Genomic DNA, 123,474 nt, shown 5'->3' with positions numbered 1-123,474 from the left:
ATCTTAAATAAGCTCATTTGGTAAAATCAGGTTTTTAAAATTTTAGGAAAAAAAAAACATTATTTGAAATAAGTACTTTTGATAATACATTCAAATAAAAACTCTCTATAATACTAATTGATGTCATTTTTGAATATTATAACAGCTTCATCACATTAACACCCACTACCAACCACATGGAATCTATATTTTATGCGTCCATCATGCGGGACTAACCTTCAAAGTGGGTTGTCCATCATGTGGGCTCACTTTTAATGTCCACCATCCATCATGTGCGGCGCACCTTCTATGTGGATTATCTATCATGTTAGGGCATTTTGGATATGGGTTGTCCATCATGCGGGATCTTAGATGTGGACTTTTGACTAGGTAGAGCCTACTTAATGCGGATTGTTTATCACAAGGTGCCACACTTTGATGTGGGCCATCCATCATGCGTGGGCCACTCAGTCCATTATGTGGGCCCCCTTCAATACGGATTGTTCATCATGTGGGCCCACCTTTGATGTGAACCATGCATTTTATGTGGGCCCACCTTGATGTGTAGACCATTCATCTTGTGGGAGCACCTTCAATATGGGTCATTCATCATTGTGGGTCCCACCTTTGCTATGGATTGTCCATAACGTGGGGCCCACTTGATGTAGATAGTCCACCGTATGGGGTCACATTTTGACATGAGCCACCCATCATGTGGGTTTCACCTTTGACGTCAACCTTCTATCATGTAGTCTCACCTTAAATGTCCATCATTTATCATGTGGGTCTCACCTTTGATGTGGGTCATCCATCATGTGGGGCCAAGCTTTGATGTGGGGCATCCATTATGTGAGGCTCACCATTGATGTAACTATTAATTATGTCAGCCTACCTCTATATGTACCATTCGTCGTGGATTTTCACCACCTATGGGTACTCAAACCCATTTTTCATGTGTTAAAACTCCCGAGAGTCCACCACTGGAGCAAGAGTAAGGACCTATCTGTTAACTTAGGTTACACGAGCTCCAAATGAAAAAGTAACATCCTCATCACTTTAATTTTTAAGTACTTTTCAAATAATTTTTAAAAGAATAACCTCTAAAATTAGAGCTCTAACAAATAGTCTATTTAAAAATAAGATTTTATTTTTTTAAGAATAAGCATTTAAACTCCTGTTAGTAAAGATGCCAAACGCTCTCATAGTGATGTCAACACACCACCCAAGCTGGCGGTGCATCTCACGCGACTCAATCCACTTCCATCGGGTGCGATGCGATTCACTTCGTTGTATGATTTTGTATATGCAAGCCGTTCATTGTTTTTTCCAATATATTTTAGACAATGGTCTAAAAATTGAAGTAAAATTAATTTCAAATGGACCACACAATAAGAAACGGTAGTTATTTACCATTAAAAATTTTTTACGAGCCAAAAGTGTTTTGATCAGGTTGATATTTGTTTTTTTCCTTATATCAAGGCCTACGGGACCTTATAAACAAGTTGGATAGTCAATAAAAATTATGTTGGACCCTAATACTTTTTTTTATGGTGAGCATTGAATGACCATTGATCATGGCTTAGAATAATCCTTAAAACCAGATGGAGAAAGTGGATATACGATTCATACAACGAGGTGGGTCCGTCTCCCTCCGCATCGCTGGTTCAGGGTCCCATCGAAGTCGCCCTCAACAGAAAAAATAAAATAAAATTGGCTGTTTCTGAAATTTCGCGTGATCATCTTCTCTTTTACAGGACCCACGAAAGAACCGGATTCGTTTCCACGATGAGCCACCTTTTTCACGCAACACTTAAAACACTCAAGTTAATATTGAATATATTACATTCACTCCGTCCATCAGCTCAGCTCCTGGATTCTTAGGCCTTGGAGCAAAACAAACAACCAGATACTCAGCTCAGATGGGCCACACTATATGGACCAATGAAAATATGATTCCAACTGAAGGTTTGTTTGTGGAGCTATAGTCGCGTTTGTCTTTCATCAGACCCGTTAATGAAGCCAAGATATAAAATCTAACCTGAACGAAAATCATACGTGCGACAGAGCGTGAACTTCAAGGATCAAGGCCAATTTTATATTTCAATTAGTGTGGCTCATCTTTTGTATGTACGGTTAAATTAAGGCTGCTCACCTGATAGACCGTGCAGATTTAGGTATACATGGTGGCCCCACAGAGCTTGTTTGTTTTAATAGCGCATGAAAGAGGCGTCCCGGACGATTCGGGGCCACGATGATCTCATCAGCGTGGTTTAACTGAGGGAAAGCATACACGTGCTATATTTCCACGTGTGACCACTTGTCCATGTCAGCGCCTCACCAACCTGACAGAGACAAAAAACCAAAAACCCTGTCAAGAAGCCGAACCCGCTTCTCTCGCCCGGCGGTATCTTGGCGGACGATACAATGCCTTCTCTCGCCTCCACCCTCTCCAAGAACTTGCTCTTCTCTACTGATAAATCCAGGGTCGTACTTCCCTTACCTGCCTTTCCTTCCGATCCCAAATCTCCTAATATTTACAACTGTGCCCTCTCCCGAAATCTCAAATGCAGCGCTGCTCCGAAATTCCCGCCACCATTGCATTCCATCAGCCGCACGGCCTCTCGACCTTTCAGTTGGGACGACGAAAAAGAACCGAGAAGAAACGCTCTCTTTTCTCCTCTGCGTGCGGTCCAGATCTTCCCAACGGCGAAGATTAACAGCGTTATGACGGCCTTCTTCGTGGCCGTCTCCCTGTTCGCTTCTTCCGCGAGTGCCGCTACGCCCGAAGAGGCTTTCGTGAAGCAGACCGTTTCTTCCCACGACATCGTCATTTTCTCCAAATCCTACTGTCCGTGAGTTCCCTTCCACTCTAAAAACCGTACTCCAGCGGAGGAAGGTATTTCGTACTCCTGTTGTACATCCGCCTCACACTTGTTGGACACTAGTCGATCCATACAGTCCCAGTGGTGGGCCCCGGAATGGATTGAGCATCACCCAATAACTATACTGATTGGATGATCCGAGACATCTGATCTGTGTCCATCAAAGGGGCAGTTGATAAGAGGAGTGATCGCCTTCGCCAAATTCAATGGATTAATTGGATGGTCAGAATCATCCGAGCAGTTTAATTCTCCTGCCAATGCCACGTTTACAACGGTGCCCATGATTTAGATGGTCTGGATTGACAAGCATACACCACGTGCACTCTGGTTGCAACCTGACTATGGTGCAATTCCCCCTTGATTATATATACATGTCTGAATATCTCTTCCCTCAGAATTGAAATGCAGTCTCCCTATAAAAAATTAAAAAAAAGGAGAAACATTTGCCAATAAAAAAAATGAATGCTACTTGTTGGGAAATGCCACTACTTAAATGTTGTGTTTGGGTGTTGAAGTGAATTGAATTACAAATATTCAGGTCCAGTTTGTGTGGCACTTCAAAATGAGTTCATCCCATTTTAGTTGATCTTAATGATATATTAGAGATCATGGTTAATTGTTGCTTATAAGGACTAGGGAATATGGCACGTACAACACGCCTGGAAAGAGTAGTGAAGAGAGAGAGATGGAGGGAAATGGTGCTGCTACGGGTAGGTGATGGCTACACACAGAATAAAATAAGAAGGGTGCCCATAATGGTTTCAACGGTGGGTGACCCATCCCTACTTTTTCCAGTGTTGTGGCCTACTTGAGTTTTGTGTTTGCCTCGTTTTGGGTTGATGCCATAACATGAGGCAACAAAATAGACATATGGAGTGGATGTCACAAAATCATTAGTGTTGGCTCCACACATCCTTTGTTGCACTTGCACGGGCCCCTAATAAAGTGAGTTGGTGTGGGCTATATGTGAAGAGGAGACGTGGGAGTAGACTACTCGTATGAAAGAATTGAAAGGACACAAATGGCCTTGGTTGAAATTGGCCAAATGCTACATGCGTTATATTTTGTAGAGATTATTTTTAATCCCTAATATAAGATCACTAGTACATAGTTAGGTTTAACTAAAATGAGATGAATCTGTTTCTATGTGGCACCCAAGCAATTTCTTAGTTTAATTAAGAGTAGTGGCAATAGTATCACTAGTACTTTTACAGTAGGTATGTTTCTTTCCTTTACATCTTGAAAGTAGCATGGTGCAATTTGGAGACCAAACCCTCAACATGAATGCTTAGAAAGGAAGTTACAATTTGGTTATTTCCACTTTGGAGGGCTAATAATTGCAATTCAAATCGTTAGTGCATCCAAACACACTTTGAAGGAAAATTTTACTTTGCACTTTTGCTTAAAAAAATAATAATTGTGATTTGCTCTTTTTGGTATGGTAGTAAAGTGTTTGCATTTTTTCTTTTGTAACCCTCCCCAATTTTGAACTTCTTTGTACTTGTTTTCTAGTAATTATATTGTTCAAACATCATTTTTCAAAAGTTTAACTATTAGACCCACTGCCATATGGAAATATTATTAGGTAATTAAGAGGCAATAAGAGCAGAGAATGAAGGATCGAGAGATGAGTCTAGACACATAAGAAGACTAGGAAAGAATTAAGAAGCTAAGCTTTCATGATCGTGAGAAGGGAAATACCTTGCAAACGAGACAACAACAAAGCCAAGCTTTGGATCTCACCATCGTGCAAATTTCTCCTAAAAGGGAGAACCCACGACCCTTTCTCATCTCTGCCTGAAAAACAAGAAGCAATTGAAATGTTGATTTAGGGCAAAGGGAGGTTAGATCTGGGAAATCAGAGATGAGGAGTTGTCCCCTACTAGGGATCCATCCAAAATGTCACTCTTAGACCATCTCCCATTGAAAACCTCAACCTATCAAAATTTGTTGACAAAGAAGTTTCTCAAAATAATTACTTTCGACATCTTGGGTGGATAATCCATGAGAGTGGAGAGATTAAGAAGAATGTTGCCCATAGAATTCAAGCGGGGTGGAAGAAATGGAGATGTGCATCTAGACTTTTATGTGACGGTCATGTACCACTCAAATTGAAAAGGAAATTTTATAGGATATTGGAGCTTGAGAAAGCTTACAACCATGGCGATTGGTCGTTTTTAGAATATATATTATCTCGTATGGGGTTCGGAGCTAAATGGAGGTTGTGGATTTGCTCTTGTGTATTTTTAGCTTAGTTTTTCTGTTTTAATCAATGGTTCTCTTTTCGGTTTCTTTAGTGTTCACTCCCCAAGTATAGGGTTGTGATGTAGTAATAAACTCGGTAAGACCGAGGTCGAATCCACAGGGACTGATACCTGTACGTTATCTGAAACCAAGTAGAACTAGAACTAGACTAAGATGTGATCTAAACCAAATAGAGTTTAAGGAATAATTGTGGAATAATTATCTAAAACTTTAAGGAATTTAAAGGAAAGAAACTAGGGATTCAGAGGATCCATTTGTAGGGATCAGGGAGATCTTTTGCCTGCATCAAGAATCATAGAAATCAAACTGAACCTACTTGATCTAGTCTTCACAAGATGAAAGGTATATGAATTAGAATGGATTCCATCATCTAACCATGCCCAGGAGACAAAGCAAACAACAGGATTAAACTAATTACCAACCAATCAATAATGTATGAAGATTAGGAAGGGTATCGCCATCCGACCATGCCCATGAGACGATGGTGAACAACAGGGCTTCCTGACGTCATAAACATTAAAAGGGGAAAAGAAATATTTAAAGCCATTGCAGACCCATTGTAATTTCAGTCACAACAGACCATTAAAGACTAAGAAAAATATTCCTTTAATAATCAACTAAAATCAACATCAGTTCAGTCTAAACAAAAGGCACAAGCAAAAAGGTCCCCCATCACGCTGCAAGCTTCACCTCTTAGCCCTAGCTAAGAGGTTCAACCCAACATGAATGGGCTGGATCCAAAACAAATACAATAGAAAGAAAAGAATAGAAAAAAGAAAAAAAAAAAACAAATATTACTTTCCTAGCTCCCTGTCGAACATCCCACGTTGAAGCCTTCCAAAACGAGCCCTCCTGTTGCCTCCACGGCCCCCCCTTATCACTCTCTCCCTCACGTCTTTTATAGGCTGGGCCAAGCGGTCGTCCGTTGTGCGAAACAAAAGATTGGAGTCAGTGGCTCCTTACGCACGCAACAATAAAAAAACGCAAACTATCTTGCGTTTGGAAAGCTATTCGGAATGACTGATCATCGGAAGTCGTTCTGTCTTCATAGATGGGGTCGTGACCCACTTCTCTCTCTCCTAGACGGTCCGGATTGGCCGGCCGATCATGATCAAGAAAGTCGTATGGCCCACGGCGGTCGGTCATCTGTTACGCACGTAGGTGCGTATGGAGTTACGCTGAGATGTCGGATGGCTCCTGATCATCTCTAGAGAAGAGATCCACTCCGTCCAATGTATTCTGCTCGAAAAACCAGCCGGAAATCACTGTTTTTGGATCCAAATCGGTGTGGTCCATGGAAGAAATCAGCTGCAATAGTTGTAGGGCAGTCCATTTGTGACCATTGAAACCAACACGTGTGCGTGCATGAGTGCATAAAGTCAACATGGGTTTGGCTAAATCGAGCCCCTCTGCATGATGGACGACTCGGATTGAGCATTTGGATCATGATGATGGCCCACGGAGAACTTTCCATCTCGCATTTGCCATTTGCAATTTGCTGACGATACTCTCTTGTTTTGTGAAGTGGAAGACTATATGGTTGATTTTCATAGTATATCTACTTGCCGGTTTGAGGTAATCTCTGGTTTGAAGGTCAGCAAATCGAAGTGTGATTTTTTTAGAATTCACCTCTCTTTGGAGGACACCACTCGTTTTGCAGATCTTTTTGGTTGTAAAGTAGGATCTCTTCCCACTTCTTATCATAGCCTTCTACCGTGTGTGGGTAAGCCCCCGCTATATTTATGGGACAAAATTTTAGAAAGATTGGAAAGAAAATTCTCTGCTTGGAATAACAACCTCCTATCTCTTGGAGGTAGATTAACACTCATCAAGGCTTCTTTATTTAACCTGCCTATCCATTAAATGTTCTATTCCAATGTCCAAAATTTGTCATTTGCAAAATAGATAAGCTTTCATGGGGACTTTTTGTGGGATGGAGGATCCTCGTTTAGGAAATTTCCCCTTTTGAAATGGAAAGAGGTCTACTCCCCCCATTCTTAACGGGGAGTGGGCATTGATTTGGTTCATTCTGCACTCTTAGGAAATCAGATTTGGCGCTTTGCCAATGAGAACGATAGCCTGTGGAGATCCCTTATTTAAGCTAAATATGGTACATCTTCGACGGGCTGGTGGACTAATTCTTCCCTTTACCGATCTTCCTATATCTGGAAATGAATTAATAGGTTAGCTCCTTCGGCATTTGAAAGATCGAAATTTGTGGTAGGTGATGGAAAGAGAGTTGGATTTTGGGTTAACCCATGGCTTGGGGGTCAACCTCTTATCTCCGTCTTTCGGAGCTCGCCTCCCTTTGCCCGGATACTGATATTTTCGTAGCTTCTTGTTTCTCAAGTAGTGGTGAGGAAGCGTTATGGTTTCCCCCATTTAGAATGAATCTACATGATAGCGAGATCGAAGGCTTAGCGTTTCTTTTGTCTTGTTTGTTGGGCCATTACCTCTCTCCGGATCAGGCAGATTTGATATCCTGGAGGTTGTCTGCTTTTGGCTCTTTTTCGTGCGTTCCTGATGCAGGACATGAAATTCAGATATGATGTGCAAGATTTCAGGCTTAAGATCACGTTAGTTCAGAAACAATTACACAAATTCCATATCCCACATGAAAGTCCAAACATTCAATTAAGGGGAAACTATGCAGGTCCAGGCCTACACATGATAGGGTTGGATCAATAAAAATTATGAACCAAATGATACTCAAAGATAAGAAATAATCATCCACACAGGCATAATAATCAGTCCCTAATCCAAGGGATTCACCAATTTCAAATCAAGGAACCTAGGGTAAGAAAAGGGGCATAAAATTGGAGATTTGAGTAATTTAGGGTTAAGTTTAGAGATTTTGGGTGAAAGCGGAGTGAAAGAGAGGAGAGAGACGAACCAGAGAAGTACCACACGCGTGGACAACAACAATGGCCCAGACGCATATGTGTGTGATCTTAGCCGCACGTGTGTGGGGCCCACTATTCAGAAAAATGCCACCTTGGCCCTGGTCGGCCAGGGATGCACTCCAAAACCCCCAAATCTCAGCTTGATCCGATGTTTGGTTTGTATGTAGTGCTCCGCCGAAGTTTCAGCCCTCCTGTAGGGCCAGATTCTGAAATTCTGCTGTGGGGAGGAGAATTGCTGCAATAGATGATTGATTCGAAGTGTAGATGATGGGGTGAGATGAGAAGAAGGGATGGTGGAAGATGGGTAGTAGAGATGGTGATGGATGTGGGTGAATCAGGATAGATGTGGCTTCGCACCACGGTAGTTAACCCTTCGATGAAGGGAGGGCTTTGCAATGAATTTTTATTAATCTTTAGTGAATGAAAAAAACTATAAAGGATGCCTATTTATAAGAAAACCTTATACTCAAAAACTCGCGCTATGTGCGCAACCTATTATTTGGCGATGAAGTAAACCAAAATAAAAACTAATCAAATAAATCTAAAGCGTCCATGATGTTCTAAATAACATTAATAAGCAAAACCTAATATATAAAATCAATCTGACTAGTGGGCCACGATCATGAGATCCCATGATGGGCTTTTCTTGACTAACGGGCCCACTCTTTTAAATCGAAACTCCGTCTTCTAGCTAGGAGGCCCTCCCTGGACATCGTCATCGATCCAGATCAATGGTGGGACCCTCATTCTTTTGGCGTACGAGCCGGGGGGGGGGGGGGGGTGGTGTGGGTGTGCGTGCACGTGTGGACGGCGTGTGTGGGATGTCCCCATCAGTTCTTTATTCAAAGCTTATTCCCAATCGGATTTTCTTGAATACCATTGCCCTACGAGTGAGGTTTGGACTATGGGGCTCCTCTGAAACTCACGGCTTTTACTTGGGTTGTGGGAAGAAGTAGAGTGTTAACAATCGACAATCTTCGCAAGAGGGGAATGATTCTCCCCAATTTCTATCTTCTGTGCAAACAAGAAACTGAGTTCGTGGATCATTAGTTTATATACTTCCCTTTCTCGTCGGGAGTTTGGGCCGAGATCATTGCTTTAGTGAATGTCCACTAGGTTTTTCCCTCCTCCTTGAGGATCTCTTCATCTCTTGGCATGCAGTGGATGGTGGGAGAATTGGAAGAACGAAATGGAGACTTGCTATGTTAGGTGTTCTGTGGGCAATCTGGGGAGAAAGGAATAACTGATGCTATCATAATAAAAGCATCTCGGTTGCTGGGGTCTTCAATGTGGTTATTTAGTTCTTCTGGGATTGGGCCCCTTGGTTTGGGTTCTGTTGTATATCGACGTCCCTGTGTTGCCATGCACTCTTAGTGCAAAAAGTGTACTATGTACACTGTATGATTATTATGAGAAATCCACACCAACCATCTTGTTCCTCATTTCATTTGAGTCGTGGGGGCCGAAGTTAAAGCGTATCTGGACAGCGGGTGGGCCCCAAATCAGGATTTTATAGACTGATCTGTTAGTTCAGCCACTTTCACGAGGATCCAATCGCTGAAATTTTACGTGTACGGTTAGTTTTTGGTTCTCGAGCCATGTATAAAGTTTCGAGCCAAACAGATGATGGAAACCTAGTGATCTTGCATTCTGGCTGACTTTCAAGCCGCTTGAGCTTCAGTTTCTCAATTTTCGCGGATCCCTGGCGTGTAATTCCGTCGATCTTGGTCCCCTGGAGTCCGTCCCTTGCCTTGGTGCATTCTAAACGTTAAATCCGTACTTTTAGCATCCCGATCCAGTCTCAGATCGCAATTTCACCTTGCAACACAAACATGATTAAAATGGGTTATTCAATGGTACCATGTTCATAAATCCAGGCAATAACTGGGTCTGATATGTAATATTTGACCCTCAACATTTAGTTTGTCCAGAGGGCTTCGTCAAGGTGACCCCCTTTTCCCCTTCCTCTTTATCATAATGTCCTAAGTACTTAACAGATTGTTGCTTCCTGGCCAAGAAGTTGAGTTGTTTCAAGGATTATTGGTGGAGAACTTTCCATCTCGCATTTGCCATTTGCAGTTTGCTGACGATACTCTCTTTTTTTTGTGAAGTGGAAGACTGTATGGTTGATTTTCTTAGTATATCTACTTGTTGGTTTGAGGTAATCTCTGGTTTGAAGGTCAGCAAATCGAAGTGTGATTTTTTTAGAATTCACCTCTCTTTGGAGGACACCACTCGTTTTGCTGATCTTTTTGGTTGTAAAGTAGGTTCTCTTCCCACTTCTTATCTTAGTCTTCTACCGTGTGTGGGTAAGCCCCCGCTATATTTGTGGGACAAAATTTTAGAAAGATTGGAAAGAAAATTCTCTGCTTGGAATAACAACCTCCTATCTCTTGGAGGTAGATTAACACTCATCAAGGCTTCTTTTTCTAACCTGCCTGTCTATTACATGTCTCTATTCCAATGTCCAAAATTTGTCATTTGCAAAATAGATAAGCTTCGTGGGGACTTTTTGTGGGATTTAGGATCCTCCTTTAGGAAATTTCCTCTTTTGAATTGGAAAGAGGTCTACTCCCCCCATTCTTAAGGGGGAGTGGGCATTGATTTGGTTCATTCTGCGCTCTTAGGAAATTGGATTTGGCGCTTTGCCAATGAGAACGATAGCCTGTGGAGATCCCTCATTTAAGCTAAATATGGTACATCATCGACGGGCTGGTGGACTAATTCTTCCCTTTACCGATCTTCCTATATCTGGAAATGAATTAATAGGTTAGCTCTTTCGGCATTTGAAAGATCGAAATTTGTGGTAGGCGATGGAAAGAGAGTTGGATTTTGGGTTGACCCATGGCTTGGGGGTCAACCTCTTATCTCTGTCTTTCGGAGCTCGCCCCCCTTTGCCCGGATACTGATATTTTAGTAGCTTCTTGTTTCTCAAGTAGTGGTGAGGAAGCATTATGGCTTCCCCCATTTAGAATGAATCTACATGATAGCGAGATTGAAGGCTTAACGTTTCTTTTGTCTTGTTTGTTGGGCCATTACCTCTCTCCGGATCAGGCAGATTTGATATCCTGGAGGTTGTCTGCTTTTGGCTCTTTTTCGTGCGTTCCTGATGCAGGACATGAAATTCAGATATGATGTGCAAGATTTCAGGCTTAAGATCACGTTAGTTCAGAAACAATTACACAAATTCCATATCCCACATGAAAGTTCAAACATTCAATTAAGGGAAAACTATGCAGGTCCAGGCCTACACACGATAGGGCTGGATTAATAAAAATTATGAACCAAACGATACTCAAAGATAAGAAATAATCATCCACACATGCATAGTAATCAGTCCCTAATCCAAGGGATTCACCAATTTCAAATCAAGGAACCCTAGGGTAAGAAAAGGGGCATGAAATTGGAGATTTGAGTAATTTAGGGTTAAGTTTAGAGATTTTGGGTGAAAGCGGAGTGAAAGAGAAGAAAGAGATGAACCAGAGAAGTACCACACGCGTGGACAACAACAATGGCCCAGATGCACATGCGTGTGATCTTGGCCGCACGTGTGCGGGGCCCACTATTCAGAAAAATGCCACCCTGGCCTTGGTCGGCCAAGGATGTACTCCAAAACCCCCAAATCTCAGCTTAATCCGATGTACGGTTTGTACGTGGTGCTCCGCTGAAGTTTCAATCCTCCTGTAGGGCCAGATTCTGAAATTCTGCTGTGGGGAGGAGAATTTCTACAAGAGATGATTGATTCGAAGTATAGATGATGGGGTGAGATGAGAAGAAGGGATGTTAGAAGATGGCGATGGATGGGGGTGAATCGGGATAGATGTGGCTTCGCACCACGGTAGTTAACCCTTCGATGAAGGGAAGGCTTCGCAACGAATTTTTATTAATCTTTAATAAATGAAAAAAACTACAAAGGGTGCCTATTTATAAGAAAACCCTATACTCCAAGACTCGCGTTATGTGCGCAACCTATTATTTGGCGATAAAGTAAACCAAAATAAAAACTAATCAAATAAATCTAAAGCGTCCATGATGTTCTAAATAACATTAATAAGCAAAACCTAAAATATAAAATCAATCTGACTAGTGGGCTACGATCATGAGATTCTATGATGGGCTTTTCTTGACTAATAGGCCCACTCTTTTAAATTGAAACTCCGTTTTCTAACTAGGAGGCCCTCCCTAGACGTCGTCATCCATCCAGATCGACGGTGGGACCCTCCTTCTTCTGGCGTACGAGCGTGAGGGAGGGGGGGTGCGTGCACGTGTGAACGCCGTGCGCGGGATGTCCCCATCAATTCTCCCCGGCTGCGAAGATTTCCCCAGTGGCGAAATAAAACTCCTGAACCGCTCCGAGATGTAAGGATCAAGTCTCTAAAGCTCCTCCTCAGCGAGCCACATATTGGTTGAAGCTGGACGTGACTTCCACTTGACCAGGTACTTCTGAAACCCGCCGTCCGACGTTGAAACTACCTGATGGTCCAGGATATCCTCTATTTCATCTCTGGGTGTGTGAAAGTTTGGTATGGGAGACAGAGGCTGAGAAGAAATGTCAGGAAGAGTAGGTATGAGAGGTAGAGGTTGAGGAAATGGTTCGAAACGGGTAGGTATAGGAGGTAGAGACTGAGAGAATGGGTCGGGACAGGTAGATATGGGATGTAGAGGCTGGGAAAATGAGTCGGGAAAGATAGGTATGCGAGGTAGAGGCTGGGAAGAAAGGTCAAGAAGAATGGGTATGAGAGGTAAAGGTTGGGAAGAATGGGTCGGGAAGGGGCCATAGTTCAAGGGATAAATATGGAAAATCAGGATGGGTGGGCGAAGGGCCGGACAAAGTATGAGTGGTCTTATGAAAAGTAACTAGATCCTCCACATCAAATGTGAAACTAATTCCTATGGAAGGTGAAAGATTTACTTCGTACGCATTGAGACCATTTCATTTTATAATTTTGAAGGGTCCAGCGCTACGCGCGTGTAACTTACGAACGGCCCCCGGAGGCTACCGCTTGGGCTAGATGCGGACTATCACAGAGTCCCCAATATTGAATTCTTTGAAACGTTTATGTTGGTTTGCAGAAAATTTGTAATGTTTATTACTAGTAGTGATCTTCTGCCTGATTTCTTGATGCCATGAATGAATGTGATGCGCAAAAGACTGCAGGTTCTGACACCCTATGGGACAGTGACAAGATAAATAGGTTTCTCAGGTTTATAAACAATAACGACTTCATAAGGACTGAGACCTGTGGACCTATCGATAGAACTATTAAACATAAACTCGGCTGTAGGTATTACGATGTCCCATGTTCTGGTGTGCTCTATATCCCTCCTAGGGGGAGACTCATCTGGTAGATCATCAGGAAAGACATCACGTAACTCATTCATTATCGGAATGGCCTCAGTTGGTAACTCTACACTAACCTCTAGTGCACTCTCTCCAGCCACAAGGCCGCACATGTTGTACCCCTCAAAATAGTGGTCTTGATGTCTCTCATGGGGTGGGTGCACAGGTGCACACCCATAATTGATTCCTTCACCAACTCCATTCATTGGTCTATCCTCCAGGCCACATGCTTGAGATTGGACATCTACCCCAATGGTGGGGTTTGTCTTGGCGATGGTCTTTAGTCGGGTAATGCATACATCAAGCTGTTCAAAGCATTGGTCCATTTCCAAGCGCTTAATCAAAAACTCCAACTTCTGGGACAACTTGTTTAGTGACTCTTGCAATTGTTTCATGTTTAGTGTAGGGTGCCAACCAAAATTCAGCAATATAGTTGTCAAAATATAAGATTTTAATTAATTAATTAATATTATTTTTTAACGAAACAACCTAGTTTCTAAAAATGAAAAAGGAAAGTTTTTTTAAACAAGTTAGGAAAGTTTCTAAAAAAAAAAACAACCTAGTTTCTAAAAACGAAAAAGGAAAGTTTCTAAGAAGAACAAATTAGGAAAGTTTCTAAAAAAACAAATTAGGAAAGTTTCTAAAAAAACAAATTAGGAAAGCTTCTAAAAAAAAACAAATTAGAAAAGTTTCTAAAAAAAAACAACCTAGTTACTAAAGAAAAAGAAAAAGGAAAGTTTCTAAAAATAGAAAGTAAGTTAGTGTCTAAAAAAGAAAAAGGAAAGTAAACTAGTTTCTAAAAAAGAAAAAGGAAAGGAAATTAGTTTCTAAAAACAGATTAAGAAAGTTTATAAAAAACAGAAAAGGAAAGTTTCTAAACCTAGAAATAGAAAGCTAAGTTAATTTCTAAAATAATTCAAATAAGGAGATAACAGAAAATTTCAGCAGCTTATGTCTAGGTTTATGGACTTCTAAACAGCCATATGTGATGAGAATTGATGCGTAATGGACATAAACAACCAAACCCTAAACATGTAATGAATTCCCCTACAAGAACCCTAGGCTCTGATGCCAAATTTGATGCAGGACATGAAATTCAGATATGATGTGCAAGATTTCAGGCTTAAGATCACGTTAGTTCAGAAACAATTACACAAATTCCATATCCCACATGAAAGTCTAAACATTTAATTAAGGGAAAACTATGCAGGTCCAGGCCTACACATGATAGGGCTGAATCAATAAAAATTATGAACCAAACGATACTCAAAGATAAGAAATAATCATCCACACATGCATAGTAATCAGTCCCTAATCTAAGAGATTCACCAATTTCAAATCAAGGAACCTTAGGGTAAGAAAAGGGCATAAAATTGGAGATTTGAGTAATTTAGGGTTAGGTTTAGGGATTTTGGGTGAAAGCGGAGTGAAAGAGAGGAGAGAGACGAACCAGAGAAGTACCACACGCGTGGACAACAACAATGGCCCAGATGCACATGCGTGTGATCTTGGCCGCATGTGTGTGGGGCCCACTATTCAGAAAAATGCCACCTTGGCCTTGGTCGGCCAAGGTTGCACTCCAAAACCCCCAAAATCTCAGCTTGATCCGATGTACGGTTTGTACGTGGTGCTTCGCCAAAGTTTCAACCCTCCTGTAGGGCCAGATTTTGAAATTCTGCTGTGGGGGAGGAGAATTTCTGCAAGAGATGATTGATTCGAAGTGTAGATAATGGGTAGTAGAGATGGCAATGGATGGGGGTGAATCGGGATGGATGTGGTTTCGCACCACGGTAGTTAACCCTTCGATGAAGGGAGGGCTTCGCAATGAATTTTTATTAATCTTCAATGAATGAAAAAAATTACAAAGGGTGCCTATTTATAAGAAAATCCTATACTCCAAAACTCGCGCCATGTGTGCAACCTATTATTTGGCGATGAAGTAAATCAAAATAAAAACTAATCAAATAAATATAAAGCGTCCATGATGTTCTAAATAACATTAATAAGCAAAACCTAAAATATAAAATCAATTTGACTAGTAGGCCATGATCATGAGATTCCATGATGGGTTTTTCTTAACTAACGGGTCCACTCTTTTAAATTGAAACTCCGTCTTCTAGCTAGGAGGCCCTTCGATCCAGATCGACGGTGGGACCCTCCTTCTGGGGGGGGGGGTGTGTGAGTGTGCATGCACGTGTGGACGGCGTGCGCGGGATGTCCCTATCAGTTCCTTATTCAAAGCTTATTCCCAATTGGATTTTCTCGAATACTGTTGCCCTACGAGTGAGGTTTGGACTATGGGGCTCGTCCGAAACTCAAGGCGTTTACTTGGGTTTGGGAAGAAGCAGAGTGTTAACAATCGACAATCTTCGCAAGAGGGGAATGATTCTCCCCAATTTCTATCTTCTGTGCAAACAAGAAGCTGAGTTTGTGGATCATTAGTTTATATAGTTGAGTCTGGGCCGAGATCATTGCCTTAGTGAATGTCCACTAGGTTATTCCCTCCTCCATTGAGGATCTCTTCATCTCTTGGCATGCAGTGGATGGTGGGAGAATTGGAAGAAAGAAATGGAGACTTGCTATGTTAGCTGTTCTGTGGGCAATTTGGGGAGAAAGGAATAACTGATGCTATCATAATAAAAGCATCTCGGTTGCTGGGGTCTTCAATGCGGTTATTCAGTTCTTTTGGGATTGGGCCCCTTGGTTTGGGTTCTGTTGTATATCGGGGTCTTCCTAGTTGAGGGGCTGGTTGTTGTTGTATTTCTAGTTTTTGCTCTAGGTTTTTTAGTCTTTTTCTATCTATATTCTTTCTTTTTTTGGTTCTCTCTCTCTCTCTCTCTCTCTCTCTCTCTCTCTCTTCTGTTTTTCTCTTATTTTGGCTGCAGCCTAATAAACTTCCATCTTTCATTATTTTTATAGGACTAGCCATGCTTTATGGGACAATGTTGGGTAGTTAAGTAACAACATGTGCATAGGATGAATGTAGCTGAAATGAGAATGTTGAGATGGATGAGTAGCAAGATAAGGAAGATTATAATTAGAAATCGAGGGAATTTAGGAGTAGCACCAATAGGTAACGGGATTTGGGAAAGCAGACTTAGCTGGTTTGGTCATATGCAATGGAGACCAAGAACTATGCCAGTTAGGAGTGAGTTGGTACAATTGAAAGCTCTAAAATGGCAAGGGGAAGGCCCAAGATAATGTTGGTGGAGGTAGTAACAAAAGACTTGATTACCTATGGTCTAACTGAAGTTGTGGCGCTTGATACAGTGGAATGGTGGAAAATGATCCATGTAGCTGACCCCAACTTGTTGAGATAAGGCTTAGATGGTGATGATGTCTTTTGTGGTCTAGTTTGTTGGACCCTGCTTTTGTAATCTTGTTGTTTGCCCTCTCTAATATTATTCTCCAGCTTAAATAAAAGGGGGCCTTATATAGGCTCTAAAAAAAATCAGATCCTAATGCTAGTCAAATGATAAAACTCCCTCTTTTTATGGTTATTTCATAAGATTCCATAGGAAGGATGTTTAGTCATCTTATTACAAAAACATTATTAAAACATATATGAGGCCTACACATGATCAAGTGGGGTCCACTTTGGTCCTGCATTTATACTCTTGTGAGTAGGACCAGCTTGCCTTGCATCAATTTGCCTAGTCATACGCATTGTGGATGGATCATGCCCCAAGAATCTTCAAGGTTAGAAGATCCTAACTCAAATCTTGGTCCTGTTTTTAGTTCAATGTAAGCCAATATTGTAATTTTCAACTGTCTGTAGCGAGTCCCAACAGACCAACATTGTAGAACATTGAACCCCAGGCCTCACTTGTACAAACTACAACTCCTAGTATATAATGTGCATATCTGAGGTGTTGGATTATATAACTCATCATCCTATCGTTGGAGATACTTAGAAGCTCATATGAAACCCACCTGTTTTTAGTTGAATCTTTGCTTTTCATTCTGGTCACAAATCTAAAGGCCTTGATTCCTTTTGTTGTTTCCTTTTTTACTATTCTATTCCTCAGGTTTTAAAGTCCTTTGCATTGAATTCACAACTGATCATTGTCTTGGGTTCCAGTATTGTTGTTTGTCACTGATGTGTTTCAAATATCACGTATCTATAATTTCATTCTAAAACTGTCTGTCTGCTTATCGCAGACTATTTGCTGGTCTAATCTTCCTGTTGTCAATCCAAGTCTCAAAGAAACTGTCTATTGAGAATATTAGTAAATCAATGTGATCAAGAAGCTTCTTATTTGAAGTAATCAAGTGAACCACTATTTCATTCATTTGTTTTGCTGTAATTGCATGACTTAAGCTATGGATATGGCCTATCTACGCAAGCTGCTGCAGTTGAAAATTTGCAATATGGTGTAAAATTTCATTTGGTTATAAAGAATTCATTGTATCACGCTTTTTGAAAAATGATTCATTCTGGGGATTTAGTCTACTTGAGCATAACCATGGGTTGGTGGAAATTTAACTTTGACGGGTCTTCTCAAGGGTATCTCAGGCCTTTCATTGTTGATGGCACCTTGAGAATTGTAAAGGGCGATCTGTGCCTTTCCTTTTCCAGCCTTGCCGGAGTAGGGATTCAGTGAGAGTGGACGCCCTGGCATTTAGAGGAGGATTTTGATTTTCCCTAATTCCTATTCCGGTCCGATCATAATGATATGTGGTGTTTTAAATAGCTTTGCTATGTAGCATGTAGCTTATGCTGTGTAGCATACCTTGGCTTTAATGCTAGCTTAAGTTGCATGTAGCTTATGCTGCATACTCATTTGCATACGCTAACACTATATAGCCTATGATTGTGTTTTCATAGACACTATGTAGACACTACATAGCCTATATAGACACTATGTAGACACTACATAGGCTACATAGACACTATGTAGCTTACACTACATACTCCTTTTCAATACAATTCTCATCTTTCAAAATAAAAATAAAAATACATAGCCTACATGCTACGTAGCTTACGCTATAAGTTATTTTCCCCTAAAAATATAAAAATCAATTAATGTTTTCAACAAATTGTTATATTTTTCTATTTTTAATAAATTTAGTTAATTTTTTCAATGTTTTTTGTAAAATAATATGAGTAACTGCATTAAATAGTGATGTTGCTCTTCTTTACCTTTATATCTAATCTTTGTTAATTTTTACTATTATTTTAGAAAATATCATTATTTGGTCATTGAAAATTCATTAAATATCATTGGTAATCAGGCTAATTTGGTGCAAAATGTCATGAAATTTCATGATATTTGATAGAGCCAAGTGCAATCTTAATTAAAAATCTAAAAGTAACGTGTAGCTCATGCCACACGCTATGTAGCTTACACCTTACACTTTAGAGGGGTGAACTCTACACTACCTGTTGTTCACTATTTAAAACACAAATGGTAGGGGATTCTCTTGATGTTATAGACTACGTGCAAGCAGATAATCTTGGAATATATCTATTATATTTGATGAAATTTTCCTTCTTGGCTCTAGGCGAAACATTTCTTGTTTACTCATTTAGGCAGAGAGGTGAGCGCTTGGGCCGATGTGTTGACCAATGTGTTCTAAGATCTTCGCTCTTTACTGGGAATTTCTTCCCTCGCCTCTAACATACCTTTTATTAGCCTTGGTTAATAAATTCATATGTTACTTCCCAAATTATGATGATGATAGTGATATTAAGGGTCTGTTTGGACACACCACTAAAGTGGCTGTTCGTAGATGAAACCCTCATTTTGGATCAAAATGTGGGTTTTACTGCCCATGTGGAAACCCACTGAAATTGTTGGTTTCAAAACCACCCAATGAAATAGGCACTAAAAAGCCCACTTGCCAAAAACCAATTTGCAATTTGACGAAAACACTGATTTTGCTGAAAAAACCAACAGATCAAGGACACGCAGTTTCTAGAAGCTTGGATTCCCAACATGCTTTGCCCTTGGAAGATTTTTTGGATATCTTGGAAACTCACCTTTCAATCAACCTGGACGAGACAATTGCTATTCCTAGCCTAATTTGGATCGCTATTTTGGAGTTTCAGTTGTTGATCCAATTGTTTTTCTTGGAGAACCTCAACTCTAATATAGCGACTCCCTCATTCATCTGAACAGGGAAACTATGTCCGTAATGGCATGTGGCTATGAGGGTTGACTCTACGTGCATTCTGGTGATCTGTTTGGATAGAAAGGAACAACTCTGCTTTTAGGAATAAAAGTGGAACCATTGTTTAGGTGGTTAATAGAGTTAAAGAGAGGATTTGAATTCATAGACCTTTCAAGGAATTCCATGAGAATAGGGTGGGTAGATGTGGTTGATGACAAAACAAGTCGTACTATGACTTGCTGTATTTATTCTCCTCCAGCAGAACTTCAATGCTGTAGTTCAAAAGGAAATCTTGGCCAGGTTGGTATGGAGGGGTCATTAGGGGCGACTGAGGTAATGTTCTTGGCACTTATGTTGGTCCTATTTGGATAATTGATTCAAATGAGGCAGAATTTCGAGCCATTTGGTGGGGAATCTGTGAGCTCATCAAGCTCCTGTCACTGAGGGAGATTCAGCTACTGCCATCAGATGGGATTTTGTCTTTGGTTGGCTTTCCTTGGCACCTCTCTCACTGGATAGAGGAAAGTAGGGCTACAAAGGGGACCATCTCTGTATCCTTCACTCATGGAAGAAGGGAATCTAATGATGTTGCTGAGGACTTAGCCAAGAAGGGCTGTGATCCTAAAGTCTTGTGATTGGAGACTCCTTTTGTAATTTTTCTTTCTGGAATAATTTTTTCTTTTTGGGTGCGTTTGGCTGATATCACGAAATTTCATGATTAATCAGTCTAATTCGGTAATTTCATGATTTTTGGTGCAACCAAACACACCCTTAATCCTTCAAAAAGAAAAAATAAAAAAGAGATGTTGTCCGAACGGAAGATAGAGACCAGATAGAAGAAGAGGCAATTAAATACTTCAGCAACCTTCTCAAGTCGGACGAGTGGACAAGGCCTGGCCTCGATTTCCTGAACTTTCAAAAGATTTCTTCTTCCGAAGCCAGAAATCTAGAGTCCCCCTTCTCCCTAGAAGAAGTCAAGTCGGCAGTAGACGAGCTAGGAGGCGATAAAGCTCCCGGTCCAGATGGGTATCCTATTCTATTTTTTCAGTTCTTCTGGGAGATTCTTTGCAACGATGTTATGGAATTTATTAATGAGTTCTATGCTAGGGGGCGTCTCTCTAAAGGTCTAGGAGCATCCTTTATAGCTTAAATCCCCAAACTCCTGGGAGCTTCTACCTTTAAAGATTTCAAACCAATCAGCTTGATCGGTAGCCCTTACAAAATCCTTCCTAAAGTTTTGGTCAACCGTCTGAATTGAAGCTGGTGGTGGGAAACGTCATTTCCGGTAACCAAAATGCTTTTATTCCGGGTAGACAAATTATCGACAGCGCATTAATAGCCCATGAATGTCTCCACTCCAGTTACAAATCCAGATCAAAAGGAATCATCTGTAAGCTAGACTTCGAGAAGGCTTATGATCATGTAGACTGGGGCTTCCTCCAATACATGCTCTATCGCATGGGCTTCGGCGAAAAGTGGACAGGCTGGATCATGGAGTGCGTCGATTCGGCTCATTTCTCTGTCCTTCTGAACGGCTCCCCCAAAGGATTCTTCAAAAGCTCTAGGGGTCTTCGCCAAGAGGACCCTTTATCCCCTTTCCTCTTCCTGATAGTTGGGGAAGCCCTGTCCAGAATGTTATCCAAGGGTCAGTCAGATGGTATCCTAAGCGGTATCAGAATTGAAGGCACGATCAGCCCGATTTCTCATATCTAGTTCGCGGACGATACCCTACTCTTTAGTGATGCAGATCAGGAGATGGTGGGTAATATGCACACTACGATCAAATGCTTCGAAGCTGTTTCGGGGCTGAGCGTCAATATGAACAAGACAGGTTTTCGGGATTAACATGGACCAGGCAGAGATCAGCTCCTACGCGGCCCTTTTCAAATGCCCCAGTGGCTGCCTTCCTGCTTTCTTCGTCGGCCTTCCTCTTTGCATTGGCAAGCCGCCTATATCCTTCTGGAACAAGGTCATCAGCAGATTCGATTTCTACCTTGCCAGATGGAAATGCAGATACCTTTCCTTTGGAGGCCACGTCACTCTCATCAAATTGGCCCTGTCAAACCTTCCGCTATATTTTATGTCTTTATTCAGATGTCCTGCTTCAGTCCTGAACTCTTTAGAAAAACTCAGACGTGACTTTCTTTGGCACGGGAAAGATAAAAAAAAAAATTCAATCTAGTGGAATGGAAGGAGGTTTGCAAACACAATGAGGCACAGGCATTAAATCTCTAAAGAATATGAACAGGGCTTTACTCGGCAAGTGGATATGGAGACTGGGAGTAGAAAAAGGGTCTCTATGGAACAATGTCATAAAAAGCAAGTATGGCAGTTCTTCGGGAGGGTGGTGGACCCTAGAATCAACTTCTTACAGGGCCTCCGCCTTATGGAGAGGCATTCTTTCCATGAAAAGTGAGACTCTCAAACATATCAGCTTTCTCTTAGGCAATGGTGCCAACGTCCGATTCTGGGAAGATTGATGGTCAGGTGATCTCCCTCTCAAAGCTGAATTCCCAAACATATATCGTATAGTCCCAAACCGTGATATAACAGTTGCTATGTGTACGTCTGTCTCTCAAGGAACTCTGGAATGGAACTTAGTTTGCAAAGGAAATCTATACGACGGGGAGATAGAGGAGTTCATGGCTCTTCTTCATCGAATTTCAAGCTGCAAGCCGGACCCCCTAGCTGAAGATAAGATTATCTGGAGGGAAGACAAATCGGGCATTTTTTCTGTAAAATCTCTATACAAATCTTTAGACTCCATCCCCTCTCAAATGGCAGATACGATGACTAACCACTTATGGCAGTATTCAGCCCCACCTAAGGTTATCTTTTTCAGTTGGTTGGTCAGAAAGAACAAGACTCTCACGGTCAATAATCTAAAGAAGAGAGGGATGATTCTCCCAAACGATTGTCTCTGCTGCATGGCTGAAGAAGAATCAAACAACCACTTGTTTGTCCACTGCTCCCTCATTAATCAGATCTGGCCCCAAATTCTATCAGCGTTCGGCATATTCTGGCGCTTCCCGATCTCTACAGGATCTCTTTTAAAGAGTTGGCATGGTGTTCGTGTTGGTCACCAAAGAACCCCTATCTGGAGAATATCTCTCTTGGCTGTCTGGTGGACTATTTGGGAAGAGAGAAATGGCAGATGTTTCAGAAATGTCTCTAATTCTGCAGCGTCCCTAGTGTGTAGAGCTAAGCAATTGATTGTCGAATGGGCTGCTAATGTAGACAAGCTTAAGGGTTGTAATCTCCTCTTTCTCGGAGCCTAATCGGTCCGCTATCTCAGCGGCCATGCTCCCCGCTGCTCTCTTTCCTTTTCTTTAAAAAAAAAAAAATGTTTTTTCCTGCTTTGTTCTTTGCTTCTTCTTCTTCTCTCTCGGTTTTTTTTTTTTTTTTTTTTGTTTCTCTCTCCTTTTAATACAAACTCAGTGACTCTTCAAAAAAAAAGAAGAAGAGATGTTGTTTGTTGAACGATCAGCCCATTACTTCCATGTTGTCAATCTGTATGTTTTTTTTGGCCTAAATGCACCAAATCACTTGGAGAACGTATGTTGTTGTTGTTGTTTTTTTTTATTTTTTTTCAATTTTAAATACTTTCACTGCTGTTAATGTGCAGGTACTGTAGAGCAGCAAAAGCTGTTTTTAAAGAGTTGAACAAGGTGCCACATGTCGTTGAGCTGGATCAAAGAGGTTTGTTTGCTCATACCTCCATTATCTAAGTAGCCTGCCAAACGAACTTGTGGTCATTGCGATGCATCTGCTTTCCTGATTTTTACCAAGGTGTTCATTACATAATGGTAACAGTGGCCGTAAAGGCCACTGCCGTTACCGTTATGATATGGGCTGTTATGACCTTTTTTTTGTGTCTGAAAAAATCTGCTTCGGTTACGGGCCATTTTTTCTGTAATGCCCGTTATGGCCATTTCGGCTCCCTTATGCATAACGGTTACCACCGATATGTTATGGCTGTTATGTAACCGTTTTGGCATACCATGATTTTACATTCATTTGATGGGTTTACCAGCCTAGTGTGAGGAAAATCCATGGAATGTCATTGAGGTCAATGGCTGGGGAGAAATGAAGCATTTCTTTGTTCAAAAAAAAAAAGAGGAAAAAAAAAGAAATGAAGCATTTCTAACTGAAAATACTTTCCTTTTGTTAATATTTTTGTTGCTCTTTACTTGAAATCACTTGTAAGTAGGGGTGGCAATGGTCTGGACCAGGACAGGCCCGGGTCTAGTTTGACACCCAAGGCCCAAGCCCAAAAACTTTGGTTGCGCCCAGGTCCGACCCAGCCCTTCCAGACCCAAAAATTGATAAAATCCCTATTTTCAACTTGAATATTCCAAATCTACTCCTTGATCAAGTGGGCCGCACATGCACAAAGAAATAGAAATTTTAGAGTATTGAAACCAAAGTTATATGTTCCAGATGGATGGGTTGCCGAACTGAGGATTTGGATGGCGTACTTGTAGGATATAACACATGTACTGGTTGGGTTGCCAAACTGAGGATTTGAATGGCATACTTGTAGGATATAACACATGTACATATAAAGTTGGGCTGGGCTGGGCTAAACTGACTCGAGCCCAAGCCCAACTGAAAAATTGATCGGGCCATGCATGTGAGGCCCAAGCCTGGCCCAAATCTGGGTCGGGTGGGCTACCCATCCCATTGACACCCTTATAAGCTGCAGCATGTAACATAACAATGACAGCCATGAATTGCAGACAACAGGTCTACTTCAAATATCATTAATGTCTCTGTTTCAGCTATGATAACCACTCAGTGAAATGATCAAATGTGGAAAAAGTCCCCTAATGAAATGAAGCAGACTCACCAAGTTGCTTCCTGAATCTATCTTTTGTATCCGAGTCATTTCCTCTTTTAATGCATGGATGCAGCCTCCATAAGGAGTTTTTCTGAATTGGTTGGAGATGCTATCTCTACCTCCTTAGGGCCTGTTTGGGTGCTCCTGTGAATGAGTTTTAACGCATTTTTCTTCCGACAGGTTCTGATGAGAATGTGTCGCAAGCATACCAATGGCTGGATTTGAGCTTAAGATTGCAGCCCACTCAGGTGTTCATTGGGCCTTACAGAAGGGGTTTTCTGTGATGCTTAGTTTGATGAACACTTGTGTGAGAGGCAGTCACTTGCTAAGCTAATTTATTGGGGGGGAAATAAAAAACAAAGAGTGACAACAGCATTCCTGAGAGTTTCTTGCAGATCTGATGAGAAACTAAAAACAGGGTGCAATAAAAACACCCTTATTAAGTTTCTGTTTAGCAATTATTCTTACTCTCCTCATTAGTGGAGCATATCCCACATCCGTCAAGAAGAATGCTTCTCAAGGATCCTCCTTTAGTCTTTAATCCTTCTTCTTTTCATTTTCCTTTTTCCTCATCAAAATTTCATCTTTGCACTGGATTAAAAAAAATGCCATTGCAGTTCGTGTACACATCCATTAAGTGTTAATACCCATCACTATCAGCTGATCTTCTTTTTTGTTGATTGGTTTATCTTATGAGATCTGCAGATGATGGGATGGACATCCAAGATGCCTTGGGAGAGATTCTTGGGAGGCGTACTGTACCTCAAGTGTTTATAAATGGAAAACACCTTGGTGGCTCTGATGGTAATCAGCTCTATGCAATACTTTTTTTTTTCTCCCCTTTTTATTCCTGCCCTTTTCTTTCTTTCCAAAGTGGGAAAAGAAATTGTATAGAAGAAACTTAAGAAATTATTCATTATCTGATGTAGACACCATCGATGCATACGAAAGTGGTACACTGGCTAAGCTTCTCAGCGATGCTCCGAAAGATGATCTTTGAATTAGGAAGACGGGGCCCATTTCCCTGGCCATTTACATTGAAATCGGCATGCTTTCTCTCTCTTATATAAGGTGGGATGTAATTCTGCTAACTTTCTATCCTTTGCCATCTCTACTTAATTCTTATGCATGCAAGTCTCTTTGAAATGAACACTACTGTTTACAAATAGTCTCTAATGTTGTTAACGATTATTTGGTTGATTAGGCAAACTTTTCTTTGCACGTTTGTTTCCCGATATTGATTTTGAGATTCTTGTTTGAACCTAAGGATGTGTTTGGATGCGAAATTGAATGGGATTGCAATGACCAAATTGTACCAGTGCACGATTTCAAACTGGGTTAGAAAGGATTATGGTTGAAATTTGCTGTTGCAGTTCCGTTCATTCCTCTCAATTGAACTGTGTTTAAAATTCTATTTAGTTGGGCAGCCAAAGACGCCCTAACTTATGTCTAATGCATCTCATATTAATGTTTGCTTAATGTTGGAATGACTGGGTTATGTGTTCTATTGTGTTTTGGGGCGTGTTTCTTGGACCTGATATTTTGTGGTGAAACTGGAGAACTAGTGATGGACAGGCGGGATTTAGCATTTTTGGATATTCATCCAAACACTATCTGTAGTTTGAGAATATAAACATGAAATGGATGGCTCATTGACGTGGTTAAAAGACTGGCGACTTGGACCAACTCGTCGCATCTTGAGTTGAGTTGGGGGTGACCCGTGGTGTTGAACTGGACGTGGTTAAAAGATTCAGTGACTTGGAGAACTGGTTCCATCTCAAGTTTACTCAGGACTCACCTGAGTGGGGGTGACTCATTGTGTCGAACTAGATTGGCCCCAGCAAAGTCCGGGTCGACACGGGCAAGTTGGATGGGACCTGTCGGAGTCTTAAAACCATGTTCATCAAGAGATGTCTAAAAGAAGCTCTAGGCTCTAGGGCCCATTTGGATACCACCCATTAAACTTATGTATATTAGCAGGTGGTTATTTTTTTTTAAAAAAAACTTAAAAAGTTAGCTTGGTAAGCACCGTTGTAGAAGTAACTGATGTGATGAAAGTTACTTATATCAGTAAGTTTTGTTTTTTTAACTTGCTTTTCAACTTTTAACTTTTCTACCTCTCTCTACATGCATGGATGGTCCACATTAAAGGTGGGGCCCACATGAATGGATGGTCCACATCAAATGTGGGCTCCACATGATGGACAATTTATTTTGGTGGGCTGCACATGTTGGATGACCCACATCAAGGTGGCCCCATATAATGGATGGTCCACATCAAAGGTGATGATGATTAATGGCCCATATCTATGGTGGCACCGCATGATAGACAGGCCATATGATGGGTGGTGGATGTTAAAGGTAAGGCCCACACCGTGGACAATAGCATTGATGGTGGCCCCCGTAGGATAGATGATCCATATCAAAGTGGGCACCACACGAGGATAGTTCACATCGAAGGTCAGTCCTAATGCTGAATGACCCACATCTAAGGTGGGTCTTGCTTGATGGATGGCTTACTTTGAAGTTGGGCCTTGCATGATGTATGATCTACATTAAAGGTGGGCTTGTAAGATGGACGACCCACATCAAAGGTGGGTCTCACATGATGGATAGCCCACATTGAAGGTGGGCCTTGCAACGTGGATGGTCTGCATTGAAGGTAGGCCCTTTTCGAATACAGGGCGAAGGTGGGCCCAACATAATGAACTGTCCACATCAGAGGTTGAGCCTACATGATGGACAGTGGATGTTAAGAGGTACATGCTTATTAAAAACCAAAGATAAGCTTCTTGGGAAATAAGTAACTTATGTAAAGTAAATTACTATCCAAATGCCTCAAAGCACGCAATCTTTGGATGGGGCATGATGTATACTTTTATCACAATAAGGTCGGGAAATGAAATCTGGTTCCTTTTTTGTGGCCCACCTTCGAAGTGGATGCCCCAACAAATCTACCAGGTCAGATGATCCTAACCTTTGATCAATGTCCTAATAATAAAGAAAAGATGCAACAACAGTTCAAAAGAAAGCTAAAGATTAATGGCTGAAAAAAAGAAAGAAAGAAAGAAAAAAACATATCGAGTGATTCAGATGGTGACATTAAAAACTATCTGTTGGACGATGGTTCGGGCCACAACATGAAAAAGTGCATTGATTGTGTGGTGAGAGGCCCTTGTTATGTAGATTGTGTGGAATGTGGACTGATTGGCGCACACAAGGAAACTTACGACAGTCCATTTAGACGGTTCAGATGGCTTATAACAGGCCGGATCATAGGAGTCCATGGCCACATCGTTGATGGAGCATGGCCCGAAAAAGACACGCGTGGGATCTTCTCATTGAATTGGACTGCCAGATCATATCCTATCCGACCGCTCATTTGATTGCTACCATTTGTACGGCTGGCATCTTCTGATCAACACGGAAACGGTGAATAGATTCCATACATCCCGACAAGTCATCTCATAGTACCCTTAGGTGCCAAAAATCAGCCGATCCAACTCTCAGGTGGGCCACGGGACAGGAGGAATGCCAGAGAGGATGCCCGCCCTTGATTTGCACAGTGGTCCACCTGAATTGCAAAACAACCTGAGTTTTCGCTTGACCCTTCATCCAAGCCAGATGAAGAGTTGGAACGGTCTTGATTCCAAATACACAAACAAGGTGGGCCGTCCACGCAAATCAAGGGTGGGCGTTCCCTCTCAACTTGTACCCGTGGTGTAGCCTACCTGATTCACGGATCAAACTGATTTTCAGGAGGGGTATGCACTGACGAACCTGATGGACGGGTTGGATTTCATTCAGGCATCACTTGGGTATCAAGTGCAGTCTCACACGCGTGTGAAAGAAGGGCACGTGTAAGCTGCAACAGGAAACAAGGGCACTCGAGGCCACAAAGCATTTGAAGCGGGAGTCCTCAACGCATCTATCTGATCTTTCCTCCTTTCAAACGGACGCGCACCTCATTTTCTCGCTTGCTGCTGATATGGAAACCCAAACTCCTCACAACAAGGGAAAGAGTAAGAGAGCGCGAGTCAGCCCTCCTATTAGTGACCACCACCTGTTTGCTCAAATGCTCGCAGCCTATGCCAACATCCAAACCCCTTTCTCCCAATCTCTCCTCCTCAAATGCCTGCAGAAAATCCATCTCTCCCTTCTCCAACCACAATTACCTCAACAATCCTCCCTTCACGAATTTCTGCCCGATGCCTTGCTCTCGTTGCTTCCTTTCCTTCTCAACACCAAGTAAGTCTCTCTCTCTCTCTCTCTCTCTCTCTCTCTCTCTCTCTCTCAAGGATCTCAAGTGTAGCGGAGGTGCCAGTAGAATTGGAATGGACGCGAATTTCCTACAACAGATACTGTATTGAGCTCATGTGACAAAGAGCTATGGGGGCCCACCATGATGTGTGTGTGTGACATCGACTCCGTCCATCATTCGCTCCAGGCTTATCCAAAGCTCAAGTGGGCCAAGCCACGGGGAACAGTGGGGATGGGGATGCCCACTATTGAAACCTTCATGGGCCCCACTGTGATGTATATGCCATCCAACCAATTCATAAGGTGAGTTACCACCTTAATGAAGGTAAAAAAACCAAATATCAGCCTGATCTAACGCTTCTGTGGGCCCCAAGAAGGTTTCAGTTGTAGGCATCCCCATCCCTACATTTCCCTGTAGTGTATTCCAACATAGGCTGGCGAAAATGATGGATGGAGTGGATGCCATATACACATCACTGTCGGCCCCACACATCTTTTTGTTGCACGGGATCCTTCTAGGAAATTTGAATATATGGTGAGCTCTCTCTCCATTGTACATTTGGCAGGGTGGTATATTTAGTGGGACTGTACATCTAGTGGTCCTTAGCATGGATGGCCAATTTTCCAAGAATCACACCCGTTAAGATGATTCTGGCCATCACTTCTCTTCACATTCCTGCACCGATTCTCGACCATTGACCATTTTTGTTGTCTACCATCTCTTTGATGGCTGCTGATCAGATAGAACGGATCACCTAATCCATATTACCATCAGTTGGATGAATGGTAGCAATTGACAAGTCACCCTGCCATGTGCACTTCAGAGAGATGGCTCTACCATTTTTTAGCTCTACTAGCTCCAGCAGATCACCTCCCCAGGTGTTACTCTTATGTAATGAGCTCCGTGAAAACTACGCTGGGACATGCGAGACCCCAGGCCGTTCATCAGGGAAGTGGCATATGAATTTCGAATATGAACCTTTGGTCAATTCCTTTTAACCATCCATTCCTTCATGGATGCGTGGGCATTATCTGATGATGGGACTGGTGTAATTTTTAGGCTGCAGCACATGCACAGATCGGACCTGATGAATGGCCTGGATCGTTGCACACCTGTCATTAAAGGTGTGATAAGGACCTGTTTCTGGATCATACCTGCATGCAGCAGTGGCAATTCTCGTCTAACAAAAACAGTGTAGGCTGTGGAGTGGGTTTCCCTTAATTTATAAAATTGCAACCACTGTATGTACGGCACACAGTTACATCAATTTAGGCTGTCCAAATGGTGGAACCCACTGTTGACTTGGGCATAGCCTGAAAATCACATGGATCGGACAATCCTAACCATCCAATTGATTCCCATCAAATGAGTAGTTAAATAGAAATGGTTAGCAGTCCAGATTAATGGGCAAAATCAGATGGTTAAATTCTTCCATTTGCTATGACTTTTTGGGCTATTTTCCATTAGCAGTGGGCCCCACAATTTGGATATTTGGACAGACATGCATGTGTGCCACGTGAACAGCAGCCAAGCTGCCAGTATAGAAAGTTGTGGTCAACTCACACCATGCTCTAGCCTGTATAGCACTAATAACACAATTGATGTCACAGTTGCCATTCAAAAAATAATAAAACAAAATTAACTATGTTACAGTTGTAACATCCATTAGTGTTGCATAACAGTAATGCCTTTTGGCTTTGGTGGTTTTAGATCTAATTGGATTTCTGAATTTCAGCTTCCCCAAAATTGCTGCTTGTAGTGGAGAGATTATTGGAGCAGCCGCTCTCTACTCGTTTGAAGCAAATGTGAGAATAGCTTCTGATAAAGAAACTATAAATGGTTTGGTCGCTGCCCTAGGGAGTCTCTCCAAGCAAGTAGTAATGGCTGCCTGTAACGCAATATTGGATTTGTCAACAACTTCAATTGGAAGAGAACAACTTCAAGAGTCCCCTGCTGTGGAGAAATTGTTGTGAGTGTTTTTGCCCTTTTTGTTGTATAGGTAGATTGATTTGGAAGCATTATTTCCGAGGCTGTTACAGATCAAACAACACATAAGTTAGGGAAGTGTATATAATTGCAGTTAAGGGTTTGGTCATCATTATGATTTAAAATGGAAGAATTGAACTGTTGCAATCTGGTTCAATTGCCATGGTATATATAACTGAACAGAAGGAGCTTTATATTTTGCAGTCAGAGTGCGCCTTCAGCATCCTTTTTTGAATTATTCAGTTTATCGAGTTCTCTTTATTCATGAAAGTGACATCATATAACGCGTGTTGTTTTGAATTTTGTTCATAACCTTTAGGACCTGTTTGGATTTGCTAAAACATAAACTGAGGAAATGATGTTTCATGGAAATGGCCTTTCCATTGTTTGTTTTTGTAAATTTCTTACAAATGCCATTTCTATTTTACTCCCATTTTCTGAAAAATGCACCATTTTCATTTTTCTTGCCCGTGCTTGAGAAATGTCATTTCCAAGAATTTGAGAAGGAGAAGAGGAATTGACCACTCTATGAAGTGTTCGACATGGTAACCATATGTCGTACCGACCATCTTCAAGTGCGCCCACCCCCCCCCCCCCCATGTGCAAATGCCACATGTACAATATGTGCCGCTATCAATCTTCGAGCAGTACGAGTGTACCATTGTCCCACATGTGCCAATTGTCACATGTGATGATGTGACACTTGCCACAAGCCATCTTCAACGCCACACATTTCTTACCTTCCGCCGCCTTCAAGTAAAATTTTCATGAAAATTGCCTTTTTTTTCCAAGCAACAAATTTTTCAAGAAAATCTTGTTGAAACAACAAAGGGAAACAACTTTTCCTTTCCTACAGTTTCTTGGAAACAGTGTTTCCTGAGAAACACCATTTCCTCCTTTTTTTCTTCCACGAATTCAAACAGGCTTCTTTCGACTGGACATTTATTATAAATGACCAAATTCCTTCTTGGCATGATAGTGTCTTTTAGGATGCATTTTTGGTGTCCATGGTTCCCAAGACCAACAAGATGCACTAGTCCAAATCATGGTTGGGTAGGAGTTAGATCATTCTTATCTGACTTGTGATCAAGGTGTTCCATAACGGTAATGATGGCCGTAACGGCCACCGCCATTACCATTATGATATGAGCTATAACGGCCGTTTCGGCCTTTTTCTCTTCTTTTTCGAAAAAAAATAAATAAATCTGGTTTGAAACCGTTACAAGGCCGTTACAGGTCATTTTTTCTGTCGCGGCCATTTTCGCACCATAACGCATAACAGTTACTACTGTGTTGCCATTACGTTATGGTTATTACATAACCATTTTGGCATACCATGCTTGTAATTTGTGGTGGAAAAGGCAGGAAAATTCTATCTTGTTAATTGTGGATTCTGTTTTCCATGCTACCCCAAGCTCTGAGCATACCAACTATACTGGGGAAGCCCATGCCAACCACAACTTTGTGTTGCACCCAAACTTTCTTAAAGAATACACCTTCATTATTAGAAATCTTGTTGTCGAGTTTTATCTGGTTTACATGTATTCTACTGACCTCACTTCTGATAGGTCTGTATATTGTCAGATTGCTACCGTTCCTATAAAATCCGTTTCTCATTGCATTGTGGAAAAGGGAAGCAATAATCATTCCAAAATCAGAGTTGTGGAAAATAAGCTTCTAGTGTTGGTTCTTGAAGCTGGGTCAACCCTCATCAACACCTGCAGTGCAGAGCTCTTGGAAAGAATCCCAGGAGAGTTGTCTGTAACATCTCTGTTTTACTTAAAAGAGATATGGGCCGAAGTGCAGGGTAGGGGTGCAGATAGCAATCAAGAAAGAAGCTGTTCATGCAGTAACATTCAAACGCTTGATCTGGCTGAAACCATTTTTAGGCTGGCTATGAATCGTCATCCCTATACAACTTGCACCTCTGATGCAGTTCAAAGAAGCATATTTGGCGGCGTAGAATCCGACTTCGAACATTTTATATTAAACTACTGGGAGGATTCACCCCTTCTGTTGAGGAGGGCATCAAAGACTTCAGATGATAAAGATGATATTTTCAGTTTATTGGTTCGATCTTTCAACTCTAAGACTATTGATGCAATTCTCGTCTCTCTTTTAGGGGGGTTGGTTGCTTGTCCACCTATCGCCTCAGATGAACTGGACATCCTTAGTTTCCTGAAATATGTGAAAGGTGGATTGGGTTGTCCGATAATGTATGGCCAAGATATACGGGTAGTAAAAACAGTAGAGTTGGTTTCCACGCCTGAACAGGGCCATTTAAAAAAAGAGTTGCATTTGTTGAAGGACGGTATGGGTTTCAGCGCCATCAAGAGCTTGGAGTTTACTGATAGTGACCATGTGCAGAAATGTAAAGAAGCATTTCACAATGGCTATACCATTGCCTTGCGTGGGATGGAGTTCCGGTCTGAGAATGTATCTGCCATTGCGGATAGGTTAGAGATGTTATTTGGGCAACCGTCAGTAGGTGCCAATTTGTACCTGACCCCACCTAGATCTCAGGGTTTGGCTCGGCACGCTGATGATCACTGTGTGTTTGTATGCCAACTTCTTGGGAAAAAAAAATGGGCTGTTTTCCCTCGGCTGACAGCCCAACTACCTCGACTGTACGAACCTGTTAGTGGTATGCCTGGTTTAGAGGTTGGTTGCGATGCACATGTAGGCAAGAAATTTTTGCTTAGTGAAGGGGACATTCTGTATATTCCTAGAGGTTGTCCTCATGAAGCACATACAATCCCTGATGATGGTGAATCTCAGATTGATGAAACGACTGGATTTTCCTTGCACTTGACACTTGGGATTGAAGTGGAGCCTCCATTCGAGTAAGTGCTTCAGTTTCTGGCTTTTGCATTTTAGAAGATAATGCTGATTTAGCTTCCGAGTGGTTTCTGTAGACAAATTGGTCTTTTGGGTTTCATTTAGAACCAGATTGTGTTGCCATCTAATTGGGATAAGGCTTAGATGATGATGATTGTGTTTCCGTTTTCTTTGGTTTCTGAATTACGATTCTATTGATTGAATTATAGCATATGCAGAGAGAAAATATATGATTTTCAGGCTGAGTTTGTGGTACTATTGCGCCCATGATTTGTTGATCTAGACTGTTGGTCTTACAGTGGATGGATCATAGTACTCAAGAGCGTCCCGTGTCGGAAGATCATTGCCATCCAATCTTTGGCTTCTTTCTGTTGAGTGTGGACCATTGCTGTATTATTTCTTAATCTTAATCTGCAGACTGCTTATCAAAGGGTTTGTATTATCCCATTTTGGAGTCTTGAGTCACGGTGGCCCCATTAGATCAAGTGTCTTGATGAAAAAAAAGTGGTCCCACTTGTAAAAACTCAAGGCCTGAGGGCACTGCACATATCATCAAGTCGAGTATCTTTTCCCATATGGATGTTAGTTGTTACATGGGAAAGTCTATTTGTGTTCTTGCATTAAAATATAAAAAAATGCACCTGTATCATCATCTTCAGGAATTGTTTTTTTTTTTTGGTAATGAGTTGCTACTTTGGAATATCCTCGAAATGATTTCCATGCCCCATCATGCACACATGCACTTGCAGCTCATTTTAACTCAATCTCTCCAGTGTTTGATTTCCAGTGTTCTCATTTGGGTAGCTTGTCCGCACAGGTGGGAGGGTTTTGCTCATGTTGCTCTTCATTGTTGGAACCAGAACAAGAACCAAACAGCCCATGATGCAATCAATTCTACATCAGAAATACCAAACATCACGTTCATAAATCTATTGCATGTTGCAATCAGGCTGATTGGAGATCACGATCCTACCTTCAGAAGGGCTTGCATGGTTGCTGCATTTTCCTTGCCATCAGATTCTGGAAGTGAACATCGCCTCTTCCATGCCCTAGATCTGAACCAGAGGATTATTTTCACTTATGTTATTGATAGAATCAACACCGGATCCTGTTTCCTGGAAGCTTTCAGGACCGTAGAAGCGGCAGTTCGTGGAAAGAATGATGGTTCACTCCAATGGATGAGATGGCTCCGCCACCTTCCTCAAGGAGCGACAGATGAAAAGACCGACTTCAATAACCCGTTGGAAGCGTTTGAGGACCTTGTCCTATTACATAGTGGCCATACAGAGGAAGCCACCGCTACATTTAGACATGTGAAGACTCGATTCTGTACAGGAATAGTATATGAGGATGTCTCTAAGAGCTTTGAGATGCTGTTGAAGAAGTACAAGAAGACCAGAAAGCAATATACAAATGGGATGCTTTCACTACACTGCACAAAGTAGAAGACGGTGGTAGGTACTTGTATTACTGGCCACACATTTACTGAAACACATCATCATCATTATCATCATAGCCTTGTCCCAGCTATTTTGGGTTGGCTTTATTCTGTTTTCTCATGATTGCTTGGCGGAATTTCAATGACTAGCAATGCTCAAATACATGTATCTTAGATTTTCTTTTGAAAAGAACATGAATCGGATCCAGAATCTGGAAAAACTCACATTTCTCTTTTTTACTTTTCCAGTAAACTTAAAAATCAATGGATGGTGTTGCTGGTATGTTACAAATGGCCCAGACAGCTTATGTTATCCAGCGCCTTAACAGAGAAGGAAAAGAAGAATGGCAAAGGTCAAGCCAGAATATATTCAGGTACATTCAACCAGAACAGTTTCATTAAATAATACATCATAATATTTTTTCACTAATTCATTAAATAATACATATCATAAGGAGGAGAGAAATAATACATCAGAGGATCTTAAGCTATACTTGAGTGAGTGCAGGCTCTATGGTTTTGGATGTTTTGGAGACGGCGAAGGGTGTGTTGTCACTCCATGGTAATCCACGTTGTAGATGAGCCCTTCTTCTTCATTGCTGTCCTCGAGTTCTCCTCCTTTGAGGCCTTTTATGTCAGATCTTTCCGTCCCTCCAGCAATCTGGATCAATACCCATAATCAGATTCTGAACCCTTAATTACTATACTGGCCCAACGTAGGTTGTCATTCATTTAATTAGTATATTGGTTTATACCAGATTAGTTTGTACTTCGTAGTTTGTCCTACCCAAAAAATGACACTTTTGTTCTACAGATCTCTTTATATAAATCATCGTACCTTCATTTCCCTGCCTTTCTTGTGAAGTTTCGACGTTGTTGAGCTCAGCTCTCTTGTGGGTTGCATTCCAATGATTGGGTCTTCTGTTTTGAGAGAGACGGAGATGGAGGAAACGTCTGTAATGACTCGAGATGCGGCGTGGATGGTCATCGTGAGCAGACAGAGAACAATACAGAAGGATTTCATTGTAGGTGGGGAAGAGCTCTCCTCGAGAGGAAATGAGCTGTGTGAGTCACATAAATAGTCAGAGCCTTGCTTAGGCTACTTGAAGGAGTATGACTCCACATGTGAGAATGTGTGTTTGAGATCTGAGCCATTAATCAAGTTGAACTGTGTATGTACTGTCGCCCAGAGTGGCCTGCTCATCAGCTGGGTCACTCGTGTTTTTTTGCAGACCAGTGTAGCCCACTCAATGAGCTGACAAGCCTGATCTTGGGCCACGGCTACGGACGCGGATTGCCTACTGACGCTGCCAGTAGCGGGTGGCTACTGGACACTGCTATGTGGGCTCCACCATGATATGTGTTTTATCCATGCCATCCGTCTTTTTTTTTTCTGAGATCATTTTAGGGCATGAGCCCAAAGATGAGTCAGATCCAAATCTCAAAGGGACCACACCACAAGAAAACAGTGGTGATTGAACGCCCACCATTAAAAACCTCCTAGAGCCCACTGTAATGTTTATTTGCCATCCAACCTGTTGTTTAGGTTACACAGACCTGGATGAAGGGAAAACACAAATATCAGCTTCATCCAAAACTTTTGAAGCCCCCAAGTAGTTTTTAATGGTGGGTGTTCAATCTCTACTGTTTCCTGTGGTGTGGTCCACATGAGATTTGGATCTGCCTCATTTTTGGGCTCATGCCACAAAATGATCTGGAAAATGGATGGACAGCGTGGATAAAATGCATACATCATGGTGGGGCCCACAGTACCGTCCAGTAGCTACTGGCTACTGACAGCATCAGTAGGCAATCCACGTCCCACGGCTACATGGTGGGACCCACCTGATGAACAGCCTGGATCCTGCACAGATGTTCTACCCTGGTGAGAGTGATGGCTCTTGCAACAGATTGATGCTGGAACAGTTTCATTGAGGAGAGAGAAGGCTCAATAATTGAAAATGGGAGAGGAACATGCTTTTGCCCATGCTTTTGGATTCTGTTCTTGTTTGAAACAGATCTTAGAAACTCTGTCTGTAGGACTGCTATTCTCTGCTTCAAATTATTTCTATCCTTGGGGTGGATAGAATGGGGAAGATGATTATGGTCAGGAGGAAATGCATTTGTTTTCTCATAATTGGGAAGGTTGGGAGGTTGGTTTCACATGTGGCTTTCTGTGCCGTGACAAGACCATTCACGTAGGATGCCTTTACCTGTGTCCCGTCTTTGACAATGACGACGAGCAATATCGATCATCTTTAACCAGTGGGTTGGAGAGAGAGATAAAGTGATATCTGATGGATTTGTGGGAAGGAGTTAAAAAATGTGGTGGGACCTGGTTCATGAAAGCATAGTTCTAGAGAAAGTGGATGTGTACTGAGTAATCTTTGTGGGGCCCACCGTAATTTGTGTCTTTTATCCACTGCATCCATCCATTTTACCATTTCGTTTAATGCATGAGCCCATAATTGAAGCATATCCAAAGCTCAAGTGGACCACACCACAGGAAACAGTGTGAATTGAACGCCTACCATTGAAAACTTCTTGGGGGCCACAGAAGTTTTGGATCAAGCTGATATTTGTGTTTCCTTCATCCATGTCTGTGTGACCTTAAGAACAGGTTGGATGACAAATAAACATCACTGTGGGCCCTAGGAAGGTTTCAATGGTGGACATCATTATTCCCACTGCTTCTGGTGGTGTGGTCCGCTTGAGCTTTGGATATGACTCAATTTTGGGGTCATGCCCTAAAATGATATGGAAAACGGTGGATAAGACACATACATCCATGGTGGGCCCCACAGAGTTTACCGTATATGCAATTTGCTTCCAGTTCTAGCACTCAGGGACTCCAGACGAAATTTGGATGAGTCAACATGACTCGACACAACTCTGTTGAGTGAACTCAACTTTATGAAATTTCCAGCCGTGTCACAGGTCAAGCACCTCATGTTTGACTTCGCTCTGTTTTTAGTTGTACCCATCTTAAATATCCATAATTACGCTAATGCCTTTAATTTATTTATTAATATCAAGTTGAGTTGAATAAAGGCTCATCCAGGTCTTCTAGGGGACCCAACCTCACTGGATATTGAATCGAGTTTCTGAGTTTCTGAATGCTTTGGTATGTGAACCCATCTACATGTGAGCTCCCATCTTTTGGTGGTTAATACCATATGTGTTTAGGCCCCATCTTTTGTTGATCAATGCTGTTTGTGTATTTTCAGACTAGCATGGATGGTAGGCGATGGTGAAATCTCTCCCATCAAATGATTGTGGTAACTATCTGATCTGGCCCCTGTTAAATGTGAACCATCGGCTATCATTGTCCCCATGCAAGCCAACAATTGGATGGCTAGGATTATCTGATAATTGAGACATCAGCGAATGGGCGTATGCTAGATGAACAACTCAGATGAAAATCCGTCATTTCTTTCAATTGAAATGTTACTGGATTCACAAGAAGTAAATTTTTTGGGACGGGTTGTTCAGTGGATTTAGAGTATGAAGCCGAAATCAAGATTTTTTTTTGGCAGAGGGTCCAGCTGAAGACAGCCATGGGTTTTGGGTCCCACGCATCATAACTAGCTCTGAATTTTTTAGGTGGTGGGACGTGTGGGATCTCACAATCTTTGCCAGCAAAAGCCAGCTCCTACATCTCATCAATGTGAAGAATGATACCTTGCATGAGGCGTTGTAACATGTTTTCATTTTCTGAAAAATCACCATCCAATTGAATCACAATCTCACCCCATACAAAATGAAGGAGTCTGGTGTTTGGAATGTGGTCCCTAGTCACCATCTCAAGTGTTTGATTGTCACGTTCTTAGGGCACGTTTGGGGCACCTAAAACTACTAGCGGGGAAGATATTTGGGCAGAAATGTGTTTGGGTTGTAGGCTAGGAATATCCAAATGCGCCCTTACCTCTATAGCAGGTTCCTAATTCAATCCTACCATCTACGGTCAACAGCCTCTCTCCAAAGAACTTTTGCCATTGCTTTCGTCACCACTCTGGAGGTGCTCAGCATTGGAAGAGCAACGAAAGAACATGAGCAACATCTTCTGTTGGGATCGTTTTTGTAATGCCTCAAAACAAGCGGATGTGTAGCTTACTACGAACGATGCCATGTTTGGATGTGCAAGTGAATTGAATTCCATTGTTTAATCAAGAGGAGGTGAATTAATGATATTTCATAGGTGTTGGTAACCAGGAAGTGGTCCCCAAATTGCAGCTGCATTCATTTCATGTCGAACTTTAAGGTAAGGCAATTGAATTTTGTGGGCCCTGCGATGCAAAATGCTATGCAAGGAAATTGCAATTGGTTATTTACACTTCTCAGACCTGTAATCACAATTCAGTTGGATGCCCACAATCCAGTAATATATCCAAACGCTGGTGATAGGTACATAAGCCATGATTCCGTGGGTTAGGCTTGGCTAGCCTCTGTAGGCCAGTGTTGGCTGGGTTTTCATTGAGGGTTGAGGGCCCAACGGTTGGATCCAGGCCTGATCCTTAATTAGGTTGAATGTAGGCTTTCATCTGCTTATTACAAGTGAGCCCCTCTAAGACCTTATTTTACAGTCTTGCAGTGAGTACCTGTAGGGTGGGCCAGTCAGGCCCCTGATGTTGGCTGAAATGGGTCTAGACCAGATCCTTAGCTCATGGGCTCCACTCGAATATACTTGAGACCTTAATTAGGTTGAATGTAGGCTTTCATCTGCTTAAAGGTTTACAAGTGAACCCCTCTTAAGACCTAATTTTACAGTCTTGCAGTGAGTACTTGTAGGGTGGGCCAGTCAGGCCCCTGATGTTGGCTGAAATGGGTCTAGACCAGGTCCTTAGCTCATGGACTCCACTCGAATATACTTGAGACCAGCTCATTGGGTTCATTTGCCACCCTAGATCGTTGTTGCGGATTTCTCAAAAAGAAATCTTCTCCAACATGCCGAGGAATTTCTTTCCTTAGGGGGTGTTTCGATACATAGAATTTATGTAGGACGGAAACTGTTTTCCATGAAAAAGATAGTTGGGTTGTTTAGATACGTGGATCCCAGAAAGTAATCATTACACTTATCCATAAGTATGATTCACTAGCATAAAATTCCAAATGAGTATTGTCTAATGAATTTTAAGATTGTCTTATTATCTAAATAAGCTCTCTAAATATGAAATCCACTTTTCAACTGTGTTCAGGAAAATAATCGATGTTTTTCCACTTTCTCTGCAGATTCATGGTATCCAAACAGGTACGTATTTCATGGAAACAAGTAAATTCCTTATGGCCGACACTCTTGTTTCCGGAGTTAAAAAAGTCGAAATTCTGTTTTGTTTGGTAAATACTGTCTATTTTCAGGGAAAATAATATCATTTGGTTGGAAGGTGTTTCTATCATGTCAGCTTCACCTTTAATTGATTAGGATGGTTGATAATCACATTTTCTTTAGATAAACAACGTAAGACTTCATCAATGGTAAGAAGAGAAAAGTTGGTCCGAATTGATAGCTATTGGAAAATGTCCAATCGTTGATCTAGGCCGTCCACTGTGTCCCACCTTTAATAACCCACCACTCTCAGAAAATCACTTGATAAATGTACGGTGCATATTGTATACTAGAGAATGTCTAGTCATTGATCTGGACTGTTCATTGCCACAGAAAATCACTGGATAGGATGATTATAGCACGTTAATCGATTGCTATGTAAGTGGACAATCAATATTGATTATTCAAGTGGGCCCCAATGATTGATTGATGTAATTTGTCCATCATGGGTGCCCACTTTGTACCGCCTACCTTTTCACAAATCACTTTGATTGGAAGATCTTAACCATTTGATCAATGGTTGTGAACATGGACAATGAATTAATTAGCCCAAAAGAGGCTCAATCAATTATCTAGATCATTCATCATGCAGGTCCCATCTTTGATTGCTCATCCCTCTCAATATTACTCTGAACTAACCATATGATCATCCATGCTTATGATATTAGAAAAGGCTCAATCAATGATCTTGACCATCCGTACATGCATCCATCCTTTGATCACCATCACCGACAGAATTCAGAGAATGTCTACGTCCGTCCAGTCTTGGGGATAACGGTCCAATTATAAGTCCTGAGAGTGATGACAATTTAATTATAGTGCCAAGAGTGATTATAAGTTCAGGGAGTAATTATATTCCAATTATAGATCCCAGAAATGATTAGTCTTATTACAATTATTAGACTTTCCTTTTTATAAGATGCTCCTAATTTATAAATAACAAAGAAATGGTCAGTTCATACTTTTTGGCACTAGAAATTGATTGAATATGGCCATCATGGGGGCCACCTTTGGTTGTCCACCCCTCTCATAACTTGCCTTTACCATATGAGCAATGGCTTAGAAGGGTTTAGTTCACATTGATTAAGCTACAAAAGATCATTGATTTGGTTGCCCATCCATCCAAGTAGTTTGGTTGGATCATCGTAATCCATATGCTTAGTGGCTGAAAAAACCCTGAGTAAAACATTGAAAATGGAAAAAGAATTTCCGACCACAAATTCTCCCCTGACCCCACTGTGATGTATATGTTCTATCCACACCCTCCATCCATTTTGCCAGCTCATCTTAGAGCATGAGCACAAAATTGAAGCATATCCCAAGCTCAAGGGGACCACACCACACGAAACAGTGGGGATAATTGACATCCACCGTTGAAACCTTCCTCGGGCATACCATGATGTTTATTTTCCACACGACCTGTCCACAAGGGAGCACAGACGTGGATGAAGGGGAAGAAAAAAAAAAAAAAGAATAACACAAACATCAGCTTGATCCAAAACCTGTGGGCCCCAAGAAGTTTTCAACGGTAGGCGTTCAATCCCCCGTTTCATGTGGTGTGGTCCACTTGAGCTTCGTATATACTTATATTTTGGGTCCATGCCCTATAAAGAGCTGGCAAAATGGATGGCCAGCATGGTTAGAATGCATACATTACAATGGGCCCCACAGAGTCAAGTCACTAGGGATGTCAGTGGTGTTGGACTCACCACGCAATCGGCTAGCTTCGTTAGACCATTCAAAAGATGGGATTTTGTAGCAAATCAAACCATTGATAGAGTATCGCTTGTATCGGTTGGGTTCATTTACCTTTTGAATTTACCATATCACGAGAAACCCGTACGGTGATGCTAAGAGATGGGACAGACTCTTACGCTAGTTTTGCACACTTCAGATAATGGTGGTCCGTCCAAACTGTTAAGCCGACCGTCTAAAATTTATACTGAAAAATATAAGACGGATCCCACGGGTTATACTGTTTACATCCCATCCCATTTTCTGTTTGGGATGGCGGGATAAAAACCATTCCACACGCCCTCGTAAACAGCGCCTGGATGCCACTAATATGGAGATATAAGTTTTCACCCCTGTGTAGGGCACACCAAGATATCAATGAGATATCTACTCCCTCCATCATTTTCACCTGCCATCATTCAGTCATGAAAATGTTTTGAGGCAGCTATAAAGCAGTGAGTGGGGCACACCATGAGAAGCAGTGGAGATGCAAACCCATCCATTTACCATCTAAACACCCTGTTGGATATCCCATGGGCTATCCCAAACCCATGGGATGAACAGACAAACACTGAAACCACCATCATTACCTTAAAAACCATTCCATCCCACCAAATCCCATGGGATCGGTCCGGCCAAACACACCCTAATATTGGCTGTCTGGCTTTTCCTTCAAATATGGACCACTCATCATTTTTATTTTAACCATCCATCTGATATCATTAATTGGATGGTTAGGATTGCTCGATCATGTGATTTTAGATATGCTCCATCCATAATGGGACACACCATTTGGATGGTCTGAATCGCTGTACCTCAGTGCAACATGTGAACAGGATGAATAACCAAAAAGACAGGCATGAGTTTTCACAAGGCCGCTGATAAGGTCATTTTATCAGAGAGTTATTTAAAAAAAAATAAAAATCCAACGGTCCCATTTTAATAAACAAGTGTCCACGAATCAAAGGTTAAAGATTGTTCAACGAATCTCAGTGTGGTGCTATTTAAAAAAGAAAGATAAGAAAAATGTCATTTTCTGACTGACTAGGTGCCATTTGTGTAATTTCCAAGTGCCTGCGCATCAAGTGTCATACTCTTGCAGAGTATCAAATAAATATCCCATGAAAATACCACTGGTGATTAGGGTAAAAGCGAGTGATACGACCCTGAATTTTCTGGACATGGAAAAGAGATCATTAATGTAGCAGCTGTATTACAAGCAATGATACAATCAGTTCTCCCATCAACATGCCGCATATATAGAATATCCAAACCGTACAAAAGGTAGACAACAACATGATGATCACCTGATTTAAGAAGCATCCACTCATTGACTGGGTTGGACCACCACACCAAGTCATACCATCGGTTGTCCATTGATATTGATATTGATATTGATGTCTTTCCCACTCTATACGTGGATCATCCTGATTTCCATACCAGGTGATACTCATAGTATGGCCCACCTGCTTGGGTAAGACATGCTATATAAGTGGAATGTTGGCAGGAAAGGATAACTGATTTCCATAACTAATGATACAGTCCTCGTACCTGTGTCATTAGGGAAAATATGTTACAGATTAGGGAAAAAGCTCATCTGGGGCCACACATGACATGTGGGTAGCCATCAACTTTGTCCCACCTTTCATTTCATGGGCCACCATGAAAATTTCATGTTCTTTGGAGGATGCAACATTATAGACATTGGCACCAGTGTAACCAAAATAGTCACTTGAAGGCGCAATAACCAAAGCTCGACTGATTGAATGGGTTATCCTTTGATCAAAACCATTCATTTTCAAATGGCTTGATATGATGCCAGAGTTCCTCGTGATTACACATTTACACTCCATAATCATGAGGAATGTTATTGATTAACCAGCTACATCAGCTTACCATCGCTGACTGAAGTCGTTCAAACAAACCATAACGGATTCATCTTGCACATGAAATGGGCTTCGCTCAGCTTGAACAAGACAGACGGTATTTAACATGCAAGCAATAACATGATAAAACCCCGAACTAAACCACACACTTCCAAGACAAATTGAAATATTGAAAGAAAATAAAAAGGGAGATCAAGCCCAAATCCGGTGTGGCATTTAAGTGGGCTTTAAACAATTGTAAAACACGCTAAATTGGCTCGTCTGAGTCAGGTGGACTTTAAACATGCATTTAATGTCACTCGGTGTGGCTAACTTGGTTTGCCATGTGCAGTTGGATTTATTAGCTCCTTTTTTAGCATGCAGTTGAACACCTCAGGAAAAAAAAAAAAAAAGTCCCCCAACAAGTGAGATTGGCTTGCGGGACCAATGTCCAGAACAAAGTTCAAGAGGGTTTCAATGCGAAACTGTAGTCTAACACAGACTCCATTTTCTAAACAGTTGTTGTGTCGCAAGTATTAAGCTTGCATAAGACACATTGACACTTTCATTAGGAAAATCCTGCTTTTATCTTTTCCTCGTATGTTTGTTAGCATCTATATTACTTTTACAATGGTATTCGTATATTTTTTTAGTGACTTGGGTGTGTTTGGTTGAACCAAAATATCATGAAATTTCATGACATTGATGATTAATCCATCTAATCTGGTGCAAAATATCATGAAATTTCATTACATTTGGTTCAACCAAACACACCTACCCTCAGATACATTTTCCGTATCGTGTGCATGTTATCTTTAGCTACTTACTGATACTAGGAAACATATATTTCCATATTGTTTGGCAGGAAGGTCAACCACTTTCCGACATATAAGATAAAGCCCTTAGATGATGATGATGATGCATACATGAAGAGATTTTGATAGTGTAATTTTTCAATATCAATGCGTGCATGGATGTGACTACTTCTTAGGGTTTTCAGGTCCCGATACCTGACATCTCGACCTTAAAACGAATGGTACTCTCATTAAACCTCAAAAATATGTTCTCCATATTTCTAGAGAGAGATCCAAAACTAAACTTGGAAATTACTATCGCAAACTTCTGCATATCACAGGTATTGATCCCAAACAGTCGTATCATGGTCGTTTACGTTTGACTATGTGATGGCCATAGTAAGATATTGCACAAAATTTAATATGGCAAAGAAACAATACTTACTAACTTTCGGTTGCTGGCAGTGGCTGAAGGGCTTTGAGAGGATTCATGATGACACCATCAATAAGTCCATACTCTTTGGCTTCTTTTGCACTCATGAAGAAATCGCGGTCTGTGTCCTGGTTGATCTTGTCTAGACTTTGACCGGTGTGGTAGGAGAGGTAACCATTCAGATTAGCCTTGTGGTGAAGCATCTCATTGGCCTACGAGTAATTTAACAAAAAAAAACATGGGAGAGTTGGATTGGCACTCTGATTTTTTTGTCAGTTCGAGATCACTGTCGAAGAGTCTATTTTGTGTTTGTGGGTCTGTATGTGCACATGGTTTTATGGCTGGTCTGAGTCCCCAACTCAGGTGAGTTGGGACAAAAGATCTCTTGACTTGGGTGAGATGTGACTCGACTAGAGACAGAACAAGTTGATCTGAGTCTAAAAACCATGCATGTGCGTGTGCATGAGAGCGGTTTTACCTGGATGTCTATGTCAGTTTGTCCTCCTTGAGCCCCACCAAGAGGTTGATGAATCATTATCCTAGAGTTCGGTAAGCTGTATCGTTTCCCTTCATTGATTTGGAACAAGACAACAACGAAAAGAAACACTTAAGTCAGAAAGAAATCATCCACTTCAAAAAGAAACCTTCAACTTGCCATAGTGAGAGCCAGAAAAGAGTTTACCCTTGGTGCCAGCACTCAGAAGGAAAGCGCCCATGCTGTTTGTGAAAAGCCAAACAACGTCAATCTAAAGTCAGTAGATTCACTATTATTGAGAAATAAAGTCATGAAAATACAGAAAGATGCATAAGGTCACTGTGTAAATGCAGGTGTACACACGTACACGAAAAGACTGGATACAAATTACAGCAATCTGCTAACACCCAGACAGACAATAATTGTCCCAGAACAGACCACAAAAGTGGGTCGGCTCATTAAAAACCAACATCAAAAGGGTAGTCGCCTGTTTTCTTTGAAAAGCATGATTATTTGAGGAAGCTCAATACAGGGAAGTTCTCATTTCACTACACCAGAGGCATATTGCTTACTTGTTATGCTTTCTTTTTTTTTCCTCCCCTACTATAAACACACTACAAGTAGATTTGCCAGGTTGGGAACGCTTGACCTAGCTGCAATGGCAGTTTGACCCAACCGCCCATGAAAATGGGTCAGGGATGAATTCCAAGCTTTAAAATATTGATTTATAAACAAGAAGCAGAGAGAAATAGCAGCTTGTCGCAAGAGGCAATTCCAAATTGTAACCTGTTGTGGCTGATTTAACAATGCAGTGAAATAGTGAGGAGTTCATTTTGCAAGGGCTCAAGCTATACCTGATATACCAGTCTTCAGAAGATTTTGAGTTTTTCAAATGCATCCATTTGTTTTCCATTTGCACCTTGCATAGGGCCACCGTGGTGCGTGTATGACATCCAAACCATACATTACGTTTGCTCACTCATGAAAAACATGTAGCCCAAGGATTAGGTCAATCCAATAATCAGCTGGTATACACCATTGCAAACAATGGAAAAAAGGGCAGAGAAACCTACAAACTCATGTGATCACCCGCTTGATGATGGTCAATTCGCCTGATTTTGCGGTGTCCATCTTTATGGTGGGGCGACATTTCTGGACAGATGCGATCCTCCCTTCCAGGGCCCCTTTTGATGACCGATTCCAATTATGGGTGCCCCCATCCCGCACGTGGTCCTACACAAGGATAGTCCAGCCTTTGGACATGGGTAGGATATAGTCTTTGAATGAGGACCATTTTGGACAAGATTTTAGTACACACACAATGGCAGTCCCCACATGAATTAGAGCCATTGGGGTGGTTTTCCATTATTTTCGTGATGTGGCCCATACGATGATTAGATAGGCTTGATCTTTTGCACTTCATGTTCTTCATGGCGGATGCACCTGCTGCACAGTTTGGATGCAATACACACAACATGGTAAATTAGCAAGTTGGTGCCAACATAGGATCATCATCGACATCATGTAAAGATTGTCCCAGCGAATCGGGGTCAGCCACACTAATCTTGTTCTGCCATTCCACTCTATCAAGGACCATCTCCACTATTAAACCATAGGTCCTCAAATATTTTCTCCTTTTGGGCCTTCTCTTTGCCCTTTTAGACCCTTCAACTTGAACCAATTAACTCCTAACCAGTGTAATTCTTGACCTCCATTCCACAAGGCCAGACCATCTAAATCTACTTTCCCTCATCTTATTAGCCCATAGTGCTACTCCTGAGTTTCCTTGAATGCATTCATTTCTAATTTTATCCTTCCTCATCTTGCTACACCTTTCACTCATCATATCAAGATACATGCTACCAGGGAAATCATTAATTTGCAGTGACGCATGTAGATAGAAGAGCTACATTAAAGAAACAAATTAGAATGATTGCCAATACAAATGCCAGAGCTATAAGAAAGAATTTTCTTACCTAGCCGCCAATCCGACACAAACAGTGGAAACGTCGGGCCGGATATGCTTCATGGTATCAAATATGGCCATACCTAGTGGGAACAGACCAAACCAATTTTGAATAAAAACCACATTGTCCACATTCTTAAAGTCCAACTAAAATAGCTGAAAAAAGATTAAGAAATTATATAAATTTTTTTTACCAGCTGTCACTGATCCTCCTGGAGAGTTCACGTACATGACAATATCCTATTGGACAAATCAATAAACAGTTCATGTCATGTGTGAAAAAACTATACTGTGACTAGTTGTAAGAAACGAAAATTCTCAGATGGGCAAAATAAAGTATCTAAAATAAGCAAAAGAAGATTGGGGGTAAAAAAATCTATTACTATAAAAGAGCAATCCTGGAAAAAGATCTGGAAATCCAAGAATGAAAAAATGACAATAAATCATCATCACCATCTTAGCCTGTCTCCGAGTAATTTGGGGTTGGCTTAAAAAAATTAAAAAACATAAAATCAAGGTTGGCTTTTAAATGATAGATAGGTAATAGTTCTACAATCGGCTGCCCATCAAACATCAACTTTCAATAGTTCTGTGATCGGCTGCCCACCGAACATCAACTTTCCAACTTTATCCAGCCTTTTTGGAACCAATCATGGCAGAGGCTCACATCAATTGACACCATTCACATGCCAACATGGTCCTACCCAATATTGACCCCCAGCCACGGTATTAAAAAACGGTTACATAGCGGTATGGTGGGTACCGTTATGCATTATGGGACTGTAACAGCTGTTATGGAGAAATGGCCCATTATGGAGCTTAACGGCTGTTACCACCTCGTAACAGTCTGTTTTTTTTTGAAAGATAACTCATAACGGTCTGTTACGAGGCTGTTACAATAAATTAAAAAGAAAAAAGGACCCAAACAATGGTAACAATGTTTCCCATTACGGTCACTGTTACTGTTATTGAACACCTTGCCCCCAGCCTGACTATTACGTCCATGCATCAAAGAGTGAGCAAGCAAAGTGTTGTGAAGCAAACTGCTGAGAACATGAGAACAAATAACCCAAACACATGAAAGGTCATGCTGTAGTTGTGCAAAATAGCAATGACAAACAAAATGATTACAGCGCATGTTTACAAGCCAACATGGTTAAGCCCACATAGCACTTTAGCACAACTATCCCATGCTACCCAAAAGCGGAAATTGTGAAAAGTTGATGTCTAGAGCATGCAGTGCCAAATGAGACCATTGAGCATAAACAAAGGAAGAAAAATAAATAAAAGTTACCAATAGCAAGCATGTTCACCACATTCATCACACAGTTTTTGCGGGGGAAGCGATGGGACCAATGGAATTGCAAATACAACTATTGATTAGAGAAAAATCATCATCATAGCCTTTCCCTGCAATTTGGAGTCTGCTAACAAATCATGAATTTTCAATTATACTCGAAGCAGTAATGGTTCCAACTGCTGTGCAGAAGCTATAAGATTGGTTACCCACCCAACATCAACCCATCTCAGATAAACCAGGCTGGGAATTGGCTGGCACATTGCTTCCAAGGTGAAGAAAGAAGAACAATAGCTCACCAAAATGACCAACAAACATCGCCATGAATCTCAAAAGCATGCTTAGCAAATCCATCAGCTTCTTCACTTGTTCAAATGGCTGGTTGTTTTTCCGCAAGCATTTTTGGTTCTTTATCATGTATCAGCAAAGCATAGATGATTCCATTCTCTCAACTTTCAAACTCACGCATAATGAGCATGCTAGGGGGCTGTTTTGTTCTAGATGATTCGAGGGTGGATAGATTAAAAGGAAAAAAGGATAGGACCCTGCTGAGATAGCAGAGAACCTAACAACCAAGGAATAGAAGATTGTCCTGAAATAGCCCATTTACATTGCCCGCCCATTTGAAAATAAGATTTTTTGCCCTTAACTAGACATCTTTGACCGAAGATGATATGCCATTGAAACATCTGTTATTCCTCTCCTCCCAAACTGACCACCAAATTGCCATGATCGCCATCCTCCAGATGCTTCTTCTAACTTTACTCATCCTAACCCCATGCCAAGAGAACAATTGTGAGAGGGCCGAGATCGGGTTACACCAGCAAATGTTGAACCGAGAAAAAATTCTGACCAAATTTGATAGATGAATGTGCAATGAAGTAGGAGATCATCCACCGTTTCCTCTGCTTTCATACAGCAGAGACAGATGTTGACGATGATCATACCCCTTTTCTTGAGATTATCAACCGTCAGAATTCTGTTCTTACCAACGAGCCAACCAAAACAGATATATTTGGGGGGGACCGCATACTTCCATATGAAAGGGGTAGCTAAGGTAGAAGGAGGACCAGAGGAAGCGAGATGAGAATAAAAGGAGTGGACCGACAAAGCGCTGGACTTGTCGCTAGGCCAAGTGAGACTATCCCGAGTAGCTGGGTCTGTCATGGCATGAGAAATCTCATTAAGGAGATCAATATATTGGGAATTTCCTAGTGGTTGAGGTTTCTGAGGCATTTAACGTCCCAAACCACATTGGCAGTTGAGACAGAGTAACAATCTGCCACCAAAACATTCCTCTCAGGAGTCGGCTGATAGATATTAGGATAGCGGGATTTAAGAGGAGTTTCTCCAAGCCACCAATCTTCCCAAAAGCGAATTGACGTGCCATTTCCAAGCTCGTAAGAGATGAGATTGAGCATTTCGTCCTTCATACGAATGATCCCCTTCCATAGGGGAGAGCTTTGTAAACAGACGTATCGCTGGTCCACCAACCACTAGGTGACAACCCATATTTACCCTTGATGATGGAAATCCGCAACGAGTCCCCTTCAGTCCCCAAACGCCAAATCCACTTACCTACCAAGGGCTGGTTCATGATCTTCAAATTTTTTATGCTCGCACCTCCCTCTTTATAATGTTTACAAACCTCGTTCCAATGAAGCAGGTGAAACTTTCTTTGATTTTCTTTCCCGCACCAGAGAAAATCACGCCTCAATTTGTCTATGGCCACAATCACAGACGAGGGGCATCTGTACATGGACATCAGATATGTAGGGAGACTGGATAGGGCTGCCTTGATAAGCGTCATGCGACCACCTATTGAGAGGTACCTGCATTTCCACCTCGCGAGAGCCTTATGAATCTGGTCCACTATCTTATCCCATATCGACTTAGGAGGGTGGCCAAAGAGAAGGGGAAGCCCAATGAAAGAAGAGGGAAAAGAACCCGAAGAACACCCCAACGACATAGCGTACCTAGCTGACTCCTCTTCAGATAAATTCACTCCGTAAAGCTTGGATTTGGCCATATTGACTCTCATACTTGATACAACTTCAAAGCAATGAAGAGCTGTATTGAGATTGTAACGGCGGTACGGGGGCGTAACGGCCCGTGACGGTGCAAAAAAAAAATTTTGCCAAAAAATATAGATTAAATCTGGAATATTCTAAGCATTCCAAATATGCATTCATTTATAAATTGGAACATGTTTATGGTGGTGTAACGGTCCACTCTTTGGTGAGAAGTTGTATCGGACTGTCTGATGAATTTATGAACCAGATAACCTGAATTTGACTACAAAATTCATATATTTAATTTTCTAAATATCTAATTTATATACTTAACAATTTGATATCATTTCTCCCAATAGTTCTTTTAAAAAATGAAATTAAATTCAGGTAGATCGCGTTGCCAATTTGGGGCTGACTTGGAGGACCAATCCATGCCCCAAATCAACCTCAAATTCATGCAATTTATTGGCATTATCCCACTTGTGAATTGGTGGACATTTATTGGATAGTGAATCATGAAAAAAAATCAAAAGGCCCTATTTTAAAAAATAAGCGTCCACAAATTAACAATTAAAACTATTCAAACAATTTGATTTTGGCATTTTGAGTTAGCAATTACAGTCCATAATTTAATTGGTAAATTTTAAGTTAATACATGTCTCGTGTACAATTTTTTAAGGGCCCGAATTAGGTAGGACTCAGATTGTGAAGTGTAGCACACGAGTGTCAAAGTTTTTTGGACCCCACTCGTGATGAATGTGTTATATCCACACCGTCCATCCATTTTGCCAAATAATTTTAGGGCATGAGCCCAAAAATGAGGCAGATCCAAAGCTCAGGTGGACCGCACCATAAGAAACAATAATAATTAAACGACTATCATTAAAAATTTATCGGGGCTACAAAAGTTTTAGATCAAGCTGACATGTGTGTTTTCCCTTCATCCACGTTAGTGTGACCCTATTAACAGGTTAGATGGAAAATAAACATTACAGTGGACCCTAAGAAATTTTTAATGGTGAGCATTCTATAACCACTGTTTCCCATGTTGTGGTCCACCTGAGATTTGGATCTTACTAATTTTTGAATCATAATGTAAAATGATGTGGCAAAATGGATGGACGGCATGGATAAAATACATACAGCATGGTGGGGGCCATGTGGCACGTATACAATTTTATTAAATTGTGCAACATGCTACGTAATGCATACTAGTCCATTCATTTGACGCAAGCAAGTCCTGTGGGTCTGATCATGAGGTATATGTTATAACTAAACCGTCCATTCATTTGACGAGCTCGTCTTAAGGCTCGACACGAAAAATAATACAGATCTAATTATCAAGTGGACCACACTGCAAAAAGCAGTGGGGGATTGAAAGTCTACCATTGAAACCCTTTTTGGGATCACAGAACTTTTGGATCAATATGAAATTTGTTTTTCCTCTTCATTCAGGTCCTTTTGACCTTTTGAATAGATTGGATGGAAAATAAACGTTATGGTGGGCCTACGAATTTTTTAACGGTGAAAATCATCATCTCACTGCTATTTTTGGTGTGATCCAGACGATCTTTGGATACGATTCATTTTTTGGCTAATGCTCTAAAATGATATTTAAAAATAGATGAACGGTGTAGATATAATAAATACATCGTTGTGGAGTCCATGTAACTTTGATCTCCTTTGAACCGTCCGTACAACTCGGAGCTCGAGGACTGTCAGTGCTCGTCTTAGCATGACACGTACCTATTATAGCAGCTAAGCTATGTGGTACACCTGCGGAAAAAAAAAAGGAGAGGGAAACCGAAAAAAAAAAGAGGGCGAGAGCCTTATGAATCTGGTCCACTATCTTATCCCATATCGACTTAGGAGGGTGGCCAAAGAGAAGGGGAAGCCCAATGAAAGAAGAGGGAAAAGAACCCGAAGAACACCCCAACGACATAGCGTACCTAGCTGACTCCTCTTCAGATAAATTCACTCCGTAAAGCTTGGATTTGGCCATATTGACTCTCATACTTGATACAACTTCAAAGCAATGAAGAGCTGTATTGAGATTGTCGATATACATCTAATTGGCCTAAAAAATGATTAGAGTGTCGTCAGCGAATTGAATGTGGGTTATGGGCGTTGGCATTCCAGGCATGAGAATGCCTCTGATGATATTTTCCGCCTGACCTTTAGCCAGCATATGAGAGAGAGCCTCCCTAATCATAAGGAAAAGAAGGGGGGATAAGGGATCACCCTGCCTGAGCCCCCTAGAGCTCTTGAAGAAACCAAAAGGAGTACCATTGGGGAGAATAGAGAAATGAGCTGAGTCGATGCAGGCTGCGATCCATTTTCTCCATTTAGAACGAAAACCCATCCAACCCATAAGATATTGAAGAAAACCCCATTCCACATGATTATATGCTTTTTCAATATCCAACTTATAGAATACAGCCTTTTCTCCAGAGACGTGACAGGAATGGAGCACTTCGTTGGCGATTAATGTGCAATCGATGATCTGTCTGCCTCTGATGAAGGCGCTTTGGTTGATAGAGATGACCTTCCCCGTAACTTTGGCTAGCTGAGAAGAGAGAACCTTAGCAAGCATTTTGTAAGGTCCTCCAATAAGACTGATGGGTCTGTAATTTGGGTTTGTAATCTGAAAAAGAGCTAGCACCTGCCAACTTTGGGATTAATGTAATGAAAGAAGCTCCCAACCCTTTCGAGAGCCTCCCTCTTTCATGAAATTCGACCATGAACTCCATCACGTCCAACTTTATGGTTTCCCAAAAGGTTTGGAAGAACGCCATGGGGAATTGTCAAGGCCAGGGGATTTATCCCTACCAAGGGAATCCACAACAGACTTAATCTCTTCCTCAGTAGAAGGAGACTCCAAAGAGTTTGCTTCTTCAGCATTAAGGGACTTGAAATGAATACCATCTAGGCCCGGTCTATTCCACCCGTCTGAAGAAAGGAGAGAGCTGAAGTGGTTGATGGCTAGCCTGATGATCTCTGATTTTTCCTCTGTTTGTATGTCATCAACTGTAATTGAATGAATAGCCTTTAACCGAGACCTCATATTGGCTATTCTATGGAAATATTTTATGTTCTTATCTCCTTCAGAAATCCACTTGGCTCTGGATTTCAGCTTCCATAAAGTCTCATCTTCCAATGCCCTGCCAATTATATTTTGAATTATCTGAATGCGCCTCCCCAAATAATCTGAAGGCATCAAAGAATCTTCCACCTCCAAATCAATACGTTGGAGCTCGGCGAAGAGATCGTTCAACTCCGATTCCCTCTTGGCGAGAACGTTAGTTTTCCAATCCTTCAATTTCTCCCTCAATAATCTGAGCTTGCATGATAGTTTATGGCCTGCGAATCCTTCAGGCTGGAAAGTCGGCCACCACTCTTCAATCAATTGAGAAAACCCAGGGATAGCAATCCAGGAAGAGTTGAATGTAAACGGTTGGGACCCCAACTCTGGTTGTCCATCAATAGGAGAATCGGGCAATGATTCAAGGTAGGTCTAGGAAGAGTCATTTGGGAAGCCATGGGGAATGTCTCCAACCATTCAACGGACAAGAGGAATCTGTCGAGCTTGGATTGGATGGGGCAACGATGGCTGTTGGACCAAGTGAATCTAGCCCCCGAGAGGGACAGATCGACTAGCTCATGAGACTGAATCCAGTCAGAGAAGGCTTCCATGACTTGGGACTTTCTCCTAATGCGAGAGTGCTCTTTCGCAAACCTGACGACGTTGAAATCCCCAACAAAACAACATGCACCTGTAAATGACTGCTTGATATTTGTGAGTTCTTCCCAAAAATCGGATCTAGAAAGATCTGTGTTTGGCCCATAAACCGTAGAAATAAGACAAGAAAGAGAAGAAGACTTATGTTGGAGAGTAACTGAAACTGAAACAGACCCAATGACTGAAGACAGCAACTCCCATTTGGACGATTTCCAGGCAACAAGAATCCCACCAGAGCTACCCGATGCATCGAGCGTGACCCATTTTGCGTCCTTGGCGAACAAGATGGAAGACAGAATAGCATCTTTGAAAATTGGGACCTTGGTTTCTTGCAAACACAACACCCGAGTCTCTCCTACTGATGGATTTCTTAATAAGGCCCCTCTTTTGCTTGGAGCCTATTCCCCCTAACGTTCCAAGAGAGGATTCTCATTGGGCCACCGATCTTTCCTGAGATCCCGTGCGCTGATGACGCACCTTGGCGGCAGAGACCACTCCTGGGTTCGGTTGAAGTCTCTGAAGCTCTCGTTTGCTGGCAGATCTGGGGGTGAAATTTGTTGAAGTGGGCTGAGGAGGGGACGATCTACCTCTGTTTTCAATGAATTGGAATAACGCAACATAATCTTCTGTTCTATCTCCAAATGATAGTCCCAGGGATCTCCCTACGTGACCCACAGCGTCTTGAATCCATTTCTTATTCTAGATTTCGTCGAAGATTTCTTCTCTGCTCTTGCCTGTTTCTGGATTGGATTGAGCAACGTACGTAAGCTGACGAGCGAGGTCGGCGCACATCTGCAATGGTTCAGCAACTATGACATCAGCGGACGTATTTTCCTAAAAAATATGGTGGGCCTACGAATTTTTTAAGGGTGAAAATCATCATCTCGCTGCTATTTTTGGTGTGGTCCAGACGATCTTTGGATACGATTCATGTTTTGGCTAATGCTCTAAAATGATATTTAAAAATAGATGAACGGTGTAGATATAATAAATACATCGCTGTGGAGCCCATGTAACTTTGATCTCCTTTGAACCGTTCGTACAACTCGGAGCTCGAGGACTGTCAGTGCTCGTCTTAGCGTGACACGTACCTATTACAGCAGCTAAGTTGTGTGGTACACCTGCGAAAAAAAAAAGGAGAGGGAAACCGAAAAAAAAAAAGAGGGAAAGAAGAGAGAAGAAAAAAGAGGGAAAGAGGGAAAGAACAGAGAGAGAGGAGGGTGGCCAAAGAGAAGGGGAAGCCCAATGAAAGAAGAGGGAAAAGAACCCGAAGAACACCCCAACGACATAGCGTACCTAGCTGACTCCTCTTCAGATAAATTCACTCCGTAAAGCTTGGATTTGGCCATATTGACTCTCATACTTGATACAACTTCAAAGCAATGAAGAGCTGTATTGAGATTGTCGATATACATCTAATTGGCCTAAAAAATGATTAGAGTGTCGTCAGCGAATTGAATGTGGGTTATGGGCGTTGGCATTCCAGGCATGAGAATGCCTCTGATGATATTTTCCGCCTGACCTTTAGCCAGCATATGAGAGAGAGCCTCCCTAATCATAAGGAAAAGAAGGGGGGATAAGGGATCACCCTGCCTGAGCCCCCTAGAGCTCTTGAAGAAACCAAAAGGAGTACCATTGGGGAGAATAGAGAAATGAGCTGAGTCGATGCAGGCTGCGATCCATTTTCTCCATTTAGAACGAAAACCCATCCAACCCATAAGATATTGAAGAAAACCCCATTCCACATGATTATATGCTTTTTCAATATCCAACTTATAGAATACAGCCTTTTCTCCAGAGACGTGACAGGAATGGAGCACTTCGTTGGCGATTAATGTGCAATCGATGATCTGTCTGCCTCTGATGAAGGCGCTTTGGTTGATAGAGATGACCTTCCCCGTAACTTTGGCTAGCTGAGAAGAGAGAACCTTAGCAAGCATTTTGTAAGGTCCTCCAATAAGACTGATGGGTCTGTAATTTGGGTTTGTAATCTGAAAAAGAGCTAGCACCTGCCAACTTTGGGATTAATGTAATGAAAGAAGCTCCCAACCCTTTCGAGAGCCTCCCTCTTTCATGAAATTCGACCATGAACTCCATCACGTCCAACTTTATGGTTTCCCAAAAGGTTTGGAAGAACGCCATGGGGAATTGTCAAGGCCAGGGGATTTATCCCTACCAAGGGAATCCACAACAGACTTAATCTCTTCCTCAGTAGAAGGAGACTCCAAAGAGTTTGCTTCTTCAGCATTAAGGGACTTGAAATGAATACCATCTAGGCCCGGTCTATTCCACCCGTCTGAAGAAAGGAGAGAGCTGAAGTGGTTGATGGCTAGCCTGATGATCTCTGATTTTTCCTCTGTTTGTATGTCATCAACTGTAATTGAATGAATAGCCTTTAACCGAGACCTCATATTGGCTATTCTATGGAAATATTTTATGTTCTTATCTCCTTCAGAAATCCACTTGGCTCTGGATTTCAGCTTCCATAAAGTCTCATCTTCCAATGCCCTACCAATTATATTTTGAATTATCTGAATGCGCCTCCCCAAATAATCTGAAGGCATCAAAGAATCTTCCACCTCCAAATCAATACGTTGGAGCTCGGCGAAGAGATCGTTCAACTCCGATTCCCTCTTGGCGAGAACGTTAGTTTTCCAATCCTTCAATTTCTCCCTCAATAATCTGAGCTTGCATGATAGTTTATGGCCTGGGAATCCTTCAGGCTGGAAAGTCGGCCACCACTCTTCAATCAATTGAGAAAACCCAGGGATAGCAATCCAGGAAGAGTTGAATGTAAACGGTTGGGACCCCAACTCTGGTTGTCCATCAATAGGAGAATCGGGCAATGATTCAAGGTAGGTCTAGGAAGAGTCATTTGGGAAGCCATGGGGAATGTCTCCAACCATTCAACGGACAAGAGGAATCTGTCGAGCTTGGATTGGATGGGGCAACGATGGCTGTTGGTCCAAGTGAATTTAGCCCTCGAGAGGGGTAGATCAACCAGCTCATGAGACTGAATCCAATAAGAAAAGGCTTTCATAGCTTGAGACTTTCTCCTATTGCGAGAGTGCTCTTCTGCAAACCTGATGATGTTGAAATCCCCAACAAAACAACACGCACTTGTAAATGACTGCCTTATATTTGTGAGTTCTTCCCAAAAATCGGATCTAGAAAGATCTGTGTTTGGCCCATAAACCGTAGAAATAAGACAAGAAAGAGAAGAAGACTTATGTTGGAGAGTAACTGAAACTGAAAAAGACCCAATGACTGAAGACAGCAACTCCCATTTGGACGATTTCCAGGCAACAAGAATCCCACCAGAGCTACCCGATGCATCGAGCGTGACCCATTTTGCGTCCTTGGCGAACAAGATGGAAGACAGAATAGCATCTTTGAAAATTGGGACCTTGGTTTCTTGCAAACACAACACCCGAGTCTCTCCTACTGATGGATTTCTTAATAAGGCCCCTCTTTTGCTTGGAGCCTATTCCCCCTAACGTTCCAAGAGAGGATTCTCATTGGGCCACCGATCTTCCCTGGGAACCCTGTCTTCCTTGCCGCACCATGGGGGCTGGCATTACTGGGTTCGGTTGAAGTCTCTGAAGCTCTCGTTTGCTGGCAGATCTGGGGGTGAAATTTGTTGAAGTGGGCTGAGGAGGGGACGATCTACCTCTGTTTTCAATGAATTGGAATAACGCAAGGTAATCCTCAGGACAGTGGCCGAAGGAGAGACCCAAAAGTTTGCCGATGTGACCCACAGCGTCTTGAATCCATTTCTTATTCTAGATTTCGTCGAAGATTTCTTCTCTGCTCTTGCCTGTTTCTGGATTGGATTGAGCAACGTACGTAAGCTGACGAGCGAGGTCGGCGCACATCTGCAATGGTTCAGCAACTATGACATCGGCGGACGTATTTTCCTAAAAAAGGGTTATGGGACCCAGCTTAGTCCAGTTGTGAGGTTGTGGAGCGGGGTAGGGAGGGGATGTAGGAGGGGATGAAAAGGTCTGGTTTTCGGAGAGTCTACTATCGGTGTCTTCAGCTCTGAATGTATCTTCTCCCATGGCAAAGGAAAAATGAGATGTCGGGATTTCTAAGGGCGGAGATTGTCTGATGAGGTTGAAAAGGTTATCAGGAAGGGAAGTACATTTCTGAATGGGGTGGGATACAGGTAGCAGGCTTTCAAAGGCGATAATAAGCTTAAGGCGATGTTGGACCCAAGTAGGATCTGGACTCGGTAAGCGAAGATGTGTAGTGTTCCTTTGGTAATCCACATGTCGAAAGGAGACTTCATTTTCCGAAAGGCTTGCCCCATGTCGAGTCCCCAGCGAGGTGAAGTCATCGGGCCTCGAACGTCTCGGAGAGGAGTAATGAGGGGGTTGGCCTGTCGAGTTGAGAGTCAGCCACGTGTCCACTTTCGCCGTCCTTTCTGAGAGAAAGCATGCTTCGCATAGCTGCGGGATGGTAAGAGTGCCACACGTTGCCTTCTCCGTCCAGGAGGGGTGAAGAGACTTACCTCAGGAGTCAGCGGCTTTAGGACGCGACGGCGGACGAGCTGTGATTGAGCCACGTGTCCTCTCTAAGGCTTGGATGGGCGCTTGATCATTGAAGGGGCATTCGTCTCTGTCAGCAGCTACTGACAGCGTCCCGCTGGAGCATGGAGGCCTGAGATCATCAGCGCCCTCCATGTTACGATCGATTGCGTGATCTTCACGCCATCTGGCTACCCGATGGTAAGGTAGGTCAGCAGAGCACTGATCCTTGCTGCCCTTCTGGGAAAGTACTCTTGCATCACATTTGAATCGTGCTCCTTCTTCCACATCCTCGTCAACTCCACTATCGGAATCTGCCTTTGCCTCGTCTCTGGATCTCCAGAGGTCCCACCATCTGGGGATCGGGTTATCCTTACGCTCCATTTTAACCGGGAGGGAGATGCAGTGATCTTCAGTCTGGATCTGAATGAAGGGCGGTATAAACGCCCCCTTCTTCCTACGGACCATCACCCTCAGAACCCCCATCTCCTCACCCGATAGAGATTTGGGATCCACCTGTATGAGGGTTCCGAGACGGGAGGCGATTGAGAGGAAGAAACCTTCGTTCCATAGTTTTAAGGGAACCGACTAGATCAACATCCAAACCTCTTCGTAACCGAAAAGGGAGAATTCTTCCCAGCTCTGGATAGAAACTATCGGATTTTCCTTAAATAACACACCTGCCATGATTAAGAGGTCTATGTAGCAGTTAGGCTTTAGCTTAATCCACAGCTCGTTGAAACCTAACGGTTTGATCGAGTAAGGAGTTTCTGGAATGCTGCAACACTCATCTAGCCACCAGATGACTTGGGACAGGGAGAAACCATCCTTGGTGATAGCAATCGCCGAGTTAATAAGGTCTTTTTTGGCTCTCGCAATAGATAGAGATTCGAGGGTGGAATTTCATTCACAAGGATCAAAACCTTCTTATGACTATTGTAGAGAAATGAGTAGGTGTGGGGTATTATCCATCATGTTGCACTTTCCTATCAAACAACCATGGTCTACAAAGCAAACAGCTAACTTCATGGGCATGATGTCACAACAAGCAGAATCTTCACAACATTTACTGACTGAAAAAGTAACCAAGCAGCAACTATTTACCGGAATGGAAGGGTCATTTACCCACACAACTCCATAAGGCCTTGAATGCTTCTCCACCTTAAGCTGAAGCTTGTCCACAAGCTCTTGCGATGCCACGTTCATGTTGGTTCCACCATTGACAATAATTGTACATAAGCGACTAAGAAATGACACGTAGTATAGAAAGATCTTGGTGTGTCGCCATTCCTCCATGCCTTCTTTTGGGGTTGCTAACAGACATCTAACAACAAGAGCCCGTCCTTCATTCGATGGTGCGATACGATAGAACCTCAAGCCAGCACGAGGCTGATATGGTTGCCAGGAGGTTCGGTGAAACCCAAAAAAGGGGATTTGATTTTGAGAATCATTCGATGGCACAATATGACGGAATGGGGTGTTAGGAAGGGAAGGTGGATTTGCATATTCAACTTACCTTTGGTTGTGGGGGATGCAGAAATGATCTTGGAGGTGGGGGAATGTATTGGTGCGGCAATGGAGATCAACTCACAATCATTTTCCATGGCAATTGTTGAATAAGCAAGGGTGAAGATTCACGATCTTCAAATGTGTGAAGGGAGGAAGACAATAAAGCTATGGATGGACAATTCTTTTGTGCTGATTGAGCTCAAAGTCGAGACAAGACTGAGCTGTGAGGTGCCAGGAAAAGCTTCAAGTGGAGACACAAGGGTGGTCGTTGGAGGGAAAAGAGAAACCATGTCTTCTTGGGAAAATACACAAGGGAAAGAGAGTTAATAGAGGGGAAGGGGGTGGGTGGGATCTACACGTCAATCAGGAAGCTCGTAGAGAAGGAGCACACACAAGGATGTCCTACTGAACACAGCAAGAAGGGATGGACAATTGGGGCTGATACAATACGGGGAGGGTATGGTGATGTCGGCTGATGGGGATTTCGAATTTCAGAATCCCTCCCTGCATTTTCACATGATGTGAATAGCTGTGTTGAGATGAGCAGGCCATGTGCCCTCTTTGGTGCGAAAGCCAAAGTGGTCGGGACATGGTGTGAGGGTGTGGCGTGTAAATTCATCAACATGTGTCAGTGCAAGACGATCCAGATAGCATTGGCATGTGGCAAGTTGATCTGATTAGAAAGGGAATGATTGAAAGGTATGAGGCCATATCATCAAGGGAAGATATTGACCATGACAGTAATACTTATGTTGAGTTAATTTGGACTGGGTTGGAATGGGAGTTGGGCGATGGCCCTTCTCTATCGTTCTCAGCTGAGAAGGTGGATAATAGGCTTGGGCCGCGTCAAAACAGGCTTGTTAAGTTTAGTCCTCTTCAAAAAGAAAACAGGATTGCACCGACTGTTACTTTGAAGGCACCCAACAACCAGAGTCCAAAAAAGAAGAATTGCGTTTTTACAAGGTTGATGCAAATGGAGATAAAAGGTGCAGCAGAATACGCGGAGTGAAGTAAAGAAGTCATAATAGAGGTCGCCCCGATTGGTATCCAAAGTCCCTACCCGGCTCTATTCCAGAATCAAAGAGGGTAGACAACTAGACATGCAAATTGTATGCCCCACCACTCCGGATACATTGAGCCTAGTATCATTCTTCGGTGGGCAAGGGGGTACAATCCAGGACAAGGAAGAAACTAAGGAATGGATCCAAGACATAATGTAAACGTGGAGAGGGAGAGAGGAAAACTTGGAAGCACACTTATCATAATGAAAGAAAGGAATAGAATCTTTAAAGAATCATAGGGGTCAGGTATAGGCAAGAAAGGTAAAAGGGCAAGAGGGAGCTGATAAACCTGAATGCTTCAGTGATTATGAATCCAGACTAAGCAATCCAATAAAAAGGAGGGGAGATCACGAGCAAATTGATGATGGCGAAGTCATCAAGTGGCAGATTAATGGTGGCAGGGTCATCAAGTAGCAGATAGGGAGTGGATCAGGGCTAGGGGTAAAAATCAGTTTGCAATGAAAATGTTGTCTTGGAACGTTAGGGGGATTGGGCCGAGGAAGAGAAGCCCCATAAAACAGGTCTACAAGTTACAGAAGGTTCAAATTGCGGCTTTCCAGGAAACCAGAAGGAGCATTGTTGATTTGGCTTTGGTCAAATCAGTATGGAGAGGTGGCAGATGTGACTGGGTCAGAAAGGACGCTATAAGTGCTTCAGGGGGTATTCTGATAGTTTGGGATTCTGCTCAGCAGTTGATAGAACTTAGAAGACAATCAAGTAAAGGATTTCTATTTCAATTCTCTTAAGATGGGTAGGAAAAGGATTCCGATGGGTTTTCACCCTAGTATATGGCCCAAATGACCCGAGCATAAGGCAACATCTGTGGATCGAGCTCAGGAATGTTAGGAGTAGTTGGAATTATCCATGATGTGTGGACGGGGGATTCAACACAGTCAGGTATCCATATGAAAAGTTGGATGGCTCCTATTCCACAAGAAATAAGAGGGAATTTTCAGCTTGGGAGGAAGAGAACCAACTCATAGATTTTTCTTGTCGGTTGCAAATTCACTTGGTTGAATCTCCTGGAAACGACTACTCTGTCTCACCTAGATCGCTTTTGCACCTCATCTTGTCAATAAAAAAGGTTTAGTGCATGCAATTTCTGCTTATACTCCCAATTATTTTAGAAACCAGCGAGGAGTCAAGGGGGCCAAAACCTTTCAGATTTGAGCTTTCTTGGCTAGAAGCCAGTGAATTTATTCCAATGGTGAAAGATTCGTAGACTGGATTCCAAATAGAAGGGTGGGCCGGTCCTAGCTAAAGTCCTTACTTCCAGTCTCTGCAAAGTTCTGAGTAGCATCATCTCAGAATCTGAAGGGGCCTTTTCTGTATGGAAGGCAAATTTTGGATGGTGCTTTGATCGCTCATGAATGTATTGATTCGAGATAAAAAGAACGAAGGGACTCAGTATATGATGGATCACATGGGCATCAAGTCCAAGTGGTGTAGATGGGTTTGGGAATGCATTATTCCAGCACACTTTTCGGTTTTGGTGAATGAATTCTCCAAAGGCCTTTTTAGAAGTTAGAGAGGCTTGAAGCAAGGAGACCCCTTTATCCCCGTTCCTCTTTGTGATCGTCACAAAAGCTCTCAGTAGAATGATTAAGGGGGCTAATAATCACAGCTTGACAAGGGTATTCGAAGTTGGGCAAGAGAGTATATGTATTTCTCATTTACAGTTTGTTGATGACACCATTCTGTTTTGTGATGCAGATTAGGGGCAAGTTGACAATCTAAGGAAAGTTCCCCGATGCTTCGAGATGGCCTTTAGGCTAAAAATTAATATTCATAAAAGCAAGCTGCTACATATCTGAATGAATGAGGAAGACGTGAAGTCTTTAGCCCTTGGGTTCAGTTGCAAACTGGGAAGCCTCACATCGACGTACTTGGACCTCCCTTTGTGCATTGGCAGGCCAACCAGGCGCTTATTGGATGCAATGGTGGAAAGAATGGAGCAGAAACTGTATAAGTGGAAAGGTAGGCATCTTTTGTTAGGTGGAAGACTTACACCCATCAAAGCAGCGGTCGCCAGTATGCCGATCTACTTAGTATTTGTTTCAGTGCCCGTCAAGAGTTGTAGCAAAATTGGAAAAGATCCAAAAGGATTTCTTATGGCAAGGTTCTGAAACAAAGAGCAATTCCATTGGGATGAAGTATGCAAACCTAAAGAGGATGGCAGTCTAAGTATTAGAAACTTGAAGGTGCATGATTTGGCTTTGTTAGGAAAATGGCTCTAAAGATTTGGAGATGAGGAAGGTTTTTTATGGAACAAAGTCGTTAGCAGTAAATATGGTGTTGATGAAGTGGGGTGAAGCCCATAGCTATCATTGAGATATGAGCTTAGGGCTTTGGAAATTGGTGTTGAAAATGGTGCCTTCTTTCGATAGGGAGATTTCATTAAGAACCAAGGAGGGAACCAAAGTGAGGTTCTACTTAATCGTTTGTGTGGGGATGCCCCCTGTTAACTCTCTTTCCGAGGCTATGCATGGCAACATCTGAGTGAGAAAGCTCCACTTCTTCTTTCACATTTGGCTCAAATGAGGGCATTGTGTGGGCTCCAACTTTTTGGAGGAATTTATCCAATGAAGAGATTGAAGAACATATTTGCCTCATGAGTCTTATTCAGCAACGCAGAATAGTGCAGTTGGACCGGCATTCTTGGGTGTGGAAAGCAAATTCAATAGGATTCTTCTCCATGAAGTCCTTCTACTTGGCCCTTATTGGAGGTGGTTGCATTCTCCCCAAGAATCCCGTTAGTCGCATCTGGAAATACAAGTACCCGCCTCAGACTCTCACTTTCTCATGGTTGGTGGGTAAAAGGAAGATCTTGACTATTGACAACCTAAGGAAGAGAGGTACATGCATCACGAATGGGAGCATAATGTGCTTGAGAAAGGCAGAACAGTGGATCACTCATTCATTAATTGCTCATTTGTATATAACATATGGGAGAAGATCTATCTCTTTTTAGGGTCTCATGGTCAATGCTACAATCTATGGGAGAGCTTATGGAGGTTTGGCATGGAGGGTAGAAAGGGTAATAAAAGAATCGTGGAGCTTTTGTGGATGGTTATCGTGGCAGTATTGTGGGAAGTGTAGGCTAAGCAAAATAACTGGACCTTTCGCAACAAGACGAGTCACCCTAATGTTGTCTTTCTTAGGGTTAGACATGGGATATCTGAATGGGTGAATATATTTCAGGCAAGGTATTCAATAACGGTAACGATGGCTGTAAAGACCAGCCTTATGGTCATAACAATCGATTTTTTAAAAAAGGAAAAATGTATCAGCCGTGTATCAGCCCATTACTAGCCATTTGTTTTTCAAATTAGCGGTTACGGCCCCGTATTAAGGGTCAACACCGTTAACGTTACGTAACAGCCGTTATGACCGCATCGTAACCATTTCTAATACCATGATTTCGTGTTGGGGTTTTGTATTAAGGGATTGATTTGAGGGTTTGGTCGGACTTTTCGTCTTTGTATTCGGGATGATCAATGATGCCATGTCACACTCTTTCTTGGTTTAATAAAATATTGCATTATCCTATTAAAAAGAAAGAAAGAAAGAAAAATGCCCATCCTTCATTTGGTCCTACAAGATCATCATCATCACACTCTTCGTAAACATCAGCGGCTTCCTCTTATAGCCAAGTAGAGATCCTCTCAACTTGTCGTGACAATTAAGTCATCTATCACATTGACTCCATAATAAACTCATCCCTTTGACCATTCGAAGTCTTACATGTGTATGATCTACCATAACAAGTCAGCATAATGTCACAAACTTCTCAAAGACCCGAAAAACTTGCTCCAATACCAAAAATTGATGCAGGTCAAATTAAGGGAGTATTGAAGTTTTAGGTTACAGATTAGATAGAGTTTATGACTGGTTGAACAAAAGTGAAGAGATAATTATGTGATGGTCGATAGATCAGGAAATTAAAGAAAATATGAGGGTAATAAAGAAGGGTAATTGTCTGAGTTATGCAGCCTAAACTAAGGTCTCATTTAGACTCATTATTAAAGATTGGAGTCACACCAACCATTCAGAGACGTTGCACGGAATTGATAGTCACACTAACATGGAAGCAAGTGCTAGAAATTTTTGTTTTCATTCGTTCATGCTCGAAATAAAACTGGTACATGGCTTTTTATGGAAGAGGGGACTTGCTCAAGAAGCTTATAAACATGTAATCATCAAATTAGGAAATCAACTACTTTATATCTACTATATAATAAATTCATCTTCTTAATCCTATCCCACTTTATTGTTAGAAAACTACCTTCATAAATTCCCATGCATTTCACCTTTCTCACGCCAAAACCCTCATCAATAACACTTACGTATCTTGTAGTTCCTAGGCGATAGGGCTGCATGCAAGTAATGGACCTAGGTCTAGCTCTTGGGCTCCGGTTTGTGCTTGAGCCTGGGCCAAGGCTTGGACCTCTTGCCATCACCATCCTTAAGAAATTTTGTGCCAAGGTAATGATACAAATCACTTTTGAGGAATCTCCAAGCCATCAATTTTAACTGAAGCCTCACCTCTAAAATTCTTTCTAATGAAGTTGCATTAAAAAATTGTCTCGTTTTGACTAATTTCCAAGCCTTTGGACCATAAAGCCTTCCTTCAAAACTCCAATTTAGCATATGTCCCTCTAGAGTCTCATCATCTAACAGAAATCACTTGCAAACAACATCAACCAAGAGATCTCATCTAGATCCTAGCTGTAAACCCTAAACATAGAAAACAAAATATCACTTGAGAAATAAAGAATTTAAAATGCCAGTAATTTATAACACAAATCACCAAAGAACAACATAAACCGAGAGATCTCATCTAGACCCTAACCCTAAACCCTAAACATAGAAAATAAAATATCAACCGAGAAGTAAAGAAAGAATTTAAAATGACAATGTATTGCTCTTCACTAAAATTGGATGATGCCAAAGATAAAACGACATTTATATAATCTATTAATAGTCATAATCCAAACACTACATACAAATTAAACAAAAATAATAAATTTGATAAATACAAACTTTGGAATCCATAAAACCTCATTGTGTTGGGATTAGTGAGAAGGACACAGAAATTTTTTTACATCAGTTGCCTACCAGACACGACACTCCTTTATCTGGGCTTGGGACCAACAATGAGAGTGCAAAAACTCAAACAAGTGGAGTTCATAATCCATAAAACCTGTTTTTATTTTTGGATTCACTAAATAAGATAATCAGTACTAGTGTTGAATTCTGACACGTAAGACTTATACGAATGCAACTTGGATATGTACAATTCAGTTTCTTGCAGAAAACTTGGGAGTTTTTCTCAACTAAGACATGAATTGATTGAAACAGTTGTCAAAAGCCTCTAGAGAGGAGGCATCTTAAGATTCAAAGTAGTTGTGTGAGTGGAAAGCTCTGATTGATTATAATACTGATTGCTCAATGAGTTGCACGCAAATGGCTGGGGGCAGCAATGACACCCAAATACAAATATATACAGCTATATAAAGGCCAGCCTGACGAGTTCATATCTGCGCCCAAACCAAACCCAGGCCTGGTCTGTGACACATGTTTACAAGTTTGCCTTTGTATGCGTGCTTGGTATGACATCTTTCACATAAATATTTAAAGAACCCATGGTCCATTGAAACACATTCCATGCTCATCAAAAGTGCATATGAATTATGATACACATGAAGAACTTTCCAGTCACAAACACATGTTCCAACAAAATCCAATTAAATCACATTGCTATGCTCATACAAAAATGTGTATGATACACCACGTGAAGAACTTCCCAGTCACAAAGATGCTTGATACCAATCAATTGAACCAAACACATATCCCGGTATCATAGACAGAATTCTCAAACCGTATTTCACAGTACTAAATAACAATCCTACTCAACTACTGATCCAATTAAGCTTCTGTCGAAATAACGTATAAAGGAATACAACAGACCTTGTTTGGATCAATAGCATCCAGATACAGAAGCTGAGCGACGATAATGTTCGCCATATCATCATCGACAGCTCCACCACAACGTATTATCCGCTACAATCCAAACCACATCAAGTTTTTAAAAATTTCTGAAAAGAAGAAGAAGATTGGGTTCAATAAAAAGAGAATACCAAACCATAACAATGCTTACATGCTGAAAGAGCTGGCTGATAACACTCTGGAATCGCTCTTGTACCATTGGAGGTGGGCCTTGACCACCTTGGGCATTGACCGGGAAGTATGGAGAAGAAGGCAGTTCCAAGTCTTCTCTAATAACGAATAAAGATATTAACTCCATTGATAAAAAGGCGAAGAACAGAGAATAAGAAAATGTGAAGAAATCTACCTTATCGACCAGATCCCTCTTCGAAGGGGGTGATGTGAAGTTTGGAATCCAGAATAGACAGCCTTTGGAGAGATCAAGCATCTTCTTCGGTTTGAAAGTTGAAAATTCCTGGATTTCAAATAAAATAAATGGAAAATTTGTACTCGAATGGGGAAAAAAGAGAGGAGGGGGGGTTAGGGGGGGAGAGAGAGGTTGGGAAGGGGGAGAGGTTTTGAGAGGAATTACACAATGCATGGTCCGGCCTGTATCTTTGGACACCATACATGACCCACAAAATAGATACTTCAAAAGAGAAAACAGTGGTCCACTATAAATTGGGAAAGGTCATATGATTGATTTTCCAAGGTAGGAAACCTTTCAGGAAATCTACATCTATGATAGGACTTAACAGACCAATGGCCTGGAATACAAAATCATGAGCTCAACTCATCAAAGGCTGAAAATATATATATTTTTTTTAAAAAAAATGCAATCTACAAAGATGCGGACCAAGATTATCATATAATTTCTCTTCAAAGGAGAAAATTTTCACATAGACTGCTGTATTTGACTTCTATTTTGGACCGAATTTGGGGGATTTTTCAGCCAAATCCATCCACCATATGTTCATTCAAATCAGTGATAAGGATTCAAAAGAGCTTTACATGCCCAAAATGGCACAACAGGATACCATTTGCATACAGGAAAAATAGCACAACAGGATACCATTCATGATTACGCCATGAGACAATGCGTCCTCTACAGCAATTTGCACATGAAAAGACTTAAAATATTTGTTTGCCAGCATGGATCAAGTCCACCATGGTTTTTTAACTCGGGGGCCATTTGGAATGGAGTAAATGGAAGTAAATGGCATTTGAGGTGTGTTTGGATGGGAGTAAATGCAGGGAAATGAAATGAAATGGGAGTAAATAGGGCTGTAAATGAAATCCTCTTTTTGAGAGAGGATTTGGAAGTAAATGGGGTTACATGACTTTTTGAGTTCCTTTGGAGAGTCGCACAAGTAAACAAATGTGTCGCTACATGCATGTCTACCATACACACAGCACATTAAAGATACTCTAAAACAATCCAATTATCAGCTAAATCACTAAAATCACACAAATAGAATGATCCGAACGGTCTAAAGGTTGGCCATCTAAATGGACGGTTAAAAAAACATTGGCAAGTTGCTTGTTTGTGATCCTTACATTTGACGCCCACCCGAAGCTCGAAACTTCCTCATTTTTGGCAAAAATACATATTTCAATGGGTTTATTACAGTCATTCTGTTAAATATCACACATGTACACTAATTTGGGATATCATATGTGTTCTTGTGAATATCTTGAAATTTTCTGATGCATTCTAATTCCTCCCATTTACTCCAATTCAAATTGAATATTTGGATTTCAAATGCATTTCATTAACTCCCATCCAAACACAACTAAGTAAGCTACTTACTCCCAGTTCATTTACCTCCAACTCCATTTCCCATTTACCTCCATTTAAAAGCTCCCAAACAAGTCCTCAAACGAGTCCCATGTGAATCGTCTGAGTTGACTCAGACTCAGTCAGACCTGATCCAGTTTGCGCCATGAGTCACACCCGACTCAGGTGAGTCATGACTCAACTCGTGATCGAACGAATTAGTCCAAGTCACCGAGTCTTTTAACCATGAAGTCCACTCACTAGGATGACTACCAACCCCCTATCCAACAATTCAGGCCCATCCACTCATCAAGAAAGCGCAACATATGTACAAACATGAATGATATCACAAGGACCATCAGCATCATCTACGACTTGTCTCAATTAAATGGGGATGGCCATACGAATATTGTTTTGCCATTCCACTCTATCAAGGGCCACCTTTAGTTAGACCACATGTCATCAAGTCTTTTCTTACAACTTCTATCCACATCCCTTTGGGCCATCCACTTGCCCTTTTAGAGCCTTCAACTTGTACCAACTCACTCTTAACCAGCGCAATTTTTAGTCACCGTTACACATGACATAACAATAGTCAACTTTCCCTCATCTTATTATCTATTTATGCTACTCTAAATTCCTCAAATGCATTCATTTCTAATTCTATCCTTCCTCATTTTGCCACTCATCCATCCCAACATCCTCATTTCAGCTACACCCATCCTATTAACATGTTGAAAGTTTTGGCATAAGTTTGACTCCGTGCACCAACCTGATGCAATCCTCCTCTATCAAGCTAGGGACCAACAATGAGAGCATAAAACTCCCATAGGCGCACTATAATAGATTATTATGTATGTTTATCACAATCAAGCAATATCTAATAGTCTATTAGATAGGTTGATTACAATCAAGGCATTGGTTATCTAAAGGACCAATGTCTATAGTCATAGCCCGATGAGCTGAATGATTCAACATTCACAATTTTTTAGTAAAACCTTGAAAATGGAAAATGATTCCTCGATTGATATTTTTTCTTTTAAGCAACCCACCACGGGCATCTAATTCGTGATATTAATGATAAGTCGAGCTCATGTTTAAAAGACTTGGTCAGGGCCTCGCCCGAGTCAGGCCTGAATCGGCCTGACTCGCACGGGGTGACTCGCGGTGTCAAACCGGTCCGGGTCCTACTGAGTCGTCCGAGTCTTAAAACCACGGCTGGCACTATATCAGTTATAGACCTTCATCGCCAAATATCTGAAACATGGAAGGCATAGGCGTTGATAGGATAACCGAAAACTGCACCTAGTGGGCCCCATGCACATGCCGTAGTTTCTTGAAAATCACATCCAACGGATGCTTCTATACATCGGTTTATCCCATTGAACTCATTTTCATCTAGACCATCCATTTCAGCACAGTTTAAGAACTCGAAGACTCGACTCAGCTCAAAATCTAGCCGAGTCAAGCCAACTCGAAGACTCGGGCGATTCGCCTTGGCAACTCGATACGATAAACTCGAAATTTTTTAAAAAAATATATACAAAAATCATTTTTAATTGGAGATTCGAGAAATTTTCAGGAATTTGGTAAAAGATTTTGGGAAAATGATGCTCACTGTAGAAAATGGTAAGATTGATAAGAAAGGGAATGACATATCAACATCATCAAAGAGAAATCAAGGAAGAGAAATTCTACCTTTTGGAGGTGATGACGGTGATGGTTTCGGGGCTTGATCTCGTTAAGAGGGAGGTGGTCGTCTGATTTCTTAAATGTAGTGGGCCAGGTTGATGAACGGCTGCAAAAGACGAGAGAGCCGCCATCGTCATGAGAGAGAGTGTGAGAGGGAGAGGGAGGGGGCGTGGGTGAGGAAGGGAAGAGGATAGATAGAAAGGGGAATTATTTCCTACTCTGGCTGCGTACGACGCTTGATACGCAGGCACTTAGAAATGGTACACGTGGAAGATCTTAACTTAGATCCAAACAGTTAATTGTGTAGATGATTGTATCTAAGTTAAATCTAAACATCATATTGATTACAAAATCCTAACCACTGATGTGTAGACACTTGTTTGATAAATTAAGGTCAATGGATGTTTTTATTTCTAACCGTCCAATGGAAATCTATTAATCTGAGATTCAAATAATCAGAACGATCTTAATTTTTGTTTAGTAATACATCTAACTGAAACCCATAATTTTTACGGTTTATTTAACTTAATCATGTGCCAAGTATTTGGTTTGTAAGTAATTTATAAGTGTCTGCGTATCATCCATCACACTCTGCCGGAGCATCAAATATTTTCTCTGAAAAAAGCTTTGATACTCTGGCAGAGGTACGTGGAGGATGCACATGCAGTTAGAAATTACTTTAAATTACACATGTGGCATAAAATTAAGTCAAAATAAACCATCCAAATTATTACTCAGTTTAGATGTATCAAAAACGAAAAAAAATAAATAAAATTATGCTTATTTTATTGTCTGAATATCAGATTAGACAACATTTATTGGATGGTCAGAAATGAAAAAATAAAATAAAATCTGATGGTCCTACTTGGGCCAACAAGCGTGTTCAGGATTAAGATGCTAGAATTGGTGAACTGATCTGGTTTTGTTACGGTGACTTCCTCAATTTAGTCTGCCTTAGTATCAAGTGTTATATTTGCATTAATGGAAATTAACATCATTATCGTACAAGGATCATATGTCTAGAAATACCATGGTATTTTAACACTTCCATTTCATGTTGGGGATCAAAATTGAAATACAACACATCAAGTGAAACTTGCTATTGGTGGCCTATGAAATTATAATCAAGCCATTAGATTTCACAATTGATGTTGGTCTCCTCAGTGCATAGGCAATTCAATTGTCACACATGAAGGGGACATATGAATGGATGGTGTGGATAAAACACATCCGTTTACATGGGGCCCACAAATATAGTGGGTTTACATGGGGCCCACAAATATAGTGGACTTCAAAATTCGTCAAAAATTCTACTATAATTCCAATTGAGATGGGATGATACGATACCCAAATTAATCCCATCTTTTTTATTATTTCCAAATGCTAGGTAAAATTTATACAAGACGAAATGCAATTCCATGCCACCTTATTACAAAGGGGTTTTTTCCGTACCTAAGGGGTCATTTTCACGGTGGATTGGAGGGGCTTGGAGAGGGTTTCAAATCCCCTTGGTTGTTTGGCAGCATCAAGTAACTGAGGGTTTCAAATCTAGGGGTTTGCAATCCACGGTGAGTGTTACGCCCCAAAATTCGAGTACAGAGTGTGCACCCTCAGACCCGAGTTTCAGTTCATAATTCATACACAAAGTGTACTAATTTAATTTCTTAATCGGTTTAATCAGAGATGATAATTATATTCAATATAAGGTCCACCATAATCTCAATCACACATACATAATACTTAGCACCAATCAACTAAACATATATAAATCTTGACGACCCTTAAAATAAAATGAATCTTAAAATTATTCACTAATTATACCATTATACTATAATGATATTTATTTCATGCTAACATTATTTCAAAGAAATAAATCTAAATAATTACTTAAAGTCTCAAAATAAATACTAGTATGCATTATTAAACTATGCTGACAAAATAAAAACTATAATAAAAAATTGTCTAATGCCGCCACTTCATCTTCAGATAAGTATGCTCATGTTTCAGGTGGGTCGTGTTCAGGTACAGTAGATCCTTTCGGTTCTTGCGTCACATCATCTGCTAATAGCTCCTCTGTATGGTTTTTTCATCAATAAAAATGTAAACTGGCCAAGCTTAGTGATATAACCCAGCATGGTTCATAATCATAGTAATTAAAATAATACATAAATACATGTACAATGATATGAATGTAAAATGATGTATGAATGCATCAGATGGGATGATCGTCCATCTGCTTGGGTTGGAGGTCGTCAACCTGCATCTAACCATTGGGTAGGCTTCCACCTTTTTGTAGGCTTGGGCATAGCCCGCATCTAGTAACGCTCTACCAGGATCGACATTTCTTCCAAAGAGGGCCCCTAGGATCGACCATACATTATGCAATACAATGAATGAGGGATGATATGTAAATGCATATTTTTCATATTTTGCATAGTTGTTTCGATTAAAATATTCACATATAAATTTATCATATAATTATCATATCAAAATATTCAAACCAGTAAATCAATTAAATAATAACAATGATTTATTTTAATTTTAATGAATTATGAGACAAGTTGGGTTACTCACCTGAGTTTGGTAGTATTGACTCTCCAATGTAATTAGGTTGATTTGAATTTCGGGGTTCTATCAATTATATCAACGATATTATTATTCATTTATTTGTATTACATGGTGGAGTCCACTTTTGATTAAGATTCTAAGTGGTCAAATCTAAAATAATCAAATAATTAAAATTACATGTTCATGTAAATTTAATTATCAAGATTAAAATTTTCTTTTTAAGATCCTGAAATTGAATATCAAATAATTAATTGGGGTGACCCACCGGATAATTGGATCATCCAGATTCTTGAGGTATTATCATGTTTTGCCTCTACACATTAGATGGATGGTGTGGATCTAACCACACATATATCGATGGCCCATCTCGACCTTCTACGTTAAGTGATACCAACACTTGCGCAAAAATCTAAGATTAATTCTTTATTAAACACTTTTAGATTTGACTAATGTGGCCTATCTGATTGTTAGATTGATATAAAAATTATGGCCCTTGTATATTTTGGCCTTAAAGATCATATGATCCGTACAGATCTATCTTAGAACAATCAGATTCCATCCATTTAATTTATTTCTAAAATATTACTAATTAGACCGAAATCATAAAAACATCACTTTATTAAAATTGACTCTACACACCTATACAATGATGGTGTGGATGATCTACGCCATTCATTATATAGATCAAGAAGAAATTAACAACATAATAAAAATTTAAAAAGATCTAACGATTAGAACTCACCTGATCGAGCCTTCTTAGAATTTCCTCTTCCTTTTACTTTAGGGCTTCCTATCTCATTTTTTTTAATGCAAAAACCTTCTGTATCTCTTTTTAAAGAAAATTCTTATAGGATAGGATGAGCACATCCTCCCTTATCCTGAATTTAAATTTTATTATGATATTTAATAAAAAATTTATTATTACTATTTCAAGAATTGATCCCTAAACCCCTCTCTCAATTAAGAATTTCGCTACCAACTTAACTGTTGACTTGTTTTTATTTTTTATTTAAAAATAAAATCTTTAAATATTTAATTTAGTTTTTTTTATAATGTACTAAAATTTAGGGTTGTTACAGTGAGAGCTTGGATTAAACTTAAAATCATTTCAATAGTTGCAAGTGTAATATTTATGTCACTGTACACTATCTTTCTATTGGACACATGGCCCACTAATGATAATCAGCATCGTCCAAACATTGTCAAGCACTGTCCAAACATTGTCCATACTAATCAACGATTAAAAATCGTTGATTAGTCATTCAGACATGATCTTGTGCTTGAGGTCCATCCAAGACTTGGAATTTCATCATTTTCAGACAAAGCATATATTTCAGCAGGCTTATCACAACCATAGTATCAAAAATTATATATCTCACTAATTAAGGATATTAAAGTTGATTTAGTAATTAAATTCAAACCATTATAAATATACCATGCATAAGTATTTTTGAATTAAAGTTGATTTACACTCTGGGGTGTCAAACACACCAAGAGGATTGCCAATCCAGGGGTTTCCAATCCTAGGGGTTCCAAATCCATGCTCCCAAACAGCCAAGCCTTATGACATACTCCATGAGTTCGACAGCACAGGTCATCCACTCCATTGAATAAGGAGTGTTCCACTGAGCCATCAGAATTTACTGGACTCTGGCTAGTAGAGTTAGGATTTTTCTGAAGTTTATAACTAATCACATTCGGGGCTGTTTGGATGCAAGTAAAGTTGTGCATTTTGCATGCTATTTGCATCCACAGCATGTAAGTGGGTAGTCGATTTCTCTTTTCAGTTCCTCGATCGAACCCAAGCTCAACTCGACCCAACCCATTCTATTGTAATTGATTGGACCTATCCAGCACAACCACACATGGGTTAATAATGGAGTATGGAGCTAAAGGTACACCCAGCCCAACTCCCTTATAGTGAATATATATGAGCATACACACAAGTGGATGTATCTATATTTACAATCCATAAACTTGTTTCAAGTTTGTGTTGTGTGGGTTAGTTCATCTGGCCCAGCCCATTGATACACTATATGGGCAAGTCGGGTCAGGTACAGTGGGGTTGAACCCAAGCCCAACCCATCTGCTTGGAGGCTACATTTCTAACTTGAACCTGACCCACTGCCTATTTACCTTGGCCCAAACCTGCATCAGAAGCAGGTCAGGCCAGCTGATCCATGGGACACCCATTGCCACCACTAAATTGCACGGGGATAAATCGATTGATTGGGATGTGGTCGTAAGGGTTTTTATGAGACAATCAATAAAGCGATTCATTTTCAATTAGGTTGGACCAACCTACAAAAATGAAACGGTCCATCCGTAACCGGCCATCCAATAATATCGAATAAATCATTTTCTTCTTTTGTAAATCTTGAGGGGTGCATTCCTTCCTCCCCTGCTGGTTTTCTTAGCTTTTGGTTTGCCTCTCTCATCACGCAATTAGAGGATTTCCGATTGATCAAATGGGAGGCTCTGTGTGGTGATGGTGTTGTTAGGAAATTGATCCAAGATTTCGGAATGCACATGCGGGTGGGGTTGGTAGGGATCAACCACATTTTCAAACCCAATCTGACTCGACCGAACCTAATTGGGCTTTTGATGATTATGTATTTACAAACAAAGAGAATTATGGTAAGCTTCACATATACGAGGTGACGCTCCAATCTTCAAAGTTCAACCGAAAATTCAAAGGGTTGATCTTTTTCTTTCTCCAATCTTCAAAACATGATTTATCAAGCTGACTTCAAAATTAGGGCATGTTGGTGTTTCCGTTTCAATGGCCGGATGGGAAGACTTTGGTGTTCATCTCACACCACATCATCCGAACATCATGGAAACCTTGCCATGTGCCACTGGTACTTTTTTTTAAAATAAAAATAAAAATGCAAAACATGCACTAGACCCTTCATCTTGATTTGCTTACACCTCTCATTTTGTGATTTGAAATAGCACATTGTGGCTTGCAACCTGTCATTTTATGATTTGAAATAACACATTGTGGTTGAAGACCTTGGTGTATGAGGATTCCTTGGCATATCTTGCTAATACTATTTCCTCTTCAATCCAAACAGTGGAAAACAATGATTTCTAAGAAACTAATTCTTTTCACATTGATTTTTCATGTCCCAATAATGCATAAAGATAGTAGTTCCTAGACATACCATGTCTATGTGGTGTTTTTTTAAACTCTCTTTTCTTTTTTGGCTTTCCTTTCCATCTCGCTACTTCTCCCACCCACCGACAAACTCGAAGAGGCTAGGTGATTATCATAGGCAAAACTTTGGAATTTTGACAATTGAATTTGAGTTACATTTGAATGATCAAAACCGCTCATCTGATGGGCCTTGCGATCGATATGGATTAGTAAGAATAAATAAAATCTCTTATATTGGAATATTTTAACTGTTCGATCTTTGAACATTTTCCATTGAATGTCGCCGGTTTGTTTTAACATTTTAACGAAAAAAGGGGTTGTTTTTTTTTTTGAGAGAGACCTTTTTTGAATACCCTATCCATAGCAAGGCTAATCATATAGACAGTTTGGATCATTGAAAAAGATTTCATAGCCAATGGCTAAAGTTCAAGCACATGGTACACATCAATAAATTGGTGTATGATATTCCAAACCTCAAAAAGCAGACACTGCTTGCCATGGCTTTGGATAGTTGATGTAAAGACCTATGATATATGTAAATCCCAAGGATAGGAGTATAATAGGCCATCCTTGAGTGGTGAACATGACATGCTTTTGTACTAATGTAGTCCATTTATATATTGCTCGGGTGGTAGACTCTCAGGAGTTTCAACACCCGGTGAAGGGTTCGAGTATCCATAGGTGGTGAAATTCCACTAGTGTGAGTGTGGGGTGTGTGTGCGTGTGTAAAAACAAAATAAAAAATAAAAACTAAATATTGAGCCCTAACATGAATGGTAAGGATGTATAAAAAAATTACACTCATAGGGCATTTCTATCTTAGCGTTTATTACAATGGTTGTAAAAAATAATAATAATTAATGGTTAAAAGAAAAGTGTGGCTAAGATTATCTAAACAGTCTACATGATGCAGCATTCCATGAAACTCGTAAGGTGAACTTTTATCCTAATGAACTTTTACCCTAATCCAAAACTTTAGTGAACCATGGTAAAAGAAAACAATTTCCTCCCTTGATTTGCATCTCTCATTGCTATAGTCTACTTAGAGTTTTGAATCAGGGTGAAAATTGGTTCTTGTAGGTTTCATAGGGTGCTGCATCACATGGACCGTTTGGATTTTGGGCCCACGACACATGTGTAAAAGTGCGTAGGTGCCCAGTTGAGCATGCCTCTCTCTCCCTCTCTCTCTTTGTGCGCATTAATGCCGGCTTACTTAGACAGTAGGTTGAGGGTGGACCCCACTATGATTCCTTTGTGACATCCATTCCAACCAACTATTATCTGCCTTGTTAAAATTCATGCACGGTAATGAAAAATTTATACGTATGTACTATTGATGTGACCACACCACATGAAAATGTAGTTATTGAATGCCCACCATTAAACGAATTTTAAGGGCTACAAAAGTTTTAAAATAAGCTGATATTTGTGTTTCCCTTCATCCAAGTCTGTCTGACATAATCAACAAGTTGGATATCAAATAAGTGTTATAGTGGACCCTAGGAAGTTTTTAATGGTCGGCGTTTAATCACCATTGTTTTCTGTGGTGTGGTCTACCATAGATTGGATCTAACTTATTTTGAGCTCATGTTATAAAATGAGCTAGCAAAGTGGATAGACTTAGATAAAACACATGGATCATTGTGTGAGCCACGAGCACAACCAATAACAAGGTCCGTATTGGTGAAATTGGATTGCATACTGAGTTACTCAGTACACTCTTATTTTACTAAGTAAACTCATTTGGGACCACCTTGAATGTATGTGGTCTATTCATGCCGTCCATCCATTTTTTCATCTAATTTAAGGGGTTGAGCCCAAAATTGAAGCATATCCAAAGATCAAGTGGATCATACCACAGGAAACGGTGGGGATAATGATTTCCACTGTTGAAACCTTTCTAGATCTCACAATGATGTTTATTTGTCATCCAACTTGATAGTAAGATCTTAAAGACATGGATGAAGGGAAAAAAACAATTATAAGCTTGATCCAAAACTTACGTGGCCCTTTACAATTTTTATTGGTAGACGTTCACATGCATAATGGAATCTACGTCCTGCTAGTCCTGCCATCCTATGCCAATGAGATGTGTTGGGGATGCCCACCTCGATGTGTATGTGAAATCCACTCCAGCCATGAGGTGGGTGATAAAAAATTATCAGTAGGGATCAAACATTAGCATGATCCTTAATTTAGGTAGGGCACATTAATGGAAATAGTGTGGGAGGATGCTTACCATCCAAATTAATTCACTTGTTGTAGCCCACATAAATTATATATTTGCCTAATTTTTTATAACCATGCATGGATATTCATGAGATAAGTAATGGTTGGAGTGCATCACGGTGGGGCCCTTTAAAAATTCAACGGTAAGTATGTCCTTCTCTCACTTTTTCCTTTATTGTGGCCCACCTAAATCATGACTCTAACTGGGTTTTGAATTATGTGGCTAAATTTTCATCACAGACCTTATGGTCATAGTGGATTTCACGAAATTACTGTGTTGGGCCCACCCCTAACCTACAAGCTAGTAAGCTGGCCACGATATGCATGAAGTCTCTTACGGCTTATGTGAATGCCTTAGTGCGCACGAAATCTCGTGCGGTACTTTCGTAGGAGACCGCTGCTCTGTGTGTGTGTGTGTCTATATATATATATATTCTTGAAGTCAGAAAACCAGCCTAATTTTTAGACTATAGCGTGGGACCACCTCACGAATGGCCCATATTTCATATGCATAAGAGTCGAGTCATTGAAGTTGGACGAGGTAACGTATGTAGCATCAAACAACATCACACGGTAATTGGCTTTTTTCCCATAGGGGGCAACTCTAGGAAGATAGAGGTCGGCCAGATTTATATGTTTGTGCCGAAAGTGTACTGATTTGAACTTGGTTTCCTTAGTGATGTGGATATGCCAATCTTCCCCTGATCATATCATTGGTGGGCATGATCATTCCATATGCGTGGGCCCACCCATGATGTGTGAGTCCCATCCAACCTGTTTATTACATGCGCTACCTATGATATAGCTAGATCCCAAAATTTCAGGTGGGTGACCAAAATCCGGATGGAATGTTGGGTTCACCATGTCGTGTATATGCCATTGTAACCATTCATCAGGTGAGCCCCACCAGGATGAATAGACACACTAAACTCAGCACTTCCCAAACTCTCAGGTGGGCCACACCCACACCTGATTGTACATCGATTCCCTGTGGTGTGTCCCACCTAAGTTCAGAATCAGGATTACTCTTGCTCTTTACTGTGAGGAGGCCTACCAAAATAACTGTTTGGATTCCACATACGCATCAGGGGTGGGCCACACATAAAGCTTGATTGTATGGCAATATTACCATATATTCCAACCTATGTAATCATTCACCTTTGAAAAGAAAAGCTATCCTTCTGAAAAGCAAGTCATACTATCATTTTTTTTTTTTTTGGGCCCACCTCTCTAGCATATGATCCAGACCACTACTTGGGTCCCACTGTAAAATGATTCTTTTGCAAGAGAAATTCTAAGATCCCATCTTTCCATCTAGTATAAAATAATGTGGGTGGGCCACAAAACGTACAGTTAAAATGAGAGAAAGTTAGCGTACAATGACATTACAATTGTAATTATCTACTTTTAGTCAAAAAGTCAATGAAAAGAGTTCATTTAAACGACTAAACTACTCTTTTTAACAAGCCTAACTTCTGCTGGGTTCCAATACAATCCTTTCTTGCTAAGCTCATATGCATGCAGGATCATGACTACTACAACCTGACTGCACGATCCAAGCCGTCCAACAGGTGTGTTGCCTCACGTTCATTGGGAACCGGAAATCAGGCTGGTTGAAAGTTCAGGTATGCCACAACATAAGGAAGAGTTGTGATGGGATATGAGCGGGGGGCCCACCATGGTACCATCTAACTTGTTCATCTGATGCGAATCATCAGTTTGAAGCTTAGTTCCAAAATTCACATAGTTGTGAAACTCAGTTGGGCCACGCTACAATGTGAAACTTCGGGATGAAGGGTAGTTCCAAAAATACTCAAGTGAGAGATAACTAGTAATATTAGAGGTTTTAGGCACGATTTTGCTTTGTTTCACATGGTGACGCTGGCATGAGTTTTGGATCGAAGCTGCGTTAATGATTCAGGCTAAATACCTTTGTAGGGCCAACCATCTAGTATATGTAAAATCCACTCCATCCATCAAGTTCTATCCTTGATTCTAGAATTTGGAGGAAAAATCAGCGAGATCAACAACTCAAGTGGGCCACACCACATGGGGTGATAAATCTCTAAGGGAGCGCACAGTGATAAACCATCTTTATCACCAATTGAACCTCTTTAATTAAAGATGATGAGCAATGTTGTTGCTTGAATATTGACGAATGTCATGTCAGTTGACATAGGTATACCTGCGCACCTGTTTCCAGGAGATGTTAAGGACAACGGGGTGACGGTTGTGGCTGAGGACCCTCCGATGCCTAAGTTAGATAGGCAGTTTGAAAATAAAAATGACACTTAACTCGGGGTTCTTGGTGCTTACTTTTCTTCAATGGCAGTGAGTATATTTATAGGATGTTTAGGCGACTTCTTAACTTGCATATCTTAATGGGATACATTGAATTCACTGTAATGTTCTTATTTGAACAAGATTCTACTTGCGAAAGTATCACCAAGCCTGTCTCAATTGGCATGATCTTTAGCTATAATGTTGTCAAATCTTTCATTTTTCTTGTTTTGTTTATAGTGGAATTTTCTTTGAGTTTTCCGCCTCTCAAATTGGAGTTGATCTGGTCAGCTCGCAAGGTGCGTCTTGTTACCAAACCATACCTTTAAGCAAGTCAGCTTAGGGGTCAGCCCGGGGCTCGTATCATTGTTGATGCCTCACCAGCTCGGGAAGTTCGACTTGTTATTCATCGCCAAGCTTCAAGGTACTCCTTTTATAATTGGTTACATTTCTCGTCCAGGAGTCAGTTAGGTTACCCCCACAACAAGTAATTGTTTACATTTTTCCCATTGGTACGGTCTATAAGAGATTTTATCAAGCTGATTGAGGTAGTGGAGTTAAAATACTAGTCCTCACATAATGGACGGAGTGGATTTAGATATATAAATAATGGGTTGCACAGGACTTGGGCGTTTGAACACAGCTGCGTAAACACTTGTGTTTTAGACGATTCAGCTCGCATGGAAAGCGGTATCCGCAGGAACCGCACCATCTCTCCGGAAGAACAGTTGCGAGCCTAACTGCCTTTGGTTATACGGAATTAGCATCATATGGGGAGAAAAAGCATAAGATCCACACCGTCCATCTGGTACGCTGCCTCATATTCATCCTGGATACAAAAAATTAGGTCGTTCCAAAACTTGTGTAGGCCACACCATAAGGAAGAGATGGGATTCCGTTAATGATGTAAGCAGCCACCATGGTTTGTATGTTCCATCTAACGCGTCGGGCTCTTCTCACCAGGACGAATATACTCTCCAAAAATCAGAAACTCAAGTGGACCACTACATAAATTTAGAAGTTTTAGGTATATTTAAACACTGTTTCTTACTGTGAGGCCCACCTAAATTTTGGGTCAGTGTGATATTTGGATTAAACGCCTAATATTGGGTGGAGCGCCTGATGGACGGTGTGGATCTCATCCACATGCAGTTGTCAATCCACGGTAGTTAATAGCCACGGCCATATGATTTCGTGGAAAACGAATGGTGAGGTGGATTTTGCTGAAAATGGTATTTCCGTCGTTCAAATGAATTTCAGTTCTTGACTTTCTGCCCAACTGTATAAAAGAAAGTCAAAAAATGGCTAGTATAGGACTGTACGTAATCAGACCATTAATAGGGAATAAATGTAAATGTACTGTCATTGTAGGCAGTTAGCTGTAATTTTTCCTTAAAACTATCTCTTTCTAGTCCTTTGATTTGTATGGTGTGGTCCACCTAAGGTGTGAAATGGCATGATTTCTATGACATAACATGTAGCTACTTGACCAATCATAAACAAGCTCGATCAACGGTGACTCATAATTGAAAGCTCAAAAAACCTCAACTCAGTTGAGTGAGAAACTTAAACTGGTTGCTTCATTTTTAAATTTCTTTTTTTTTTTTTTTTTTTTTTTTAAAGTTTGTTTTATAATATTCAAGATTCAAAGTATAAAATATAAGAGTTTTTGCAGATTCTCACATTAATAATATAGTATTTATAAAATACGTATATAAAAATGTCTTGTTTGTTAGTAACCATATTGTCAATCTATCATTATTACAAAGGGAATAGTTAATTAGGTATAGAATATACCACAAAATAAATTTAATTATTATTATTATTATTATTATTTGAGTTATGGAGAGAGAGAGAAAGGGGTATATATAGTGGTTTGGTGATTTTTTTCAAAAAATATATATATATAAAAAAACAAACAAAAAAAATGTGAATTTACAATAATTATGAATTAACAATATAGTTATTTACAAACATATTATTTTTATGCATCTATTTGCAATGTTATCAAAAGTGTACAATTTAAGATATGAATCTTGTATTATATGGGTGTATAATCGTACGAATTGTACAATAATCATATGAATAGTACGATAATCATAAATTACATAAATGGTCCAAAATTTACTAAAATTCTCATTTTTTTTTAATGTTTTAATTTAAATTTTCTTCATACTTTATACATTTTTGCTCATAAAACATGAAAATGGCCACTCCTATTAAATATATTCTTAAAGTTTTCTTTAGATAGGAGGGATAATAAGAAATTTGGAGATTTTGATATTAAAAAACCCAAAACAAAGAAATTAAAATACTATTCACAATAAAATCGAATGCCATTTTTTTTTTAAAACATGATTCCATACTATTTTTTTTTTTGTTAGCTTGTTAGTACACCCGCCGTAAGTTCACACTTCATTGTTAGCGACTCCCATTAAGGAATTGATATCAAGACCTCAGTGTTGAAACAAGGTATATTTCACTGATCAATATACCACTTGAGCTATGGATTAGGGTATTACATGATTCTATACTTAAAAAAAGTACAAAATAACAAAATAATTAAAAGACTCATATATTTTTTAAGATAATTTTTCAAAAGACAACAAAAGAAAATAAAATAAAACAATAAGAATCCTTTAATATCACGATACGTATGCCATATACATTTTTGCAATTGATAATATCATAATATATATTACTTTTTTGATACAAATAGAAGGGAAACAAATAATTAATGAATTTTCAATCTTTTCTACTTGGTTTTTTTTTTTTTCATTTTTTTAATATATTTTTTAAAATAAAAAAATATCACGATTTGCGATTCAATATGATTCAAACTATTTTACCATTTGTGATATAATAATGATTTTGACAACATTTGGTATTTGTAAATATCTTATTATTTAAGTAGCTATTTTCACAATTCTTAAAATACATAAATATGTTTTAATCTTGATGAGTTAAGTTTCTCTTGAGTTTTGCCAAATTGCTCCTTGAGTCAGACTCGAGTTAAACTGATTGAGTCTTAATTGAGTCTAAACCAACCAGATCAGTTCTTGAGTATTAAAGAAATCTGTTCCAGTTGAGTAAAGCTTTTTAGAGTTTCAACCCATGATTAGACTTTAGGTTTTATCATCATCAAATACGAATACATAGTAAATGCAAGTTATGTTAATGCATGACATGAAATTTAAAATATGATATGCGAGATTTCAGGCTTTAGATTATACTAGTTCAAAACAATCATACGAAATTCTACATCCCACATAAAGTCAAGCACTCAATCAAGGGGAATTTATGCGGATCCAGGACTACACATGCTAGGGCTGGATCAATTAAAATTATATACCAACTAATACTCAAAAGAGAGTAGATTCGGCCACATATGCACATGAATAATTTTCTCAGTCCAAGGGATTCACAAGTTTCAATTCGAAAAACCCTACAATTGGAAAAAAGGGAAAGAAATTGGGAGTTTAAGACAATTTATGGTTAGGGTTAAGATTAGGAAAATCAGGTAAGAGAGGAGTGAAAGAGAGGAAAGAGTGAACTTAAAGGCTACCTGCGCGTGTGGACAGCAGGCCACGCCTGACGCACATGTGCTGAGGGCAGTCCGCATATGCGTGGGGCCCACAAACCCAAAAACCTCCTCCTTTGAGCTGGTCGGCTAAGGTTAGACTATAAACCCCCCAAGTTTCGGTCCGATCCAAAGTACGGTCCATGCGTGGTGTTCCGCAGAAGTTTCAACTCTCCTGCAGGGCCAGATTACAGAAATCTGCTGTAGAGAGAAGGAACGACTGTAAAATAACGATGGATTTGCAGGTGGAATGACTGTAGGAGAAGAGCAATATGGATGGTAGAAGGTGGAGGCGAATCGGGTTGGTGTGGCTTCGCACCACGGTAGTAGCCCTTCGAAGAAGGGTAGATTTTCACAACTCGAAAAAGAGCAGGAAAACGTGAAAATTTTATTCAATCATCAATGGAAAAAAAGACTACAAGTGGTACCTATTTATAATAAAATCCTATATCCCAAAACTTGTGCTATATGTGTACCATATTACTTGGAGATGAAGTAATAAAAAATAACAACTAATTAAAGCAATCTAAACCGTCCATGATATTTTTAATAACAAAAATAAGACACAATTCAAAATACTAGATCATCTCGAATAGTGGGCTACGATCATGAGATCACATGGTGGGATTCACATAATGGTCGGGTCCACTCCAAGAAACCAAAACACAGTCCTCTAGGTAGGGAGACCCCTTGGACGTCGTCATCGATCCAGATCGATGGTGAGACCCTCCTCCTCTTCGCGTACGTGCGTAAGGGAGCATGCCTGTGCACGTAATGTCCCCATCATAAGTACACCTAATTAATATATAATTTTCATAATAATACATTAGCTCTGTAAATCAACCCCAAAAATATTAGTGGGCCCACCTTCATCGACTTGGCTCACTAACAGCCCTGCAATCACGAAAGATGGAGAAATATATTTTTCTTGAGTGTAAGACATGAGTTAGTTGATCCAATTACTCGTTCAAATTCACCTAAGCTTGACTTTACCAGATTATAGGGCATCACAAATGTCAAAGAGAGACTTACTAACCCACATGCAACATACTTGCCAACCTAGCAAGCATGTGGGACATCTAGGCGTGCATAAGGTGGTCCCCACTGAGAAGATGACCATGCACAAAAAAATGAAGCTGATTCGCTGATCAGGTAGTCCACTTTTACCAGAAAAAATGAAATGAAAATTTGTATGGTTTAAAAATGCTAGCCAACGGTCCACATACATTGTATTTTCGTGTCCTAACCGATGAGTAGATTGACCTGACTTTAGAATAGTCATCATCACAGCGTCAAACACCTTATCCTTCCTCATATGTTCTGTTCACTCACCGTGTTAGCACACGTGGCACAACGTGTAAAATGTATGCGTGGACTAGCGAATTCGACTTGACCATGATGATGTTTTTGTAGCTAGAATCAACCACCCTGGCTCCTGGGGGACTTTTCTTAGGACGCGGCTTCAGTGGATGCGGGGACCACCAAGCTCGGTAGTTCTGGGACTGCGGGGTACACCTTGAGGTATGTACGCCGTTCATCCGATTTTCAGCTCATTCTAGGGTATGACACTAAAAATAATGCAGACTAGAGCCCAGGTGGACCACACCGTAGGAAACAATAGTGAGTGAATGTCCACCATTAAAAACTTCTTGGGGCCACAATATATATATATATATATATATATATATATATATATATATATATGTGTGTGTGTGTGTGTGTGTGTGTGTGTGTGTGTGGTCGAGCTCATGGAAACTTCCCATGAGGTCCAGTTGTGTGGGCCCCACCGTGATGTATGAAGAACATCAACAACGTGCATTTGATGGGTCCCCCTTAAATTATGGGATATCCCAAAAATCAGCCATATACGTCCCCCTTAAATTATAGGATATCCCAAAAGTCAGCTTGATACGGAGCTCAGGTGGACCATACCATCTAAAATCATGTAAAGACAAGCCTAAAACATATAAAAGCACTTGATGGGGCCCACCTAAATTTGTATGCATATGAAACTTTGTCTGACCCCTCATCCAAGTGGGACAGACATAATGGATGGGTTGGATTTGTGAACCACACCTTTTATATATATATATATATTTATATATATATATATATATATATATATATTAGGTGGGTCAGCCAGTGGACTAAACCGCACGAGCCCAGGCAAGTATGTGGCGGAACGACATCGGGTACAAGCGACCCATGTAGCCTAACTACTGCCGCTCACACGTACTCGCCCAAACCCATGGGTTTAGCCTCAAGGTGGTCCTACCAACGGAACCACCTTCGCTCTCCTCATGTTCCTGACCAACCCAAGGGTAGGAATAGTGACTCAAAGCATGCCAACTACCAATGTAACATCAAACATATTCAACACCATGCTCTCATGTTGTTCAACATACAACTCAAATTTCTCTAGCAAGCAAACTATTAATATCATGAATAAGGTGTATGTGTGTGGTGTGGGTTAGTGAGGAAGTTAACACTTCCTCCATGTTGAGAAATCATATATACAAGAGCAATTAATCATACACAAGATAAAGTAACACATATGAGAAGAAGAAATCAACCATATATGAGCATATAATCATCCATACACTAGATTATGAGATAGGCAATATTAACATCAAAGAGAAATAAACATGCAATTCATACAATTCCAACAATATGTTATTCCTAGGTTTTTCTAGATTCTTCCATACAATACACCAAGCAAACAAAATTATTAAACTCCAACTATAATTGGTGCTAGGCCACCTAAGAATAATAGTCCGCACCTATGGATCGTTGAGATCTTGGAAAACGACCTAGGACGGTGGATTTGAGATTGATCGACCCTAAGACAATACACTTGCATGTTAGGATTTCATACAAATCCTAGCTCAACACAAAGGATTACAAAAAGGATGGGTGCTTACCTCCCTAATCGGATGGAAATCGCTTGCATTTGTGGATGTGGGGTTTCTTGAGGAAAGGGAAGAGGGGTTTCTAGATCTCACCTCCCTTTAGCCCACCTTTCTCTCCCTTCTTCCTTCTCTCCTTCTCTCTTTCTCCTATTTTCTCTTCTTCCTCTCTTCCTTCTCCTTTTTCTCTCCTCTCTCCCTTTGCTCCTTAGGGCAAATTCGTATGGGGGAGGGGGTGCCCCAAATAAGGCCTTTATATAGTGCCAGGTTTGATGGAAATGGCCCCAAGTGTTAGGTTTTTACTATACTAGACCTATAAGAGGGTTTTTCTAAGCTCTAGGGCCCACTATGAGATGTACAAGTCAATATACACCGTAGGATAGCTAGCTCTAATGATGATCTACGTATGGATATGATCGGCCCGCCATTTGGATGCGCCGATCGATAGATATGATAAGAAGTCTGTTCAATGGTCACCGATAGTCGATCAGGGCCGCGGCTATACGGATATGAGAAGGGAAATATCCTTACTCCATGGGTAAAGTTTGGTCGCAAACCGACGGTCCAAATTCTCAATTTTGCATAAAAGTGGACGACTCAATTCACTTAAGTTCAAACTCCTTCCTTTAGGGTATTTACACTTCCCATGCACTCGTCCTTCAGCTCAAGTTGACCGGTTCTGGACCGTACACAGGTCTGATTCCCGCGATGGACATCAAGCCCAATGAGACGGACATTATTCTATAGCTTTGGAACTAGTGGTCTACCAACGAGCGGTTTAGAGCTTGTTTGGATAATCGGGGCAGTTCCGGTGGCCCTCTGACCATGAAACTTATAGGATAGGTGCTCCATGGCTCGATGAAGGGCTATGCAAAATTTGGGAATGATCGGATGCGGGGTTTTACCGCACGGTCCGATTTGCGATCAACGGTCACGTGCCACGATCGGGACCCGATTTCGTGGACGGGCGTAGAAAAATACATTAAACTTTTACCGTAAATTTGGAAGAAATCCGACAACTGAAATGGCTGAAATCTCGGTTTTATTTACCCGTGTCGATTCCAATTCTAGTATTGGTGAGGCGCATCTGGCAATCAGATTCCACTTCTAGGTGTCCACTAGGTCCGTGGTCCGCGATGGTCTCAAGCCCGGTGAGGTCTATGCTTCCCTAAATTTTCATAATTTTCTAACCTTACTGCGTTGCGGTATAGCCTGCACGAGCTGTTGCTAAGTATAAATGGCCATCTGGCTCGGCGGCCCGCACTAGGTCCTATCATGACCCGTCCGGCCTACTCAATTGGGCTAATCTTGAATTAATTTACTTGTGGTACCTCACTACGAGTAGTTAAAAAGAACGGTCCTACGACAAATCCTATGTGGACGCCCCAGGACACTATGCTGATTGGACGGGACGTTACACTACACCTGATGCTCAAGTGATCGGGCGGATTCGTTGGCTTCCTTCGATTGATTAATCGGATTTATGTGGTTCTTTACTGGCTTCACCCCTGTATAGACTAACATTAAGTGCTATTGATCATTTAAAAGCTTTTTAGAGTTTCAACCCATGATTAGACTTTAGGTTTTATCATCATCAAATACTAATACATAGTAAATGCAAGTTAAGTTGATGCATGACATGAAATTTAAAATATGATATGCGAGATTTCAGGCTTTAGATCATACTAGTTCAAAACAATCACACGAAATTCCACATCCCACATAAAGTCAAGCACTCAATCAAGGGGAATCTATGCGGGTCCAGGCCTACACATGCTAGGGCTGGATCAATTAAAATTATATACCAACTAATACTCAAAAGAGAGTAGATTCGGCCACATATGCACATGAATAATTTTCTCAGTCCAAGGGATTCACAAGTTTCAATTCGAAAAACCCTACAATTAGAAAAAAGGGCGTGAAAATTGGGATTTAAGACAATCTAGGGTTATGGAAATCAAGTAAGAGAGGAGTGAAAGAGAGGAAAGAGTGAACTTGATGCCAGCCCGCGCGTGTGGACAGTAGGCCAGGCCTGACGCACATGTGCTGGTGGCTGTCCGCACGTGCATGGGGCCCACGAACCTAGAAAACCCCTCCTTGGGTCTGGTTGGCCAGGGCTGGGCTACAAACTCCCCAAGTTTCGGCCTGATCCGACGTACGGTTCGTGCATGGTGCTCTGTCGAAGTTTCAACTCTCCTGCAGGGCCAGATTCTGAAATCTGTAGAGAGAAGGAACGACTGTAAAATAATGATGGATTTGCAGGTGGAATGACTGTAGGAGAAGAGCAATATGGATGGTAGAAGGTGGAGGCGAATCGGGTTGGTGTGGCTTCGCACCACGGTAGTAGCCCTTCGAAGAAGGGTAGATTTTCACAACTCGAAAAAGAGCAGGAAAACGTGAAAATTTTATTCAATCATCAATGGAAAAAAAGACTACAAGTGGTACCTATTTATAATAAAATCCTATATCCCAAAACTTGCGCTATATGTGTACCATATTACTTGGAGATGAAGTAATAAAAAATAACAACTAATTAAAGCAATCTAAACCGTCCATGATATTTTTAATAACAAAAATAAGACACAATTCAAAATACTAGATCATCTCGAATAGTGGGCTACGATCATGAGATCACATGGTGGGATTCACATAATGGTCGGGTCCACTCCAAGAAACCAAAACACAGTCCTCTAGGTAGGGAGACCCCTTGGACGTCGTCATCGATCCAGATCGATGGTGGGACCCTCCTCCTCTTCGCGTACGTGCGTAAGGGAGCATGCCTGTGCACGTGATGTCCCCATCATAAGTACACCTAATTAATATATAATTTTCATAATAATACATTAGCTCTGTAAATCAACCCCAAAAATATTAGTGGGCCCACCTTCATCGACTTGGCTCACTAACAGCCCTGCAATCACGAAAGATGGAGAAATATATTTTTCTTGAGTGTAAGACATGAGTTAGTTGATCCAATTACTCGTTCAAATTCACCTAAGCTTGACTTTACCAGATTATAGGGCATCACAAATGTCAAAGAGAGACTTACTAACCCACATGCAACATACTTGCCAACCTAGCAAGCATGTGGGACATCTAGGCGTGCATAAGGTGGTCCCCACTGAGAAGATGACCATGCACAAAAAAATGAAGCTGATTCGCTGATCAGGTAGTCCACTTTTACCAGAAAAAATGAAATGAAAATTTGTATGGTTTAAAAATGCTAGCCAACGGTCCACATACATTGTATTTTCGTGTCCTAACCGATGAGTAGATTGACCTGACTTTAGAATAGTCATCATCACAGCGTCAAACACCTTATCCTTCCTCATATGTTCTGTTCACTCACCGTGTTAGCACACGTGGCACAACGTGTAAAATGTATGCGTGGACTAGCGAATTCGACTTGACCATGATGATGTTTTTGTAGCTAGAATCAACCACCCTGGCTCCTGGGGGACTTTTCTTAGGACGCGGCTTCAGTGGATGCGGGGACCACCAAGCTCGGTAGTTCTGGGACTGCGGGGTACACCTTGAGGTATGTACGCCGTTCATCCGATTTTCAGCTCATTCTAGGGTATGACACTAAAAATAATGCAGACTAGAGCCCAGGTGGACCACACCATAGGAAACAATAGTGAGTGAATGTCCACCATTAAAAACTTCTTGGGGCCACAATGATATATGTGTGTGTGTGTGGTCCATGGGAACTCCCCATGAGGTCGAGTTGTGTGGGCCTCAACATGACGTATGTCGAACATCAACAACGTGCATTTGATGGGTCCCCCTTAAATTATGGGATATCCCAAAAATCAGCCATATACGTCCCCCTTAAATTATAGGATATCCCAAAAGTCAGCTTGATACGGAGCTCAGGTGGACCATACCATCTAAAATCATGTAAAGACAAGCCTAAAACATATAAAAGCACTTGATGGGGCCCACCTAAATTTGTATGCATATGAAACTTTGTCTGACACCTCATCCAAGTGGGACAGACATAATGGATGGGTTGGATTTGTGAACCACACCTTTTATATATATATATATATATATATATATATATATATATATATATATATATATATGTATGTGATATTTGTTTATTTGCTTCGTTCAAGTCTACGTGACCTTTATACACAGGTTGAATGGAAAATAAACATTCTAGTGGGTCCCAGGGAGTTTTAAATGATGGGTGTTCAATCATCAATGTTTCCTACCTGTGATATGGTCCACCTGCTATTTGATCTACTTCATGTTTGGGATTATGCCCAAAACTGAGCTGGATAAAAGGTTGGACGGCGTAGATACAGAACATATACATCACGGTGGCCCACAGTCTCGGAACCACCGATCATGGTGGTTCCATGGATCCACCGAAGCCGCGCCAATTTTGTTAACTTGCACAAGAGGGGACGCGGATTTCCTGCGCAGGAAGTTCCTGCGGTGGGATGCCATGTGGATCTCACCGTGATGTTTGTGATAAATCCACGCCGTACATCCGTTTTGGGAGCTCATTGTGGGACATGCGGCCAAAAATTAAGTGTATCCAAAACTTAAGTGGGCTGTACGAGAGGAAACAGTGTAGATTCAGTTACCACCGTTTGAAACAATCATATGGCCACAAGGTTTCAGATCAGGCGAAGTTTTTGGTGTTTTCACTTCATCCGAGTAGGAATGACCTTATAAACGGTTTGGATGGCATATAAATATCAACGTGGATCCCAGGAAGGTTTCAACGGTAGAAAACTCTTTCCCCGGTTTTCCCTCTCGTCCGGCCCACTGGAGTTTGGGATCCACCTCATTTTTTGTAGTATTTACTAAAATAATCTCCCACAATGGATGGACGGTGTGGATTTCTCATAAACATCAAGGTGGGACCACGTAGCATCCCCGAAATCCGCGTCCCACAAGAGGTTAGCTAATTCCAGGCGTTCGTGTGGGAGCCGTACACCTTCACATTTTGTTGCATGTGTCATAATGTGAGATATGTGAGATCTGAGCCTTCCATCAGGTGAGATCCACTCTGTTTAGATCTTCTGGCATAAAAATCAGATCATTTCACACCTACGGTGGGCCATAACATATCAAAACAAATGAATGGCTAGAAAAAATTAACTATTTATTTACTTTGTACATTGTGGCCCACATGAAGAATGAAATTGTCTGATTTTCCAGGCCATAGATCTAAGTATTTATTTCTACCCTGATGGAAATCTCAGATCTTGGTGTTTCATATCTGCACTTGTGCCACGTGCACGGCTTCACACGCAGCATTACCTCATTAAACAATGCATGTTAACTGCCTTATTCTTTACATGACACAATTGATGGGTGTGTAAATCAATCAGAAAACCAATGGCCCACCTTAAAACCTCCATTTGGTCCACCCATTGAACTTGAACCACCGACCATGCTCATTTTCAACCATCCATTTGACAGCCACTGATCGGACAGCTAGGATCATTTAATCAATCCAAATTTTGGTCACAGTCCATCTGTGAATTGGAGCACACGATTTTAACGGGCGGATTGACGTTTATGCATGCTATGTCTAAATTAGAAATATGTGGGACACACCAAAATGTAGGGCTCTGATCCATAATAAAAATAGCACCAATTGATTCAATGACCGTACGATTTCTTGTCCAACACTCCAAGCAGACGCAAGAGATGATGGTGGTGATGATCAGGGGACGACCCTTGCCTTCCCTACCAAAATGTCAAGATGACCTTTGACAAATCTCGAATTTTAGAGGCATTAGTCAACGTTGACCATGTGGTCAACCCATGGAGGTTTGCATTTTCTCAAACCTAACCCCATTGTCTTCCGATGAAAAGTGCAGTGGGATGGATGATAGGCAGGCACCTGGAGATTACTTGGAAATTGCATGGATGACATACAAAGTACTTCGAGATTGACTCTCCGAATTATTGGGGCCCATTTGGATGTATGATGAATAGAGCTGGGCATTGAGTTGAGTCAAACTTAGTTAGGGTTGACCCAACTCAATCCGATTTTGAAATAGGCGCGATCCAAACTCGACTCAACTCAACTCGGTACCGAATCCAATATGCCTGAATTGATCTAAATTTGGATTTGGCATGGACCAATCCATACCAAGTCCAACTTGATCAAAAGTACTGAATCGGTTCAAATTGGGACCGTTTCGGATCGAGAGAGGAGGGAGGGAGGGAGTGGAGAGGAGAGAGAGAGGGGAGGGTGATAATGGTGGTGGGTGGCTGCCGGGCTTGGAAGAGGAGGGAGAGAGAGAGTGGAGAGAAGAGAGAGAGAGAGAGAGGAAGAGGAGGAGGAGGAGGAGGAGGAGGAGAAGGGTGGTGATGGTGGTGGGTGGTTGCCGGGCTTGGAAGAGGAGGAGGATGAGGGAGGGAAAGATATTGGGATCGGGTCGAGGTGGGTTCGGAGTCTGCGTATAGGGTTATAAATACTTAGAAATTAGATTTTTTTTTTTTTTTAATATTATATATATACCCAAATCTGAGTCAAGTTGGTTTTGAATCCAGACGAGTCTGATTGGATTGAATTACTAGGTAACTCGAATTCGACTAGATTTAAGTTCGAAATTAGCAAAGCCTACTCAATTTGGACCAACTCAGCAATTCGGCTCAGGGCAAGTCAGGTTTGCAAGCCATTGGTGCCCAGCTATAGTGATGAACCCGAAAGTAAGGTTATTCAATCATCTGGCTGTTGGATTAGTAGACATTTGAGGGACGATTCAAATTGATAAATATCAAAAGGTTCTAATTCAACAAACAAGTGTCCACGAATCAGAGGTTAGGATTATTCACCAATCTGATTTTAGGACTACGACCCACTTGTGTTCATTTGGAGGATGTTATTGTTTTACGGGTGGGGTCCATGGTTTCCACCGGCACACAGTGGACCAGCTAATTTGGTGGTCCTGTGTTTATGGTATAGAAAATTATTAATAGAGCTATTCAGGAAGATAATTAGTAATTATGTGGGGAATGTAATTTCACTCGCTCGAGTGCACTTCGAAAGTGCACGCACTCGCTTTAAACGTGAAAACGAGGAACATGTGTATAAGATCGGACCCGTTCATCAGAACATCTGGACCTTTAGATTTCATCATTAAAAAAATTAGATAAAAATCATCATCATTTGTTCCAAAATATGTAATTCGAACATCATAATTTTATTTTAACCGTTCGATTGTTCTCCGCAGTTTTGGTGCTAGTGATGATATGGACCTGATTTCTTATATGTGGCATCTACCTTATCGGGATCACCTGATGAACGGTTCTGATTTGATACGTGTCTGCCTCGTGTCCACGTGTTAAGGTGCACTCGAGGAGTGCAATCGTATTTCTCAACTTCTATGGGTATGAACTCGTGCATGGCATATGAACAAATGTCGTCGTTAGAACAGACACGCGGAAAGAGTTACTGTCATCGTCATCATATAGACATTCCAATAGTGGTTAGATTGACCAATGATATAGTGACACGTGTACAGATGAATGAATAGGGGACGTTCCTTGCAAGGTGGGATAATAGGTGGACCACACGGATCTCCATGTCAACGTTGGTAAGTTTGCACGGACGACGGTTTGCTAATTCCACCTGCATGTGAAGTCCTGCACATACACGCGCAGGTGCAAGTTATAGAATGAAAAACGTGTGTGAGATCCGAGCTTTCCAGCAGGTCCTGAATCATGCTTAGATCTTGCCTGTCGAAAATCAGGCAATTTCACTCCCCAGGTGGGGTACGATATAGAAAGTAATTTGATGGTTGAAATTTTTTTGTAGCCGTTTGTTTTGACATGGTGTGTCTCACCTGAGATGTAAACTGTAAGATAAGCTGATTTTCAGATAAAGATCTAAATAGTATAACCCACATGATGGAACGCTCAGATCTCATACACGTATCATAATTTAGCACGTGTGATTGCGTGTAGGTGTAGGCTTGAACAAGCGTGTGGATCACAGGTGTTTTTGCCCCCCTCTACTCGCAACGTTGATTTCTTATAATCTTCATACGTAATATAATATTGTATAAACGCCTCTCTTCAAATCAGTGAGGAGATGATACGGTACATCACGGTAGAACCGGAATTTTGGTTAAGCTATCTCTCAACGGTAGATGTGATATGTTCTGTACTGATCAGGACTTTTCATTTAGTGGGTCCTCTCATGAATGGCCCATTTTGTAAGAAAATCTCTATCTGACAATCTTAGCCTCTATTTATCTCCAACTCCATCGACATATAACTTTAACCGTTAATCAGGTTGGTTTGCCAGTGTCGTTCTTTTACTACCGTCCAATCATGTTTACTATCAACCCTTATGCTCTCCGGAGTGGAGGCATTTAGATGGACGGTCCAGTTGATAAGATACATTGCCACGTGTGAAATATGGAGGAATGGTTTTATCTTATTCCGGTTCTACCTGATTTACTGTATCATCTCCCAATACGACTTTAATGATTTCAACAGATTAGCCGGTCAAAGTAACTTAACATGCGTTTGATTTTCAGTGGAAGTTATTTAATATCATTAACAGCAACACTGGGAAGAAAATCCGACTCACAAAAAGTTTGTGCTAGATCTGAGCCGTTCATCAGGTGGGCCACCCACTGGAAATGAAACAGACAGATTATTAGGTTGGTCTCGTTACCAGGAAGGCCAACGTACATCGAATGTGACCCGTGCATATACATGGTTGCTCTTACCTGATCAACGGCTCGAATTTCACATGTGTGTGCTCTCGCGAGTAGCCTTCTATACAAAGAGTGATTCTATGCACCATACACTCAGGCTTTCAGTTGGAACTAGGGGGGCCATGATTCGATCATCTAGACCATTCATTTGTTGGGCTCAACCTCGGATATGCCACGCCCGAAAATTTTCCTTGGTTGGAAGATCCTAACCATCCATGGTAGGGACAAACAGATCTATGGTCTGGAACAGTGAATAATGGGACACGATAGTACAAACTGAGAATCTGAGCAGTATTCAGATCCTGGTGTCGAGGACATGCACAGAATACTTGTGCTTTCACTTTGGGTGAGTAAGGTCATGGTTTAGTAATCCAGACCATTGGTATGATGGGTCCACACCATGAATAGAACCAGTATCAATAATCTGCTCGGTAGGAAAGTCTTAGCCACTCCTTTTTGCTTCCTGAGAAAATATGGGTACCAACAGCCTACATTCAACCGAAAAGATATGAAGATTAGAAGATAAATCATCCACAGTAGGTTTCGATAGACCAATGGTCTGGATCACTCAAAGATGAGCCCAACATGTACAAATTGAAAACCCGAGTATACTGAATATATTCTCGGATCGAGGATCAGGTAGTTCCTCTTTGAACAATGTACCAACCAAAGTTAGAGGTTTACTAAGCCTGTTACTCCGCATGCAAATCGCACGTGCCATTAAGGAAAGTAAATGAGATATCCGAGCTTTCCATCAGGTGGATCACATGGTCTAGATATTCCATCATAAAATTTAGCAGTTTCACAGATCATCTAGGCCACAATATAACAAAACAAATAGACGGCTATAAAACTACTACGTATAAACGTCCTTTTTTCGTACTTGTGGCCCACCTGAGGAGTGTAACCCATCTGAGAAAAGCTTGGATCTCACACACTCTTCTTCCATATCAACACGTGTGTCTACACGTAGATGAGCTCCACACGTGCGTGGGATTAGCAAGTCTCAGGGAAGTTAATGACCGGTTTCCCAAGCGAGAAAAAGCGCATTAAAGTCGATCTCGGCATTTCCACAGGAGAAAAGACTCGTACTCTGGCAGAGAATGATAAATAATATACAGGCACTTGGAAATTAATTAGAATGTGCATAAAAAGTCAAATTCAACCGTCTAAATTATGGGGCCCACATTAGAATATACCATAAACCAAGAATTACGCTTATTAGATATTCTTTCCTATCAGGTTGGGTGGATATTATTGGACGGTTGAAAATAAAAAATCTGCTTCTCCTATTTCAACAAACGGGCCTACGACTACGAATCAGAAGTGAGAATTGTTGAACCAATCTGATTTTGGAACCGTCAATACCAACAATAAGTTTTACAATTTACCCCATTTAATTTGATCTGATCTATGCCACGTGTACAAGGTCTGATTGCTTGCGTATCAAGCATCAGACTCGGCCAGAGTATAAATAACCCCTCTTTCCACAGCCAATAGCTTGTATGGGTAAGGAGGTGGTTTTTTTTTTTCCTTCCTATTTTAAGTGTCTTTAAGTCAAACGCACCTTCTTTCCCTTCACACATTAAAAACCCAAAACCCCTTTTGCAGTCTCTCATCAGCCGTTGATTTCTAACGTTTAGAATCCAGACGCAGATCTCTATTCACTCTCCTCACATATAAATACCAAACGAGTGCTATAAAAAAAGCCAATACACCTCCACTCATATTCTCTGAATTCTACGGCGGCATATGGAAGAAGATGCATGCAACATGAGCCTTGTTCTTGGCCTGGGTCGTGGGGATTTCGTCGCTGGGCCCACATCCGAACGACGATCCAAGCCGCCCGTTCAATTCCATCTCTTGTTTCCACCGAGCGATATGAGCTCGAACGAAGATGATGGATCGAGTTCGAAGAATCTACATGAAGATGAAGAAGAAAGTGCTAATAAAAGAAGCCATAGCAATGAGAGAAACAGCACAAGGAAGAAGCTCAGGCTCTCCAAACAACAGTCAAGCTTGCTTGAAGAGAGTTTCAAAGAGCATAACACCCTTACTCCGGTCTGTGATTATCCCTTCAAGGTTTTATGACTAGGACGACCTGACTCAGCTTGACTCGACCGATCATCCATCCTGACTCGAGTCGCTCCGAGTTTTAAAACCATGCATCCATTCCTCTCTCTCTGTCTATCTTTCTACGCATGCGGTTTGCTAGAATTCATCCCAGCATTTTGCAATATGATAAGCTAGGACTACGACCGTAGGATCTGGCCTCATATTTCGTGATCAAAACCGTTCGATTGATGGGCCCCACTGTCGATGGAAATACCAAAAAATGAAAATCTCAGATTTGGAATATTTGAACACTTTGGCCATCTAAATCTTTTCCATTGAACATGGGACATTGATTGATAGCTCAGGATCTCCCCATCTTGGAAGATTTTCCAGGCAGCCACCATCATCTATCTATCTCATCAGATCAACGATTTGGATCACCGAACATGACCCCATATCCAACATTTCTCATACTCTCGTATCCCATCGCAATACATCCTCACGTATTCTCGCAAACTTCTCTGTGTATTAGTAATTACATGCAAACTTACGTACTAACGTATATAGATATCTACATCTGTATATGAATGAACGTACGTATATCTATGTGTACAAGCTCGCTACATCACATATATATGTCTACGCCCTATGCATCTTCCAAAAAATTCTCATTTTATCAAATAATTTATGAATTATTCATTATTTGAAATTTATTTATGAATAATATTAAATAATTTCCAAAACCCAAAAAATTCACACTTAAAAATACCATTTTTTTTTCTTACGAACTATTCCCGAAAATTTCTGAATTGTGATTACTTGCCTTGCTGTATTATTTAAGAATACAAAATTTGTAACAATGTCAATACGTATAGGTACACATATGAACACAGGTATATGTTTTTGTAATCTTATATTACATGGATTGTAATTTTATATTTTTAATATAATTAATAAATTAAAATTATGTTTACAGGTACAAAAGCAGGAGTTAGCGGAGCGATTGAATTTAAGGCCGCGACAGGTTGAAGTTTGGTTCCAAAACAGAAGAGCAAGGTATATGTGAAGAAAATATTTTAATTATTATAATTTTTATTTTAAAAAATGGTTAATTAATGGATTATATGAAGAGCAGGACTAAATTGAAGCAGACTGAAGTTGATTGCTCGTTCTTGAAGAAATGTTGCGAGAGCTTGAGCGACGAGAACCGTCGATTGAAGAAGGAATTGCAGGAATTGAGGTCCATCAAGATTGGATCACCGTTCTATCTACAGTTGTCGAAGGCGGCAGCCCCTGCGACGACTCTTACGATGTGTCCGTCATGCGAGCGGGCGACAACAAATGGAGGGAAGATTGTGAAGAATCAGTTCCATTCCTCCATGAAAGACTCTTCCATGGCATGTTAAAAGCTTCCACTGATTAGTCTTGTATGGGTGTTGATAGAATGTGGGACCCAGTTCTCTGTTGGGTGGCATTGACGTGAGTGATCCAGGCCGTTTATTTTGTTTACCAAGGTCGAAACTTAATGTACATGTGTGGCTCAGTTGTGTCCATTACCCAATGGGCGGCCCTGATTAATCACACGTGCACCCAGTAGTAACGGGCCCTGCATTCTACCAAAAGCTCAGTTGTAAATACATGTCTTTAGTAAGTTTGTAACTGAATTATTAAGTTAGGGAAGCGAATAATTTAAGTTGTCCAAGTACTCCCATGCTTTTCTCATGTACCGACAAAATCAATTAATGCATTTTGACTTGACAAAGAAGAGTTATCTGATACTCTGGCTTCGTATGCTTGATACGCATGCACTTAAAAGGCGTGACAGCGCGTAGAAACTAGGCGGCGTGACTAATTGGAGATGTGGATGGATGACTTTGTGGTGAAATGATCGAGCCCGTCCATCAGTTGCACCATGCGATTAGGCCTTGGTGCCGAACTTGTCATTGATCATCCAAAACTCAGGTGGGCCTCACTACAGGAAACAGTATAAAATACTTTTTAAACATTTAAATTCACGTGATGTCGTGCCTGATTCTTAGATGTATCTTGCTCTCCGACGAAGAGTAATACAAATGGATAAGGCCAACGCAAGTAATGATGACCTTTTCATCTCAGCTCTTATGGTGTGGCCTATCTGAGTAATGGGAAACTGATGTAGAGTGGGTCGCGGTCAATTTCATGGCCAAGGTAGACCAGAGGAGGACTGATTGGAGGTGGGAGCGATCCAGTCTGTCAACACTTTAAAACATGCATATCTTGCAAACTGGATTGCGCGATTTGACATATCATATATGGTTTTAAACTAAGTTTTAGTTTGATCATAACTCTTCATCTCTGAGCTTTAAGTAGTGTCCAACATAAAAAAAGGCTTAGAAAATTTAGATAGGACACTAAATATTTTTGGCTGAAAAAATATGAAGTTTGGTGGAAATCATGATCATCTATACATGTAAGTTTATTATTTATGGTAAGTCACGATTTTAGAGAGTTTTGAGTTGGAGTTTGATTATGAAATTTCTTCCTAGGTTTAGTATCACTATTTAAAAGATTGTAAATTCATTTTTATCATCAATTAAATTATTTTTAATTTTATTAGAATTATTTTCTATTTTCTTTCCTCTTGAATTCGAGGAATCTCTGTGAGGAGTTCAGAGAAACTACATGGCTTTGGAGTAGTTATTCTTGAGGAAGACGGTATTTGACCTCATTCCATCCTTCCACTATAAGAAAATAAGCCTTTAGCCACAATTTTTTAGCCTCAATTGAAAAAATGGAGGTTAAATATGTCTTTTAGCTTCAGTTGCTAAGGAACTGAGACTAAAAGTTTGTTTTTCGCCTCAGTTGCTAAGGAAATGAGGTTAAAAGTCTACTATTTTGCCTTATTTAATAAGAAATAGAGGTTAAAAGTTCAATTTTTAGCCTCAGTTGCTGAAAAAGTGATGTTATAAGTTTAACTTTTTAGCCTCAGTTGCATAGGAACCAAGCCTGAAAGTTTACTATTTAGCCTCTGTTGCATGGGAATCGAAGTTAAAAGTTTATTTTTCAGCCTCAATTGCATAGGAATTGAAGTTAAAAGTCTACTATTTTGTCTCGGTTAGTAAAAAAAAGAAGTTAAAAGTTCAATTTTTAGCCTCAATTGCTGGGAAAGTGAAGTTATAAGTCAACTTTTTAGCCCCAGTTGCATAAGAACCGAGGGTAAAAGTTTACTAGTTTGCCTTAGTTAGAAATGGAGGTTTAAAGTTTACTTTTTAGCCTATATTGCATGGGAACCGAGGCTAAAAGTCTACTTTTTAGCTTCAGTTGCATAGAAATCGAGGCTAAAAGGCTACTATTTTACTTCGGTTAGTGAGAAATAGAGGTTAAAAGTTCAATTGTTAGCTTTACTTGAAAAACTGAGGCTATAAAAGTCATTTTAGCCTTAGTTGCTAAAATTGAGGCTAAAGCCTTTAGCCACAGGAGTTTCAACCTCGGTTTGGATAACTAAGGGTTTTTAACCTTTTTAGCCACAGTTTTAAACCGAGGCTAAAGTCTCCTTTTCTTGTAGTGCTCCCTGCGTTAAGAACCCACCTTAGATCATTTTAGGGCATGAATCCGAAACTTAAGAAAATCCAATGCTTGAGTGGACCACACAAGTAGGATAATGACATCCATCGTTGAAATATTCCTAGGGTCCATAATATGTTTATTTGTCATAACCTGTTGACAAGGTCCCATGGACATGGATGAAGGGAAAACACAAATATCAGCCTTATACAAAACTTCTATGGTCCCCACGGAGTTTTCAATGGTAGGCATTCAATTCACACTATTTTCTACATTGCTTTCCACTTGAGATTTGGACATGCTCCAATTTCAAGCTATGACTTAAAAATGATTTGAATGGATAAGAGACATACATTATGGTGGGCCTACAAAGTTTACCTAGTATGCAATTAATAGGCTTCCTTTGAATTAATAAACCCCAATTTTTTTTCCCTTCCAATGTGAAAACAAGGAAGCGAACCTGATGGATGGCTTCAATATCATGCATGTTATCCCACATATAGTGTTTGATAATTCTAAGAACACCTGTTATAGTCAAATTAAGTTGGATTCCACTTGAAAATGATAAATATGAAATATATTAATTGACTAACTTTAAGAGCCATTGTGGAAAAATTACACTCTAGATTCATATTGGTTGACTAATCATAGGACCATTATATAGTTTTCATTGTTAATACTTACATAAATGCCCAAAAATCATATATTTAAAAACATGAATATATTTTAGTTCTTCATTCTTCATCATGACATTGGATAGAGTTGTTAAGATTGTGTTTGGTACTTTGGAGTTAGAGGGACATGACTTCGGAAGGATTCCAAATACTCCAAAAGAACTCTTGAACTCTCACCTCAAAACTATTATTTCAAGTCCCTTTTGCATGGATTAAAATCCACTTGATTTCACCAAGTTCAAATCCATGTTGCTAAATAAGGCCTTAGTTTGAATAACTCTCATGCTGCAATTTCTTAGTAATATCTAAATACCTGTGTATCAACCAGATAACGCAGGGATTAAAGTGATGAGTTTGATCACCGTCTTCCTCAAGGGTAACTACTCCTACGAGGAAATAAAGCAATAAAATATAAATAAATTCTAATAAATTTAAAATTTAATTAATTAATGAATTAAACGAGTTCACAACCCTTTAAATAGGGATACCAAGCAATAGGAGAGAAATCAGAAGCAAACTAAAACTAAAACTCCTAGAAATTCGTAACTTACTATTTTAGTAAATTTACTTTTTATAATAAGTTTCTTAGCGTGGCTTAACCACGTTATTCTACTAATTATTCTAAGCCCTTTTCATGTTGGACACAACTCTAAAGCTCAACAGATGAATAGGTATAATCAAACTAAAATTTACTATTTATAGTAAAAATGGAAATAAACATGCAATTTGACTGTCAATCTGATGGAATCTCGCAAATTCAGCATGGGCAAACCCGGCATTGGTTGGATAAAGTAGCTCGTCCTACCCCAAAATCACATATGGTATGTCGAGTAACTCATTCCAATTCGTGGGATATGCCCGTTTTAAGTTTATGACGATCTTGATGGTTTCTGCCTCTGACTGGGCCTTCTTTGGTCCATCTGGAACATCAAAGCGTCTGCGACCCGCTCTACATCACCAGCACACCCTACTGGAGTATCAAAGTATCAAAGTATCTCTCTTAGTAAAATGCCTTTGATGTGATTAGATGTTTGGTCCTAAAATGTCATGTGTTGTTGGGGAAATACATTTTGAATTTCTCTTCTCATCACCAAGATGTGGCTGGAGATGGTTTTGATACACCAAATGTCATGCGGTTCACGCGTATGGCTACAGACAATGGTACTGACTTAAACATGCATAAAAACCACGCGATCTTCAGGTTCGCTACTTGAATTGACTTAAACATGCACAAAATCCACGCGCTTTTCATGTACACTAATCGTTGTTGATTGTTAATCCCAAAAACATGATAATTCAACACTCAGGTGGGGCCATCTCTAAAATCTTCTACCTAAAATCTTTAAATTTATTTGGCACGGCGTACCTGAGTTTTAGAATACTGTGATTTTTGAGCAATTCTTCCATCTTGACAAAGCAGGTTATGTGAATGGATCGTGGCATATACACCCTACGCAAAATTAATGGTAGCCGTTGCATCCTAGCTTTTATCGTGACTTGCCTTGAATTTGGATGATCATGACTTTTGGGTTAAACGGTTAAAATTGTTGTCCATGTTATAAATCTGTCAGTAAATGCTAAATCCCATTGACGAAATTTGAAAATTTCCATATTAGTTGCTAAAACGTGTCAGTGTTGGTATCAAAGGAGTTTCATGCCATCCGTAGATCCTCGATGGGTAGTCGATGGCAGATGTGGGCAAAATTGCATAAGTGAGCAGGTTGTTTCCTATTCCAGCTGTAACACACACATATATAGGGGCGTGCTCACATACACACCTTTGTACACGTGTCATGGGTGTCTAATCTGAACGGTCCATGTGAAGCGGCATCCCATGAAACCACATAAGACCAATTTTCACACCGAATTAAAACTCTGGTGGGCCATGGCAAAGAGAGATGCAAATCAAGGGAGAAAATTGCTTTCTTTTTCCATGGCCCACTAAATTTTGGATCAAAGTATAAGTCGGCCCTTGGGGGTTTCAGGGGGTGCTGCATTATATGGACCTTTCAGATTTGGGACTCACATCACATATGATGAGTTCTCAAAAAGTTTGCCCGAGTTTCATACAAATCGGTTGTAATTAGGGATTTGAGAGAAAAAGATGTGTGCCGGGGCTTTCTAAATAGTTCCTAAGGGATCAAGGGTTTAATTAGGGATTGTAAAGTAAATTCGATGCTTGTATGAACCAGTAAAATTCTATCTCCTGTAATTTCTATTTTCACAGCGCATTATTCGTTCCTTTGTGCCTTGATTTTTTTTTTCTTGAATTTTTTTTAATGTAAAATTCGAATTATCCTTGTTTTGACCTGGTTGCATAATTGTGCAATTACATGTACTTTACTCGATTCGTCTCCAGGTGTTTTTGCCATTTCCAATAAAAATGAGGCGGCTTAGCCGATAGACAGAGTAGATCTCAAGAAAATTTCATCAATGTGAATCTAGGTTTGTGAAAGTAACTCTGGAACGCGCCCAGCGATCAATTACCCAAGCACGGACGGCCTCAGTCTTAAATCCTTGGCAGGGATGCAAGGGGCTGGGCTCGGTTGTGGCTTGGGGTTAACCTAAGCGAGCCCATTTAGTAAAGAGGTGCTTTCATGTGGTATTGGCACCAAAGCTTATGTGGGTCCCACATCAACTATGCGATCCAATCCACTTCATCCATTAGATGCACCCTTAAACATTAGGCCTGGGGCCAGAAATCGGACTGAACGGTACCTGAGGTGGGTCACACTACGAGTAACAGTTGGAGGGGATGCACAACCAATAAAACCTTCCCCCACTGTTTGTGGGGCCCACCATGTTGTGTATATTCCATCTAATCGATTCATCAGATCTGATCTGACTAGGATGATTGTCTCGGAAAAAATCAGGCTATTTCAAAACCCAGGTGGACCACACCTCGTGGATTTAAAAGGGTGTGATTCTAAATTGCTCCGTGATTTGACCCATCCAAGTTTCAGATTGGCTTGACTTTTGATTTCTATGATGAGAGGAGTAAAAAACGATGGGCAGGGTGGCTCGGAAGAACAGTTGAGATGGGCCCCACAATACTCAGTACAGGGACCATATACAGGCTATAGATCCATTTACATCCAGCATAAGGTGGACAATGGGGTTGGGCCTGACCCAGTTAAAAATGTTAACTGGACTAAACATTGGGGAGCGGATTATGTGCGGTCCTGAATGTGGCGTCCACCATGATGTATGTGTAGTATATTCATGCCGTTCATCCATTTTGCCAGTTCATTTTAAGGCATGATACAGAAAATGAAGGAGATACAAATCTCATATGGACCACACTATAGGAAATAGTGGTAATTGAATGCTCACCATTAAAAACTTCCCAAGGCCCACCATAATATGTATTTGCCATCCAACTTGTTGCTAAGTTCACACAGACCTGAATATAGGAAAAAAAAAAAACAAATATAAGCTTGATCCAAAGCTTTTGTGTCCTACAAAAAGTTTTAATGGTGGATCACTGCTGTTTCCTTTGGTGTGGTCCAGCTGAGATTTGAACCTGCTTCATTTTTTGTGTCGTGCTCTAAAATGATATGGAAAAATGGATAAACAGCATGGATATACTGTGGTGGGACTCGGGCTGCACCTAATCTGCTCCCTAATCATCGGACGCTAGTTCTGATGGTAGAGCTGCAGAGATGAGGAAAAAAATTCACCCTGTCCGTTGATTCAAACTCTAGGCTAATATTTTATTTTGGATTTTGGATTTCGGTCAGTTGAGTAGTATCTCCTGACTCAACCCATTAATAATCAATGTCTACAGGTAAGATAGGTAAATTTCAAGAAATGCATTTTCTATTTAATTTTTTAAATTCTTAACAAATGCTTTGTAAATAGGCAATTATTGAAAATTCGCTTAGAAAATTGGTCTAAAATGATTGGTTTAAATTTGTAGGTCTCATTTTAATATATAAGACATATCCATACCTTTTCTCATAATATTTGAGGCATGAACTAAAATATGAGGCAAATCCAACACTCAAGTGGCCACATCAAAGGAAACGGTGGGCAATATAATCCACTTGAGCTTTGGATCTGCCTCATTTTTTGGCTCATGTCCTAAACTTAATTGGCATAATGGATGGATGATGTGGATAGGCCACACTAATTGGCATAATGGATGGATGATGTGGATAGGCCACACGGGAAAGGATTGGCTACCCCCCCCCCCCCCCCAGCGCTGGTGGTTAGTACTTTGTGGACCCCACCATGATGTATGTGTTTCATCCATTTTTACAAATAATTTTATGGTTTGATCCCAAAAATGAGAGAGATATAAATATCGGTGGACCACACCATAGGAAAACAATAGTGATTGGATATCCACCATTAAAATCCTCCTAAGGCCCATTGTACTATTTATTTGACATCTAATATGTTGATTAGGTCATACAGAGGGAAAAAACAAAGATCAGCTTGATCCAAAACTTTTATGGCCCCCAAAAAAATTTTAATGGTTGACATTCATTTAACACTGTTTCCTATAGTGTAGTCCATTTGAAATTGATATATACCTCATTTTTGGTAACATCCCATAAAATGATCTAGAAAAATAGATGGTCGGCATGGATGAAACACAAACATCATGGTAGGGCCCACAGAGCACCAACCATCAACCATTAGCTAGTGGGAGGGGGAGTAGCCAATCATTTCCAACCCACACACTTTACTGTGGGCCCCACATATATTTCACAGCTACATATTTAGCAATCAAAAAGTCGATTTGGAAAATCAAATAGGTCCTGTGGAAAATCACGATATGCATGTATGTAGGCATGAGACCTACCATATTTTACATTTTGACTGTGGAAAATCAAATAGGTCCTGTGGAAAATCAAATAGGTCCACCCTTTTTGAGTGGAAAATCAAAAGTTTTTGATCGACCTGATATTTGTGTGGTCCCTTCATCCAGGTCTTTGTGACCTTATCAACAGCTTCGATGGCAAATAAACACTCTTTCAACCCCCATAAGTTTCTAATGGTCGACATTCAATCACCACTATTTCTAGTCCACCTAAGATAAATGAGCTGCTAAAACAGATATACGGCGTGGATGTAAGGAACATACATCAAGGTGGGCCCACAGTAAGGGATCCACCCACCTACACCAAAGATGTGCTTATGCATGATACGCCCAGGTGGCAATTTTTAAGTAACACTGGAGTGGGCACATCCATCACACTGCTGACACAGTCTGCATCTAATTTAGACTAGATCCCAATCGTATGACCTTAAATATCTTAATTCCAACTAAAGGCCAACGTATAGACCTAAAATAGCCTTTTCTAGATTGAGATTGACCCAAATAGCTTCCAGAGCCCTACTTTTTAGCTGGAGACCAACCATATTCACACATTCGCATGGCCGCTGTCCAGCTAAGAAGTGTACGGAGCGAGTTGACTCGTTATTGGACTTGACCTCTTGCCAACCTAGCTAGTAGTAGGGGTGCACATCGCGTTGAACCTTGGAACCGGATCAGAACTGAACAAATCAGCCTGTTCTAGGGTGCACCAGTTTTAGTTGGTTCTAGTTCTGATTCCAAAAATCAAACAATTGAGTACAGTAATTCAGTTTTCATTTTGAGAGTATGTAGATCAATTACTTTTCATTTTGAGAGCATGTAGATTGGAACTGAATCATGGATCCAAACCGTGGAGCCAAACCTATATTTAAAACTAAAGAAAAACCTAATATCCTAACCCTTATTTACGCTGACCGCCTGACTCCACTGTGGCTGCCCTCTCTCTCTTGTCCTCGCTCAGAACTGTGGAACCAATTCAGAACCGAACCGGTTTTAACTATCAGGTTCCAGTTCCTAATATCCTAGAACTGTTAGGAACAGTTTGGTTCTGATTTCACCCTATGATTAGACTGAACTGACCCACGTGCACCCCCGGCTAGTAGCTACCCAAGCGGGCCAAAATCTCCCAAAACTAAGATGCCCTTGCAAAGAAGAGAGACCAAAATAAAAAATAAAAAAATCTTGTACTCCGTCCAAACACCTGCCAACCGCTCATACCTACTAGGTATAGAAATCTTAGAAATTAATGTAATAAAAAGTGTTGTGAGGTCCATCAAGATGCGACATCCAACCCATCCATCCATTGTATTGGCTCATCCTCAAACGTCAGCTAAGAAAAGCCGATATGGGCATAGATGGGAAGCGGATTGGCTGGTGTACCTGGTGTACCACACACAAACGACCTAGCCGATGTGTTGACGTCATCAAGTTATGTGGGTCCCATGATGACGTATTTGTTATATCCAAGCCTTCCCACCATTTGGCAACCCTGTTATAAGGAGTGAGCTGAAAAATAAGACAGATCTAAAGATAAAGTGGACCACACTATGACAAGCAGTGATGAATTGAACGTCTACCATTGAAGTCCTTTTGGGGTCATAGAATTTTTCCTCTTCATCCAGGTCCGTGTGACTTTATAAACAGATTGGATGAAAAATCAATGTTGTTGTGGGCCCTAATAATATTATAGAAGTGAGTATCATTGTCCCCGTTACTATTTGTGATGCAGTACACTTTAACTTTAGATATGAATCCGTCTCTAAAACGTCCTCGTCAGTTGAATAAACATTATTGATATAATAAATACAGCATTTTAAGTGTGGATATAATAAATACATCATTTTAAGGCTCAGGTGACTTTAATCTCCTTGGAACCGCTCATACGACCTGGACTTGAGTAGCCTCACCAATCGTCTTCACAGGACACATGCCCGGACGGACGCCGATTTCCTTCGTAGGAATTTCCTGCTCTTGGAACCTAGGTGGGGCCCACCATGATTTTTATGAGAGATCCACCAAGTCCATTCATTTTTTGAGATCATTTTAAGACATAAGGCCAAAAATGAGCCGGGTCCAATACTCAAGTGGGCCGCAAAAGTGAGGATTTAACGTTGACAGTCGAAATATTTGTGGGGCCAAATTATTTTTTTGAATTAGGCTAATATTTGTGTTTTCAGTTTATAACTAGGGGTGTACATCGAGTCGAACCAAGTCGAGTTGCCTCAGCTCGACTTGGCTCAGCTCGGTCTTCGAGCCTGACTAGCCAGCTCGGCTCGGTTTGGTCAGCAGCTTGGGCCGAATTCAAGCCAAGATTGAGCTGAGTTCGCCATCGAGGCACCTGGATTGCACCTTCAAAATCTCATTGTATTTGAGATAGTAGCAATGGTTTTATAGGTGTTTGATAAAGCACTATAAAAATCAAGAAAAAAGAAAGTTTTGATTTCATATACATACCTTCCTTGCCACCGGCCACACTTCTTTGAGTCATTTCATCAAACGCTTGTGAGCAACATCAATATCAAAGCAATCGAGCGAGCTGGGTTCAATCTTTGTCGATCTTTGTCGAGTCAAGCGGGACGTAGCTCGATTCGGCTCAAGATCTTTGTCGAGTCAAGCGGGACGTAGCTCGATTCGGCTCAAACTCAGCTTCAAAGCGAGTCGAATCGAACTTTTTCGCATCGAGTCAAGCGAGCTAACTGAACTAGCTCGGTTCGTGTACACCCATAGTAATGACGTTATGAACGAGATATGAATGGCATGCAAACATAACTGTCCACCAAGGGAGATTTCAACGGTAAGAATTTCCCTACTCACCTTTCCCTTTAGTACGGCCCACTTGATTATTGGATCAGCTCATTTTTGGCCTTATGTCCTAAAATGATCTCAAAAAATGGATGAACGTGGTGGATCTCTAATAAACATCACGGTGGGCCCCACTAGGTTCCCAGCGAAAGAACTTCATGTGGAATGCTTTCCTAGGAAATCTGCGTCCTACCCACACCATTCAGGTCAATGATGTGTGGTATACTAGCCAATCCCCTCCTGGATAGATGAATCGTAACATTGGAAAAAAGTAGAGATGAGACATTTAAAATCATTTATGAGGTTGAACAGGATGCCACATCCAACCCATCCATCCGCTGTACAGGCTGAAAAAACCAGAAGTTCAGCTGAAAAAACCGTGTCTAAAGCATAAATGAACCACAACATTGGAAACAGCAGAGATCCAACAGCCACAATTGAAACCATTTGTGAGGTCCACCATTATACGAAATCCAGCCCATCCATCCATTGTATCGGCCCATTCTAGTGGAGATTGGACACCTACAACTAAAACCCTTTTGAGGCATCAGCAGTGGGCCCCGCCTCTTTCACCAGATATCTCACTGCCCACTCCTCTCTTCACACAGGTTGCAGGTGCCCGTGCTATCTACTAGGCCTAAAACAGGGGAACCACCGCACGGACGGGGTTGACAAATACCAAAGGTATTTTAGCCATGTCAGGGAGAAAGTCAAGCCCGTCTGCGTTTGATTATTACGTATACTAATCACATGAATATGTGGTGGACCCCACGGACTTGCCTTTTGGTTTCAGGTCAAATTGGATGTCTTGTTCTGCATGATTTTGAATGTTGTTGATGTCTTAAATACTTTGATGTCATCCACAAACCACTTAATGTTTTTGAGTAGAGTACAATGATATTGGAAAAATTAAAAAAATCTATATTTGTTGTTAGAATGTTTTGGTGTTGGTATTCGATGATATTGTAGGTGTTCGATGCAATCAAGGTTTTTGATCGGATGTTGATGCCATAAAAGGTCCCATCAAGCGTGTGTAGAATTGTGTAAGTGCGAAATTGTGATAGTATATATATTGGGTGTAATCGGAATTAAACAATAGAGATACTTTTATAATTCATTCCTAAAGATTTCAAGGGCATAGATAAGGCCTATGAAGTGGACTCAAGGCTTGTTCAAATTGATATCTCTTGTAATTTCTGCATTCATATGACATTATTCGTTGCTTTATGTGGTAGTTTTTCTGGCAAGAGTTTTTCACATAAAATTCATATTCATATTTTTCTTATTTGAACTTAGTTGCATGACCGTTAGTGCTTTACTTGATTGTCTCTGGGTGTTTCTACAGTCCCCAACATTGAAGGCTACTACTTATTGGATGCGGATAGACTTAGTCTAGGGCTTTGTGTGGCCAACTGTGATGTATGTTTTTCTTATCCATGCCATCCATCCATTTGGACAGATCATTTTAGGGAATGAGCAGAAAAAAGGCATATCCGAGGCTCAAATGGACCACACTACGGGAAGCAGCAGTGATAGTGACATCCAAAACCTTCCTATGACCTACCAAGATATTTATTTGACATCCAATCTACTCATAAGGTCATGTGCACCTTTTAATGGCAGGTGTTCGAGCTCCACTGTGTGGTCTACTAGAGCTTTGGATCTGCCTCATTTGAGGACTCGTGCTCTAAAAAAATGAATGGAGAGTATGTATAAAACACATACATCACGGTGGCCTCACAGATACATTGCTTGGACGAGTCTGTCCAGGCAGGACGCAATCCGCGTCCTTGATTGTCGGTTGATTTGAGCCATGTAGAAGGCCCATCTAGATTTTGCATGATGCGAAAGGATACGAAGAGTTATTTGATACTTTGGAAGAGTGTGATGCTTGATACGCAGGTACTCAGAAATTGTGTATTAACTTGTTATGGATAAATCCGAACCGAGTTGCACCAGGTTAACTTCGGCATCGATGAAGATAACCTCAGATGGGTAACGACCTATCCAAGGAAAACATCTAACTCAGGGGGTTCTGGTAGAACTAGGCTTCAACCTGATCTTCTCGTCATCTCGTGAGTACGACCCCAGCTCGGAGTAGTAGCAATACGTCCAAACCGATTCGTCATTCACATCCGAGCCAGATTATACTCTACGCTTGACCGACCTGATCTTCTACTTGGAACTTGAATGTATTCTTACCCATGGGCTCGGCTCGGGTCATTGAGTAGGGTCCGAACGAATTCTAATCGACTATATTTAATGAGTCACTCCAGTAACACACGACTAGAAGTATACCTAGCGCACGTTCTCTGGGTAACTACCGACTATCGTGCCTGCGTAATCCTTGCGTGATGGCTATGACCGTGCTGAGATTGTCGGACACGTTCACTACGACCGTCAGGTATAAATACAAGTCATTTCTACGGTAGAAGGTACGCAATCTCTCGCGCCCTCACCCATATTCTACTCTACTTAGACCCAGTTCCTTAGCCTGACTTAAGCATCGAAGGGTCCTCTACTTGAGTCAGGGTCTCCTTTGTCTGTTCCTTTGTGTAGGACCAAGGTTCACTCAGACCACTGAAGCCTTAGTAGAGGGTAGTACAAACTTTTGCATCAACAAACTCACATTAAACTGATTAAAATGCACAATCCATATTCGCTGGTTCATGGTTCCAATTGGTTGAACAAGCCCGTCCTCTGATTCGTGGACACTTATTTGTTGAAATAAAACCATTGGATACTTTTCATCTTAACCATCCATTAAAATGCCCACCAATCCGATGGTCATTAATCAAATAATTATTATTTTTTGTTCACAATACATCTAATTTGAGACTGATAATTTGAACGGTTTAATTTGTATTATGATAGCTATGCAGTTTCTAAATAATTTCTAGGTGCTGCGTATCATCCATCGCACTCTCCCGAGTAAAAAAGCTTTGGAGAACGTTGGAAATCTTACAAGGATCATCAAATGGCTAGCCCACGCTCACGTGATGCATCACTTCATTATTCAATGGCCTGATGAAGCAGCAGCTGACTTTTGTTTCCATCAGTGCTACATGATTAAGGGACCTTTTGGGAGAGGATGAATGCTGCGGGCTGTTCATCTGTTGGGCCAATCGATATGGGCCGTTGTTTATTTTTACATTTATTAAACATCCGTTCGTAACCCTCTAAAGGGAACCGTCTACAAACATCCAAGCTCTGTGGGGCCCACCTTACTTTGTATCCATAGGTAACAAAGTTCAGCTCGATCCAGAACTCAGGTGGGCCCACCACCTTAACGACTAAAACCTCCAAATTCACGAAGGCCCATCTGATGAACGGATTGGATGGCATATAAACAAGACAGCGGTCTTGAAAAGTTCCTAAGGTGTGCATACCCGTACTGACTCTTTACAATGGTGTGGCCCACCTGAGTTTTGGATTGGACTAATTTTTATGGGCTCATATGCTCACAAATTTTTATGGTCTCAGATCCTCACACAACACTGGGTATTGTGATTGATGTGCGTGGTAGATGTCAGATACAGATCACAGTGGGCCTACAGATCTAAGACGTTGTACGCTCTTCCTGCACCATGTGTGTAGGGGTGTACACGAACCGAGCTAGCTCGACTTGACTCGGTTCAAAGCTGAGTTCGAGCTGAATTTTTTCGTTCAAAAATGAGTTCGAGCTGAATTTTTGAGTTCAAAAATGAGCTCGAGCTGGCCCCAGCTCGACTCGACTCGGATCGACCCAGTTCGAGTCGAACCAGTTTGGCGACTCAGTTACTTTGATATTAATGTTGCTCACCAAGTGTTTGATGAAATGACTCAATGAAGTGTGGCTGGCGACAAGGAAGGTATGTATATGAAACAAATACCCTTTTTTTAAAAAAGTTGATTTTTATGTTTCTTAGAACGCGTTTTATAAAATACCATTAAAACTGCAAAGGTGAGATTTCGAAGCCTGTATGTATTGTTGTTGTTTTACATACAGTGAGATTTCGAAGGTGCATTTCAGGTGTTTGTTAAAATGCGGCAAAGGTGAACTCGGCTCGAACTGGCTTAAGCTGCTGGCCAGTTAGGCTTGAGTACTGAGCTCGAGCTGATGTCAGCTAGTGGCCGAGCCGAGTCGAGCTGAGGGCTCGACACGATGTACACCCCTACATGTGTGCAGAGGATTCCTCGTGGCATACATACACGTCAATCGGGACTGTCCAAACTGTAGAATGGGCCACAGACCCAAAAGTCATAGAATTATCCTGAGCATCCAATTCATGATCAATCGGACACACTCATCCACTGTGGGACCATGATTTTTTACGGTCCGGATTGGCCTCATGTGGGCCATGTGTACGTGGAAGCTACACCACAACTACGATAGCGATCATGTGTGTGGCCTTGGTCTTGTTATTGTGCCCGTTTTGGACCTTGATAGAAAGCAGCACAAAACATAGGCCTCGAGCCAGATCAGGCCATTTCACCCCTTCAGAAGTTCCCCCACACGTGTCAGGAAATCCAAGCCACTCATCAGATGGGCCTTCGGTAAATAGTCTTGGCTGAAACTGTCACTGACCCGGGCTTCTGACAGGGAGAGCTTGGGCTCCTTAACTTGGCCCAAGGTACGGACCCGTCTGGAAATCTAGGCCCAGTGTTCGGGTGGGCTGGCCTGTAGTTTGTTTCAATGATCCAGACCGTTTATATGATGGGACTTATATAGATGAAGTATATCCCAAAGAAAATTGTTAGATTGGACTATTTTCAACCTTTGATCATTTAATTCTTTCATTCCAGACAGGACTAGTTTTAGGGACCGTGGCCCACCTCCCCCCAACATGTCCCATTGCCAGCCCTTACTCATCACACGAGAACCAACGCCGAAGTTCTTGCGGGAAAAACGAGTACGCCTAAAATATATTCATTGGGATCAACGTCTGAGATTATTCCAGAGGATTACAACTCTTTCTTTCGTGGCAGCAGGTTGGTTTATTGCATTTTGTTAATCCACATTAACAGCTGTTAATCACTAAGGGTTGTTTTCTCCATCCAAATCTAACCTTCCAACTACATGAGACCGAGGTAGGCCGTATGGTAATAAGATTCTTTTGGAAATTAATAAAAAAAAAACAGGTTGGAATCATAGGAAGAGGATTGAAAAGGGGGAATGATTATACTCTCAGGAGCTATGTGGGCTCCACCGTGATGTATTTGTTTTATCCACACCGTCCATACATTTTGAAAAGTCATTTTATGTAATGGACCGAAAATTGAAGCAGATATAATATTTAAATCGACCACACCACAGGAACCAGTGAGGATTGAAAGTCTACCGGTGAAAACCTCCTGGGGCCACAGAAGTTTTGGAATAAGCTGAAATTTATGTTTCCCATCATCCAGGTTTATGTGACCTTATGAACAGGTTGGATGGAAAATAAACATCACGGTGGGCCCTAGGAATGTTTCAACGGTGGGGGTGATTGTCACCACTGCTTCCTGTGGTGTGGTCCACCCGAGTGTTCGATATGCCTCATTTTTGGGCTCATGACCTAAAATGATCTTTCAAAATGGATGGACGGCTTAATAAAATACATACATCATTGTGGGCCCCACGTTTGTGCCATCCAAACCCTCCATTAGTTACATCCCCAAATGTTAGGACCAGATTCCACGATCCAGACTGATCAATAACTCTGGTGGGCCACACCAAACGGAACAGTGGGGGACGTTGAGGAGGCGGATACCCATCATAGAAGCTTCCAGATGGAATGTGGGTTGAACAGTGTTGTTTATATGTCATCCAATCCATTCATCAGGTGCGTCCCACCAAGATAAAGGGACACATCTAAAACTAAGACATTCCAGATGCGCGGTTTGGATTTCACATACGCATCACATGGGGCCCACACCGCTCCAACGTACGGTAATTACCATACAAATGCATATTATCATTGAACTGCTTTCTATTTTACTTTTGCATACATCACAGGGCGATCCTATACCGTCCACATGGCGGTCTCTAGGGTACATGGGCGATCCTAGAGCCTAACGTGGTATGACGCAAGGCCGGTTGATTTTTGAAAGCTTGTGTAATTATTACTGTAAATGTATAATTATTATCATTTCGGAAAACGAATTTCAGCCTTGATACTTGTTCAAAAGAGTTAGTTTAAATTTATAGACTCCATGTTATATATCCATTCCGTTCATTTGTTTTACTACAATATTTTGAGGCATGACAAAAAAAATAAAAAATGAGGTAGATCCAACACTTGAGTAGCCTACATCAAAAGAAACAGTGGCCCTATGAGGTTATTAACAGTAAGTGTTTTATTTCCTTTTTCCGATGGGTGGTCCACTTGAGCTTTGGATATGCCTCATTTTTTGGCTCATGCCATACCTTCAGCTGGCATAATGGATGAACGGTGTGGATAAGAAATATGCATCATGATGGGACTCACAAATATTTTGTGCCCCGGCTGGTCAAGTCAAGCACGAGAAATAGTGCTATAAATATAAGATGAAATAATTATTATCCATACAAGGTATTTACCACTTAATTGAAATTTCAAGCAAGCCTATACTATAAAATGATATGGAAAAATGGATGGACGGTGTGGATAAAATACATATATTATAATGGTCCCTTGGAGCTCCTGTCAGGACTGAGTCCATCCGCGTCCCCTTCTGTCACATCAAAAGAGTGTCCATGGGCCCCGCTTTTCCGAACTCACGGCTCAAGGATATAGAGTGTCATGCCCCGAAATTTGAGTACAGAGTGAGTGCCCTCAGACTTGAGTTTCGAGTCGTAACTCGTGCATAAAGTGTACTAATTTCATTCCATTATACAATTATTTAGAGGCAAAATTAATATTCATTTCTAGATTCCAACTATGTCCATTCAGAATCATTCACAGAATAATTTAATCATCAACATTTGTCCATTTTCAACATCCGTAAACATTCAATCAGCATAAATTTGCTCATCAGTCAATAAAGCTCACAAATGAATACTTGCTATAGACCTAGAATAATTTAATTAAATAAAATCAATCAAATATTTAAAATTTTACAACTAATCAGATTATCCTAGCATATAAAATCCTAATAAAATAATTAGGAATAGTCCAAATGTGGCTAGTTCCTCTTCTGATAGATACAACTACCTCTTACGTGTATCGTGCATCAGTTCAACCACAACTTCTTGTTCCTGCGCCAACTCATCAGCTAATTGCTCATCTATACGGTTTTACATTAATAAAGAGTAAGCTGGTAAGGCCTAGTGAGAATTCCCAACATGGTTCTTTACATCAAATTATAATAGAATGCTAATAATCATACACAATAGAATTTAAAAAAAAAAATGCAAATGCGATGCATAAACGCATCAAGTGGGAATCCGTCCACTTGCTTGAGTTGGAAACTCGTCAACCCGCATCTGCCCCTTGGTAGGCTTCTACCATTTGGTAGGCATAGACAAGGCCCGCATGTACTCCTTGAGTAGGCTTCCACTAGTATAATGGGCTTCTAGTAACGATTCTACCAAAAGACCATCTAGGGAGGTCCCCCAGGAATTCAGCACGTGTTGAGCATGCAATTGATAAATGCACCAAGTAATCATGAATCATGTATTGCATAGATTATTTCGATTATGATATTTGAATCAACATAGTCTAACACATTAATCAAATCATATTATTATTAATATAGAAATCACACATTCATCTGAATCAATTAAGAGTACATGACAATTATATCAGGGTGAGTATACAACGTATCAAATAATCTATCTATTTTAACTTGATGGATGAAAAACACATCGAAATCACTCACCTTTATGTGGTGGAGATGATTCCGTGAACCAACGATTTGAATTGAATTAGGATTTCCTAAAATCACATAAATAAGAATTTTCTTTAATCTTACGATTACACATAATGAATAAAACATATGATTTATTATCTATCATTTCTTTAGATTGATGTTGCCCATCCAATGGTCCGATCGGTCTAGAATTTAAGATTTTAATTTATTTTAATCTTAACGAACTAATGAATGGTGATTATTTAATCACACATTTCAGATTATGTCATATAATTCTCTGTGCCAAGCTGTATTTTGCGCAGAGAATTACTCTTCCAATATTTATTCAATTTCGTTAGATTAAGGAAGGAAATTGGTAAATATATTATCAGTAGGGTTCATTAAGGTATCGAATTAGTCTGATTCTTAAAAAATATTTTATAATTAAGTTTTGTAACACACATGAATAATACAGATTATACTGATCGCTGTCTATCATGAAAAAATCTCACATTCTACACATTAGCCTTAAAGTCATGCGTATACCTTTTCATATAAATGAATTAAACCTACACAATGGATGTTTGATTGATCCAATCCATCTAATGTGTAGATCATAACAAATTAACAATTGCATAAATAAAATAAAGAAAAAATAAAATACTAACTTGAATAAGTGAATTCCAAAAATTCCCATTCCCACTTTTCCTTTCGTGTTTTGTTTTCTATGAGTTTTTCTTTGGTTCTTTTAGTTTTGATAAACTCTCGCTCTCTTACGTTCCCTTTTTAAGAAAGAGAGTTCGTTGGGAGACTACGACATACGAGGAAAGTTTTGAATAAAAAGAGATAAGAAGAAAGATGATGAGATCGGTGGATGTCTTTCTCACTCAAAATTAAAATTTAAAATTTTATTAACAAAAATTGCGGGCGTTACATTCTACCCCCCCTTAAAATAAAATCTCGTCCTCGAGATTTGAAAACTAACATCTCAATTATTATTATTATGTTATAATTCTAAAAACGCTGATCACGCTAATTTTATTGATAGCTATAGACACTGGATTGGTCTCTCTCTCTCTCTCTCTCTCTCTCTCTCTCTCTCTCTCTCTGTTTGTTTTATTTTATTTTTTAAATTTTGGTAATGAATTTATAAGTATGTAAAATTTTGTTAGAAATTGGTTTATAGAATATTTGAAAATTCGGACAATGAAGGTTGTCTAGAAGCAAACGATCAGTTTTTTGTGTTTTTTTTTATTATATATATATATATATATATATATATATATATATATATATATATATATATATATATATATATATATATTATATAAGTTTTAAACTCAATTTATCAATCTACGATATAACATTTGACTCACTTCAATTGGACCCGTACTTAATTACTTATGAGTTTCCAAAATCAAGTGATTTCCATTATTTAGTAAAATGTGAGGAACAAAAATTCTAAAAAATATTATGGGGTCCAAGTTCATATTTTAAAATTTTGTATACTCTAAGTAAAGTTAGTATCCATATTAAAATCATCAATCAAAGATCATAGGTTGGGTTTCTAAGTTTCACACATCACACCGATTAAAGATCAAAGTGTTGCATCTCTAGATGTGACCAAAGAAAAATTTCAAATTCAAATTTGTTAGAAACATCATCATTTTTAGAATTTTAACTTCCAAACCAGAAATTGGAATGATTTGAAATTTGGAGTGTAGGTCACTAAATATCTGATGAATTTTTATAAAAAATTTCAGATCAAAATAATTATATTTAATTGGGTTTTCATGTAACAACCCGTCCAACTAGTATAGTGTCTTGGGGTGTCCACGTGGGATTTTTCGCAAGACCGATCATTCAAATCATGCGCGGTGAGGTACCACAGGCAAATCAACCTAGGATTTGCCCATTAGAATAAACCGGTCGGGTCATGACAGGACCCGGTGCGGGCCGTCGAGCCAGATGACTCATTTGCCCTTAGCAATAGCCCGTATGGGCTACACCGTGGCATAGGAAGGTCAGAAAATTCTAAAAATAAAGGGGACCATAAATCTCACTGGGCTTGTGGGCCATCGCGGACCACGGACCCAGCGGACACCCAGAAGTGGGATCTGGCACTGACTGAATGCACCCCACTAATGCCATGACCAAAATCTGGCGCTTGCAAATGAAACAGAGATACCAGGTTATCCAACCGTCGGATCTCTTCCACATTTACGGTGGAGGTCTAATGAATTTTTCTACGCCCGTCCACCAACTCGGGGACCCGATCGTGGAACGGTGACCGTCGATCACAAATCAGACCCGTACGACCAAACCCCAGACCCGATCGTCCCCAAATTTTGCATGGCCCTTTATCGGGCCATGAAGCATCGATCCTAGAAATTTCATAGCCAGAGGGCCACCAGAACCACTCCAATCACCAGAATGGACCCCTCAAGGCCGTTTAAAGATCAAAACCGTTGACTCAAACCCCACAATTGTCCATCTGTTTGTTCCCAAATTTTACACGGGCCCTAACCGAGCCATAGGGCACCTACCCACTAAATTTGGTGGCCAAAGGAGTATTAGGGCCACACCAACCCCAAAGGTGAGTCCTAGTTGGCTAGTTTGAGAATTTGAGGAGACTTAAGGCCAAAGGGCCCAATCCTAGGGAATAAACCCTAGCTCTCATAACTCTCCCTCATTTGCCACAACTACCAAGAGAGAAAGAGAGTGAAGGAGTTAAGAGGAGAAGATGGTGTGAGAGGTGATTCAAGGTGGACCTTAGGACGAAGTGGGGCCCAAGCGAGTCAACCCTTCCAACTCCCTACCTCTCTTGCAAGGAGAAACTCCTCTCCTTAACTTCAACAACCGTCCGTGGGTTTCCTAGGTAAGGTTTTCACCCATTCTTCTTGAAATCCATGTAGTAAGATGGGATTGGCTTGGAATTCTAACACGCAAGAGCTTGTTTTAGGGATTCTGGCTGATCGACCCGAAAGCCCTCTTTCTTAGGGCGTTTTCCGAATCTCCAATGAACCATAGGTGCGGACTATTGATCTTAGGTAGCCCAGCACCAATTTCAATATGAGATTAATGATTTTGATTGCTTGGATGTTATATTGGAAAGTCTAGAGAAATCCTAGAAATTGTATGTTGGTTGGAATGGATGGATTTACATGTTTGGCTCTCTCTCATGATGTCGTTCATGTTTCTCACATGATTTGGTGTATGAATGATCATATGCTCATGCCGTGTTGATTTTTATATGTTGTTGCTTCATATTACGTATGATTTCATTACTCTTGTGTACATGATTTCTCAACATGGAGGAAGTGTTAATTTCCTCACCAACCTATACCACACACATACACTTTATTCATGATATTAAGGGTTTGCTTGTTAGAAAAATTTGATTTGTATATTGAGCAACATGAGAACAAGGTGTTGAATATGTTGGATGTTGCATTGTTGTTGGCATGCTATGAGTCACTATTCCTACCATTGGGTTGGTTAGGAACTTGAGGAGAGACGGTAGTCCCATCGGTAGGACTACGCTATGGTTGGACTTGTGGGTTTGGACGGGTGTGATCGGGTGGCTGTAGTTCGACTACATGGGACCTTCGTGCCCGATGTCACACGCCTCACGCTCGCTGACTCGTGAGGTCTAGCCTACCGTCTAACCAACCTTGATTGTTAACTTTGTTTGCTCACACATGTTTGGAACCTGCAATACCCTACAACCGTGGTAGCCCATCAATAACCCACTTGAAAATTGGTCTACAGCCTCGTGAGCCGGGCATGGTGGAATGGGACACTGTGTCCGAGTTGTCGGCCTATGCTGGGGTACCGCGCCTCCCTGTAGTGACCGCGAGCAATCCCTTTCTCATGGTACTCCTCATGTGCTTGAAGTCGGGGATGAGGAACCCGACGGGATCACGAACCGCGGGGTTTCTGCCTCACGCATTGGGGGGCCTTGGCCTCGCAACCTGTTTAGGGCGTTGATACGTAGGGTGTACCAGATTTCCAAATCTGCTGGATGAATGGACCTAACTAATAACTCGGCTAACACGATCGCATTGCATTGCACTAGTTAGGGTGGCGACTCGGCAGTCGAGGTCGCACTGAAGGAGTGTTGTCATTTGCGATCGTTAGATGGAGTCGCTTGAGGGAGCGTTGTGGCCAGGGCATGCATCATGTCATGCTGCATACATGCGCATTAATAAGATTACTTAGACGCATGTGATTGTCTGCTTTTAATTAAGATCATATTATAATTGATGCCTGTGATAACTTGAGACTAATAACACCCACTGAGTTGATCACTCACTGTAAGACCCGTATCCTGGCCCGTACCGTTCCGTATGCTTCCGCGGTCTTCCCAATCGAATTCCGGCAACCCGTGACCTGTTATCAGCGTTTACGCACGATCTTGATTTGTGTCCCGTATATCTGAGTCGACTCAACCTGAAACTTATAACCTTACGACCGCGCCATCGCCGCGGTTCCGATGCCGCGTCTCGCGCGCCGAGGCGATACCCGGGCCAAGGGATGTAAGCCTGCGTTCAGTTCGAGGAAAACGCCGCACTTTGTAAAACCCAAGGCAATCTTTCAAATCAATCACATCATATCCCATCAATCACCTCACATGTCAAGTACAACACCCCATCCCCAAGCAACCCCAAAGTCAAAGCAACCCATCCCTTACATGTCAAAGTACACATCACCCATCACCCTCTCACCTCACCTCTCTCTCTCATCTCTCTCTCTCTTTTTTTCAAACTCTCTCCCAAGCAACTCACGTCCAAACAAGCTCCATGAGAGAGAGCTTTGTGTGGCCCACTTCCTGTCTCCCATCCCCACCCTCTAAAACCTATCTCAACCGTTAAAGTTCGTCCTTTGAAGCTCTAGGATGCTTTGGCGGAAGGAGGAGGAGAAGATCTAATGTGAGTGTTTTTTTTTCCTTGTTTGTTGTGTGGATTTGATCATTTGAGGGCCCACATGTGGTGGGACCCATCTCGATGTATGCCTTGTATCTATGAGGGATCCATAGTGGCGGGGTCCCTCCCATCTCCACCGTTCTTTCCCTCCCTCTCTCTCTCTCTCTCTCTTTTTTTGATGTGTGTGGCCCACCCTCATGCATCCCATCATGATGTATATATTGTATCCATGCCATTCATACGTGGGGCCACCTCGATGTGCGTGGCTGGTGGCCACGTGTACATGGCCCCCCCACATGGACGGGTGTTGTATTCGCACCATCCAGCAGCTGAGGCTGCTGGACTTCACGAAGGAAAATACAAATATCAGTTTGGTCCTAAGCTGGTGGGCCA

General features: G+C 40.9%; 4 protein-coding genes across 12 annotated transcripts; 3 read left to right on the top strand and 1 right to left on the bottom strand.

Moving 5' to 3' along the window:
* The first annotated feature begins 2,319 nt into the window (after positions 1-2,319).
* On the top strand, positions 2,320-25,545 carry LOC131217237 (glutaredoxin-C4-like). The gene is made up of 4 exons (XM_058212091.1): positions 2,320-2,831; positions 23,110-23,183; positions 25,030-25,128; positions 25,254-25,545. Exons 1-4 carry the CDS (start codon positions 2,404-2,406, stop codon positions 25,322-25,324), a joined length of 672 nt encoding a protein of 223 aa, XP_058068074.1. The 5' UTR covers positions 2,320-2,403; the 3' UTR covers positions 25,325-25,545.
* A 1,956-nt stretch (positions 25,546-27,501) lies between these two features.
* On the top strand, positions 27,502-38,630 carry LOC131217234 (uncharacterized). 9 transcript variants are annotated; one of them, XR_009157234.1, is made up of 7 exons: positions 27,502-28,572; positions 30,321-30,554; positions 32,140-33,414; positions 34,227-34,867; positions 35,097-35,221; positions 38,075-38,125; positions 38,384-38,630. XR_009157234.1 is itself a non-coding variant. In XM_058212087.1 (5 exons), exons 1-4 carry the CDS (start codon positions 28,313-28,315, stop codon positions 34,852-34,854), a joined length of 2,397 nt encoding a protein of 798 aa, XP_058068070.1. In that variant the 5' UTR covers positions 27,503-28,312; the 3' UTR covers positions 34,855-34,863; positions 35,097-35,694. The 9 variants fall into 9 exon arrangements, 2 of the variants coding, with proteins under 2 accessions (XP_058068070.1, XP_058068071.1); XR_009157233.1 differs by having other exon boundaries at positions 27,503-28,572; positions 34,227-34,863; positions 38,451-38,630; XR_009157228.1 differs by having other exon boundaries at positions 27,503-28,572; positions 34,227-34,863.
* LOC131217235 (ATP-dependent Clp protease proteolytic subunit 5, chloroplastic) lies at positions 35,168-71,222 on the bottom strand. The gene is made up of 11 exons (XM_058212089.1): positions 71,048-71,222; positions 67,940-68,047; positions 67,745-67,862; positions 67,555-67,647; positions 47,632-47,677; positions 47,448-47,520; positions 45,679-45,713; positions 45,475-45,563; positions 45,009-45,208; positions 35,686-35,908; positions 35,168-35,508 (listed from the first exon to the last, which is right to left on the bottom strand). The coding sequence occupies exons 1-11, from the start codon at positions 71,176-71,178 to the stop codon at positions 35,359-35,361; spliced, it is 1,266 nt and encodes a 421-aa protein (XP_058068072.1). The 5' UTR covers positions 71,179-71,222; the 3' UTR covers positions 35,168-35,358.
* Positions 71,223-98,028: 26,806 nt separating this feature from the next.
* On the top strand, positions 98,029-100,277 carry LOC131257582 (homeobox-leucine zipper protein HAT14-like). Its single transcript, XM_058258366.1, has 3 exons — positions 98,029-98,527; positions 99,498-99,577; positions 99,657-100,277. The coding sequence occupies exons 1-3, from the start codon at positions 98,219-98,221 to the stop codon at positions 99,925-99,927; spliced, it is 660 nt and encodes a 219-aa protein (XP_058114349.1). The 5' UTR covers positions 98,029-98,218; the 3' UTR covers positions 99,928-100,277.
* The last annotated feature ends 23,197 nt before the right edge of the window (positions 100,278-123,474 follow it).

The sequence above is a fragment of the Magnolia sinica genome, chromosome 10 (assembly GCF_029962835.1).
Source record: "Magnolia sinica isolate HGM2019 chromosome 10, MsV1, whole genome shotgun sequence".
NCBI classification, from domain to species: Eukaryota; Viridiplantae; Streptophyta; class Magnoliopsida; order Magnoliales; family Magnoliaceae; genus Magnolia; species Magnolia sinica.
The sequence above is the reverse complement of the archived record's forward strand: the minus strand, read 5'-3'. Positions and strand labels throughout refer to the sequence as shown.

Excerpts from the sequence above, each read along its gene's own strand:
- LOC131217237 (XM_058212091.1), top strand. The coding sequence starts at position 2,404 with ATGCCTTCTCTCGCCTCCACCCTCTCCAAGAACTTGCTCTTCTCTACT. Across the intron at positions 2,832-23,109 it reads TTCTCCAAATCCTACTGTCC|GTACTGTAGAGCAGCAAAAG; the intron begins GTGAGTTCCCTT and ends GTTAATGTGCAG. Across the intron at positions 23,184-25,029 it reads CGTTGAGCTGGATCAAAGAG|ATGATGGGATGGACATCCAA; the intron begins GTTTGTTTGCTC and ends TGAGATCTGCAG.
- LOC131217234 (XM_058212087.1), top strand. The coding sequence starts at position 28,313 with ATGGAAACCCAAACTCCTCACAACAAGGGAAAGAGTAAGAGAGCGCGA. Across the intron at positions 28,573-30,320 it reads CCTTTCCTTCTCAACACCAA|CTTCCCCAAAATTGCTGCTT; the intron begins GTAAGTCTCTCT and ends TCTGAATTTCAG. Across the intron at positions 30,555-32,139 it reads CCTGCTGTGGAGAAATTGTT|GTCTGTATATTGTCAGATTG; the intron begins GTGAGTGTTTTT and ends CACTTCTGATAG.
- LOC131217235 (XM_058212089.1), bottom strand. The coding sequence starts at position 71,178 with ATGACGATGGCGGCTCTCTCGTCTTTTGCAGCCGTTCATCAACCTGGC. Across the intron at positions 45,564-45,678 it reads TCTGAGTGCTGGCACCAAGG|GGAAACGATACAGCTTACCG; the intron begins GTAAACTCTTTT and ends AAATCAATGAAG. Across the intron at positions 35,509-35,685 it reads AGAAAGGCAGGGAAATGAAG|ATTGCTGGAGGGACGGAAAG; the intron begins GTACGATGATTT and ends GTATTGATCCAG.
- LOC131257582 (XM_058258366.1), top strand. The coding sequence starts at position 98,219 with ATGGAAGAAGATGCATGCAACATGAGCCTTGTTCTTGGCCTGGGTCGT. Across the intron at positions 98,528-99,497 it reads AGCATAACACCCTTACTCCG|GTACAAAAGCAGGAGTTAGC; the intron begins GTCTGTGATTAT and ends TTATGTTTACAG. Across the intron at positions 99,578-99,656 it reads TTCCAAAACAGAAGAGCAAG|GACTAAATTGAAGCAGACTG; the intron begins GTATATGTGAAG and ends TATGAAGAGCAG.